The sequence below is a fragment of the Pleurodeles waltl genome, chromosome 3_1 (assembly GCF_031143425.1).
Source record: "Pleurodeles waltl isolate 20211129_DDA chromosome 3_1, aPleWal1.hap1.20221129, whole genome shotgun sequence".
NCBI lineage: Eukaryota > Metazoa > Chordata > Amphibia > Caudata > Salamandridae > Pleurodeles > Pleurodeles waltl.
This window is the reverse complement of record NC_090440.1, coordinates 869,331,426-869,475,604: the sequence shown is the minus strand read 5'-3', so window position 1 is coordinate 869,475,604 and position 144,179 is coordinate 869,331,426. Positions and strand designations below refer to the sequence as shown.

The 144,179-nt window shown below is 44.1% G+C and overlaps 1 protein-coding gene across 1 annotated transcript; it reads right to left on the bottom strand.

The window, feature by feature from the left end:
* Nucleotides 1–52,311: 52,311 nt before the first annotated feature.
* TFAP2E (transcription factor AP-2 epsilon) lies at nt 52,312–137,243 on the bottom strand. The gene is made up of 7 exons (XM_069223817.1): nt 136,587–137,243; nt 132,908–133,351; nt 127,136–127,190; nt 75,165–75,393; nt 74,382–74,500; nt 57,604–57,745; nt 52,312–54,613 (listed from the first exon to the last, which is right to left on the bottom strand). The coding sequence occupies exons 1-7, from the start codon at nt 136,611–136,613 to the stop codon at nt 54,331–54,333; spliced, it is 1,299 nt and encodes a 432-aa protein (XP_069079918.1). The 5' UTR covers nt 136,614–137,243; the 3' UTR covers nt 52,312–54,330.
* Between the last annotated feature and the right edge of the window lie 6,936 nt (nt 137,244–144,179).

Here is a 144,179-nt window from a genome sequence, read left to right as displayed (position 1 = left end):
TTTATGTGGTCAAAGGAGACCGAGGCACTCTGCTGGGGTGTCACACTGCGGAAGACCTGGAACTGGTATACTTTGCTCCACACACCGAATCTCTCCTCAGTGTGTTCCTGCAGCTATTCACAGGGCTAGGGAAGCTCAAAGGCAAGCGTGTTAAACTGCATGTCGACCCAGATGTGACACCAGTGGCACTGAGACACTGAAGAGTGCCCTTTCATCTCAGACCAGCAGTCGAGAGCGAACTACAGCTGTTGGAAGACCAAGGGGTAATCGAAAAGTTGACGGGCCTACCCCCTGGGTTTCACCGTTAGTGATTGCTCCCAAGTCCTAACAGCCAGGAGCCATTTGCCTCTGCGTAGACATGCGTCTACCTAATCGTGCCATCAAGAGAAAGCGTCACATAACACCCACGATGGATGACATTATTGCGGACTTGATTGGAGCTCAGTGGTTCTTGAAGCTAGACCTGAACTCCGGCTATCACTAGTTAGAACTAGACCCGGACAGTAGAAACATCACCACATTCTTGACCCACGTGGGGTTGAGACGATACAAGAGATTGACCTTTGGGGTGTCATCGGCTGCGGAAATGTTTCAGAACGCCATCAGGGAGACACTTTCTGGGTTGGCTGGGGTAATCAACTTGAGCGATGACATCCTGATCTTCTCCGAGACACATGAGGAACATCACCATCGTCTGAGAGCCACTCTGCAGAGACTCACCGATACAGGTCTCACCCTTCACAAGAGAAAATGTGCATTCTACCAAAGATCGGTTGATTTCTTTGGGTACATATTCTCCAGGGAAGGGCTCCAGGTAGACCCGCGGAAACCTGACGCCCTTCTCCAATCTCTGATCCTGAGGAATGCGATTGAAGTCAGGAGTTTCCTGGGGATGGGGATGTACTGTGGCCGGACCATACCCCAGCTGGCCACGATGGCGGAACCACTGCGGCAGCTCACAAAAGCAAGTCACAAGTGGGAATGGAGCCCTGACACCGACAAAGCGTTCCACGACGTGAAGAAGACTCTACTTGACAAAGTTACCATGGCCGATTTTTCATCCCAAAAAACGGACTGAGGGCATTGTCTGACGTGGAGACCCGGTACACCCAGGTAGAGAGGGAGGCACTGGTGATTCGGGGGGCGTGTAAGCACTTCCACTTGTACCTCTTTGGGCATGAGTTCCAAGTGATGACAAACCATAAGCCTTTGGTCTCATTGTTTGCGGGGACCATGCGTCTAGCTCCCCCATGGATTGAGCGTTGGACTGTTCTGCTCCAACCCTACCAGTTTACAGTCATCTACAGGCCAGGTGCGAACAACCCGGCAGACCACCTGTCCAGGCATCCCTCATTGGACACACTTGATGCTTCTCATGAGGGGGATGAAGAGAACACCGAGAACTTTGTGAGCATGATCATCCAGTCTGCCTGCCCTCTAGCTCTACCAGTTACGGACATCGCGGAGGCTGCGGAGGCGGACTCAATTCTTACCCGTGTCAGAAAAGCACTCAGCAGAAGACAATGGAAACATTTCCTTGGAGGGGTGAGAACATATGACCCCGAAGAAAGAGCCATCATGCAGAGGATGTGGAAGGTAAAGGATGAGTTGTCTGTGGGGTGTGATGGTCACGTCCTACAGGGGCAGAGGATAGTCCTGCGGCGCTGCCTCTGGAATCGAGTGGTAGAGCTCACCCACCAGGGTCACCAAGGAGCCGCCAAGACAAAAGCGAGGCTTAGAGCCAAGGTGTGGTTCCCTGGCATGGACACGAAGGTGGACTCCCTGGTCGGAAGCTGTCACTCATGCATTATTACCTCCATTGAACAGCTTGTGTGCCCAATAGTCACTGAACCTCCAAGTCAGAAGCCATGGTCCAAACTAAGCATGGACTTCGGAAGCATTCCTGATGGGTGGCTGACGGCAGTCATGATAGATTCATACACGAAGTTTCCAGTGGTGGAGGTGGTAGCCTCCACTTACTTTGAAAACGTGAGACCAGTGCTAGACAAAACTTTTGCAGTCTTCGGGCTCCTATATGAAATCCGAACAGACAATGGTCCACCCTTTCAGGGCCAAGACTTTAAAAACGATCTGGAAAGGTTTGCAATACGTCACCACAAGATCATGCCCTACTGGCCACAGGCTAATGCGGATGTGGAAAGATTTATGAGGACTCTAAACCGCGCCCTGTGGATTGGAGTAGAATGAAGCAAAGATTTAGAACATTCTTTGCACCAATTCCTGAGAGCCTACAGACAAACGCCCACAGTACCACTTGCTGTGCTCCGGCTGATTTGATGTTCAAGGTGGCCCGCGGGATTGCATCCTGGTTGACTTTCATTGGGAGTCTCCAGAGTTGAATGTGGAAGCCACCCAACAACACCGGATGCGGATAAATCAAAACGCGAATGAGAGCAGGAGAACATCTCCCTGCGACTTCCGTGTAGTTGTGAAAAGTCGACGCCCTGGAGGGAAGTTTCAGACACCGTTTGAGCCAGAAGTGTCGGAGGTAGTAAAGGTACATGGACCCATGGTTGACAGCCTGTCGAGAAGAGAGACAGGTTACGAGAAATGCTTCACACTACAAGCATGCTGGTAAGTCAAGGATGACTCAGGAGGAAGAAGAAGGTGGTGTTGTCGGGGAAAGTGGATATGGAGCGGAAGGAAGGATGAATACTCAAGAGGCTTTGCCACCGGCCGGGGCAGATCGCTCTGGCGAAGCTGAGGAGGAAGTGCAGGTCGGTCAGAGTAAGAGGTATCATCTTCGCCCCAGTCCTGCACTCAGCCAGAGTTTGAAAGACTTTGTTTGCTGAATACCCATTTAGGTCGAGAGAACTCTGAAGCCTAAGAGTGGGTGGGGACACCCTGACCTTGAGACCATGTTGGTGAGACAAACTATGTGTGACGCGGTTGCTTCAACGGAGGCACCTCTATTTGCACGTGCTCTACTGGTATATTTTCTGTTGCCTTTTGTTTTCTTGTTTCATTTATTTATTTCTGTTAGTTATTAAACCCTTCGAGGGATGTAGAGAACCACCCGGACTCTCCCATACTTTGTTGCCTTCTGAGGGCATGAGGGCGGGCGTCGGCCCTAGGTAATAAATAAACGTAGGGCTGCTGACCCCGGCAGTCCTGTGAGCAGCCAGCCAAGCATGCAGTGTATTTTATCAGCAGGGCAGGTGAGGGCCCTCACCACAGTGAGGACCTGATTTATACTTTTTGGGGCAAAACTGCACAAACATAGTTTTGCACCAAAAAGTTTAGCACCAGCTTGCACCATTTCTGTGCACCAGCCGAGCACCATATTTATGGAATGGTGTAAGCCGGTGAAAAGGGTAGGCTAGTGTTAAAAAAAAAAAAATGACGTTAGTTGGGTGGGGCTGACATTAGGCAGGTTAGAGTAAATAAAATAATGACTCTAACCTGCCTGGAGCCATTTTCTGATGCAAAACCATACATACCACATGACTCCTGTCTTAGAAAAGACAGGAGTCATGCCCACCACCCCAATGGCCAGCACAGGGTTCCAGGGTCCCCTGGGCATGGCCACTGCACCCTGTGCCATGTATGGGGGCCCATTTCAGGCCCCCCTATGGCACATTAAAAAATAAAATAAAATACCTGTTCTTACCTGGGATGGGGTCCCCCATCCTCCACTGTCCCTCTGGTGTGGGTGGTGGTGTCCCTGGGGCCTGGGGAGGGCACCTGTTGGCTTATTCCATGGTATTCCACCATGGAAATAGGCCCACAGGTCCCCTAACGCCTGCCCTGACCCAGGTGTTAAAAAATGGGGTAAAGCAAGCTTTGCACCATTTTTTGACCTCTCCTCCCTCCCGTGCACCATTTTTGCATGGAAGTATAAATATGGCGTTAAGACTGATAGCGCGTCCAGTCCTTATAAATTACTTATACTTGGACACGCCGGAGGTCGGTGAATCTTTTGACCGGGTTGAGCTCTCCTCATCTAAAGAATTGTCGGATCCTTCAAATCAATAATCAATAACCATTTATAATCAATGACCAATGCTCAATTAGTAATCAAACAATAAATTCATTAAACAGAAAATCAGTAATTAGACACACCATGACCTTTCAGTCATGAATAACCACACCTGTTTATTAAAGGTTAATGAGTTTATTTCCCTATATTAACAAAGCTAGCACAATATAAGTAAGTCTCAAAATCAAATGATATACGTATACGAACATTACTCGCTGTCCATAACGACGGAAGAAACGCAATCTACGCAAAATTTGGATTATAATGCACTCGGTTATAGCAATGCAAATCACTAATAAAAGTAACTGAATTTGACTAATTGCATACATTGATCAGCATAACAAGATTTCAATTCAACATGGTGCATCAAATGAATACCTCAACTAACCTCTGATTAGCATTGGCATGTAGGGCTTCATGCAAAAGAATGTAATCAACATAAATTTAGAAAACTTCTAGCTTAGGCTCTGTCAAAATAAGCAGTTGGTACCTAAGAAGGAAAATACAATGAATAATACACTTATCCTTTCATAATTACCAAATACAATCAGCATTCAAAGTAAGTCTTCGTCCTTCAGGTACCGGTTCGATCAGCATGGGGCGGATTTCAAAGAGGCAAAGTTTAAGTCAAGTTTTCCTTGCAGCAGCAAGGAAAATGGGGGCAAAAGTTATCGTATGGGCAAGACGGGGTAGAGTTAAAATTAAAGTCTCTAGGGTGAGAATTCTTTAAAGTCTCTCTCTCTCTCTTGGATAGAGAAAAAGCATCAAAGTGTCATTTAAAATGGCGTCTTGAATCTGGCTTCAAAATGGCATCAAAGAAAATGGCTGGCTTCTCTTTGTCCGGTGAGTTTAAGTAAGAAAACGTTCCAAATCCTTCAGGGTGGTTTCTCTTTGACCAATGAATAGTGTCTTTCTCTTAGTACTCATTTATGCATAAGGTGTCCTTGGAGTTTTGGAACACAAGTAGCAACAAAGTTTGCCAATTAATTCTGTATCAGTGTCTTTATTGTCTGCACCTGCAGAAACTGACCTTGCTTCAAAGGGGATGAAACTTGCCTAACACGAAACCTTGAGATAAGTGTATTAGTCATTCTACTGGAAAAATACAGCTTTTAAAATTTCAAACATATCTTTGTTATTACAAGTGAAAACTACGCAGTTAAAATTGAGACCAGGCAACTAGGCCAAAGCCTCTGCTAAATTTAAGCTAAGCATATAACAGGTTATAACGAGAAAATCATAAAATACATCTGCAATTTATGACGGATTACTACATTATCAATTCTTCATGATTAATCAAGCTTGTTTATACTAATGGCGAACTACTTTGTGGGCACATTTTCTACACACATTATTTTTCTTTACTAAAATCACATTGCCTTATACGATTTTGTTACATGATATATTAATGTTTGTTAGCCTTTCTTTTTCTGCTTCAGCAATCCCTCCACTGATGACTAATTATGTCATCAAATTAAATCTTCCATCACAAATTTTATTTCAATAAAATTCTGTTTTAGTAATTTGGCATTTCAGTCAATTCCCTTTTTCTTTTCACTCCCTTTGATTTTTCCCTGTAGATTTCTACCATTCTCTTTTGTTCTTTCTTTTCTATTCTTCTCTTGTTTCTTGATTTTAATATTTTAAAAGTTTTCCATATTCCCCAAATACCTATTTTGCAAATTAGTATTATTAATATTCCTTTTACTATTTTCAGTAATAGTCCGTTCCAAATGTTGCTGAGCCAATTTCCCACGGAAGCGAATCCTTTTCCAACCTTTTCCCATACTCCTGGTTCTTTCAATTCTTTCAAATCTGCACTATCGTTAGTTAAATTTGTAAGCATATTTCTAATTTGCCCACTGTTGTCTGGTATATATGAACAACAGTGACGTGCACTAAGCATTTTGAAAACGCCGCCATTCTTTGCTAAAAGAATGTCTAAAGCAAGCCGATTTTGAAGAGTCATAGCTCTTTCTGCAGCAAGTTCAGTATCCATCAGGATTATTGCTCCTGAGAATTTTGTCAGCATGTTATCCACAATAGTAGACAACTTTCGTATTTTGATTGAATTCAATATAACTCCTATTGAAGGAATCATTGCTCCAAATATATCTCCTACCACACCAGAAGCTGTCTCCCTTTTCTGAATACGATGTAATTCAGACAGCTTTGGAAAGTTCTTTAAGTCGTCTAGTTGATAAATCTTTGGAAAGACTATTCCCAAATAACATCTCCCATACCATCCTTTTGAAAAAACGATAATAGGCATTAAGTCCACAAATATAATATACTCCTGGAGTAGCTGGATCTAGGCCATTTAACATGAACGTCCATTTACTCTGGAATAAAAACACGTGTTTACATTCACTCGTTCCTACAAAGATTGTGTCATAGTATGATTTAGGTCTTTATATACAAAGTTTCCCTATGTGTATTGCATCTAAAGCTAGTTTCCCTTGTGTCTTTATTGCGGCAAAAGCATAGCTATCTACAGATGTCCTTTTGTGTAATTCTTTTTCTAATTTTTCTTTTACCATTTTCCTTCTATCTTCAGTGTGATCTAAAAAGCTTTTCTCTACGGGTGAAAGCAAGCATGTAAGGTTTTCCTTATGTGCGTGAACTGTGGAAAAAGGCGATAATGGTTCAAAGAAACCCCTAACTAATTTTATATAATAATCTCTTGCTACTTTACTCAAGTACTCATTTATGGGGACAAATGAAAATATGACATCATGATTGGAAGCGATAGAAGACATTAGACAAAAGTTCTTTCTTGTCGTGTAAATATTTTTCGTCTTGTTCGAGTTTCTTCAAAGGAGTTAATTTAGTAGTAGTTTTAAGAGTAGAAGCATTATTCGCGTCTCTTTCATTCCCTCCATGCATTCCAAGAATTATTGCCATAATTATTAGTACGCATGCAATTATTAGACCTGTACACACGTATTTACAGTATTTCATTTTATGTCCTTGTGTAGTGCTGCCTGGCATGATCTATATTGAATCAGAAAGCTGAAGACACGTTATCAAATCAAATTCGCAGGCATATATATATATATATATATATATATATAAAGATGAACGAGGTCAAAGTTCACACGGTTTTCTTTAGCAGCTTAGTCTCTTATCGGTTTAGCAGCTTTGTCTCAAAATCGGTTTCAAAAGTCAATCAGGTTATCAATGTCTTATTCGGTAATGTTCATGAAATTTCACTTTTCAGGTACCAAAGTGTCATTCTGCTTCTTCGTTTTCAAGACTAAGAGATAGAAATTCGTCTGACCAATCGTTAGTGGCTGTGTATGCCCATTCTGGACCAGAATATCTTCTGCTCGGTATTCTTTTCCTTTTCAATTTTGCATCTCCTTTCGATTCCTTTTCGCTTATGTCTTGTTCTTTGGCTGTGTCTTGTTCTTCATTCGATGTGGTTATGATAGACACTTCCTTTCTTTTCTCCTTTAATTTTGGCCATTTGTTTTCGTTCAGTGTTTCTTTAGTCTTTGATATACTTTGTCTCCGTTTCGCGTTGTTTTCACCTGATGGACCTGCAACCATTTCTGGAAGAATTGGAACAATTTCCCTTTGCTCTGTCTTGTCTCCTTCACCTAGGAGGTCAGTCAGGTATTCTCCTTCTTTTCCTGTATCGTCTGCTTCTGGGAAAGCCCTTCTTTTATTAGGCTCTCCTGCTTCTTCACCTGAGATAGGATCTTTATCACCTCCTGAGGCTTCTTCTCTGTTGTCCCCAAAAGGATCGACTTCGTCTTCCTCAGCGAATATTTCTTCCGTCTCAATTTCTTCTTGTTCGCTTTCAGGCTCTCTTTGTTCTGTCTCACTGTCTGGTACTTTCCTGTCAGCTGTTGGTAATTTCAGTGCTTCAATTTCCTCTTCTGTGGGACACGTCACCCTTTTCGTGTGACTGGCGTGAATCCAGTTGGGAACTCCCGCACACTTCACAGCGGTGGTAGTTGTCAGAATCACTTGAAAGGGTCCTTTCCAACGGGGTTCCAAGCACGACTTCCTCACGTGCTTCTTTATCACCACCCAGTCACCTGCTTTCAGGGCGTGTCCTGGACCTTGGATCGGTGGCAAGGTGGTTGCCTCCACTTGGTGAGAAAAAGAGCGGACCACATCAGCCAGGTAGTCCACTACCATATCATCTGTAATATTTACAAGAGCATTTGCAGGAACTGCTGGAAGTCTCATGGCTCTGCCCATGAGAATTTCATGCGGTGATAGTCCAGTTTTTCTATCAGTGTGTTTCTCATTGACATTAACACCAAGGGCAACGCGTCAGGCCATTTCAAATTTGTGGATGCGCATATTTTCGCCATTCTTGATTTCAGCGTGCCATTCATTTGCTCCACTAGTCCTGATGCTTCAGGGCGGTAGCTACAGTGCAATTTTTGCTCAATGTTCAATGCTGCACATAGTAATTTGATTACTTTGTTATTGAAGTGGCTTCCCCTATCTGATTCTAAAGAGATCGGGAATCCGAAACGTGGTATTAGTTCTCTCAAGAGTAGTTTTGCAACTGTGAGACTGTCATTTCTGCGTGTAGGGTATGCTTCAATCCAGTGACCAAAAATACACACAATTACCAACACATATTTCAAGCCTGCATGCATAGGCATCTCAATGAAATCCATTTGCATCCTGCTGAATGGCCCACCTGCTCTTCCAATGTGGCTCAAATTTACTACGGTTCCCTTCCCTGCGTTCATTTGTTGGCAAATGACGCAACAATGGCAAACTGCTTCAGCAACTTGGCGAAATTTGGGATTAAACCTATCAATTTTGAATAATCTAATCATGGCATCCCTTCCAAGGTGGGCATGTCCATGATATAACCTGGCTAATTGCGTCAAAAGACTGTCTGGCAAAACCAATCTTCCTTCACTTGAAACCCACAAATCGTCTGGTTTCTTTACGCATTGTAATTTACTCCATGAGAGTTTTTCATCCTTACTAACATTATTTTGTAGGAATTTCAATTCTTCTATTGTGTTTACAACTTCTACAGCAAAGGCTTCACTTGGTTCAAGTTCTGGTTCATTTATCAAATTCCATTCGTCTCTGAGCAATATACAGTTCAATGCGCAAAACCTTGCGACTTGATCCGCATATCCATTTCCCAAAGAAACAAAGTCTTGTGATTTTGAGTGTGCACTGCATTTTACCACTGCTACTTCTCCTGGTAACTGGATAGCATGTAACAATTCTCTTATTCTTTCACCATTTTTCACTGGTGATCCTGAAGAGGTCATGAAGCCTCTTTGTGACCACAATTGTCCGAAATCATGCACTATTCCAAATCCGTACTGACTGTCAGTGTATTTGGTGACTTTCATTAATGCGGAAAGTTGACAAGCTCTAGTAAGGGCTACTAGTTCCGCTACTTGTGCAGAGTAAACTCCCTGAAGCCAAGATGCTTCTAGAACACCAGTTATTGTGCATACAACATATCCTTCTTTCAATATTCCTAGTGCATCTCTTAAACATGAACCATCAACAAAAATAATTTGATCATTTTCTTCCAATCGAGTATCTTTGATATCAGGTCTTGGTTTAGTACAAAATTCAGTCACTTGAAGACAATCGTGTTCGATGTCTTCAGTGTTTTCAATTTCAACATTTTCACTGGGAAACAAAGTTGCTGGATTCAACGTAGTGCACCTTTTCAGCTGCACATTAGGTGATCACAAAATTATTGTCTCGTACCTTGTAAGCCTAGCACCAGTCATGTGCTGTGTTCGGGAACGTGTTAAAAGTATTTTGACTGAGTGAGGGACCATAACTGTTAAAGGATGTCCCATCACTATTCCTTCACTCTGATTCAGGCTTATACCAACTGCTGCTACAGCACGCAAGCATCCTGGTAAGGCTGCTGCGACTGGATCCAAAGTAGCTGAAAAATAAGCTACTGGTCTGTTTACGCCACCATGGGCTTGAGTCAAGACAGACAAGGAACATGCATCACGTTCATGACAAAACAATGTGAACGGCTTTGTGTAATCATGCATACCTAAAGCTGGAGCTCTGCACATGCATTCCTTTAATTCAACAAAGGCATTCATTTCATCTCTTTTCAACACTATTTCATCCTGTGCATCTTTCTGGGTCAGTTTCAGTAAAGGTTTGGCTAGAGTCGAGAAATTGGGAATCCATTGGCGACAGTAGTTCACCATTCCCAAAAACTTTCTCACCTCTTTTCTCGTTTTGGGTGGACTCATTTGAAGTACACTCGTTATTCTTTCTTTCATGATTCTTCTCGACCCTTTTTCTATTTGGTGTCCCAAATATTTTACTTTCTTCTGGCAGAATTGCAATTTTGAAGGAGACACTTTGGGGGTCATTCTGACCTCGGCGGTAAAAGTCGCTTACCGCCGGTCAGAAGGCCGCCACAATACCGCCGCGGCCGCGGTCAGCCGCCACGGACATTCTGACCCACAACTGCAAAACCTCCAAAAATCCGCCCTCCACTGCAGTCCGCCACATCAGCGGCCAGCGGTAAACTGGAGAAGACCAAACCTCCACCGCCACGCCAACAGAAATACGCCCATCCCATTATGACCCGCAAATCCACGCGGCGGTCATTCAACCGCGGTATTCCATTGGCGGTACACACCGCCGCGGTCAAAATACACACACCTTTACAAACCCCTACCACATTGGACAATTTGAAAGGCACACACCTGAAACACATACACACACCACTCCCACACATCCAATACCATATAAAACACACACCCACATCACCCACAAACCCCTACCAACAAAAACCAGAGACGAAGGAGAGAGAGACACATCAGAGAATAGATAGCCAGACACACAGAGGCACACCACAACATCACACACACCACATAGAAGCACAAAGCACCACACACCAACACACACATCATCACATACACCACCCCACACCTCATACACACCACCCCATGGCACCACAAAGGCACCCACGCTTTTCGGACCAAGAACTCCGGGTCATGGTGGAGGAAATCATAAGAGTGGAACCCCAGCTCTTCGGCTCACAGGTTCAGCACACCACCATAGCAAGGAAGGCGGAGCTCTGGCAGCGGATCGTGGACAGGGTCAACGCGGTGGGACAGCATCCCAGAAATAGGGACGACATCCGCAAACGATGGAACGACCTACGGGGGAAGGTGCGATCGATGGTCTCGCGACACAACATCGCAGTGCAGAAGACTGGCGGGGGACCCCCACCCACTCCACCCGAATTCACAGCATGGGAGCAAGAGGTACTCAACATCCTGCATCCTGATGGCCTCGCTGGAGTACACGGAGGAATGGACTCTGGTAAGTACAAGGCCAACCACTTCACCCCCCCCCCCAGCATGCTAACCCCCACCCTCACCCCCAACCCCCCAGCACACATCCTCCCTGAGAATGTCTCTCCAGCACAACCCACCCAACACCAACCCCTGCATGCCATCCCCAAACTATGGACACCCATCACCTAAGCATGACCACTGCACATACCCATCCCCCCCCCCACAAAACACCCTCACAACACCTCCCCCAAGGGAATGCCAGCACTGGGGGACAAGGGCATCCATAAAACGCAAGCTAATACACACACAGAAACAATAACCATACCCTCTTACTCCATGCAGGACCCGAACGACAACACACCGGTCAGGAGGGACCAGAAATGTCCATCCCACCCCCGGAACAGGCCCCTAGTGATGACAGCAGCTCTGTCGACCTGGACCCTGATGACCAGCCCGGACCATCGGGGACCTCTGGGCAGTCGGTTCCCCTCACCCAGACACAGGCCACTGCAGACCCAACCCCCTCTGGGAACAACAGCACAGCTCCCACCCAGCGGGCCCATGCCTCTGTCTCTAGGACAGGTCAAGCAGCGGTGTGTCTACCACTACAGGGCCCCCAGGGTAACCCACCAACCCAACAACAACAGGGACCTGGGGGCAGTGGGAGTGGGCACACCGTCCAGGGGACAGAGGCCCAGGGAAACAGGGCAACTCGGAGGGCTGCTGTGCGACAGGGGGGGGAGGAGAGGCCCAGGGAACCCACTCTCCAAGAGGCCCTCACCACCATCATGGCAGCCTACCACCACTCATAAGAGACGATGGCGACTGTACTGGCCAGGTTCCAGGAGATCCAGGCACAGCAGGAGCAACGCTACATGGGGTTCAGCGACCAACTCACCAACATCTCAACCGCTATGGGGAGCATAGTCCAGGCCCTGAACCGTATAGAGGACACGTTTCGGGACCATGTGGCATCACACAGGGCCCCTGTCACTAGCCAGGAACAGGAACAGCCTACCACCTCCGCCGGCGCTAGTGGACAGGAGGCCCCACCACAACGACAGCCCACCAGAACCCCACCTCCTGCTGAACAACAACCACCCCGCAAAAGGAGCCTGAGATAAAAAAAAACGACAGAGTAGGATGTCAAGACCCCCGCCAGCATCACATACCCCCTGAAGTCCTCCCACTGTTCAACATTGCCACCCTGTCAGACCTTGAACTGCCCCTGCTCCATCCTGCCACAGGCATATGGACAATGCACCTGTGAGACTGAGAACTGGACTCTGCCATGGACATTACTCCACCCCCACCCATCACTGTTTCACTATCATGTACCAATATCTATGCACTAATAATAAATCACACATTGCACTGAAATCAATCAGGACTCAGCCTGTCTTATTTACAAATGTATGACACATTACATATCAGTTACGTATTTTTAACATTGTGAATTACACATACCGAGGTAACTTAGCATTAGTCCATGGGCCAACCAAGCCGAGGTCACGCAGTGGCTCATACAGCACAGAAAAGGGAAGGGAAAATCAAACATCATGTTTATAGTTCTGGGGGGAAATCGACAAAGTTGAGATGCAGGAGGCTTTCAGGAAATGTAAAATGGCATGGGTGATTATTACCTGTGTGCTACTGGATATACTGTTCTATTACTCTGTCCCTGTTGTCTGTGTCGTCCTCTGAGTCTTCCTCCTCTTCACTCTCCGCAGGCTCCACAGCTGCTTCAACACCACCATCTGCACCATCCTCCTGCAGGAAAGGAACCTGACGTCGCAATGCCAGATTGTGAAGCATACAGCAGGCCACGATGATATGGCACACCTGCTTTGGTGAGTACATCAGGGATCCCCCTGTCATATGCAGGCACCTAAACCTGGCCTTCAGGAGGCCAAAGGTCCTTTTGATGATCCTCCTAGTTCGCCCATGGGCCTCATTGTACCGTTCCTCTGCCCTGGTCCGGGGATTCCCCACTGGGGTCAGTAGCCAAGGCAGGTTGGGGTAACCAGAGTCACCTATTAGCCACACACGTTGTCTCTGTAGCTGCTCCATCACATAGGGGATGCTGCTATTTCGCATAACATACGCGTCATGCACTGACCCTGGGAACTTGGCATTTACATGGGAGATGTACTGGTCAGCCAAACAGACCACCTGGACATTCATCGAATGATAACTTTTTCTGTTTCTGTACACCTGCTCATCGTCTTTTGGGGGTACCAAAGCCACATGGGTCCCATCAATGGCACCAATGATGTTGGGGATATGTCCAAGGGCATAGTAATCACCCTTCACTGTAGGCAAGTCACCCTCCTCTGGGAAAATGATGTAGCTCCGCATGAGTTTCATCAGGGCAGACAACACTCTGCTCAAAATCTTTGAAAACATAGGCTGAGACATTCCAGATGACATGGCCACTGTTGTCTGGAATGACCCACTTGCCAAAAAATGGAGGACTGACAAAACCTGCACCAGAGGGGGAATCCCTGTGGGTTGGCGGATGGGGGACATCAGGGCTGGCTCCAGCTGGGCACACAGTTCATGGATAGTGGCACTGTCAAGTCTGTATCGAAGTATTATATGGCGTTCTTCCATTGTCGACGGGTCCACCAGCGGTCGGTACACGCGAGGATTCGTCCTTCTCCTCGCAAGTCCCAGCGGACGGTGCCTAGGAAGGACAACATGGAGCACAGAGTCAGGCAAACCACAGGTACGTACAAACAGCTTGCACAGTTAAAGAATGGCAATGGGTTGAAAGGCGTGTATGTGTGGCAATGCAAGGCCTAGGCCTGTGTGTCGCAGTCAAAATTAAGCCATGTAGGCCCTTGAAATGGCGGCTGCCTGACCTGTGAAGTGGGACAATGGGATGTGAGGTCAATGCGCTGGCGGGGCACACCGTGGCGGTAGGCGGTCGAAGACCGCGGCGCAAAGCCGCATTGGTTAACATTGAACCCTATGGGTTTCAGGAGCCAATGACGATGTGCGCCGGCGGTCGCGGTACGCACCGCCGCGGGCGTGACCGCCATTTCCTAGCTGATTGATCACTCGAGACCTGATCATCCACAGGAGAGGACCTATACTGCAAGTGCTGCTGTGACCTCGGTCTGGAAGTGACAATGGCTGCTGCGACTGGGGAAAGGGCCCCTGCCTTCACGTCTGAAGAGTTGGAGAAGCTCGTGGATGGGGTCCTCCCCCAGTATGCGCTACTCTACGGTCCTCCAGACCAACAAGTGAGTACACCGGGTGCACATGGAATGGGCTATGCCTGTGTAGATTGGGGTGGATGTAAGTTGGTGGGGTGGGGGGCGAATGAGGAGTGCAACGCACGACAGATGAGAGCATGTGCCATATGGTAAAGTTGGTGGGGGGGGCCAATCACATCTAACATGCAGGTCATTGATGATTTCCTCCTTTCCACCCTGTACATGTCAAATAGGTCAGCGCCCATCAGAAGATCGAGATTTGGCGTGCCATCGCCAAGGAAGTCCGGAACTTGGGGGTCCACAACAGACGGGGCACCCACTGCCGCAAGAGGTGGGAGGACATCCGCCGCGGAACAAGGAAGACCGCAGAAACACTGCTGGGGATGGCCTCCCAACCTAGGAGGGGTGCCAGTCACACCATGACCCCCCTGATGTCCCGGATCCTGGCGGTGGCCTACCCTGAATTGGATGGGCGCTTTAAGACATCACAGCAGACACAAGGGGGTGAGTATCAGCACATTCTCCTATCTTTCTGCGCAGTGGAGGCGTCTGGGTGGGGGAGGAGGGCTGTGGTTGACATTAGGCCAGGGCGCTTTCTGTAGTGTAGTCCTCTCCCTTAGGCATGGCCCTGTGCCCCCGGACCCCACCTCTGTAGGGTGACAAGTACAGCCATTGATGGTCCAGCATCACCCATGTGCGCGTTTGACGTCTCTTGGCCTGTTGTCCTGGTCAGTAGTACTGAGTAGTGTACCCCGAATGCGCGGCTTAGTGCATGAGGCTCCTGTGTCTGTCCTCTCCGCCAACGGTGTTGACATTGCATGCACTCAACCTGGTCTTCTTTTTTCTCCCCCCACCCTTTCTCTTCATCTTCTTGTGCATGTGTGCATTAGCATCATCAGGCGGAGGAGATTTGGCATCGGAGCACGAGGGAGCTGCAGGACACAAGGCCCCCTTGGGCCCAGGAACAGACACCGAGGGCACCAGTGATCCGGAGGGCGAGGGGAGCACCACAACGGGGACCGGTGGTGACACCAGCGACTCAGACACGTCTTCGGATGGGAGCTCCCTAGCGGTGGCGGCAACATCCGGGCCCCCCGCCTCTACAGGTACAGCCGCCACCCAGCACACCAGCACCGCCCTCCCAGCAGCCCCTCAGCCTACGCTCCGTGCCCGCTCGCCCAGGAAGGCGCGCATCTCCTTCGCCCCAGGCACCTCAGCCCCTGACCCTGTTGCCCCTGCTGCCCTCAGTGCGGAGCTCATTGACCTGGTGAGGACGCTCATTGTTGGGCAGACGACCCTTTTGAATGCCATCCAGGGTGTGCAAAGGGAGGTGCAACAGAGCAATGCGTACCTGGAGGGCATTCATTCGGGTCAGGCTGCCCATCAACAAGCGTTCACTGCTCTGGCCTCAGCACTGACGGCAGCCATTGTCCCGGTTTCCAGTCTCCCTCTTCTTACTGCCTCCAGCCTGTCTCTGTCTCCTGTTCCTCAGCCTATCCCATCCACACCATCAGACCAGCCTGCACACACCTCAACACCCAAGAGCAGCTCATCCAGACACAAGCACCACAGATCCCACAAACACTCACCCAAGCAACACACAGATGCAGACATTCCAGCAGTCACAACCACCTCTGTGTCCCCCTCCTCGTCTCCCTCCTCCCTCCCTGTGACGTCTACACTCACACCTGCATGCACCCCAACATCAGCCAGTGCTTCCATCACCACCTCACCCTCCAGTACAGTCCACACTCGTGCAGTCACCACCCCCACTGCCATTTACACGTCCCCTGTGTCCTCTCCCACTGTGTCTGTCACCCCCTCTTCCAAGACACACAAACGCAGGCAGCCACCCACCCAACAGACATCCACCTCACGACAGCCTACAGCACCAGCACCTTCAACCAATGACAGCACACCTGACTCTCCTACAACCACATCCTCTTCCTCCACTCCCATCACCACTTCTCCTACCCTTTACCTTGGACCTAAAAAGCTTTTCCTGGCTAATCTTGACCTCTTTCCCTCCGATGAGCTCCCCCCTCCATCTGCAAAGAGTCCCAAGAGCACCGCAGCCACCACCAGCCCAGCTTCGAGTGTCACTGTTGTGCATGGGTTCTGGAGTCCACCCTTTGCCAGCAGTGACACATCGATCAGCAGCAAGGACACGTCCAGCCCCCCCCCCCCCCCCCGGCAAGAGGACCCGCAAAAACAAGGGCCGCCGTGCGAGGACTGACAGGGCTGCCCCCAAGGAGCAATGTGCGGCCACTTCACCAGCCACACCATCTAGGGGAGGCAAGGGCCCGAGAGCCCCATCAAAGGAGCGGAAGGGCAGCAGGAGCGCGGAGAAGGTGGACCTCACATGTCACATCCCAGCTGGAAAGGAGGACACTAAAGAGGCCAGGAGTCCGTCCCCGAAGGGTCCAGAAACGTCACAGTCTGAGGGCGACTGAGCAGGGAGTCCAGGCCAGGTCTGGCTCCCTTGACCTGCTGGATGAGCACCGCTGAACAGGGCCCGCGGTGCAGAAGAGCACCGCTGAACAGGGCCCGCGGTGCAGAAGAGCACCGCTGAACAGGGCCCGCGGTGCAGAAGAGCACCGCTGAACAGGGCCCCGCCGTGAAGATAAGCACCGCTGAAGAGGGCCCGCCATGCAGAAGAGCACCGCTGAAGAGGGCCCCGCCGTGAAGATAGGCACCGCTGAAGAGGGCCCGCCGTGCAGAAGAGCACCGCTGAAGAGGGCCCCGCCGTGAAGATAGGCACCGCTGAAGAGGGCCCGCCGTGCAGAAGAGCACCGCTGAAGAGGGCCCCGCCGTGAAGATAGGCACCGCTGAAGAGGGCCCGCCGTGCAGAAGAGCACCGCTGAAGAGGGCCCGCCGTGAAGATAGGCACCGCTGAAGAGGGCCCGCCGTGCAGAAGAGCACCGCTGAAGAGGGCCCCGCCGTGAAGATAGGCACCGCTGAAGAGGGCCCGCCGTGCAGAAGAGCACCGCTGAAGAGGGCCCGCCGTGAAGATAGGCACCGCTGAAGAGGGCCCGCCGTGCAGAAGAGCACCGCTGAAGAGGGCCCCGCCGTGAAGATAGGCACCGCTGAAGAGGGCCCGCCGTGCAGAAGAGCACCGCTGAAGAGGCCCCGCCGTGAAGATAGGCACCGCTGAAGAGGGCCCGCTGTGCAGAAGAGCACCGCTGAAGAGGGCCCCGCCGTGAAGATAGGCACCGCTGAAGAGGGCCCGCCGTGCAGAAGAGCACCGCTGAAGAGGGCCCGCCGTGCAGAAGAGCACCGCTGAAGAGGGCCCCGCCATCTCAAGCACCGCTCCGCTGGGCCCTTCATCTCAAGCACCGCTCCGCTGGGCCCTTCTTCTCAAGCACCGCTCCGCTGGGCCCTTCATCTCAAGCACCGCTCCGCTGGGCACCGCCGTCTCTGCACCGCTCCGCTGGGCCCTTCATCTCAAGCACCGCTCCGCTGGGCCCCGCCGTCTCTGCACCGCTCCGCTGGGCCCTTCCTGTCAAGCACCGCTCCGCTGGGCCCTTCCTGTCAAACACCGCTCCGCTGGGCACCGCCGTCTCTGCACCGCTCCGCTGGGCCCTTCATCTCAAGCACCGCTCCGCTGGGCCCTTCCTGTCAAGCACCGCTCCGCTGGGCCCTTCATCTCAAGCACCGCTCCGCTGGGCACCGCCGTCTCAAGCACCGCTCCGCTGGGCACCGCCGTCTCAAGCACCGCTCCGCTGGGCACCGCCGTCTCAAGCACCGCTCCGCTGGGCCCTTCATCTCAAGCACCGCTCCGCTGGGCACCGCCGTCTCAAGCACCGCTCCGCTGGGCCCTTCCTGTCAAGCACCGCTCCGCTGGGCCCTTCCTGTCAAGCACCGCTCCGCTGGGCCCTTCTTCTCAAGCACCGCTCCGCTGGGCACCGCCGTCTCAAGCACCGCTCCGCTGGGCACCGCCGTCTCAAGCACTGTTTATGGTTCACTGTGCCCACCATGCCTCCTCCTTGACCAGTGGAGACTGTCATCCACCTGATGGACTGTGGCTTTGCACTCCCCAGGATGGTACAGTGGGCAGCCCACCCACTGTAGAGACATTGAGAGACTGTGGCTTTGCACTCCCCAGGATGGTACAGTGGGCAGCCCACCCACTGTAGAGACATTGAGAGACTGTGGCTTTGCACTCCCCAGGATGGTACAGTGGGCATGGTGGCTCCTCGTGGATCTGGCATCGTGGACTCATGTGGCTGTGGTGCCCCCCCCTTCCATTCCCCCTGAGGTGCCTGTAGTTTTTACATCTGATGCCCCTGCAGTGTTCTCTCCAAAGGACTCAGGTCTCCTGTGTGGGCTTTGCCCTTGTTTCTCAAAACTTTGGCCCACGGACATGATGAATTCGTAGGATGTGCAGGACTTGTTACTTCAGTTATACACTGATGTGTATATCATTTGTTTTCTTGTAAATATCTTTCATGGTTGTACGATAATTTTCAGGAGCTTTTTGGTACATAAATATTTATTCCAAATTTGATTATGTCATAGCATTTTTCAGGGGTGTTTGGGTGGTGTCACTGTGACTTGTTGCTCTGCATTGGTGTGTACATAGTTGGGGGGGGGGTCGCATATGTGTGTGGCCGTAACCTTTCGTCCTCCCCCTCCCGTGTGTCGTAGGGGCAGTACTCACCGTTGTCGTCTGCGCCGGACTTCGTACTCGTGGTAGATGAGAAGGTAGACGAGAGCAGGTAGGATGTTTAATTCGGGTTCCGTGCTGTCCTCCTTCCTCGTGGAGTGCGTAGTGGTGTGCGTTTTCCCGTTCGTAGTCTGTTTCCGCCGTATTTTTATCGGCGGTGCTCCCGCCCCGGAAAAGGTGGCGGATTGGTGAGTTGTGATAGTGTGGGCGGTACATTGTCTGCCGCCTGGCTGTTGGCGGTGACCGCCGCGCTGTTTGTTTGTACCGCCGTGGCGGTCGGAGTGTTAAAGTGGCTGTCTGTGTTGGCGGTTCCCGCCAGGGTCAGAATTCCATTTTTTTGACCGCCAGCCTATTGGCGGGTTGGCCGCCGCTTTAACACCGACCGCCAGGGTTAGAATCACCCCCTTTGTGTCCATTCCTTCCCAAATGGTTCAGTAGGGCAATAGTGTCAACTGTACAGTCATTTTCTGTTTTGGATGCGATCAGTAAATCGTCAATATACTTTACTAAGGTTGATTCAAAAGGTAATTCCAATGATTCAAAAATTTTCTTTAGAATCTGATTGAAAATTGATGGTGACTCCGAAAACCCTTGAGGAATTCGACACCAACTGTAGACTCTGTCCAGGAATTTGAAGCAAAAGAGAAATTGGCTGTCCTCATGAAGAGGCACAGAAAAGAATGCTTGTGACAAATCAATGACTGAGAACCACTCTGCATCACAGGGAATTTGAAACATTATTACAGCTGGATTTGGTACTACGGGACAACATTTGACTATTATGTCATTTATTTTTCTCAAATCTTGAACAATTCGGACCTTTCCACTTGGTTTTATTATTCCCATAATTTGCGAATTACATGGACTACTTAGTACTTCTTTCAGTACTCCCTGCTTCACAAACTCGTCAATGAGCTGGGCGACTTTCATGAGAGTGTCTTGTGACCTATGGTATTGCGGAGTCTGAGGAAAATTTACATGAGGTTTTACAGTCATTTTCACTGGTTCTGCTCCTTTGACCAATCCTACTTCTTTCCCTGTCATATCCCACACTTCCTTTCCAACTGTTTCTTGTAAATCAGGTGGAATATCTGCTTCAGTGAGCATAGGATAAAGAGTAATCAGGGGATACTCTTCATCGACAAGTTTCCATTTTGTCTTCTAAACTGTCCTCTTCTTCTTCATCACTGTTTGTCTGAATTTTAATTCCATTATGTGAGCACATAATCGAGCATCCTAATTTGCATAATAAATCTCTCCCTAACAGTGATAACGGACTTGAGTCACACACCACAAATTTATGCAACCCTTGAAAGTTACCAATTTTGACTTGCACTGGATCTGTACTTGGGTTTGTCAGATACCTATTTACTATTCCTACTACTTGAACTGTTCTCCCTGAAAGTGGCAAATTTGGTACTTCGATGCTTCTAACTGTAGAGCGTGTAGCTCCTGTGTCAACCAAAAATGAAACACTGTGACCCATAACTCTTCCTTCCACATATGGTCCCTTTTGATCAACTTCCAAAGATGCTGCAAGCATACAATTTCCCTCCTCATCTGAACTTTCACTCTCCCATACATTGTTTATTCCATTCTCACTGTGTAACGGGAATTGGTGAACTGTGTCATTTTGATTCATTCCTTGACCCGTGACCTGTTGAGGAAGCATTACTTGTTGCTGATTCATTGGTGCTAAGGGTATTTGCATTTGCTGATTAGGTACCAAAGGAAACTGCTGTTGCATTGGCTGCAACTGTGCCATTTGTACACAGGGCATTTGCACTTGCTGTTGTTGTATAGGTTGTGGACCCTGCATCTGATTTACATTATTCTGGAAATTTGGGTTTGGACCTCTCAATTTTGGTCTTCTCATATTCTGAAATGTATTGACATCATTGTTTTGCTGACCTACACCTTCCTGCACCAAATTTGGCACTCCCGTTTCCAATGTCCGACAATTCCGCACGTGTGACATGGCATCACCTTCTTCATTGCCTGTATACCATTAGGAATCACGACATTATTTAAATCAGGACCATTATTCACAAAACCTCCTCGGCCTCTGCCTCTCATCTGTGGCTGAAACATAGCATTTCCCTGCTGTTGCTGCTGCGGCAACTATTGTTGGAAACCTTGCAAACCTGTCTGAGCTGCTCTAATCTGCATCACCATCACTTTCTCTTTCAACCTTTTCTGCTTTGTCTCAATCTCATCACTGCAGTATTTTGCATAGTTCAACACTTCATCGATCGATTTTGACTGCCAACAAATTAAATGCATTTTAATCATCTGGCTAATTTCGGGTATCAATCCTTCCACAAATCTGAATACAAAATGGAGCATGTCTTTTGCCTCAATCGTTTCCGTGCCACTGTAATTTTTAAATGCTTTCAACAATCTCTCATAGTATGCATGTATCGACTCCTTAACCTCCTGTGCTGTTCTGTCAATTTTCTGCCAATCTACATTTTTCGACGCAACCTTCGTTTTCAGATACTCTATCACTTTATGGTATATGCTCATTACCCTAGGCGATGGTGCACCTGTGTCCCTATCTCTTTCCGGTTCACTTGTCGGCCAATCTACAGCTCTTTTACAATCTTCCCACAAATTTGCCGGAACTACAATTTCGAATAAAGTATTCAGGTCTTCCCAAAGACATTTTGCGAGTTTCACGAATCTGTCTGTTTGTTGATACCATTCGATCGGTTTCTCTCTTAACTTAGGGTAATCATCCGTAAAGGATTGAATATCACACCTGTGCCATGGTACATGGACAAGTTTTTCTCCTGCTGTTTCTCTCATTGGTAACATGGTTATAAGATCATCATTCTGTTGTACTTTCTCATTCCGATCTGGGGTACTTTCTTTCTTCTTATCCTTTTTCTTAACCCACCTACTCTCCCACTTGTCTAAACATTTCCAAACCTGCGCGCTTTGCAATATTTCTTTAAGGTGTGTTTTCATTCCTGCAGACCTCATATGTTCAAAATCTTTTGTCTCAAAGTCTAACCTGTAACTTCTGCTCAAATGCTTGGTTTTATTTATGTCTATTTTGTGTCTGTCTGCAATTTCTTGTAACCTCCTATGTATGCTGCTTACTTCTCATGTAATTCTAGGGCAAATGTATCTCAGCTCTTCTGTGTATGATTCTAACCTGTTCAAACCCATCGTTCCATCTACAAGTTCACCTGCTTCCATGCCCAATCTTATTTGCTTCAAATATTATTTTCCTTTCCCCTTGGGTGTGTTCTGTGGGGAATTCAGACTGTTCAACCATTGTGTTAACTGTTGTGCGTTTAGTCCCATTAATGTGGCATCTACGTCTACTGCTACTGATGGTTTCTGTAATATTTCTGTTTTTGAAGTTAGTGGTACTATTAATGGTGGACTTGACCTTACCACAGTTGACGGAACACAAATTGGAATTGGACTAAATTCCAACAAAGACCCAGATCTGTTTGACAGTGTTCCTACGGGAGTCGTTTTTGAGTGTTTTCTATGTATCTCCTTCCTGTCTAATTTTGTGTCATTACCCCTTGATCGCATACACTCGGCTTTGCCTGTATATATAATGGTACTGGCGGGCCTGGAGTGATAGGCAAATATATTGCGTCCGGATTCTGTCTGTTCCCCAAATTCTGTGGCATGTTAATTCCCACATTATGGTTCATCATTGCTGGCATGTCTAACTGGTTTTCTGCTGTTTGAATGTACTTCGGCACTTCTTGCATCTGCTTTTGAGGCATCAAAATTTGTGTTGATTCGGTTTGAATCAATGTCGGTCTTTGGTAATTCTGTCACCATCCACCATTAAATTAGAAGTCATTTCCAAATCATGCTCATCATAGTAGCGTCTTTGAACCTGTGGCTGATAATCATTAACAGGTTTCAGTTTAGTCATGTCAGAATATATTCTCTGAACTTGTGGTATTTCTGGTGTAAAAGGCATATCGGGACTACTTTGCCACTGCGATATTCTCACATTCGGGGCTACAGTACCCTGTATTGGTTCTGGAGGGGCAGTACTAGTGCTTGGGCCGTTTTCGTTTTCCACATATGGTGGTGGACGGTCATTTAGCAATTGCAGAATGAACTCCTCATCGTCTGATTCGTCTGACCTTTTCGAGTTTCTCTTGTTTTCTCTATCTCTGGACTGACTCCTGTTTGTTTTATGGGTAGCTTTCCTTCCTTCCATCTCTGCTTCGTCAGTAATTGCTGGAAACAATTTAATTCCCTGCAATATGTCTGATCTCCAAACCTTTTGAGTACTATCCCATCTAGCATCCGCTAGTGTCTTTTCTACTTTTCTCACTCTTGTCTCAAATTTCTTTTGTAGTTGCCTTCTAGCCATTTGTTCCCAAATTGCTAATGCTTCAAACTGTGCTGGTCTTGGAGGTATTTTCATGTCGTATAGCGCAAATCTCAAATTCTCCAAAATTCTTAAATTAAACGTCCCATGAATAGGAAATGCTACACTTCCATGCTTTTCCGCTAATTTACACCATTGCTTTAACCAAAGACATGGTGCGACACCCTTTTCTTCAATTACGATGTAAGCTGGTGTACCCTCAGGCGGTGTTTCTTCTCCTACATTTGCTTTAATATATACATCTCCTCTCAAGGCATTCTTAAGTGCTTTGAAAAATTTCATCTTTCCGTCTTTTATTTTCTCAAAACGTAATCAATAAGTGACTTTAATTCCCGGAATACTCTTCGCTTGCCTTTCCCCACCAATTGCGCTTCACGGACTGCGTCCAATCCGTGCATGACCCTTCTCACCAACCAACCTATCCCAGCGTGGCTCCTAGTGACGTCACACCCACACACTGCGGCTGACAAAGTCTTGCGGCTTGTCCTCCTTCATTCAGCTTCACTCAAAACTAATTTCTGCAATATATCGCAAGCACTAACCAAAAAGAAGAAAACAAATCTGTCGGTTTACTACAGGAGAGGTAATACAATTGCTTCAGAAACCTTAGGGATTTTTCACTAGCCTCGGCAGTTATTCCATCTTTCTCGGTTTCCCACTTTCGCAAGCAAAATTTGACCTGTAAACTTTACTCTCAACTGATCAATGAACTATTCTAGTGCACCTTAGAATTCATCAAATCTCAAAGTCGAAAATGTTCTTTTATTCCTCAACAATTGTACCGACTTGTTGACCACGCCCGATCATCCTATTAAACTGAACAAATTACAACATCAATCAAGTGTCTCATACACTTTTCAACATACTGTGGAGTCTCTTGACCTCGCAGGGCCCGTCTCAACCTCAACAACCACGTGGGCAATTTTTCCTGCACAAAGCGCTACACACATATGAAGTTCGACGACTTCCCTACTCTCACACTTTGGAGTATCACTCCTCTAAAATTTTGATTGGAGTTCGTAACCCCCTAAAATCCTCACAAACTTCACAATTCATCTGCGGCATAAGCTATGCAAGCGCAAAACCCTAACTTCACTCATACTGTCACTAGAAACGCCGAAGACATTCTCACACTTCCATTTCCTCCATTTGCAAGCTCCGAGATTCCGGGAAAGTCATTGGGGATTTAGGGCATCATCATCTCTCCAACTTGTTTTATCAAAGAAAATTCTAACTTGAATCCGTCTATTGTTCGGATGGGGTCCCAAAGGGCCAAACCATCAAACTCTGCTACCATCTACTGATAGCGCGTCCAGTCCTTATAAATTACTTATACTTGGACACGCCGGAGGTCGGTGAATCTTTTGACCGGGTTGAGCTCTCCTCATCTAAAGAATTGTCGGATCCTTCAAATCAATAATCAATAACCATTTATAATCAATGACCAATGCTCAATTAGTAATCAAACAATAAATTAATTAAACAGAAAATCAGTAATTAGACACACCATGACCTTTCAGTCATGAATAACCACACCTGTTTATTAAAGGTTAATGAGTTTATTTCCCTATATTAACAAAGCTAGCACAACATAAGTAAGTCTCAAAATCAAATGATATACGTATACGAACATTACTAGCTGTCCATAACGACGGAAGAAACGCAATCTACGCAAAATTTGGATTATAATGCACTCAGTTAAAGCAATACAAATCACTAATAAAAGTAACTGAATTTGACTAATTGCATACATTGGTCAGCATAACAAGATTTCAATTCAACATGGTGCATCAAATGAATACCTCAACTAACCTCTGATTAGCATTGGCATGTGGGGCTTCATGCAAAAGAATTTAATCAACATAAATTTAGAAAACTTCTAGCTTAGGCTCTGTCAAAATAAGTAGTTGGTACCTAAGAAGGAAAATACAATGAATAATACATTTATCCTTTCATAATTACCAAATACAATCAGCATTCAAAGTAAGTCTTCGTCCTTCAGGTACCGGTTCGATCAGCATGGGGCGGATTTCAAAGGGGCAAAGTTTAAATCAAGTTTTCCTTGCAGCAGCAAGGAAAATGGGGGCAAAAGTTATCGTATGGGCAAGACGGGTAGAGTTAAAATTAAAGTCTCTAAGGTGAGAATTCTTTAAAGTCTCTTTCTCTCTCTGGGATAGAGAAAAAGCATCAAAGTGTCATTTAAAATGGTGTCTTGAATCTGGCTTCAAAATGGCATCAAAGAAAATGGCTGGCTTCTCTTTGTCCGGTGAGTTTAAGTAAGAAAACGTTCCAAATCCTTCAGGGTGGTTTCTCTTTGACCAATGAATAGTGTCTTTCTCTTAGTACTCATTTATGCATAAGGTGTCCTTGGTAGTTTTGGAACACAAGTAGCAACAAAGTTTGCCAATTAATTCTGTATCAGTGTCTTTATTGTCTGCACCTGCAGAAACTGACCTTGCTTCAAAGGGGATGAAACTTGTCTAACACGAAACCTTGAGATAAGTGTATTAGTCATTTTACTGGAAAAATACAGCTTTTAAAATTTTGAACATATCTTTGTTAATACAACTGAAAACTACGCTGTTAAAATTGAGACCAGGCAACTAGGCCAAAGCCTCTGCTAAATTTAAGCTAAGCATATAACAGGTTTAACGAGAAAATCATAAAATACATCTGCAATTTATGACGGATTACTACATTATCGATTCTTCATGATTAATCAAGCTCGTTTATACTAATGGTGAACTACTTCGTGGGCACATTTTCTACACACATTATTTTTCTTTACTAAAATCACATTGCCTTATACGATTTTGTTACATGATATATGAATGTTTGTTAGCCTTTCTTTTTCTGCTTCATCAAGACCATAGAGTCATTTTGTGCACGGGAACGCTTACCTTGCATCTGATTAAGGCAAGGTAGGTTTCCTCATCAAAAAATGACTTTAACTCCATAAATTTGGAGCTAGACGGGTCTAGCACCAAATTATAAATATGGAGTTAGTTTTGCACCGAATTAGAGTAAAACAAAATGATGCTCGTTCGGTGCAAACAGAGTATAAACATGCCCCTAAGTGTCCCTCCAGTCAGTGAGCGGGGAGAACACAGTAGAAGGTATTGCCCGGACGGAGTCCGGCAGGCTGGGCACCATGCCTACCAAGTGCTGTACCAGCAAGGGAGCTGTGTATCCCGATTGTTGGGGATTCCCCCTGCCCAACATCCAATTTCCAGAACTGCAGATGTGCTTGAGCGAGCCCTTGGAAATGCCAAAGTAGCACACAATTCCCCAGACAATGTTAAAGCGGCAGCCATCTTGAAAGATGTTACTAACATGAAGAAAGAGAGCATGTTAGACCTGTGAAACTGAAGTGGAGAGACCAAACCCTTAGGGCCGCAGAGTTGAATAAACTTTTCTCCACTGAACTGGCAGTGAATTGTTGTGATAAATGTTGTGAGAAATTAATTTTGTTTTTCAGCACTGCCCATGCCTGAAACTCATAGACAGCTCTAACATTGCTTGACTAATGCAAAGGGCCCCTTCTTGCACTGGTACAGAGGCCTCTGAGCATTGGTTTAATGCTGGTACACCTAGGTTATCATACATCTCTGGTTGACCTAAAAAGAACATTGCTTTCTTCCATCATAATCCAAATAGAAGGTGATTCTGAGCACATTTCATGCTTAGTGACATTGCTAGATGCCGGAGTTTTTGCATAGTGTCCCAGTAACATGCAGTGTGAGACAACTAAGTCTTTAACTATAGTACAGTGAAGGGGGATATATATTTGCTGCCATTCCATAGTGGTGCAAGCATCCCTGGGCAGTTTCAAGAGCGTTGGCACCATGTCCTAGTCACATATGCTGGATGCTGAAGTTCTTGGCGATGTAAGTTAGAGCATTTAGTGTGATAGAGTTTTAGTGAAAATGATGCATTGGAATAGCAGAAGCTGCTAAAATGGGAGAAACTGACATGCCAGCTCTGCAGACACCACATATAACGCACAACAGTTTTTTATAGATGGATACAAGCAGATCACTGAGAAAATGGGCTACCTGGCTATTTATGTACAACGTCTGAAGGAAGGCATGGACAAAGTTTGTAACTACAGAATGGAGGCTGAGAGAAAGAAATCAGGGTGCATATTCTCCAACATTTCACACAATGCAGCAAGGGAACTTGCTATGCTGCTTTGCGTGAAAGGGAAGGAGCAGAACTACACCATATTTACTATAGGCTTATAGTCTGCTGTAGCGGGCTATACCGGCCATTAAAGGCCCGCTCCAGCGTTAAAGGTTCGAGCCAAAGACGAGGGTCTCTAACAAGGGAGTGGGACTTTAATGCAAGGAAAGCCCAGGTATGAAGGCCTACAAGGCTATTAGAACATTCTGCCACTGCATTCTGCTTTAATAAATAAAACAAGGGCCTCATGGAGCCGGAGGTGATTGAACATTGGAATGTTGGCGCTCTGAGCTTCTACCAGCCATTAGAAGACCGGAGCAGTTAATTGTTTTCAATGGAGCTCCCAACAGTCTAATTTTCTAATAAGATACAGCACAGTTCTGTTCTCTCCCTGCGCTGGCACACTTGAGGCTGCCAAGCACCAATGCAGGCACCCCTGCCCCACGACACAAGGGTGCCTTCGTGGCTAGAATAGTTTTTGTGCAGGAAATGATACTTTCCTACTCAAAAACTATCCCTTGTGGCTATTTTCTCTTTTGCTGTGGCTGCAATACATGGGTGGATACATGGGAACGCCGATACTCCACCCATGTAACGTCTCCCAGATGCAAAGATGCCAGGTAACACGGTGCAGTGCTATGATGCATTACCTTTTTTTTTCTTTCTTTACAAAGCCAAACAAATCAGGCTTTGTGTGGATTTGTAAGTTTCAAAATAGATTTTGTGACAGGGCTGCGCGACAAAAGTGATGCAACCTTGATGCTTGACAGAGGAGACACAACAGCCCTCTTTCTCCTAGACCTCTCTGCAGCAGTTAATACGATCTCATACCCCATCCTTATCAGGCGCCTGCACAAGGGTAGCACCGAAGGACACATTCTGTGCTGGATTTGCTCCTTTTTAACGGATAGAAAACAAGCGGTCAGCCTTGCACCTTACTCCTTGGAAGCCTGCAAACTCATCTGTGGAGTGCCTCACGGTTCATCGCTCAGCCCTACCTGCTTCAACACATACATGATACCTATGACCTACATCTTTTGTGCAATTAACATCAATATCCTCTCCGATCCCAATGACATGCAATTTATACTCTCTTTCAGACGACCCTCAACACAAGAAACAAGTTCACTGCCTGCATGACCGAAGTCCCTAACTGTTTGACAGTCAACTGTCTCAAATTCAACACCAACAAGACAGAGGCAGTGATCTTTGGCAGGAACACCTCACCACTGGACTCCACTTGGTGGACGGCCAAACTGACTCGCACCTGTTAGCGCGCCTGGTCCTTAGTAAGTAAACTTACAAGGGGACGCGTATAGGTCGATGAACCTTTTGGATAGCATGGAGTATCCTAGCTATGCGGTAGACAACTGAACCATCAACAACACTAAAAATCTAAAATCAAACATTAATGAAAACCTATCTAATAAAAAATACCATCACTCTCAAGTGGGTTAATTGTTTATTCCCTATTGGTTACAATTGTAATCAGAAACCTTATTCGACTTTATCATTAATCAAGCCTTATTAATCATCACAGACATGTTATTCATCCAAGAATCACAAAATCAAAGCAACATTAAACTAATACTTTCTCAACGCATTATATAGTAATTCAGCAAAGCAATTTTCATCAGTCAATTGTCACCGTCAATGTCGCCCTTGTCAGCCTACCTAACCAAGATTAGCATCAGCATGTGGGACTTCATGCGAAAACAATTTTGAAAAAAAATTAATTTGTAAAAATCTATCTAAATGAGAAAATACTTTAAAACAGCGCAGTGGGTACCTCGAAGAAAAAGCACAAATTAATCAGTTGCATTATTATAGCTACCTATCCAAGATGGGTCAGCAACGAGTCAGTCTTCGTCTCCAGGTCATCTGTCATTAGCAAAGTATCAGGCTCACAGAGTGTAAGCCCAATTATCAGCACTTCGGACAGCGTCTCCTGACGTCATTAACTTTCTCCTCTCCGCTCTGATTTTTCTCCTCTTGTCATGACTTTTTATTGGGGTCTCTCAGTCCAGCCCACTAATTGCTAATTGGTCAACCTTATCAGAAGTTATGACTCTAACCTATAGTTTTTGTTTACCACATATACACGTCTACTTAGGATTCAAGTTCCATTAGTTTGATTGGTTCTTCTGTTGATGAGAACATCATCCGGCTCTTCAGGCAACTAAATTGTTGTACACAGTCTTTTAGTCAGAGCTTCCATTGTTCAAGTCCTGGGAGAGTGCATTTAGCCTACACTACACATAATTGTATCAAATTATCTTCATCATTTCCTCTCTGCTGGTACATTGCAGAATGTTCTAGCAGAGCCATCTGAACTCTGCACAGTTCAAGGTCCTTCTCTCCAGTTCCAGTACTCGCAAGCCTTGCTGTGTCTTCACGTTAGAGCAGGCAAGGCCCTTTACTGGGCCTTTAGTTTTGGCTAAGTTAAAGATGCGAATTAACACAAAATATAGGTTATACATCCAAGTATGACATATTAATACATTTTACATGAATATTTATCATTATTTAGCATCTTGTTAATACACATGGTGAACACTCCCCGTGGGCACATTTTGCTTGCACACGTTAATTTTAGGTATTAGTTTCTTTATCGAAATTTCTCATTAATAAACACACACAAATCATTAGAAATGTCTTATATTAGCATATCTGCTCCATCAGTCCCTCCTCTGATGACTAAATATGTCATCACACCTTTCCCTTGTCAACATTTCACAGATTTGTTTCAGCTACATTTTGATTTCTCCTCCTTGTATTCCCCCTATAAATTCTTCTCCTAGGTTGCTCTTCCCTCCTCTGATTATTTTTGCCTCTTTTTAGTTTTAGTTTTTGCCACAATTTACATGCACTCCATAATCCTAGTATGATAATCACAATTGGTATTCCTTGGACAATTCTCCATAGTATCCCACCCCAAATTTGACTAAACCAATTTCCCATAGCAACAAATCCATTTCCAACGTTTACCCAAACTCCTGGTTCTTTTAATTCTTTCAAATCCTTACTTGCATTAGTTAAATTAGTAAGTAAATCTTTTATCTCCTTATCATTTTCAGGTATATAGGTGCAGCAATGTCGAGCATTAATCATATTACAGACTCCACCGTCTTTCGTTAAAGTTATGTCTAAAGCATGCCTACTTTGAAGCGTCAAAGCTCTATCCGCAGCCAGTCCAGTATTTAACAGAAGTATAGCTCCTGTAAAGTTTGTCAGCATATTATCCACAATAGTAGACAATCTTCGTATCTTGTTTGCATTTAAAATAACTCCTACAGAAGGAATTATTGCCCCAAAAATATCCCCTACGATTGCAGAGGTTGCTTCTTTGTCGCATTTGGTGTAATTCAGTCACTTTCAGTATCTTCTTTAAGTCATCTATCTGATAGATTTTAGGGAAGACTATTCCCAAATAACATGTCCCATACCATCCTCTAGGAAGACGATAATAGGCATTAAGCCCACAAATATGATAGATTCCAGGAATCACGGGGTCTGCACCATTCAGCAAAAAAGTCCACTTACTCTGAAACAAAAATACATGCCTACATTCACTCGTTCCTACAATTAAAGTGTCAGTGCGTGATTTTGACCTATATATACAAAGCTTCCCTACATGCAATGCATCTAAAGCTAATCTCTCTTGTGTTTTAATAGCAGTGTATGCGTAATCATTTTCGTAAGTCCTTTTCTCTAACCCTTTTTCCAGTTTCTCTTTTAGTGCTTTTCTCCTTAAGTGCTTTTCTCCTAACGTCAGTATGCCCTATGAAGCTCTTCTCCATTGGGGTTAATAAGCAGGTTAAATTGTTACGATGCGCATAAGCCATGCCAAAAGTCAGAGTTGGCTCAAAGAATCCTCTAACTAATACTATATCATGATCCTTAGCTATCTTACTTAAATATCTAATAATCGGAACAAAGGAAAACACTAAATCATGATTCGAGTAAAAGTATTGTATATACTCTTGATTATAGAATCGGGTTAGTAGCAAACTACATGTTATGCCATAAGTCAAGGGCAAGCTATGATATGTAACCCCTTCTTCCACAGAGGAAGGGATTTGCGTGCACACAAGACAATTCTTACAACCGATAGAAAACGTTAGAAGACAGCTCTCCTCTTGCATTAGTATAATCATGCAAATATTGTTCATCTAGCCTAAGCCTCTCTAAAGCTGTTAGTGTGGTATGCTCAGGTACGGATGTAATATCAACTTCCTTCATCTCATGAATAGACGTTCCCACAATCATTATTATAAATAATATTCCACACACAATTGCCATTCCCACACTCAAATATCTACAACACCTAATGTTTTTAGTGCTATTATCTAATTTGCATTTATTTAAAATAACTCCTACAGATGGAATTACTGCCCCAAAAATATCCCCTAAGATTGCAGAGGTAAAGTATTAGAAAGTAGAGATAACCAATGTGTGTGTTTTTTTTAAATTTAGCATTTTAAAATTGTGCAAAAGTCATTTCTGAGTATTTTGATTGTTCTGGGGGTTTGGGGAAGAGGAGTTTAGTTAAAATAGCCTGTGGAGGGAGTGGAAATCGATTTTACTTGTATTAAACAGGAAGTGAGGGTCAGTAAGAGCCCTCCGTCCTGTTGGGACCGCAAGTTAGCGTTCTAGTGTTTGGGAGCCGATTCTGGGCTGGGCCTCATTCCTGCAGGCATAAATGTGCCAGAACGAGCGACCGCGTGCAGCGGACGCGCGCAGCGGGCGCGCCACTGGTGCGCCGAAGGCAAGCCCGTCTGCGCCCGTCCGCGCCCGACCGGGCCCCGGGGCCAGAAATGCTGCCCTTTTTCATAGCTGTGCAGTGTCTGGGGGAGAGGAAGATTACAGCAAACTATCGCCTAATCCCACTAATAATGTAGTATCTAAGCTTTTAAGGAAGGGTGGATCTATTTGGACCTGTGAAACCTGTAATCGGGCTATTCAAGTCCCTATCGAGGCAACAAAAGGTAAGAAACAAAGACATTAGGCCGGCATGGTTGGGAGAGAAAAAAATGAAACAGAAGGCATTTCATAATTACAGCTTTCAGTATGCCTTTAATAAATGCTATGTCCCTTCCCAAACATAAACAGGAAATCTGCGGAATGATTGATAATTGGCAGATTGATTGTCTATTTATTACTGAAACCTGGGGTAAAGTAGAATCGGACCCAGACTTTATTGTCGCCTCTCCACCAGGTTTTACCTTCCACAGACTTGATAGACCTCAGAACGGGGGGGGGGGGGGGTCTGGCCATTATCTATAGGTCTACGTTTGCATGCACATGCATTAGTTCTTCGACAGATTCATGTGAGGCAATGACATTTACAATTTCTCAAAACAGTGGGGTACTACTAGAGGGGCTGTTGATATATCGTCCACCGGGACCGACAAAATTTTTTTTACAGTCTTGGCCTAAGTTGATAGAACCTATGGTTCTGTCTGCAAAAGCTGTGATATTGGGCGATTTTAACATGCACTTTGATGAGACGTCAACTCCTAAGATCCGTGAATTCATTGAGTTTATGGAGGCCCTGGATTGGACCTCCAGAGTCTCGTCGGCCGCCCATATTGCAGGGCATATTCTGGATGGGGTGTTTGCACGAGCTACTCAACAGGTGGAGGTAACCATGATACAGTTGAGTTGGACGGATCATCATCTGCTGAAATTTAAACTCGCCTCAAAGAATGTTGGGGCTGCTAACGTGGAAACGAACAAGGTAGCCAGGTCATGGAAACAGGTTAAAGTAGAGGAATTAGGCCCAGCTTTAGAAGCTGGTTGGGATAAGGCTAAAGCTATGGCCTTGCCCCTGATTGACAGCTTTCTGAAAGGAGTGGAAATGACCATGGAAGAAATGGTACCCCCCGTAATTAGAAGGCCCAATAGTCGGAAGAAACCAGGTCACCCTTGGTTTACAAAAGACCTCAAACTCCTTCAAAGAAAGAAAGTATCGACAGCAGGAAAGACGGTGGAATCTTAATCCAGTACCTGAGGAAAGGGTGGCCCTTAAGTCCACTCTAAAGGCTTATAAAGCAGCACAATTTATGGCCAAATCTAAATTTTATACTACTAAAGTAAAGGAGGCTATTAATGCCCCCAGGGAACTTTTTAAGACTATTGAGGCCCTAACTGTGCCCATGAAGCCGGCTGGTCTAGAAAACTCTCAGGGTTTCTGTGAAAAAGTTGCTTTTCATTTTGAAAATAAGATATTGCAAATACATAGCAACTTTGATACCCAGATTATTCCCGAAGTATTACCCCCCATGATAACAGAGAGTGCTACAGCAGATGACCAGTCACTAATGTCATATTTCCAACCCCCTTCCATGGATACTATTAAAAAGAAGATTCTTGAAATTAAATCGTGCTCCCCTCTTGATCCGTGTCCTCCTTCCATTTTTCACTTGGTTCCGGATTTAATGGCACGGATGTTGGTCCCCATTTACCAAGAGGTAGCTATGTCTGGGGAGTACCCATCTATCTGGAAAGAAACGATAGTAGAACCCCTCAAGAAAAAAACAGAGGGGGATAATCAGGACATGAGTAATTTGCAGCCAATAGCACGTCTCCCGTTTTTGGCAAAGATTCTAGAAAAAAAATTGATCTCTGAATTGATCGAGTTTTTAACAAAAGCGGATGCTCTTGATATCTCCCAACACGGGTTCAGAAAAGGGCATAGTACTGAAACTGCCCTAATCTCATCCTCTGATACTATTCGAAGGATGGTTGATGAAGGCAAGGGGGCCGTTTTGGTTCTTTTAGATTTATCCGCTGCCTTCGACACTATCTCTCCCACACTATTAATGTCCCGTTTGCATCATGTGGGTTTGAGGGACAAGGCGCTTAAACTTTTGAAGTCTTTTCTTACAAATAGATGGACCACAGTTAGCTGTGGTGATTTAAAATCTAGACCTTATCTTCTGCCATGTGGGATTACGCAGGGATCTTCCCTCAGCCCCACATTGTTTAATGTGTATGTAGCGCCTTTGGCTAGTCGAATTCGTACTTTTGGTTTCATTCCATCTTCCTATGCTGATGACTCCCAGCTTATTATTCCTATTAATCAGCCATGGGAGGAGGTTGCAGATCGGTTTAGTAATTGTATGGTAGAAGTGAGTAAATGGATGAAGACCAATTGGCTAAAAATGAATGCCACCAAAACTGAAGTTTTATGTTTTGGACCTGGAAAGAATTTATAGAACTCACGGTGGTGGCCCTCTGAATGTGGTAACTGCCCTGTGCCCACTACTGTTACTAGAAACCTAGGCATCTTGTTCGACGAACATCTGTTTTTTAAAAAACAGATTAATCATGTGGTAAACATCAGTTTATGGTCAATTAAAATGCTCAGAAAAATCTTCCCCTATCTGTTACATGAATAGAGAGTATCTGCTATCCTGGCATTGGTAATGTCCAAGATAGACTACTGTAATGCACTGTTCCTTAATCTGGATAAGGGGCTGATAAAAAGACTCCAATTATTTCAGAATTCCGCTGTCAGAGCAGTTCTTAATCTCCCACGATGTATATCAGTTAGAGAGAGTCTTAGGAAATTACATTGGTTACCAGTGGCGCAGTGTATCCAGTTTAAGTCGCTCTGCCTTACTTTTAAGGCAGTTCGTGGAATAGGACCACGGTACCTGACTTCCAGACTCCTCCTGCATGTACCTAAAAGAAGCTTGAGGTCTTCCCAAGCTCACTTGATTCAGGTCCCTCGCACACATAAAGCCAAATGGGGAGACAAAGCTTTTACAGTAGCTGCAGCCAGAGGATGGAACTCTCTCCCACAGAATATAAGGCAAGAATCAGGTTATATGAAATTTAGGAAAATGGTGAAAACTTGGCTCTTTCCTCGTTAATTTTTTGGTACATCAAGATCAGGGTCTTTGATTTAGTTTGTTTCAGTTTCTTCTATTGGATGTTTTTCTATCTTCATTATTTCTGTTATTTTTCTTATCCTCTGTCTATTTTTTACTACGTGCTTTCTTCCCGGCGCTTCGATGCTCTCTGAGTAGGAACGCGCTTTATAAATCTCGAATTACATTACATTACATAACTCTTAAGTAAGGTGCAACAAGAAAAATCAAAACCAAAAATCTAAAATATGCTTCTTTTTCACAGTTCAGATTCATACGCAAGAACCCTTTTCTTCCTTGGTCAAATCGGTTAGCAGCTGGTCACATTCAGATTTTCAGATGCCATATCAGGTTATTAGTGTCTCTTCCAGTTAAATTCAACAGTTTTCTCAATTGCTCTTTTGATTAGCTCAACAACCCAGTCTATTACTTTCCTTCAGGTTGCATCAAAGTACTGATTCGGAACTTCTCTGTCAAAGCAAAAGTCTTCCACCACCTCTGGATCCACTTCAGGTTCAGCCTGCTCCGGCTGCGGTTCAGAAAGAACCACTTGCTTTGCTGCTGTTGGTGCTCTCAACAACACTTCTTCATGGTCCTGGGGACTCATCACTCTCTTGGTATGGCTCACGTGTATCCAGTTAGGCAAACCCGCACATTTCACAGCTGTTGTAGTTGTCAACACCACTTGGTATGGACCTTTCCAACGCAGCTCTAGGCAAGTCTTTCGCACATGCTTTTTGATCACGACCCAGTCTCCGTCTCTCTGGTTGTGACCTGGGTCATGGATGGGTGGCAGGGTAACAGCTTGTACCTGCTGAGAGAAAGATCGAACCACATCAGCCAGACCTTTGCAGTAGTCCAACACCATATCATCTGTAATATTGACAAGAGCATTCGCTGGTATTGCTGGCAACCTCATTGCTCTACCCATGAGAATCTCATGTGGAGACAGTCCTGTTTTTCTGTCAGGTATATTTCGCATTTACATAAACACCAAAGGCAATGCATCCGGCCATTTCAGATTTGTTGCAGCACACATTTTGGCAATTCTCAACTTCAAGGTACCATTCATTTGCTCTACAAGTCCTGATGCTTCTGGACGATAGCTGCAGTGAAGCTTCTGTTCAGTGCTGCACATAAGAGCTTGATCACTTCGTTATTGAAGTGCGTTCCCCTATCTGATTCAAAAGAGATCGGAAATCCGAACCATGGTATTAGCTCTCTAAGCAATAGCTCGGCAACTGTGAGACTATCATTTCTACGTGTGGGGTATGCTTCAATCCAATGACTAAACACACACACAATCACCAACACGTACTTCAGTCTACCACATGCAGGCATCTGAATGAAATCCAATTGCTTTCTGCTGAATGGTTCTCCTGCTCTTCCAATGTGGCTCAAATTCACCACTGTCCCTTTTACCACATTTAGTTGCTGACAAATCACACATCTGTGACATACTGCTTCTGCTGCTTGCCTGAATTTTGGATTAAACCAATCAACTTTGAACAGCCTAACCATGGCATCTCTTCCAATGTGTGCCTGACCATGGTAATATTGGGCCATCTGAGTCAATAGACTATTTGGCAACACCATCTGGCCCTCCTCAGATACCCAAGTTTCATCTGGTCTTTGTATACATTTTAATTTCGACCACAGCTTTTTCTCTTCCTTGTCTGCATTCTCTTGTAATGTTTTTAATTCTACTAAAGTGTCAATTATTTTCAAAGCAAAACTTGCACAATTTGTCTCTTCTGCTGGCATTAGTTCCCACTTATCCTTGAACAATATACAGTTCAATGCACAAAACCTTGCGACTTGATCTGCATATCCATTTCCCAGAGAAATGTAATCTTGTGTCTTTTGGCGTGTACTGCATTTTACTACAGCAATTTCTTCAGGTAACTGAATTGCGCACAATAACTCTTTTATCCGGTCGCCATTCCTTACTGGTGTTCCAGCCGAGGTCATAAAACCTTGCTGCCACCACAATTGACCAAAATCATGAACAATTCCAAATCCATATTGACTGTCAGTGTAGATTGTGACTCGTAACCTGGTAGAAACATAGCAAGCTCTAGTAAGAGCTACTAGTTCTGCCACTTGCGCAGAATATACTCCTGAAAGCCATGAAGCCTCCAAGGTTCCCATAATGGTGCATACAGCATATCCTGCTCTCAAGGTACCAGTCCCATCCCTGACACATGAACCATCGACAAAGACAATTTGATCATTTTCTTCTAACCGAGTGTCTCTAATGTTAGGCCTTGGTTTTGTGCACAATTCAGTCACCTCAAGACAATCATGCTCAATATCCTCCTCTTTCTCAATTTCAACAGTATCACTTGGAAGTAATGTTGCTGGATTCAACACTGTACATCTTTTCAATGTTACATTTGGAGCTCCCAAGTTGCTCGTCTCATAGGTTGTCAGCCTGGCCGCCGTCAAATGATGTGTTTTCGTCCTTGTCAGTAAATTCTCAACAGAATGTGGTACCATTACCGTCACAGGGTATCCCATGACTACCCCTTTACATTGGGAAAGACTCTGACCAACTGCGGCTGCTGCTCGCAGACAACCTGGTAAAGCTGCTGCAACCGGGTCCGAGGTAGCTGAAAAATAAGCTACTGGGCGATAAGCACCTCCATGGACCTGTGTCAAAACAGACAAAGAACAAGCATCACGTTCATGGCAGAACAATGTGAAAGGCTTTGTGTAATCAGGCATTCCCAACGCTGGAGCTCTGCACAAACTCTCTCTCAATTCAGTGAATGTCTTCACCTGGTCCTCATCTAAGATAATGAGATCTGTAACTCCTTTGTGGGTCAACTGCTGTAGGGGTTTGTCCATCTCAGCAAAATTCGGAATCCACTGTCTACAGTACCCCACCATTCCCAAAAACAGGCGTACATCCTTTTGGGAAGTCGGAGGACTTCTCTGCAAAATCATTGTTATCCTTTCTCTGGAGATTCTTCTCAACCCTTTCTCAATCTGATGTCCCAAATATTTAACTGATTTTTGACAATACTGCTACTTCACAGGTGAGACTATGGGCCCGATTACAACTGAGGCGGAGGGGGTTAATCTGTCCCAAATGTGACGGATATCCCACCCACGGTATTACGAGTTCCATAGGATATAATGGACTCGTAATACGGCGGGCGGGATATCCGTCACATTTGGGACAGATTAACCCCCTCTGCCAAAGTTGTAATCAGGCCCTATATGTCCAAACTCTCCCAAATGATTCAACAGGGCAATCGAGTCATGTTTACACTCGTCCTTTGTTTTGGATGCAATTAATAAATCATCAATGTACTGTACAAGAGTCGATTGGCAAGGTAATTCCAGTGACTACAGATTCATTTTCAAAATCAGGCAGCACTTAACCACCATGTCATTCACTTTTCGCAAATCTTGCACAACACGTACCTTTCCACATGGCTTTTTCAAACCCATTATCAGTGAATTACGTGGGCTACTCAACACTTCCTTCAGAACTCTTTGTTTTAAAAAGTCTCCAATTATCTGTACCACTTTCATCAACATCCTGCTCCATGTTATACTGAGGAAGCTTCGGAATTCAACATTTGGCTTCAAAGTAATTTTGATAGGTTCCACTCCTTTAATCAATTCCACTTCTTTTCCTGTCAAGTCCCAGACTTCCTCTTTCACAGTTCCCTGTAAATCTGCATGCAACTCTTTCATAGTGAACACTGGGAAAAATTCAATCAATGGGTATTCTTCATAAGCATCATTGAATACCATAGCTGACACCTGCTCCTCTTCATCATCACTATTTGTTTGGACTTCTATCCTTGCATCTGTACAATTTATAGAGCAGTTGGTCTTGCACAACAAATCTGTACCTAGTAAGGACACGGGTCTTGAATCAGACACCACAAATCTATGCAGTCCCAAATAATTTCCGATTTCAACTTGCACTGGTTCCGTGATGGGGTTTGTCAATTGTCTATTCTCCACTCCCACAACCTGAACTGTCCTGCCTGAAAGAGGCAAATTCTGTACTTCTATGCTCCGTACTGTAGAGAGCGTAGCTCCAGTATCAACTAAGAATGAGACCTTGTGACCCACCACCTTTCCCTTTACAAAAGGCTCTCTCTCATCTACTTCTAGGGAAGCAGCAAGAATACAGCCTCCCTCATCCGAACTGTCACTCATCCATTCTTTGTTTATTTCATCCTCACTGTGAAATGGGATCTGGTGTACTGTGTTATTACTATTGTCCTGTCTTTGACCTGTGACCTGTTGAGTAAGCATAACCTATTGCTGTTCCATCGGTGCTTGGGGTATTTGCATTTGCTGTCTAGGTACCATAGAAACCTGCTGCTGTACTGGTGATAATGGAGCAAATTGTGCACGAGGCACCTGTATTTGTTGTATGGGCAAGAAATTCTGTCCTCGATTCTGAGCATTTGGGACTACGCCCCTCATTTTCGGGATTTTCACAGTTTGAATTGTACTGACATCACCTTGCTGAACCACTCCACCCTGCACCATCAATGGGCACTCCCACTTGCAGTGTCCCACGTTTCCGCACAAATGACACAGTAACATCCTTTTCATACCCTGCGCATCATTCTGAACAACCACAGTTCCTAAATCTGGACCGCGCATCATATCCATTCCGCGTCCTCTACCCCTTCCTTGAGGTTGAAACATGACAGCTCTCTGTTGCGTTGGCTTCGGCAGCACTAAAGCTCCTTGCGCTCCTGTTTGGGCTGCCTTAATCTGCATCACCATTGCTTTTTCTTTCAATTTCTTTTGTTTCAATTCAATCTCATCACTACAGTACTTAGCATATTACAATACCTCATCAATCGGTTTTGCCTGCCAGCAAATCAAATGACTCTTAATCATCTGTCCTACTTCTGGTCTCAACCCTTCAACAAATCTGAACACAAAATGCAACATGTCTTTTGGCTCAATTGCTTCCTTACCACTGTACTCCTTGAAAGCTTTCAGCAAACTCTCATAGTAAGTATGTATTAACTCTTTAGACTCCTGGATTGTTCTATCAATCCGCTGCCAATCAATGTTTTTGGGAGAGATTCTAGTTTTTAAAAACTCAATCACCTTATAATAATTCTTCATTACCTCGGGTGATGGTGCACCTGTAGCCTTGTCTCTCTCTGGTTCACTCATTGGCCAGTCTACTGCCCTCTTACACTCAACCCATAGGTCAGCTGGAACAACTATCTCCAATAGTGTGTTCAAGTCTTCCCACAAACATTTAGAAAGTTTCACAAATCTCTTAGTCTGTTGATACCGTTCAACTGGTTGCTCCCTCAACTTGAGATAATCATTCGTAAAAGACAATATGTCACTCCTGTGCCATGGGACATGAACAAATTGACCCCCTGGGATTTCCCCCATCTGAAGCATTTTAACTGATTCCCCTTTGTCAACTCCTTCCGTCCCCCTTCTTGGGAATCTCGTTTTCGTTTCTCTTTTTTCTTCGTCCATCTGCCTTCCCACTTCTCTAATGCGCCCCAGATCTGTGTAGTCTGCAACAAATCTCTCAAGTGTGCTTTCATCCCAGCTGATCTCATGTGTTCAAAATCTTTTGCCTCAAAATCTAATCTGTAACTTTGTCTCAGATGTTTCGTCATTTTACGATCAATGTCATGTTTCTCTGCTAGTTCCACTAGCTTCTGATATATTTTCTTTGTAATCCTTGGACATAAATACCTCAGTTCTTCCTCTGTATAGGATTCTAACCGATTCCGCCCCATTGTTCCCTCAACTAACTTGTTTGCTTCTAGGTTTAATCCCCCTCGGTTTAACTGATCTTCACCTTTTGATACGTTCTGAGAAGTATTTAGACTATCCAGCCAATTATTCAACTGTTGAGCTGTTAACCCTTGCAATGAAATGTTATTTGCATTCGGGGCTGGTAACTGCTGTGCCACCGTGCCCGAAGCTTGCAGTGTCAGAAGTCTCAGACTCTGACTTGCGTTTGAGACATTTACCGCATCTGGTAACACTACAAGAGGACTAAAACCCATAGAAGGTCTAGGTTCATTGAAAGCCTGTCCTGCCGACGATGTCAACTGTGCAGAATCTCCCGCTCCCCTTCTCACAAGACTCTGTGACATGTCATTCTGCTCTCCTGTCTCTGTTTTCTTCTGTGCATATAAGGGTACCGCTGGACCAACAGTAATCGGTAGCGATATTGCATCCGGGGCTGTTCTACCACCCGCACCTTGTGTGAGTGGCACTTCCATTGCCTGATTCATAACTGGTGTGTAATCAGTTGGTGTTCCTGTCAGTGGTGTAAACTTTGACAAACCCTGCGCTTGGGCTGAGGGTAACAACATTGCTGTTGGGTCTGTCTGAATCAACATTGGCTTTGGAAGCACCTGCTCCCTCGGCACCATGATATTTGAAACTGTCTCAAGAACTGGTACATCTGGATAAATTCTCTGTACTGAAGGTGGATGTATCTGTGCCTGAGCTACAGTACTAGCTCCTGCAATAGGTGTACTCTGCACTACCCCTGGCAATTGTCCGCCTTCTGCCTGTCCAGCTCCCCCGGCTCCCTGGGATTTCACAGGAGTAGCTGGAGGGGCCGTAGCATTAGTACCCAGACCCCCTGCACAGGTTGTCAAAGGTGGAGGTCTGTCTCTTAACAACTGTGTAATGAGAGCCGAGTCATCATCATCTACATAGGACTTTTTCCTTTTCTTTTTTCCCCCACTCTCTTCTTCCTTAGAACTATCCCCTTTTTCTGACTCATCTACCTCTGTAATTGCTGGGAACATTTTAATCTCTTGCATTGTCGCCATACTCCATCTCTTTTGCTCCCAATCCCATCTAGCTTCCGCTAATGATTTTTCCACTTTCTTCACTCTTCTATTAAATTTCAATTCCTGCTGCTGTCTGGCCACTAACTCCCAGACTGCTAAAGCCTTGAATTGTGCTGGTCTCGGTAATGGCTTCATATCATACAGTGCTAATCGCAATTGATAAAAAATTCTCAAATTAAACGTTCCGTGTTCCGGAAACCCTAAAGTCCCTTGATCCTTTGTCAATTTACTCCATTGCTTTAACCAAAGACACAGTGCTACACCTCGCTCTGCCATCACAAAATAAGCTGGAAAATCCTCTGGGGGGTGTCAGCTCCCCCACTGATGCCTTAATGTAAGTATCGCCCCTCATTGCACTTTTAAATGCCTTGAAAAACTTCATTTTGCCTGTTTTTGTTTACGGTTGATTCAATAAATGAAATTACTTTTACTCCTGAGATTCCCTTCACCCGTTTACTCGACCAATTGCCTCTCATGGACGGCTGCCAATCCGGTTGTGGCTCTTCTTACCAACCAACCTATCCCAGCGCAGCACACTCTGACGTCACACTGACACACAGCGGCTGACAAAGTCTTGCGGCTTGTCCTCCTCAACTTCATTCACTCAACTAATGCTATTTTATTGTGAGCGCCTTCACCAACAATAACTAAAACAAACCTGCTGGTTTACTACAGGAAGGGACACAATCGCTTCAGGGACCTTACGGATTTTCACTAATGGCTCTTTTGGCTCTTCTAGCTATTCCTCTTTCTAAGTCCCCCACATTTGCTACCAAAATTCGACCCGCAAACTTTACTCTCAACCAACCAATGGGTCTGTCCTGGTACAAATAGGACTCGCCAAATCTCAGTCGGAACTTCTTTTACTCAGCTACCACACACACTAACTTGTTGACCACGCCCAATCAACCTATTAAACCAGACAGATTACAACATATAACCAAGTGTCTCCTACACTTGTCAATATACTCCGGAGTCTTAGACCACACAGGGTCCATACATTACCAACAACCACGTGGATAATGTTTTTGCATAAAGCGCCACACACATATGAAGTTCAATGACTTCCCTACTCTCACACTGTGGAGTACGCATACTCCTACTATCCTAAATCAAAGTACGCAGACTCCTTACTTTACCTCACTTGCGATCTGCTTAAGCCTTGTGCAAGCGCAACCTACCACTTTCATACTACTTCAAAATACGCTGTGAACATACCCAACCTTACTAACAAGATCCAGGATCTGGGAAAGTCATTTCTGGGCTTCAGGGAACATCATCCTTGCTACAATTGCCATTTCAGAAAAAACAAAATTCAAACCTCATAAAATACAAACAACTAAACCTAAGTCAAACTACGACCATAACCAATAGTCACCACATAATTAGTTCCCCAAGGAAACTAATCATCAAACTGCTACCAAAAACTGTTAGCCCGCCTGGTCCTTAGTAAGTAAGCTTACAAGGGGACGAGTATAGGTCGATGAACCCTTTGGATCGCATGGAGTACTCCAGCTATGCGGTAGACAACTGAATCTTATTCAACTTTACCATTAATCAAGCCTTCTTAATCATCACAGAAACTTTATTCATCCAAGAATCACAAAATCAAAGCAACATTAAACTAATACTTTTTAAACACATTATATAGTAATTCAGCAAAGCAATTTTCATCAGTCAATTGTCACCGTCAATATCGCCCTTGTCAGCCTACCTAACCAAGATTAGCATCAGCATGTAGGTCTTCATGCAAAAACAATTTGGAAAAAATACATTAATTTCAAAAAATCGATCTAAATGAGAAAATACTTTAAAACAGCGCAGTTGGTACCTAGAAGGAAAAGCACAAATTAATCAGTAGCATTATTATAGCTACCTATCCAAGATGGGTCAGCAACGAGTCAGTCTTCATCTCCAGGTCATCAGTCATCAGCAAAGTATCAGTCTCCCAGAGTGTGAGCCCAATTATCAGCACTTCGGACAGCGTCTCATGACGTCATCAACTTTCTCCTCTCCGCTCTGATTTTTCTCCTCTTGTCATGACTTTTTATTGGGGTCTCTCAGTCCATTCCACTAATTGCTAATTGGTCAATCTTATCAGAAGTTATGACTCAAACCTATAGTTTTTGTTTACCGCATTTACACGTCTACTTAGGATTCAGGTTCCATTAGTTTGATTGGTTCTTCTGTTGATGAGAACATCATCCGACTCTTCAGGTAACAAAATTGTTGCACACAGTCTTTTAGTCAGAGCTTCCTTTGTTCAAGTCCTGGGAAAGTGTGTTTAGCCTACAATGCACATAATTGTATCAAATTGTCTTCATCATCTCCTGTCTGCTGGTACGTTGCAGAATGTTCTAGCAGAGCCATCTGAACTCTGCACAGTTCAAGGTCCTTCTCTCCAGTTCCAGTCCTCGCAAGCCTTGTCGCATCTTCACATTAGAGCAGGCAAGGCCCAGTAAAACCAGGCCTTTAGTTTGGATAAGTTAAAGATGCGAATTAACACAAAATATAGGTTGTACATCCAAGTACGACATATTAATACATTTTACATGAATATTTCTCATTATTTAGCATCTTGTTAATACACATGGTGACCACTCCCCGTGGGCACATTTTGCTTACCCACGTTAATTTTAGGTATTAGTTTCTTTATCAAATTTTCTCATTAATAAACATCCGCAAATCATTAGAAATTTCTTATATTAGCATATCTGCTCCATCACACCCATGCCAGGAATGTCAGACTATTCATCAAGAGCAAACTGAAAATGACTGCACAAATCAATGCCGTCATTGTATTCTACTTCCACACCCTAAAGATGCTAAGAAAGATCTTCAGATGGCTCCCAAGCAACACTAGAAAAACGATTAACCAGCAAGTTGGACTATGGGAACACCCTGTATGCCGGGATCACCAAGCAACTCATAGAAGACAGCAAACCATCCAGACCTTGGCAGCAGACTTATCCTCATCCTTCCACACAGAATTCACATCACACCACACCTCAGGTGGTTTCACTGGCTCCTGATACACAAACTTGCTCATTTTAAACTCCTCACACAAACAAATCAAGACATTACACAACTTAGAGCCCACATTCCTAAACAGCCACATCTCCTTCCACAAACCACCCAGACACCTCTGCACACTCACACACATCCTATGCATACAAACAGAACCAGATCAGGAGCATGGTCATTCTCCTAATACGTAGAATAGCCACCCACTCCACATCAGAGTCTCCTCCTCTCTTCTTGAATTATGCAAGAGGCTGAATTGGCTTTTCAATTACCTGCCACAGGAAGAGCTAGACAACCACACCCACTCAGCACCAGAATACCCTTGCCGGTGATAGTGCGCCTTTTACAAATAAGACACCATAACATGTTACTAATGGTGTTATAGTATGTTAACATCATTTTGTTTTTAATTTGTTGGGAATAAGAGGAGAAATTACAACAGTAATCTCGTTATGGTCTAGGGTACTGGGGTTAATAGCCACACGGGTGGGAAGATTTAGGCCCATATTTATAATTTTTTAGCGCCGCATGTGCGTCATTTTTTTAAGCAAAAGCAGCGCAATCTTACAAAATACAATTGTATTTTGTAAGTGTGTGCCGATTTTGCGTCAAAAAACTACGCAAATGCGGCGCTAAAAAAGTATAAATATGGGCCTTAATGTTGAAGGTGTTTAGGTTAGGTGTGCAAATGAGTTTGTGATGGGAGACAACATCAACTATGTGTACAGACTGAAGGATAGTTTGTAATTGTAAATGGCATATTATGCGGAATTAGATTCCCTCATTCTTTAATGGAGCAACTGACGCCTAAAAAGATGGCTCTTCTAAAGACTTCACAGCGTCAGCATGGTAGAGTTTGGTGCATGTCCTCATGCTCACAGGCACAGAATTCTGGCGCAGTGCCTGGCTCGTCTCTGTAGGCCCTCTTCCTAGGAGGAAGCCTCTCAACTGAACCACCTCTACCAGAGATTTCTTTCTAGTTACGTCAGCGAGAAGATGCCTTGAAATTAGGTTTGAGCAGCCCAAGTTGTACATTCTTGACCCCCTTGTTTCCTGGGAGGCCGAAATTTCTGCTTTCTGACAGGAACTTCTGCTTTTACTATAATTATATTATTTTAGGATAAGCAAACCCTTTCACTTTTGTCCTTTGAACCAACAGTGTACTGTAGTGCCTGGAAAAATAATAGCCCTAACACCTGGTCAACTTAAAGCACTTGGCAGTTTCCCAGGGCTAATCCAGGTGTTAGGGCTATTATTTTTCCAGGCACTACAGTACACTTTTGGTTCAAAGGACAAAAGTGAAAGGGTTTGCTTATCCTAAAATAATCTAATTATTATAAATAAACAGGGTAATTTACATGTGGTTAGCCCTATTCAGATCCGTCTCATCAGATTTATCCCTTTGAGAAACCTGCAATTCTGGAATTAGTCTGTGGAAATTTTACTTTTAAATTTTAATTTTCTTAGAGATTAAAATGGTTACTTTGTTCAGCCAGCCAAGTCTAATGTATACTCGGCTGGAGGCAACGTATGCATATTAAATGCTTTGTCTGGGATCTTCTTGTCAGAATAGTTACACCCAGGAAACCACATCAAGGTGACAATTACCCAGTGTGCTATGGCTATTCCCACAGGGATCAGAGCAGACTTTTGGCCGCGACCCTGAAATTGAACAGCTCTAAAGAACCTGAAATTATGAAGATGAGTAATGTAGAAAGAAAAGTGTCCGTACATGATGTATACTACAAGTAGGTCTCTGGCTTTATAGCATTTATTTATCATATATTCGCATCTGTAGTCATTCACCTTTGTTTTTTTCTTCATCAGACCTGTATCAATCCACGCTTATTTTGCCAGCAGTGAAAAGATGAAGCTGCAATGCTTGTACTTAAGTATTTTAAGTAATACGTGCGCACTCGCGTGGATGCCTGCCTGGTGTGTGCACTGTAAGCATTGCTGTATATCAGTAGGAAAAAAGGCATTCTAAAACGATCACATATGCTGCACCTTGAGGAAATGGCATCCCTTGTTTGGCCTTTGTTGTTGCCAGTCTGTAGAGATATTAGCCTGGCAATCATCACTGATTGAATGCAAACTCATTCAAAAAATACCTGCTGCCAATATTTTTCATTTTCAAAATAAATACAGACAGAAAAAAACGTGTTTTGTCTGCATTTGTAAAAACCAGTAAAGAGCTCAACGGTGGGAGCATGACACGTACGTGAAGTGCTGGCCCACTATCAGCTCGCTCTTGCATCTCTGCCCCCTATGACATGCAGACCTTCCTAGTTGCTTTGCTAGCAGTGTCAATGCTTTTGTTTGCCCATCCTTTCTTTTAAATGTGTGGCAACTTTGAAATCCGGCTGGTGGGGACCTCCACCTGCTCTGATTCACCAGTGGCCTTGCCTTTGAGGTAGAGGAGAGGCGAGGGAGGGAAAGAGGCTGGTTGTTCAAGATAGCAGAGACACTTTGGATTTGAGGAGAAGCAGGCAGCCTAAAACCAAACGTCTAACGACATTTGTTTTGATGTCACTTTGTAATAAGAGCCAGAGGGTGCATTGCTAATTGTACCAATAAACCTGGGATTTAACTTATAAATGCTAGGCTGGGTCCACTAAACGCTGTAGCAGCCATGCATGAAAAGAGATTCCTTATTCCTTGTCTAGAAAGCAGGGGGGTATATTTGTCAGTTCACCAGTGTCCTCTCTGGCTCTTCCCACCCAGAACTGGGGTCTGTACAGTATCCTGCTTGCTGCCGGTGCCCTGCTTGACTCTGTTCGAATCCGGAGTGCCAAAAAGCAGGATGGCCCAGTTGCTGGGAGTCCCGGAAGAACAGAGAAAGCATAGATCTTCAGGGGGGTTGCATGTCAGAATATCAGGTATTGAAAAATAGTCTGACATAAATATTTTGCCCTAAATATCATTTCCAAAAATATTGTCCTTGAGTGAAGATTTTCTGTTATTAACTCAACGGGACAACAGTTTTGTAAACAGTATTTAGGATAGAATATTTATGTCATATAATACTCTTGCCATGATATTCTGGCACCATCCTCTACAGTGGAGACTCCTAAAAGCCGAGACCCTACCAACTCAAGCTCTGTGTATCACTGGGTACCGATAGGATGAGAAAAAGGTAGCACATTGACACCCCTTGTCTAGTGACATGCTATTCTTCTTCATAAGAAAGATCCCGCTTATGAAAGTGTTTTAATCCCTGAGGATACTTTGTTCACTGGAGTAAACTACCAAGTCCTATGCAACCACATGCACTCTGAATTCGGCTGCTACTGATCCAAATCCGTCTTAATATGACACATGATGGCAGCTGGACATTTTTATCACTTTGGAGACATTTCACACTTGTGTAATGCTTTTGCCATACATTTCCTTGTTAATTATCATTCCTTTTGACATCTGAAATAGATAAAGTTTGTTTCATCGACAATTACTTCAATTTCTTCAGAACCTTTTCAGGTACCTAGTCAGTAGTTTGCACCTTATATCATTTATTCTTTTCACAGTAGACCTTTCTTAGATCTGGCTTGATAGTGCAGCTGTATCTTTACCCATTGTTACAAATTTTATTAAAAATACACAGTGTGGGCTTTGGCTCCACCCAGCAAGTTTTCTTTTGTTTTTCTCTTACCTCCAGCTATTGGCTGTTTCATTTAGTTTTCTGTGTCCTTTGGAGTACTTGCATTGCACGGCATGAGGGTCTATTTTAATATTAAAACTACTCTGAGGCTCTCATTACGTGTCTGGCGGTCCTAGGACCGCCAGACTTGCAGTGGCGGTCAGACCGCCGCCAGTGCGGCAGTCCGGCCTCCAAATTATGACCGTGGCGAACGTGCCATGGTTGGACTGTCGGCACCACCATTTTTTCGCCGGCGGACAGCCTGGCGGTGCGGGCGGTCTTAATCTGCCAGGGCAGTGCGGACCTGGGGATTACAAGTTCCCTTTCTGCCAGCTTTTACATGGCAGTTGTACCGCTGTATACAAGCTGGCAAAGACATGGTGTCAGGGGCCCCATGGAAGCCCCTGCACTGCCCATGCACTTGGCATGAGCAGTACAGGGACCTGCATGGACAGCCCTGTCATGCTTCAAAGTGCAACGGATGCTATTGCACCCAACGCACCTCAACATTGCCGCCGGCTGTTACCAGCGGGAAAATCGTAATAGGGTCTGTGGGAGGGCTGCCACATAGGCGGTAACCCGACTGCGGGAGTTTGGCAGGCGGGCTTTTCCGCCCACCAGACTCATAGTCGGGGCCTGAATCATGAGTCATTAAATTCTTTATCTCATAGATACACTGCATACGGAAAGCAATTGTTGTTTTGCATTTTCATTGTAGGAGGCTTGTACAAGGACACCAAATGAAAGCCGGACCTATTGGCTTTTCCAAAGTTTTTTCCTTGACTCCTTGAACAGGCAGCACCTCCCTTTAAATAAGCCTAGAGCTCACTATACACCACCCAGACCTGGAGACAACAATATTTTAAGGATTCTGTAATTTGCCTGAGCAGTGGCTTCTTAACAAACTTGAGGATGGGAGATGATCTACTTCACATATAAAAGCATCTGGTCATTCTCGACTCTCAGGCTGCAAATAAGATTTCTGACAGTGCATTTTAAATGAAAAAAAATGAAGAAAACGTGTAGACTGATATGCTCAGTCAACGTTAATCTCTCATTTTATCTGGCTAAAAATGCTGTCAAGTAGACCGAGAGGTTCTTTGTAAACCAGGCTTGGTAAAGGTTATGAAGTGAGAATAAAAATCTCCAAAAGTAGGTTTTGATGAAACATAATTCACGGGGGAGAACTGTTTCAAAGTGTTTTAGTGAAAAACGTGTCCGCAAACCTTTTTTGCAAGAATTTTCATATGCAGCTGAGGTTTTGTGAAGTGTCCAAAACGTCAATACCTTTGTGAATTGTACTGTTTGTTAACGCCGCAGAACCTCATGAGCAAAATTTAAATTTCGCCCTCCTCTAACTCGAAACGGCTGTTGCACACTAATGTTTTATTCATAGTTTGCCCTACAAAGCGTATGCTGTTGCAGTTATGTGTTTTAGGTTTAAAAGGTTTGGTGTCACAGAGAGGGTGTTTGAAATAGCTCCACTGATATCTACTTAAAAATATTTGTCTCTAACTGTTTCAAAGCCTTTTTAATGCCTTTTATCAAATATGTTATAGGTTTTCCAAACCACATGGCAAAGGTGACTGGATGAATTTTTGCATTACTATATTTCCTCAAAAATACAGAGATGTGATGTTCTCCTCAAAGCAGCACAGACATGTATGAGTCAGGGAGAAAAGCAAAAGATTTGCCAACTTACAGAACCCTAATATGACTTGTTCTTGCACCCTTCTGCAGTGTCTCCTCTCTCCCCCCCCCCCCCAGTGCCAGTTCTGTGCTTTAGCACCTAATCTGTAAACCGCCCTCTCAAATGCCAGGGTTGTCGCACACCGAGACTGCTGTTTCTTGATTTTACCTCTTTCTTCACCCCACACTTTGTCTTATCTCACTTTTGCAGCTTCTTTTAACTCCGAGTTCTCGCTTTCTCATTCCGCTCTTCTCCTTCTTTCCCCTACATCTACCTTTCTCTCTCGTGTTCTGGGTCAAAACCCGAAGATGAGCAATAAATCCAGCTTCCTAAAAATAAGTGTTGCGGCCCATTACCTCCAACCACCGGCACAAACGAAGCACAGCTCTCTCCACTTCCCACTTAGCACCGAATATGTCATTTTTATCGAGAAGATCCACTACCATGGAACTGGTGATCCGCGATCTCAGTTGTAGCTTGGAACCCTTTAGGGCAGAGGAATATTTTGGAGTCATGAACTATGCTTTCATCCCGGTGACCAACTTCTATGCTACTGTGTTCACCTTCCACTCTTTCCTTCTCCACATCAGAGTGCGTTTATCCCGCCTCCAATGAGCAGATGTATAAAGTTTGCATCAGCAGCTCTAGAACACGGCACTGAAATGGCAGCTTAGCCTGAAGCTCTGAGCTAGCTACAGAAGCAGCGGCCATCTTGAAATGGCAACATTTTCGGTCATTTTCAACAGTCTAGGTCAGAGGTCTTCAAACTGGGGGGTGGGGCGCCAGACACTGGCAAAGAAAAGCATTATGCAGATAACATGCCTTTGTTTTCAGCAGAAGCTTGTGCATTTTTATTTTTAGTGTGCTTATTGCATTTTTAAAAAGGTAACAGTACTTAACTGCAATGTTTAAATAGGTTTAGACATATTTAAACATTGCGATTTTTATAAAACAATTGTGAAAAATTCTGAGGGGGGCCCAATCATTTTGTTTTTTCAATTGGGGGGGCACGGCATTAAAAAGTTTGGAGACCCCTGGTCTAGGTGGAAAGGGATTGGTGAGCCAGCTGTGTTTCACCCACAACAGCGGCTGCATATGGTGACTCTTCGGAGCCACCTATGTCAGTGAGGTCCTGAAGAAGAGACATTAAGACAGCCAAAGTAGGTAACTAATGGTGGGTGCTTACAGTGCAGATACGACCTGGAGAAAGTTGTGCGTTGGGGTGAAAAGTCACTGAGTTTCATTCCTCACCGTGCTGTGCAACCTCCCCACTCTTCAGCAAAAGTGCAGTTCTTTGTGTGGCCAAACCTGTGGTGTATAACCACATGCAATGTACAATGTAGGTCTGTGGAAACCTAAGCATAAAGAACACATGCAAGGGGGCGGGGTTGGTATGTGCAAGCATACAAAGGCTAGGAACATACAATTACAGTAAGCACTAATGTATGTCACAACACTAGAGCGTTTCAGTACATTATTGAAAACAAAGATCATGACCTTGCTGGAAATAACATCAAAAAAGGTGCATTTGAAATAAAAAGATGTTTATTAGGATGAGTTTGACACGTGTGGTGTTTGTACAACATTAGTGGGTTTAGCAAAAGGTGGTACCCAAAGCCTGTTCTTTGTCAATCCCATCCTTTTACAACGGGGCCTCTTGGGGAACCGCTCCCCATCCCCAATGGTGTAGTAGTTCGAAAAACATACATATTTCAAACAAAAAAATAATAATATTAATAAAGCCAACTTAATTCAATATAAATAACGTGCACTGAACATGAATAAAACGTTTGCAATTTAATTACACATAAATAAATATATACAAATTTTCAACAGTTTCCGTCTGGCTTGGTTCAAGTTCGATGTGCTTTTCGCAGCGCAATCTTTTTTCTCATAGTTTGACAGATCGAGGTGTCCAGGGACATGTTGTTTAAGCAAAGCACCTTTAAAGTCTTAAAAATAAAACAGTTTACCAAACCACCCTCCTTGCCATGTACCCTGACCTTGAACAAAGGGCAGAGAAAATGATGTTAAAAACTGAGTGACAATGACTTCCTTCTTGTGGGTTTTCACCTTATTTGAGCTAGGAGGAGAATTTGTTGAAAGTCTGCCAAGAAAATAAGACATATCTCTGGAGGTATTTGGAAAAAGAAGGGCGATTTTTTAATACACCCTTAACATGGAATTTATATCGCACACAGGTTGAAAAAATCTTAATATCGAGGGCCAGTAGGTACAGATGTCTCACAAGCATGGGCTTTGAAAAAAGATCAGATCACTTTTTCATTGCCCTTGTACTTTTGTACACTTGCCCAAAGCATTATTGCCCTCAAAATCTGTGTGTAAATATCATCTCTCTCCGCCCAGTTATGACTTATTATAAAGTATTTATATTTTTGATACCTGAGCCATTGTGGCATAGACCCACACTGCGTTGCAAAGCAGTGCACCCTGTAGCTTTCTATAATAATTTAGGGTACAGACATCGCGAATAACCATTCCATATGCCGACTTTGATTTCTCTGTATTTAAATTTCTTGTAAAATTTGAATACTTTGTATTTTTATTTGTCGAGCCATTTTTTGGCCCTGTTCAGTAGTTGGAAAAAAAAATTCCTTTGAGGCTCAGCAAGATGGAGTAAAGCACTATCCACGTTTGAAGCCATAAGACGCAAGAAAGGATATACCTGGAGGCCAAGTAGGGGCTGTATCTAAAGAGTGTGCATGGAACGACTTTGTCTGTCCTTTTTCACCAATCAGTGTTAACCCTTCATACTTCAGTTTTTAGTGATTATCAATGCAGGATGATCTTAATGTCACAGATTTTGGGAGTAAGCAAGGTCTGCTATTTTGCAGTTGCACGTTTGCGACAGGGCTCTGTATTCTAAATATTTTGGACAATGGAGGAATTTAAATTTATAACAAGAAAAAAGTACAAAATGGACTCCAATATTTAGGAAGTTAAACCTGGAGACATAAACTAGCAGTCCCTGGCAGCATCCAGGGGACGGCGGGTTGATTTCCTAGCTACTGTAACTCCCCTTCTAAGTGTGTACATATTGGCACTGCAAAAGATGTCTTTCTGCGAATAAGACGCTTCTCAAAACTGAATGTAACACCATTTTTAAAATAAGTGTTTGTGGGGCGGTGGTGGCGGTTAAATGTCCTGCACTTCATGTTTCTCTCCAGTGAGAAGGGTGCAGTGGGACTTCCACATTTATGTATTCCATGGCTAAACAGGTGAAGAAATTATTTGCAAGAGTCATTGTCCTCCAAAAGGTTGTATATACCCTAAATCTGTGACTTTTTGGGGGGGGAATGTGGTGCTTCAAAATCCTTTTCATCCACATTGTTTTGGTTTCAACCATGTGGTCCATGAAACTTGTACCGCTACGTTGAGAGCCTTCTGGGGTTAGTTTTAGTAGCGTCATCTTATGTCTGTTCCAGTCCTCGGCAGGCTTCAGGCCTCTCCTGCCAGGACAGTGATGGGGCTGCAGCTCTCCCTCGATCCCTGCAAAAGGGGTGTGTCTCTCATGTGCCCCTTCATTTCCGGTGTTTTACGTCTTTCTCTGAGGGCTTCGAGTCCCCGGCTGCATGGCCGTTGCCATTCATGAACATTTTGTCCAGCCCCTTAAGAGATTCCATCAAGTAGTTCTGAAAGGCGGTCAGGGCAGCGCACAGGGCTGGCCCCCCAAAGCCGTGTGTGATTAGGCTGAAGTGGGTCAAGCAACTCTGGACACCAGGTTCCAGGATGAGCGATGGTCGGCTGTTGCCCAGCGGAGAACGATCCTGGGCCAACAAGTCAGCGAACTCCTTCAGAATCTGCCTGAAAGTTAAAGAAAGGAAGAAGTGTTAAATTTAAACCTAGGTGTGAACCTGTTGTGTTAGTAAAGGAACTAATACATGTAGTAGGATAGGAATGTTCAATTGAATGGCAAAGCAACTTTCCAGGATTGCCAGAACGACATGAGTGTTCATACAGGGTGTTAAGGGGAAGGCACCTCGTTCGCGTGTGGAAGCGATACCCGTTGAGTAGAAAGCAAGAAGAAGTTGAGTGATGAGTACCAGTGTGTGGCGGATGTTCGTGATTAGATTCTAAGACAGGGAATCTATCGCTGACATATAGATTTTATGATGAGCGAGCTTTTTATGGGTCTGTTTTATCCTAAACAGGTCTGTGAGATTGCAATGATTGCTTCTCCGCTAACGTCCTAACACATCTACACTGAACACTTCACTACCCTTCACACTAGAAGTAGACCCCGGCAAAATTGTAACTATGCCGGAGTATGCAGAGTAATTTTGGTAATTCCATGTTACTCTTATGTTGAAATTACAAAAATTACTCAATTGCACCCACTTGCGTTACTAAGAGTAATTTGGGGCAAAAATCCTCCCACGGGAGCACAAGAACAACAAACATAGAGAGCATGAGTGGCTGCTGGCTACTGCTGTTCTCATTCTGTTGAATTTAGTGCAATTCTGTTGGAGCAAAGTGCATCCACAGGCCCATTTTAGATGTAAGGGTGCATTTTGTGCTCTAATAACAGCGCTAAATGCGGATTATATTTCTCATGTAATTACAATTACAGTAATTCTGCATAATTACTCTAAAGGAAATTTTGTGAGTCATGGACATTCCTAACTAGAAGTTATTGTCAGCTTGAGATGTGCAGTGAGCTGTCTCACATCACATGATACTGAAAATTCTTTACTTGGTGTACACCATCGAATGATAATGCTGGTAAAATCTGAAAAGGCCTTTTTATTCATATCAGTAAGAATAAAGTACCAATTATGAAGAAAAATGTATTTGCCATTGCATGGACTATTATGAAGAAATGTGAAAGAAAAACACTAGAATAAAGAAAACCTCCCTCAAAACCCCTCTTGCTGACCCGAACACTTATACCAATCCTAACCCAAACGTTTAGCTTAAACTCAGCCATAAACCTCATGCTAAATAGATACCGGTTTTAACCCAGCTCTAGCCCTGACCATAATCACAGCTCTTAGAAAACCCTGTAATCCTATTTACTACAACCCAATCCCAGTCCCTAATCCTAAAACCACACAGAGTCCTAAACCTAACCATAACCTGTAGCACAAAGCTAACTCTAATCCTAAAGTAGTTCAGCACAAACCAATCACCATGCCCTACTTTAACCCAAAATCTAACTGTAAACATAGCCAATCCTCAAACTAAGCCTTTCCTAAAACCTGCAATTTCCAAATCTGGCCCTACACTGTTGAAAAGATTAACAAGATGAAAAATGAACTAGACAAACACCCAGTGTTTAATGCATTTCATTTCTTCATGAGTACTCAAAATATAAATTCTTCATTTTCCTCCATATTACTTTCTTCCTAAGTAAGGCTCCCAGTTTTCTGTGTTTACTGTTTTTTACTGATAAATACAGAAAACACTATGATTCCTCTCTGCATTTATTTTTAACAGCAGAAAAATACTGAACATTGTGTTCCTTGTGAGTGACTGTCCAAGTTGTCCTTTGTGAATTCCAGGAAGGACAAAAGCTGAGCAGGTAGACAGCATGGGGAGTTAAAAAAACAGGTTATTTCCCTACATACAGGCAAATGTTAGCAATTGTAGCAGGATGCTGATATTTACCTGTGGATGTAGTGTTTTACTAAATTTGGCAGCTAAATTTGGTAAAACGAGACAGGCATCAAAGTATGATCGCATGTTTATCAGTTAAAGAATGGTGGAAATATACAATTTTACGATTCTATTTATTCCCAAAACACAAAATAAATATGAGTAAATATCAATAAGATGGCCAAAAAATAAATATGGATAAATATGGATGGAAATGTTAATAAAATAAATACCATAAAACAGGGAGCTTTATTCATAAGTATTTTCTTCATGTTGTATTTTTTTTTCTTCACACAGTGCCCTGTAGCTTGAGATGCAGAATTGGGTTTGTTAAAGCATACCGCCGTCCTGTGAACTGCTCACAATCTAACAGTGAAGCTGTGTTGTCTCGTATGTGAATGAACTAGATCATTTCTACACTCCTTGTACAAGGTCATTAAAATATTTCAGAGTGTACAGCATATTAACCTCCCTGCTGGTATTTCCTATAAGGGAGCCCACCATGGTATAACAGAGTGGACTTCTATCCCAAACAACCATTTGTAATTAGCCAATAGGTTTGGGTTTACTCTACTAATCCATGTAAAAACAGGCATGCACTCGTGTGCATTTGTGTATGCCTGTGTAAGTGTGCATAAAGAGCATGTTATCAGTGAGAAACCAACAGAGAGGCAAGGGGATGTAAAATAGACCATCATGGATTGTAAGGTATGCAGTTCAGTCTAGGCAGAAAAATACAGCCAATAGTGTTAGGGTGAAAGAGAAGTAGCATTCTGGGCTGGGCCAAGATGCGATTGACATAGTATCACGCCAATGACTGAAAGAGGCTGGTTAAAGAAAGCTAATGGTGGAAAAAAGGGACAATCCAAAACTCAATATTTATGCATTTGAAACAAAAGATCTGTTTAGACCTCTATGCTCTCAATCTCAGACCTAAAAATAGGTGTACAACAACTTATTTTTCAAAGGGGTTCAGACAGACCGGGCATAAGCAACAACTGGCTGGGTTTGAATGTGCGCATGCTGATGGGGGCACTCCAACATCCAGCCAACATGTTTGCATGTCGACTAGATGTCTGAGCCAAGGCCTTGTGGTTTAAGTAGATGGAGCCGTTAAGATGCTGGGCATGTTTCTGTTCGACATTAGTGAGTGTGTTTCTCATTACCCCATACATTGTAGTTTCCCCGCTAGCACTCACTTGGTGGCCAGAAGCATGTTTTTCCGACTGTGGAGCTCTGTGGGGTCAGAGTGTTGCCGGCACAGGTATTCCGCCGCAGCCTTTGCAGGAAACTCCGTCTCACACACATAACCAAAATCCCGGGCCAGGTGTACAGCTTCCCCTGAAAGAGCAAAGCAAACAAGCGCTGTCAACACTGCACCATCACCGCAGGAAATCCAGTGGTAGCCATTGTTCTGTCCCACGGTATTCAACAACAGGCGCCAAGCATGAACTCACGGTGCATCACACTTGGAAAACTTCTATGCACTCTTCCCCCTCTGAATCCCAAACCTAACAGGAAATTGTGTCCTCACCAAAGATGGCCATTCTGCCTTCAGTTCCACATATGAGTCAAATTAAGAAAAAATAAATAAAAACTCACGGATTAGAAAGGAGCAGTATGCTTATATTTATATCTTTGGGCGTTTTAGAGGAAAGGATAAATAAATAGATATATACACGGTTAGTAACAAGCGCTAGAATGTATATTATATTCTAATTTATATGGTAAGTTATATGATAAGTTATAGGTTATGTTGTGTAATATGTTATATTATATGTTACGTTATATGTTACATTATGTTGTTATGGTATATATATTAGAAGTTATGTTCATATGTTATATGTTATGTTATATGTTGTGCGTGAGATTACAGTGCGCTAATCACCCATGAGAGTATCCAAGGGCTCTGTAGCAGGTGTGTGAGGCCAGCCCTGACAGCTTACTTGAATCCAGGTCTTCAGCTTCTTGCAAATGTCAAGAATAGAGGAACAGACCCTCATGTATTTTTGGAGTTCGCTCCAGGCTTCAGGGGCCAGTTACAAGAAGGAGCAGATCTGGACACCTCCTTTGTGGAGTTGTTGGATTGGATGGGGTCCGAGACTGTGTCAAAGGCTGCTAATAGGTGTAGAGCAGGGGTCTTCAAACTATGGGAGGGCACGCTCTGGGGGGGCCTCAAGTGATCCTGGGGGGGGCGCCAAGCTCTGGCCAAAAGAAGCATTAAGCCATAACAGTGCTTTGTTTTAAGCAGAAATAAATTTATTGCATTTTTAAAAAGGTAACATAACTACAGTCTTTAATTAAGTCTAGAGATATTTAAACATTGCCAACTTAATAGAATAATTTGAAAAATTCTGAAAGGGGGCCTGATTATTGTTTTCCACTGGGGGGTGTCGCTGCATTAAAAAGTTTTAAAACCACTGGCGTAGAGGGATAAGGCCTGTCATTTCCCCTGTCAAGAATCATCCGATTGTCATCTGTTGCTGCTATAAGGGTGGCCTCCAAACTATGGTTAGGTGTGAATCCTGTATATGTGGTGTTGAGAAGCTGGTGTTTGGCAAGGTGGTCGGAAAGGCACTTGTTTATGGCTTTTTCTAGGACTTTGGCTAGTAGAGAAGGAGAGATATTGGCTGCTAATTTGCCTGTTTGGTCAAGTCAGCTGAGGTTTCTTTAGGAGTGCGTTGATGGCTGCATGTTTCCATGGTTCTGGGAAGGTGGCGGTCTTGATGGAGGTGTTGAGGATAGGAGTGAGGGTCTCACTATACAAATTGCTCCTTTGTGGAAGGCGTGGTGGGGGCAGTGGTCTGCCGGGGCCTCGGAATTAATGGTCTTGATCATTAATGGTGTCCCCTGTGGTGATTGTGTTGACTTCCTTCGTCACTGGGAGACTTCTGGAGAGGGTCAGTTGGCCCAGTTGTGGGGGGGGGGGGAGTTGCTGTATATGGTTGCGATTTTGCTGCAGAAGAAGTTCTAGGTCATTGTGCAGATCTTGTGATGGGTTGATGTTTACGGTGACCATGTTGTACTCAGGAGGAATTTATCTACAAGACAGCTAGTGTTGTCTAGATTAAATTACACCTGGGTGCAAGTTCTGTAACAGTACGAGTATTTGTAGAACACTTTTCCACCATTTGTAAATTCCTGAAGCTCTTTTGCAGCCATTTTGCTCTTTATTGTTCTGAGATTCTCAGTTACTGGAGCCAAGGTGGTCTCTGGGCTCTGTGTGTCTGTCGTAATGATTCATGTTTGATAATGGACATCTTTGGTGTTATTGACTGAGGTTTTGTTGAGTAATAATTTATGTTGAGTAATAGTAGACTAGCGTGGAACCGACCGTGGATTGAGCCCATCGTCTCCCTGCCACAGAGTATGCATTGTTGTTTCCTGATTGAGAGTTCCACCAGAAAGGCTTATGGAGTCTACCCTGTACTGAAAGGTGCCATCTTCTAGGATAAATGTGATCTAAAGGAGCACAGTTTATTGAATCAGCTCATTAAGTATGATACTCTATGACTCCATATTTACAGTTCAGAGAGCCACTTCCCACAGGGAACTAAAGTAAAGTGTCCAATCATTTCACAAAGATAGTCAAAAGATCACCAGAGTGTCTTCTGATGGCTACTGACATTTTACAATGGTTAACTTCTTAACAGTTATACCACAGCCCTGTTTGTTACAGTTCATCAGTCTAAAGCGTACCAACAAAATGGCAAGTACGGCAAATCTGTGCATGTCTTGGGAAAAGGATAGCCCTTGGCTGTTCCATTTTGTGACAGGCACTCCTTCAGCACGCGCTACTAACCCCGCACCCAATGCATACTTCATAGTGGTTTAACCTGTTTCTAAGTGCACCACAAGATGGGAGATGGGGGTGTGTGGTGATCTGGCCAAGATCAACCGATGTCATCTATTGGGAAAGCTGGGATTAGACCTCGGGTGTCCAGGGTGCGCAGACACAGCCCCTCACCTGGGAAGACGATGGCTTTGCCTCTACGTATCCTCTGGTCACAGCCAGGGGTGTTACCGTGCACACTGTACAAACCCTGCCCCATTCTCAGCTAACCGAAGGTTCCCTGAAGAATGAATCTCTACTCATTAACAGCAAGCACGAGACAGGCTGGAAACCGGTGAACGGCTGGTGCTGCGCGTGCACAGCGGACCAGGCAGTATTTACAGTGTACACACAGCGCAGACACAAAACATGCAGGGACGCCCTCTGCTGACTCACCGCGCCCAAAGAAGAGAAATATTTACTGGTGGGAAACTCCTGCGCATTTATTATTGTGTGTTGTTGTCCTGATGTGCGGCGCTGGTTCACGCAATTTGTCCCCCCAAAAGGAGTGAGTCCCCCCCCCCTGTTTTTTTTCAACCTTTTGACTTTTTTCAGGTGCTTGAAATGGAAAAATTGAGATATCAGAGTGCCTGCTTGTTTGTGAGAAGTGAGGGAACTCTTTAATGAAAAGTATTACGTTTTTCTTGAGAAGTACAGGTACTCTCCCTCTCAAAATTAAAAAGTGCCTGTACTCTGCACCGGCCCGTTTAAAGCACCGGCCTTTTCCCAAGTATTGATATCTCTCGAGATAACGATGAATCGTCAACACGAATTCTTTTTCATTTGTGCCGCTGAGAGGCCACAATTCGAATGGCAGTTAGTTATCAAATACTCACGGGGCAGAATGATGGGCGATAGGCCCCATTTACAAAGATACAAAATCTGGATTATTAAATTTTAATTCAAACCTATAGCCAAATTTAAATAGTAATTTTATGGTCCCATATGCGCACTTTTTGAAAATGTATTCAGTGTTGAGCCACATCGACTTTGACACCACAGGTTCACACTGATGCTTCCCAGTCACACCTTGATATCTTTCTGGGACGAGTTCACCTTTACACAGCAACTGTATGCAGTAATTAGAAATATATTATAATTGTATTTATATAGCGCTTACTACCACTGAGGAGGCGTCAAACAGCTTTTCAGCAAGTAGCACGCTACTCTGGAACCCAAAAAGGATTGGCGGTGGAAGGAAATATGAGTTTATTTGAGCGGGTCTGTTAATTGGATTGAATAGAATAATTGAGGTATAGAAGGGGGAAGAGTCTAGCAAGTGTTATTTGGGAAAGCATGGTCTGTCTCTCGGTTCTCTATATTCCCTCGTAAAACACATTCAAAGGTTTAGATTTGTGTGCAACCGTGTTAGCTAGAACTGATATCTTTCTCCTTGTTGAACCGAACAGTCCCTTGCCTGCTAGAACCAGCAGCTGCAATCCGGGGCTGGATAAAAGCGAACAGGCCGCAGCAGCTTTTGGGACAAGGCAAGATGGCGGGCCCTGAGGAAGGCCGCTGCCGGCCCTGGACAGGTTCGACTCGTAGTTCGAAGAGCCGGACGTCGACAGTACAAGTCCCAGTTACTGTTCTGCGACAGTACCTTTCTTGTGGGTGTTCGCTCGCGATCTGCGTTGCTATGTAATTATCCCCATCTCTCTTGTTACACGGAGTAAGAGGGAGTTTCCTGGTAATTGCTTGTAACTCGCAGATAGGTAATTGTAGAAGCAAGATTAGGACGGGTTAGTGACGGAGATTGGTGAACATAGGGGCCATGTAAATTGGCATTTGTGCCCTGCCTGCTTCGAGGCGCTCTACCCTTCCCGTCACCAAGTGCTGTGAGCACAGCCCAGAGATATACCAAGAACACAAGGGGCTCTCGGCCCCGCCCGACCCACCTGCATCCCTCACACAATATGGGTGTTTTCCAATTTAGGCTTTAATGATGTTCGTGCCTGGTTCCCTGGATCCAGGGAGAATGGGGGTTCGCCCTCTTATATGGAGGTATCCATCAACCCCTCCTAATTGTACTGGTCAGCCAGTCAGATTCTGTCACCTATCCTTAGTGACAGCAGACAGACAGACAGACGGTTTGCGAGCCGAACCAGGAGCTGTGCCTTACATCTTGGAAGAATCTAAAAGAACATGTACAGACCAGAACCCGTACTGTGCTGGTGGCTTCAGAGAACGTGTATGAGCAGAGACATACTCTAAACATTTCATTGCCAATTTTAATAAATATGATGAGGGACTCACCGATGCCATTCGATTTTTCTATTCGTTCCTAGATTTCCGTATTTCACTTGACCTTATTGCTTGAATAAACTTTAGTCTGCATAAGATGCAGTGATGGCTAAAATGAGTATCATGGACACTTGTTTATGACACGTTCCCGATAGACAATGTATGTGGCTGCGGAGGACCGAAATATGGGTCAGGGTCTAATAAATTATGCGGCAAAAAGAGCCAAATTGTGCGGTTTAAGGCGGCACATTTTGTGGCATTAATACTTCGTTTGTGTTATTTTTAAACGTGTTAACACTGTGTTGGTATTGGTTGCACCTCAGTAGTACTAGTTTAGCTCCCAAATTTAGAAATAAGCAACAGAAAGGTGATCTGTGAACCTTTTCAAAAGGCCTGGCACTGCACAGCAACACGTGTGGCTGTGTTTTTGAGTAACTGTTAAACCGTTTGAGCTGGAAACGTTTTTTGTTCAAATCTGCAGATTATGTTGTAGATGGATTATGACAAATGCGGCAAATCTATAATTATGTGAAAAATGTAGCGGTCGCACAATATCATGATTCCAGTGGCCCTGCCTATAGGTAGTCCAATGAGCTATTGTATGGCCGACCTTTTTAAAAATATTTTTATATCTCTACGGTGTATTTTTTTTTTTTTTTTGAGTGAACTACGCGTTTGCTCCCAGCCAAGTTGAATAAGTGGGCAGTGGCAAGAACCCTTAAAAGGTTTCGTCACCAGCGTGCATGGACCCAGTTCTGGGGTGAGTCGATCTACACTCTGCGGAGTCTCTCTGCATCCCTTGCTCCTTTGCCTCTGAGCTGAGACTAACAGCCACCCCGCCTGCTGAAAGCAGGTTCAATGGTGGTTTGTAGGTCTGGCTTGACAGCACAGCTCTGTTCATGGCCTACAGTTATTCATTCTTTATAATGGACCTGGGCCACGCCCAGAGGGGCATCTTTCGCTCACCTCAGGTTATTGGCTGTTTGGTGTGTCTTCCATTGCAAAGTGAATTAGACTATTGTACACCACACAGAGAATCTTCACAAATTGCATCCTATATCTCATAGATGCAATATATACACTAAGCAAGCACTTTTTAATTTTTTTTTTTTTTTACCGCAGCCAGCTTTTAAACAATAACCTGATGGCTTTGCCAGTGTTTGCTGATTAATCCACCCTATTGCACCTGGAGCACCAACGCCACGAAACGATCACGGCCTCCATTCATAACAAAAAATGTATTACAAATTCTGTATTTTGGTATCTTTCTTTGGTGGAGGTTTCTGGGTTTAAAATGATGTTGTGGGAAGGACATAAAAATGTCCCCGCGGTTATGGAGTACTAGACGGTCGGCCTGGGGCAGAGTCAGTGGAATGTCATGCTTCGGTGGAAGCGGGTATTGTGACATGTCATGATATCCTTCATAGGCCTGTCAGCTTCTGCCGAAAAGACTTATTGGTGGGCGGCCAAAGCTTTCACTGGTGGTCCATCGATCAACCGGTAGCCTCAGACAGCACTTGGGTGCCGCCCCCCCCAAAGCATGGGCTATCCATCTATGGAGCCCTGCTTTTCATTGACTGCGGACAAAGGCAATGGGTTCATGTAGAGACAGAAACAGCTGCTGGGGCCCTTTAGTCAAGAGCACAATGGGCCCAGCAATACAGGGGGTGAGGGGTCATAGCATCCCAAGGGAAACACTGCATTGTGAGGGCGACAGTCTAGGGGCCAACGGGTCCCTCCCAACATCCACATGCAGCCTGCAACTGCAAAGAATCGAATTCATGGCATATCCCACCATATCACCACTCACATCATTACACATATGTAGATACAACTACACTGCAGCCATATAATTATACGGCATCAAATGGTTAGTGCTACCTTACAAATATACCGTAAATGCTTGTCCAACCAACAGCACCATCATATGAATAAACTGGACTATGGTATGAAATAGACAGCATCACCTTATACATATACTGCAGCACAGCATCAAATTGACAGCATTACCGCATAAATATACTCGACCATAGCATTAAATCAACAACAAAACTGTATAGATATACTGCACCATAGTAAACAATTGAGAGTCACCTTATAAAATCTATACACTCGTGTCAAACCAAAAGCATTATCATGTAAATAAACTGAACCATGGTATGAAATATACACCATCACCGTATAAATATACTGCATGATAGTATCAAACCAACAACATTACTGCATAAATATACCTCACTACAGCATTAAATCAACAGTAGGACTGTCTAAATATACAGCACCATAGTATCCAATCAACAGCATCTTTGTGGTGCTGTACCACAGTGTACTGCTGCATCCACAGCACCACCAAAGAATTATACTGCACTATCAAGTGAAAAATCCACGGCTGCATCACTGTGTAAGTATAATACACTATGGCGTGCCAGATCAAGAGGAACAGTGTAACACTATGAAAACACACTGCACTGTGGACTTACAAACGAGCAGCAACTGTGCAACGCCATGTAAATATACTGCACTGTAGCATGTTAAATCACAACATCGTGTAAATATACTGCACTGTAGCATGTTAAATCACATCGTGTAAATATACTGCACTGTAGCATGTTAAATCACAACATCGTGTAAATATACTGCACTGTAGCATGTTAAATCACAACATCGTGTAAATATACTGTTCTGTAGCATGGTAAATCACATCGTGTAAATATACTGCACTGTAGCATGTTAAAAAACAACATTGTGTAAATATACTGCACTGAAGCATGTTAAATCACAACATCGTGTAAATATACTGCACTGTAGCATGTTAAATCACAACATCGTGTAAATATACTGCACTGGAGCATGATAAATCACATTGTGTACATATACTGCACTGGAGCATGATAAATCACATTGTGTAAATATACTGCACAGTAGCATGTTAAATCACATTGTGTAAATATACTGCACTGGAGCATGATAAATCACATTGTGTAAATATACTGCACTGTAGCATGTTAAATCACATTGTGTAAATATACTGCACTGGAGCATGATAAATCACATCGTGTAAATATACTGCACTGTATCTTCTCAATTCGACAGTATGATCACAACACTGTGAACACACTGCAATCCAAGGACATCTTCAGGATTTTGGGGGCCCCTGTTGGGAACAACTTTGAATTTATGAACCAACTTCAGCTTTTTCATTTCCTCTTGGGCCAGGCCACTGACAGTGCACAGGCACACCTGTCCACATTCTAAATGTGTTTACATCTAATATTCAGGGACAGTGGCCTGTTTTCAATATTGTAACACAGCAGCAGCTCACTAATATTACTGCAAATAATCTCTTTGACACTCTCTCATTTCTCACATGTGAGGCCCTGCTTTGATCTAAAACTAACCCTTTTTATGGATGTTCATGAAACATAAACAGATCATTTTCTGCAAAGGGTCCGTATTGAACTCTCACACATCACCCACATTAAAAATAATTGTCATGAAAACGGTATTTGTAACAACCTGTTTAGAAATCATTCGAGGTCATCTGGGCAAGACTGCAGAACAGAGCTGGCTGTATCAGGGCCCCCCTGCTGCACTCTGCAATGCTAAATAGCTAACAAGACCACAAAGTGTAAGTATGCTGGCCTGTAGCATGCCACATCGTCAACAATGCGACACCATGTAAATACACTGCACTGCAGCTAAACTGACAGCACCATGTACATTTTCTCAAGTGTTGCGTGCCAAGCAGACAGCAATATTACAGCGCCTTGCAGATATACTTCAGTGCAGCCTGCCGAATCAACAGCTACACCACAACACCATGGAAATAGCGCACGCTAGCACGACAAACCAACAGAAACATCATTAAAAGCCACTCAAATGAGCAGCATCGCCATGCGGAAGGTACTGCACTCTAGCGTGTCACCTTAATAGCAACACCAGGACAACATGTAAATATACTAGATCATGACATGAACATTCCCATGTAAATATACTGCTCGGCCCTGTGTCAGTTACACAGCATTATCTCGCATATGTAATCAAGCCTAGTGTGTCAGGTACTCAACTTTACAGTGTGAATGTACTGCACGAGAGAGTGAATCCACAGGGTTGCTGTACTGTACCAAGCCCACCAGATTATCAGAGGAAAGGTACACTGTACTGCCCTAATTTATAGGCAAGGACACGCCACGGGTGTGCCTTATTCCCAGAAATTGTACATACATAATAAGCAATAGTGTGCCAAAGTCACAGCATCTCTTCTCAGGAGCCCTGTGTGATAGTGCGCCTATTACTGGCATAGTTATCCGTGGGCTGGCAGGGGGAACACTGCTGTGTGTTAACTTGCATAGCGAAGTCAATACCATGCATTGTAGTGTGCCAAAACCACAGCACCGGGGCGGGAATCCTGTACCCGCTGTGCCACTGTCGTGCTGTTTATGAAAGAATGGGCAACTATATTGTGCCAGCCCCACAGTGCTGTTTTAAAGACCAAGTCTATTACATTGTGACACTTACACAACACCAGTTCAGAGCAACCACACCAGTGTGGCAAAGTCACAGGTATCTAGAACCCCACCTAGAAATGAGTAAGTACAAGAATATACTGGGACAAAGCAACAGAATCAGTACAGTGTCAGTACAGTGTCAGTAGTGTCCAGTTTCACAATATTTTTAACAGACAATGCATTATATTGTACCACTTTCACACAACTTGTTCAGGAAAACATAGCTAGAGTGTGCCAGATGCACAGAAATTGGCAGGAACATTGTACCACGGTGTGCCAAATTCATGTAATAAGGATAGGAAATGTTGCCTTTTATTTTGCCCCCCAGCACTGTTATGAAAGGAACACAATGCAGTCGAGGGACAAAAATATTAACTATCATACATATACTACAACACAGAGCACCATATTGTAACCTATTATCGTGTGCCAAATTCACAACAACCTGCACTGCTGTATAGCTTTGTCACTCACAGACACAACACACGAAAACGGCAATAGTGTGCAACATTCAGAAATGAAATACACAGTCACAGATCATTATACAGTGTTATCTTAAGTATTTTGGGGTGCCTAGGCAAGTCATAATTTGGGAGCCTGGTAGAGTAGATATTTTAATTTTTTTACCCATTTTCTGCCAATTCAAGCCCACATGATGCTCAACAATACTAAATGATGTATTAAACTTTAACAGGGTCACACAAAACAGCTAAAATATGTCTTGCACCTGACTCCAAAAATCGTTCTGATGACACTCAAAGAGGAAGAGAGGTTTGACTAAAGAAATAGAATAGATAGCATCACTGAAGAAGTGTTACCCGTTGGTGTTCCAAAATCACAATTTTCAGAGTGAATACTGCGGTTCCAGTGTGACAATTCTGCAACGTTAAAGCGTGCAGAGTTTACTGCGGCGTGCCACTGTCATAGTGTGCAGATACATAGATCTGTACGGGAAAGATTGCATTCACTCTTGATCGTCAGTATAAGAGTTCACTATAAAGCTCGGAGAATATGTAAGTGAGCACTGCACGGTGGTGTGCCCAAGGTAGAGCAAAGGAAGTAGCATCGATGTTCCAAAATCTCATCATCCGTGTAGAGATCATGGACTGCAGTTTGCAGCTTCCTTAGCGCCCTGGAAGCAATACTCGCTTATACTGTTGAAAAAGTCACAAACTCAGTATCCAAGTATTGCACTTCTCTGTCAGGCATACAAAAGTGACAAAAAACTGAACAATGTTCTCATAAATTCACACCAGCAGAATGAGAATACTGCATCACAGGGAACCACATCTGCAGCATCAATAAAGAAATGTGGCATCAGAGTGTGCCACCAAAATAGCACCAGTGCCCAAAAGATTTACTAAGGTTTGCGCCTAATGGTGCAAAGCTCTATGTTGGTTTACTCTCCATAATAAAAGCCTACAGGAGCAGAGCAAATGTACTCAGTGCTGTGCGAGTGCCCACACAACCCTTCAGTAAATCTAGGCCTTAGTCAGTGCTTAATTTGAGCCGGTGGTTTCCAGAAAGGTACACCGGGACTTATTTTTAAGGGCCGGCACTTATTTTTTGGCATCAGGCATATACTGCGAGCAAACGACACATAAGAGGAAGGACGAGAAAAACGAAAAAGTGTCACAAAAGGCGAAAGCAGAAAGCTGCAAGATTGAGCTGAATGGGTAGGGAGTGGCTGTCAATGGATTAAAGAGGCCAGAGATGGCTTTAGGATTACGCTGCCTCAGTATTACGTGCTCGCACATTTAATTGCAGCAGCCGTGTGTTTCAAAAGCGAGCTTTGGGCACCAGAACTTTTTTATTTACAAATTAAGCACTGGCCCTAGGACAGCAACATCACGGTATTTTTCCCAAAGCACAGAATCTGTAAATCAACAGGGCACTGTAATGTGACAGCTGAACAGCTTTAGGAAAGGAATGCTCGGTTGAATTGTAACATTGACAGAGAATTTCCACAGAATCCTGTAGTTACGTGTGCATCTGCTGTGCGTTGTCAAAGTAATACTGCACTACAGTGTGCTAGGAACTGAACTATATTCATGGCCACTGGAAAAGCACGACTGTGCAACAACAGCGTCTGTGCCTGAATATGGATTCATGACATACACCACACTACCCTGTTGTAGATTTCAATAGAAACAAGCATTTGTAATGCAGTAGGTCTTACATTTGCGAGAGTTTGAGCTATTAGTGTTGTAAATGCATAATTGGACTTTTCTTACCACATAAATTGGTCAACCCTGCCTAAAAAATTGGTCCTTTCCTACCATATAATTCTAGTGGCCCTGCATATAACTAGAGCACTTCTATTTACCTTATTCCTATATCTGCACAGTTTTCATTTGTGTTCAATATAAATTCTTAACAATTAGGAGGCAGAAATTAAACAAAAAATGCAAGGCAACTGGACTGTGTAATCCAGGGTGTGGAAGGAAGCAGCAATGCGGACCTGGCCTTATTATTATTATTTTTTTCAGCTCTGCTGTTTCCTCTGCAGAAAATGCTAGGGACCGATTCCACCTATTATGTCTGATCTGTGTTCCCAAACTGCTTATTATAATATAAGTTGTGCCCGCTCCCCGTATGCCAACTGACATCATAATACTATGCCTTGTTCTGTATTTCCATGGAAGGGCATATCAAGTATGAAGTATGTACAGATAAGAGCTAAAAATACCTGATTTAAGTGATTTGGCTTTTTTTTTTGCTCCGACCTGGACCCTGAAATACCATTGGTGCCGGTAGAAAACGGGCCAGGCGGGAACCTTATATGCAGCACAGGGCAGTGTGACCCAGATGTAAGATCGAGCATTTGGAAAAGGTGGAGCATGTAACTGCGCAACAGCACTACCAGTGGACACGGTATTGTACTGTAGAATTTTAACTTGAAGCAGTGAGCGGAATTTGATATTATGAACTGAAGATGCACACATCCAGGGCAAAAGGATGTGCCGCCTGTGAGGAATGATGCGTTCCTCCCCAGAAACCTGGCAAAATGAGGAAACATTAGTAATTTAGAATTTGATGTCCTGGAGCATTTGGCCATAAACATTGATCAAGAGCTGGTGTCAAACCTGGGCGGGTTGGGGGTGGTGAGGTTTGGTAGTCAGCAAATCTTCGACAGTTCTGAAATTTTATATAGGCCAATGGGAGGCCATCACAATGTAAAAGCGCTAGTCAGTAAAAGGAAACCCGGCCGGAACTGTAAACGGAATGCTCCATGGACACGGAAAACAATATCACATCACTCAGACCCTAGGTCAAGCAACAAATCTGCTTTCACAATAAGCCCCTTGGTTGGTTTCCCTTCAGTTTGTTGCACGTTGCCTTAATGCACTGATAAAATCAGTATTCCTGCCTACGGCGCAATGACCTATACTATAGTCATGTTTGTTACAGTCGGAAGCAGTGCACTACAAGATGAGCCGAGCACCAACTTATACTTATCACTGAACGCCTAAATATTTCTATACCCCATGAAAAGAGGGAATCAACTTCCCTCTACAACAGGCTTCATTGCCCATCACATCTCACCGGGTCCAAGCCTCTACGGCTTTTCTGTTGTTTTTCGATTCTCAATGTTGTTGCAGTACCGCTCTTGAGAACCATCTGTGAGCGTTGATCGATTTTCTCCTAACAGATGTGTCAAAAAACTTCAAAACGCCATGGCCGCCATGGAGCATGAAGGGGAGAGACAAAAGGAAAAAAATAGTAGTTTGCCCACACTAAAGTATACGGCTGCTTGTGCAATAATTCATGTAACTGGGTCAGTCTGCAAGGTGGTAACAAAATAGCCTCAAGGCGGGACACATGTAAAGCATTTACCAACGAAATTAAGGGATTACTGAAAGGCAGGCCAAGGAACGAATGAAAGTGATGGGCCTGATATGGGTGTGGTTAAAGCCCACAGAAATGATTATAACATGTCGAAAAGCAGCCTTGTGCACTGCTATGCTCGACCTAAAAATGTATCAAACTTGAAAGGATGAAAAGCTACTTAGAAAAAATGCACCACACTGTGCAGCGGCAGACACTGCAAATGTTAACTGATCCCCTTGTGGTTTTTGATTTATGTACTCTGGTATTTTACTGTTACTTGTGAGAAGAAGCTTTTCCCCAGGATCCACTAATGTTCCCATCTGAATGAGAGGGGAGGGCTTCTGCACTAAAAATAATCCGGACGTATTTAAATGTAATTTAAAGAGAATGAAAATAATTATTCCTTCTTTCTCATGAAAATGTCTTGGATCTTTATTCATGCAAATTCATTTTTACCCCACAAGCATTATTCTCAAAACAACAGGTAGTATGAGGGTACTTAGAGAATAGAAACATCTCAACATTTACTTCTCTTTTTAGGGTCGAAAGCAAAGCGTTCTGTCCCTGGTGTAATCTCTCTGTGGGCTTTTAACCACGCCCATCACTCTGGTTGGTTTGTGGGCTTGCATTTTACAATTCACTTCATTTCATTAGTGAAAGGCATGCATATGTCATGTCTTTTCCGGTGTTTAGCCCGCCTTGAGCGCACCGGTCGACTACTGAAAACATACAAGGCTTTGTGTTTTCGGTATGGTTTCTGGACTACTTTTTCTCTTCATTTCGCAGGCAGCACAATCTCGCTGGGCAGTAGTTGTGCGTTTTGCTTGACATTGATCCTGTTACATGGCTAATTGCAATTTTGCCGGTTACATGGATAATTGCACTTTTGCCGATACGTTTCACTGCGAGCGAACGTGTGTCTCCATCACGCTTCATGGTGGCCGTGGGCTCGCTTATGTAAAACTGTTTTACTTTTCAGTTTATGTGGCAAGAAAAGTCCGGTTAGGAGTTTAAAACCCGAATAGCTCTACCTCGAGCAAACGCAAGACCTGCTGCATTGCAAATGTTTGTTAAGGTTTGACGTCTCAAACTTTACTGTGCCTCCTATCAAGACACTTACTTTAACCAAATTTAAAGTAAAATATTGTTATGCAAGGTTGCTTCTTAATGACAATAGTAGTTTATAGAAGTACATGGTGTGAAAGCAGAGTAAAACCAACTCTGAAGAGCTCTTCTAAAACATAACTGGGATGGGCAGATGAAAAGAGGCACACATTCTATGGCAGCACGAGGAGGGCACATATTGGCTTGTTTTCTGCTGAGTGCAAGGTACACTGTATGTTTTGTCACAAACTAGTTAACTCGGGCAGTCAGAAGGGTGTTTCCGTGCTTTCATGCAAGACCAAATCCTCATTCGTTAGTGAATACCATTTTAATATGATCTGCGGGGGTGCATACTTTTATTTCTTAAGAAACCTCTATATTTTGCATAGTGTTAGGATCTCTCTAGCATACAGGTGCATTAAAATAACTGGCGAGACAATACTGCCACAGAACGTGCCACATACATTGACACTTCTTGCCACTTAATTTACCTAAAGATGCTGCATGATCTGGCTCCCCCTTATGTGTTATTCCAGTCGCCCGGACTGCAGTGGTAAACTAACAGAATCATGTATGCTGCGGTAGAGTCATTCTGTGCAGCACATGCATTCATCACACTCTAGTACGGTTTCTTCTGGAAACCCATCTAGGCTAGTACTGCACAGTAGTGTGACAAATGCAAGGGTTCATCAAAGAACGCTGCAATACAGGAAAATCAATGAAAAAGCAAAGCCAGAGTCCCTTGCAAAGCAGTGTTGAATTCGTCTACGATTTTGAGTAATGTGAACGGCCGAATGTGCATAAAATTGCACTATTTACCACTAGTTTGCTGATAGATTCTTGGGATGAGAATCCCTACATCTCCATCAGTATAGGTATCCAAATATACTATAGGGCCTTGACAAATGTTACTACCCCATTATGCTTATAAGTGCAACACTTTCTAGTATAATTCTTGAAGGCAGACCACAAACACCACTGAATGGTTTGATTGCACAGTATACAGTATTCATTTGCTCCATACTGCCTAACACTGCAGTGTGGGAAGTTCGAAGTCCTGTCACTAGCAGGCGTTACTTAAAATGATCACTTTCCCCACTGGTGACCATTGCAGGGTGAAAGGCTGAGCTAGACATGCCCGTTTTCTAGCTCCTCACCCGCTGGCTACACACGGATGTCAGCAGCACCTGCTTAACTTAGTGGGCCATCTAGATGGCTTAAACAGCGTCCGTTCATTTATGCATTCATTCGGATTGTTGCAGCTAGCCTGATGTATGTGCCGTCACAATAATATAGTGATGAGCAGTACACCAATGAGCCGGACCTGGTGGACATTTAATGAAGCCACAAGTGTCAAGAAGCCTAACTGCTTGGTGGTCTAACTAGAGTCCAAGTGGAGCAAATGACCAGAAGACACACAGTGGTTTCTCGTGGAAGCGTGCCTGCTGTAAGCGCTATGCCTGACTTTGTAAAGCACTCTGCCTAACTTTGAGAAAGATCGAAGCCTAAAGCTTCCTACTGTGTTTACGGATTTCCTCAAAACAGTGTTTATAGAAACCAGTGACAAAATGTTACTCTCTGAAGCCTTTAAACATATCCTGTAAACTACTGCAAGATAGGGACCCCTGTCTGGGAAAGAAGCAACCTCCACTATTTACGCCAGCACTTAATCTTGCTCTCAACATTTACTATAGATACAAAGCTACTCATTCAAAGTCCTTATCTGATTTCATGGAGCACTACTTCCACAGACCACAGCCCCTGGCCACTCACCAGAGATAAAATGAGGCAGCTCTGCAACAGCACTCAGGTCAGCTAAGATGTCCTAGTGTCCAGGGGCCTTGTGTCGAGCAACAGCCAACGAACGGAGCTTCCCACCAGCATCTTGTAGTTATTCTTCATACTACATTATAGTAGCCACACAACAAAACGTCTGACCTCATCTAGCCATTGCTGTATTAAGGCTCAAGACCCCTCTCCAACGGTGAATTTTGAGCAGGAAAAGTTGGCTACCATGGTCGAAGGACAGCTTTTGAGAACTAGGCCTATTTCTATGGTTGGGTGGGGCGAAGAATGACGAAAAACCCTCAGCGACCATGAGTGAGGTTTTCGGGTTAGGTTGGCATCCTGCATTACGGATTCACCCACTGGTTTCTAGTTTTTTTTTCTGGATTATGCTCAGGGTTGGTGCGGGAGAAGACTCTTCCTACTGCTAATGAGGCCAAAGAGTCATGTGGGCAGCCTCACCTTTTGACTTCCCCATTTATGCACCTGTTCCTGCTGCTTTTTGGTGTTCATTGTAGGGCTAGCAGTGGGAGAGTGGGAAGGAAAAGCCTTACCTACTACCCGTGTGGTCAGTAGTGCCACGCTGGCACTCCTGGCTCATCGTTTACCCACTGACACTGCCATTCCAATTACTTTTGGGATTATGTTCGAAACTGACACACGGGAAGAGCCTTACCTTCAACCAGTGAGGTCAGCAGCGTCACATTGGCGGCTTTGCGTCGTCCTGCTGGTAGATTTAGCCCTATTTTTTCTAACCGCTCTCTTAAACACCTGCCACCATTTTTTGATTTCGCCCTGAGCAAGAAAAAGGAAGAGAGTAAATAAAGAGTGAAAGTTAGCATGTTATTACATTAAGCAATGGATAGATGTCAACGTTCTCAGCTGTCTTATGACTGAGTAAGAGTTGGCGCTCCAGCAATATGCCGTCTCCTAGCTAACAGTACACCCTAGTATCGCTACAGTGAGACCTCTTCCACACACAACTGTGCTGTCCTCGCATCAAGTAACATATCCTGCTTTTTCTCTTCTGAAACCTCCATCCAGGTCCTCCAAAGGCCTCTCGCCTGTGATACTCCTTGATATTGAAAATGTACTCTCTGGCATACCACTGTCAATGTATCTCCTAACCCTAGACATGTCCTGCTCACCCAAAACTGGTACCTCCAAGCAACTCTCCCCATTACTGCCACTTACCCATAATGCCCCCTGCTCTTGCAGGACGAGAACACCCACCCACCTCTCACACATTTGAGTTAACAGCACTGGCAGAAGAATATATATATATGTAGCTAATTATTTTGTTATTACAAATAGCTTTGTGTGTTAACAGCCCTTAGTATCAGGAAGCTGTGCATTATGCACTGCCTTCTATCATGGAAGGGGGAAGGGTTTGATGCATATCACCAAGCTCTACCTTTGTTCACTGATCTTTAGGTATATTTATGAAAATGACTCTCACCGTCGAAGCACTCCTCCGAGCAAGGATGCGTTGAGGCACTCGGGTGGGGACAGGCGCCTCTGGACCTCCCCTACGGTCACCTTGTACTTGGAGGTGGAGCTGAGCAGTGAGAGGCGTCCGGGCACGGAGCAGAAGACCTCGTTGGGATTGGTCACTCCTCCGATCAGACTGTCCTTGCTAAGGTGCATGGCTGAGATGGAGCTGCTGTTGTGCTTCGAGGGGATGGGCACTAGTTGAGAAACAGAGAGGAGGATAAGCGAGAGATGAGCGTAGCCCTGTGAAATGATCACTGTCAACAATTGCAAGGTCCTAGGCAGAGCCTTAGCCCACATTGGATTCTTCTTGTCATCAAATATAAAGCTACCAGGGGCTTGCTACATGGTTCCTACCAATGCTTTAGTAACCTCAATAAAGCAGTATTCTTCATGGGACGAAATAAATTAGGTAAGAAGGCTTCAAATATACTCACATTCAACAATTGGCATGTCTTAGTAGGAGCTTTGTATCACAAGGTCCACATGATCACACCTGGCGTGGAACAGCACACACCAAAAACACCAATGAACTAGCAGTCTCCCTGACATGATAACGGTTGGATAACCAGATCTCAAACGCACACAGCAACCTCGACAGGAGTCTATCATAGTAGGACTCTCTGCTACCATGGACTTGCTAAATGAGCACAAATGAGGCGTTTATGTTATAATAACCACAAAACATGTGTCTTTATAATGCTACGACGGCGATCCAGTGGCCATCCCTTAACAGTACTTCGGGTCAGGTGGGGAGGCCCAAGCCCTCAGGGACCAATCCCATGATTACAACAGGGTTACCATGTTCCAATTATCTCACAAAACACTCTTTTTTAATCCCTGGGTGTTTTAATGACATCCCGGATATATTCAACTAGTGCCAGTTACTGGAAGGAGCCTGACAGCACATAGACTCATCATGTGGTCACAGTAGAGCTGCCATGTCAAATTACCTCAGTGAACTCAAGCTGTTCATGGTACAATGGAGTTGTTGTAATCTGATTTCAACCATATACAGAACATACAAGACCCTTCAAGTCACAGAAAGGTCATTCATGGCAGCCCAGGATGTTGCATCCAGACCTCGATTTTCAATCAACGTCGGTATATTGTTGGCGGAGCCTTAGCCCAGGAACTTTTCACATTATCACAATCCAGAACTACACAGGCCAGTGTCGCAACACACCAACGTTCTTCAAGACAAGAAAGAGATTTGATAACCTGACATCTAAAATGCTCTGAAATAGTAGTCTGTCGATCATAGTAGAACATCAAACCCATAAGCCCCGTCACATGATCACAACCACAATTGACCATGCTTAGTCATGCCTTTAAACTCACAACTTGGCAGACATGTTAATTAACACACTAGCATTCCAATCATGCTCTACCTATACTTGGGAAGAGTTTTGGCCCCTGAATTCCCCAACGGCTGGATGCATTGTAATTCCGTAACCTTAATGACCCATTGTTAGTCAGGGGAAAAACTGAGGTGAAATTCTCAAACATTCTCAATCTCAGTGGCATTTCTAACAATAGGAGTGTTCAACCTTGGTTTATGATAACTGGATGAATGTCAGCTTTCCAGGGACCACTGACTACGTAAATGATGCCCATTTAGGGTCTTAGTTTGGAAACGTATCCTTTGCAAATTTCCTGTATACTAGCATTAGACAGCACTTTCCCGGAAGAAGCCTCAACGCTCATAAATTCATGCCAGGATCAGATGATCAGAAATGGGGGCCTTCAACCTCCTATTACTGAACAAAGCAGAATTCCTTATGGTCAGGTTTGCCTCCAATCATTCAGTCAGAAAGGCAAATATTCTACTTTTGAGAAGTTGCATAACCAAATAGTCTGCTTAAGCTTTTATTCTTGGACAAAACAACTTATGCAGTTGGGTATATAGTGGTGTGTGGTCACTTTTACTATAACTTACAGTATATATGTCCTCTCCCTTTTTTGGTCTGGCTCGACAGCAGATGTCTACAAGACATAGTGTTATTAATGTTCACAAATATTCATACAGGGAGTGCAGAATTATTAGGCAAGTTGTATTTTTGAGGATTAATTTTATTATTGAACAACAACCATGTTCTCAATGACCCCAAAAAACTCATTAATATCAAAGCTGAATATTTTTGGAAGTAGTTTTTAGTGTGTTTTTAGTTTTAGCTATGTTAGGGGGATATCTGTGTGTGCAGGTGACTATTACTGTGCATAATTATTAGGCTACTTAACAAAAAAAAATATATACCCATTTCAAATATTTATTATTACCAGTGAAACCAATATAACATCTCAACATTCACAAATATACATTTCTGACATTCAAAAACAAAACAAAAACAAATCAGTGACCAATATAGCCACCTTTCTTTGCAAGGACACTCAAAAGCCTGCCATCCATGGATTCTGTCAGTGTTTTGATCTGTTCACCATCAACATTGCGTGCAGCAGCAACCACAGCCTCCCAGACACTGTTCAGAGAGGTGTACTGTTTTCCCTCCTTGTAAATCTCACATTTGATGATGGACCACAGGTTCTCAATGGGGTTCAGATCAGGTGAACAAGGAGGCCATGTCATTAGATTTCCTTCTTTTATACCCTTTCTTGCCAGCCACGCTGTGGAGTACTTGGACGCGTGTGATGGAGCATTGTCCTGCATGAAAATCATGTTTTTCTTGAAGGATGCAGACTTCTTCCTGTACCACTGCTTGAAGAAGGTGTCTTCCAGGAACTGGCAGTAGGACTGGGAGTTGAGCTTGACTCCATCCTCAACCCGAAAAGGCCCCACAAGCTCATCTTTGATGATACCAGCCCAAACCAGTACTCCACCTCCACCTTGCTGGCGTCTGAGTCAGACTGGAGCTCTCTGCCCTTTACCAATCCAGCCACGGGCCCATCCATCTGGCCCATCAAGACTCACTCTCATTTCATCAGTCCATAAAACCTTAGAAAAATCAGTCTTGAGATATTTCTTGGCCCAGTCTTGATGTTTCAGCTTGTGTGTCTTGTTCAGTGGTGGTCGTCTTTCAGCCTTTCTTACCTTGGCCATGTCTCTGAGTATTGCACACCTTGTGCTTTTGGGCACTCCAGTGATGTTGCAGCTCTGAAATATGGCCAAACTGGTGGCAAGTGGCATCGTGGCAGCTGCACGCTTGACTTTTCTCAGTTCATGGGCAGTTAATTTGCGCCTTGGTTTTTCCACACGCTTCTTGCGACCCTGTTGACTATTTTGAATGAAACGCTTGATTGTTCGATGATCACGCTTCAGAAGCTTTGCAATTTTAAGAGTGCTGCATCCCTCTGCAAGATATCTCACTATTTTTGACTTTTCTGAGCCTGACAAGTCCTTCTTTTGACCCATTTTGCCAAAGGAAAGGAAGTTGCCTAATAATTATGCACACCTGATATAGGGTGTTGATGTCATTAGACCACACCCCTTCTCATTACAGAGATGCACATCACCTAATATGCTTAATTGGTAGTAGGCTTTCGAGCCTATACAGCTTGGAGTAAGACAACATGCATAAAGAGGATGATGTGGTCAAAATACTCATTTGCCTAATAATTCTGCACTCCCTGTAGAGGGGCCTTTGGTCCACCCAGAGGAGTATTACTTTCCCACCTCATGCTACTGGGTGTTTTATGCACTTCCAATAAGGGCTTCCATTGCAATTAATGAGGAACTATTTAATACCTGAAAGCTACTCAGGCATCACACTATCTTCTATATCCATGCTATACAGAAAGCAAATCTTTTTTGTTACTTTTCCCAAACAGTACAAAGGAATCGGGGCAGACTTTAATGTGATGAAGAGCATTTGTGCATGCAGCAAACGGAAACAACGTTTTTGCATGCAGCACACGGAAACAGCATTTGTGCACGCAGCACATGGAAACAGCATTTGTGCACGCAGCACATGGAAACAGCATCTGTGCGTGCAGCACACGGAAACAGCATTTGTGCACGCAGCACACGGAAACAGCATCTGTGCGTGCAGCACACGGAAACAGCATCTGTGCGTGCAGCACACGGAAACAGCATCTGTGCGTGCAGCACACGGAAACAGCATTTTGAATGCCTGTGTTTACATTTGTTGGTACAACAAAGCCAGGCCCACTGGCATTGTCAATATCTATTTTTCATTCTTCATAAAATGACAAGTGAATGGTTCCAGTATACAAGAAAAGGATGGTTATCCCGGCACCAGGGCAGCTTTTTTGACCAGGTCCATTTTAAAAACTCTTTTGCATTCAGTCTCTTTCCTCCACGGCCATGTTTTACTCCACGCGAGCTGCATTGTGGCTGCGCACATATTTTTCCTGTTTAGTAACAGACCGAAGAGCGATGACACGCCCCAAGGGAAAGCGCCAACTAAAAACGCTACACCTGCCCCCGGCCAAGACTGAATGACAAACAGCCTTTGTGAATTAATACCATTTCAAGCAAAAGCCAAACAAAAAAGTGGAGACCTGCCAAGATTTTAGATAACCCGCCTCCCCCTTTCCGTCTTCACTGTCTTTTACTCACCTTTAAAGGGCAAACCTGCAATTTGCAAATTAATTATGCAACTTAGTGGAATCTCATTTTGCTGCGGGTAACAGCTTTCTTCCCGCTGCAGCAAAACAAGTTCTCTTTCAGGAGAGAGCTGGAAAGCTCCGGGCCCTTGAGGGAATGTGTGGACTGGGCCGATGTTTCTGGCTTTCTAGAAATGCCCGGATCCCGTGTTTTAAATATTGTTTACAAGGCAGTGTGATGGCTCAGAGGACACAGCTGTGGGAATCTGCGAGTAACCTACAGGTACAAGTCTAGGCTGAGTCGACTCAGCCTTTTGTCTCCGAACTGAGAGAAAATGAGTACTGTTGAGTTGGGGAATAGTAATACTGATTCAAGCGCCAAACGAACGTTCCGTTTGTAGTGTGCGCTGTATACATTACTATATTTACTGCTAGGAACGTTTTGGAAGTATTTATTGCCTGCACCATTTTGTTAATATGTAATCTAGTGCATGAAGCCTTGTGGATGAGGCAGTCTCTAACATTCAAGTCCCGACTCCCAGGGGTCACGACCCTTGGGCCCTCATTACGAGTGGCCTGGCTGGGAAGGCAATTATTATTGCAGCTTTTTTCGAATTTAAAACGTGTTATAATTATCGCTTATTATAAGTAGTGCCCTTTAAAATGGGGCAAAACATGCAGAGTTTGGTGCTTAGTGCACCAAAAAATCACATGTACCGATATTTGACGGGCATTTTCCCCCAGTAAAATGTGCAGGCGAAACCTGCCAAAATTTACCTGAGGGAAAATGTGAGCGTGTGGTAACTACCACTAAACTTGTTATTCTGATTCCTGTGCAAACAGTAGTTTGCGCAGGGATTGGAAAGAACGGGCCTCATAATGAGGGCCTAAGGTGGCTATTTGCCAGGCTTGTGGGCAGGTGCTTGCAAGGCACAAAGAGTTGCAAAGCATTGCGTCGATTTCCTATCGAAAAGTCTGCACACGACTGCCTGCACAGCCCTTAGTAAGTAGACATACAGGCGTTATGTTGTACTAGCATCTACCCCCTGCCAGGCCCTTCTTACCGCCTGTGAGTTCCAAAGTGCTTCCTCGGGGACTGGGTAAGTGCCCAGCCTAATACATAACTTTAGATGTAGTCAGTGACTGCTGTAGGGCAATAGTCTGCAACTTGCCTGGCCACTCTAATGCTCGGCTGATTGCTTGAATTATGAACCCTTATTGTCGGTGTATTGGTGGTCAGATGTTATGTTGACTGTTTAAATGGCATGACAGTAACATAAAAACGTATTTATCGAAAAAAATAAAGAAAACTATGTCAAATTCACTCTGAACCTGCAAACCCAATTGGTCCTGGCGTTTCTACCTTCAGTAGACGCCTAAAGGGGCTACATCTGCATCCTGCAATTTCAGACAACTCCTGACACCAGGTAATTTAAGTGTTTGACCAGTTTCAAGCTTGTCGCTCCAAATTGGCCTATCCTGGACTTTTCCTGAAGGTCTTACTACTCTTGTCTTCCCCACGTCCGGGTCCCCTTCCTTCCCACCCACAGTCACACTGAAGAATTGATGTTCTTGCCATATTCATAGTCTTCTCCTGATGACCACCATTGAACGAATTCGGGTTGAAATGCCATTGAAATTTACAGCAAAAGACCCATCTGTTCTAAGTGTGGGGTTTGCATTTTTCCTCATGTGTAATTCTGTATGCGCCTGCAAAACCTTTCAATTGTCTCTAGTCGCGCGTATGTCTCGTACACGTTTTTCAGGTCGCCTCTAATTTAAATACAGTGTGTTCACTTTGTTGGCAATAAGCACTTTATCCTTCATAACTATGAATTTTATATGAAGATATTCTTTTGATCTACATGTCTTATGTGACTCTTTGGTACCTACAGCGCGTCCTATCATCATATATCATATTGATTTTGCCCCAAAAAATTAATCTAATTTCGAATTCATACCGCAATCAGAACGTTGTTGTTCTTAACCAATCAAAGGCACCACATTAATCACTCAATGGAGTTAATTTAATCGACTTCTGAATGATGAATGACTGAGTCGGCCCTCTTAGGATTTGAAATTGTGACCTGTGACAGAACATTATGGGGTATATTTACTAAAGTCTTGTGCAGACGTGTGATGCAAACTGTAGCTTCTGTCTACTATATAGCTTAAAACCTCCACAAGTGCAGCATAAAATTGCACTGCACCTCACGAGCGACAGTGCAAATGTTAGTAAACATACACCGTTTTAAAGATTTTTTTAACATTGCAAAACATCGTTTGTGCACTACTGCTTGCTTAATAAGGGAAGAGCAATTAGGGTTTAATGAAATCTAAAATGTGGGATACGAATTGCACAAAATTAGTTTTTAGTATTATAAGAAATGGAGTATAAACCATTTCCCCACCTTTCAAATGAAAAAGAGAGAACTAAGATTGATGTAAATGAGCCTGTTCAATTTCTTATTGCAAACAGGAAATCAAGTGCAATCTCATTTTTAAAGATTTGTATCCATGTATTAATGTAGCAGTGTTTTTTTTAATGATAGGCAAAAACTATCTGAACATAGTCGAGTTAAGTGAATTTTGAAGTGATGCAAGTTTTTCGACCTCAAACTTTATGGTGCTTCCAGTTTATGGTTGCTGGACCCCTTACAACCCAATTCCCAAGTTTACAACTAATTCAGTGACATTTTTTTATTACACACACTGTCTGTAGTCAATCTATGTTGAATTTAATTGGCTCTGAGTTCAACCTCTCCGGAGCTTGGTTCTCAGGTCCCAGTGAACCTCTTGAAACCCTCCTAGAGATTCCAAAAATACACAAGTAAAATAAGCAATACACCTGTTATGTATATTGCAATGTTTTCACCTTGTTTTTTAGTCCTTTAGATCTTAATGTAACTTTTGTGGTATTCCATTTAGCGCAACCACCACAAATGATGCAAAATGGGCTTGCTCTGCTTTTTACACCATATTAGAGTTAATATAATAAGGAGCTCAGCTCAGGCTTGAGAAAAGAGACAACATTCACCTCCACGCTGCATTCAGACTCCATCTTGGTGCTTGAGGGGGAGCCTAGGGCTGGTGCTACCTTAAGGCCACTGCAGACAGCTGCCTAACAACAACACCACTTATAGCCACAAGAGGGGGCTAAACACATGACGTTAAAAAGGCCTTGTTGGTAAGGAAAACCGAATGCCCAAAAATAGAAAATATCCTTTGCTTCTGAAATACATGCTTCTGACCTGGTTGAGAAAGAAAGGTTTACGTTTTGATGAATATGTGCCCATTCTGATGTTTGAGGGTTTGTCTGGTCAGAAAGCATTGTATAAACAGTGCCAGTGGAATTAAGCAATTCGAATTCTGCAGATGTGGCAGTTTCTACATAGTTATGGATTTTCCCATTTGCCTTATAATTCATCACCTGATGCATAATCTGTAGATTTTAACAGAAAAAAATGTTTGTAGCTCAAGTGGACCAAAAAGTTATTAAAACGGGAGCGACCAGTGCTGTCGCGCAGTAGAAGGCCCTATAGAGGGTGCCTGGTCATCTTTCAGTTGCTTATTATTGTATATGGATGTTAAACTGGTAACCATAGATGAAACTTTTAACCAGACAGTTTTAATATGTGCAAAATGAGACAAAATTAAGAAGCAATACTATCACAAAATGCGCCCATTAGGTCTCTTAATTGGTATTTTACTTGCACATAACTTAGTCAACACTGCCGCATAATTTAGCCCTCTCCGGCCGCATAATTCCTGTAGCCCTGGGGATAATGTCTGACTGAATGTACTCTGAGTGCTGTCGCAGCAGAGGCAAACGACGCTATGGAAAAAGCTGGACTTTTACATTCCTTTAGTGATCGGAAAGGCCGGTGGGGCTGGGATAGAGCCCATCTCACGTCAGGGCAGAAGAAATAAACTAAAGGGTAGCAGAACACAGAAGAAACCTGGCTGTACGTTTCCCTTGCATCTCACGTCCTCTCACTGACACGTGCCGTGCAAGGGATCCGTTCTCACTCGGGTGAGAGCCAGGCCAAGAAGAAAGAGAGAAACAATGTTGAAAAAATATATCGAAAAAGGAGGCTAATCCGTTCCCTCTCCCGTCCCGATTCCGACGTTCAGATACTAATCTCCTGGGGGCTCTGAGCAGCCCGTACACGTTCAGCGCTTGCATTTTCGAGAAGAGACATTGACCCGCTCTGGGGCCGGCTGGAACTCTCCTGCCAGGGCCCTGGTCGGGCTAGGGTTCACTGCCCTGACTGCCCGGTGCGGGGCCACCCGGCTCTGCGGCCCCGGACACTCGTGGCACGTTTTCCCATAGAGATGGAGGGACCGATAGCGGGCGGCTGGGCACAGGCGCACCAAAACAGGTTTTACCCGAAGCGCTGGGGCGCGTTCTTTCAGTCTCTTGAAAAAGTTAGAAAGGAGTTTTGCGACAGTTTGGAAAATCTTTCCATAACGTTTCTGGGGCTCCTACGGAACGGACATCAACGGTGAATAAGAAATAGAAAGTAAAAACAAGCCACACCTCCGCCTTCAGAAACTGATGGGCCATCGAGCTCTAACTTCCGGATACTCGCAAGTGACTGATCCTGCCCCGCCCCTGCAGACCTCTCCTAGGTACTGGCACATTTGTGAATGCTGCCGATTTACCCAGAACGTAGTCTGCCACAGACGTGTTAACAACATCTTGGGCTGCGTAGAAGCAAGCAGGCGAGGGGGCAGATACCAACAAGACGTAGTTGGTAAGCCCGACAGAACCAGTAGCTTTAGAGTTAATTGCCCAACGGCTGTTTTCTTTTCTTTCTTTTTTAAAGCGGATTGGAAGAAATAACTTGGAAGGCGGTTTCCCCTGGGCACTCCCTTCTTAAATGAAATTAGGAGTGCTGCCACGGCAAAGAGTTTTCCTCCTTGTTAGTGACGTGAATATGGAGACACTAGCGTAAAAAAGAATGCCGATCTGAGGCCCTGTAGGCTATGCCAATAAAAATAGCCATAAGCTATGGAAAGATTCGCCCATCGCCACCCCCTCTTCTCCAGACCCCATTCCACCCTTTCCTTTCACCTTCTGTTTCCTCTCCCCAGCTTTTCCCTGCTGCCCTTTGACCCCATCATTATCCATCAAACCTCTTCCCTGCTGTCTACAGCTCACCTCATCTGCACCCAGCAGCACCCCTCAGAGAAGTCTAGAGCTATCAGCCACATATATATTAAAATTAAAATTGCACCATGCAATTACCCCACCCTACTGGGCCCTGGAGGACACCTTGTGAACCTTGCCTGGTCAGTCTACAGAAAATATATTTCCACACCCCAAGCCTCACCTCTCCTCTCATGAAAAATAGTGATTACCTGCTGGGGCTTTCAGAATGCTTTAAACCCCCACTAATTGTAGTCTTACAGGAGTAGCCCACTGAGTGGGGGTCCCTTGTGTTGTACATCATAAAGGATTAAAGGTTGTGAATGGGTCAATTTAAGGAAAACACACAGTGAAGTGTAATTCAAGGGAGGTGAATGGTGTTCAGGCCTTCATTGTTCCAACGCAGACCCCCCTAGAATCTGACTTAAAATACTGGAGTTTGTGAAGTTTTTATTATGTGAAAAAACTCTTGCAGAGAATAGAGTACAATTCTTATCACAGAACTGCACAGTGCGTGGAGTATCCTGCTTTTGCATCGTGTAGGCCCTGATGAGTTTTTACCCACAAACTTCCAATATATCTTCACAAGTGCTAGCTGGTGCTGAAAATGGTTGTGCTGTTTTCATGTGAGTACACTGTAAAAATAATTTACACTAACCACTGAGTGGATGTTTGCAAAGTTTTTTTCATGCAACAACTTAGAAGGGGCTCGAAAGTCCCAAAGTTCATGTCAAAATCCACATGACGGAGAACTTTAAAGGTTACATGTTAAAATTGTAGTATTCGTGAGATTGACGCAAAAAAAGACACACTTTGAAGATTTTCACACCTCAAAACATAAAGGTGCATACCTTTATTGGTAGTAATGACACATGATTCTTGTCTATTTAGGGTCTGGTTTAAAAATGAATTTGTAAATCTTAAAGATTTAAAATTAGTACAATTCTGCTATAAAAGTAAAATATTCTTAGAAGTCATGAACAAATTCCCCAAGGCATAATATTCTCAAAATGAATGCCAGGCCTAGATTTCAAGGAGTACTCCTGGAATCCCTGATCTTAACCCTAAGCTAGGTGTGATTTTTACCATGTAAAAATCTTTTGAACAATAGGCAAAACAGGAAATCTGCACTGTATATTTTGTGTTTTGTTTTCCACAGGTAAACTCATGTTATCAGCAAAGAAACCATAAAATGTGAGACAGATTACTTCCTTGTTCCCACCTCCGAATCACGCTCTAACATTTTGGGGCTCTATATTTGCTATTGTGTATATGGTGGGGGAGTACCTGCAGCGTGTTGTGCTAATCACACAGAGTTCTGAATTTGTGGGAGATTCCAAGACTTTTGCATACCTCCTGACCCCACATCACACACCCATGTCTTAACCCACATCTACATTTTTCTTACCCCTGCTTTAAATGTCCTTAAGCACTAAAGATCTTTCCAGTAAAATAAATTGACCACTACAACATCCTGATCATGTGAATTAGAATGTCCTATTTAGCAGAGGAAACTGGTCTACTCTCAAGCATAAAGTATATCCCGTTTGGACCATTGGTCTCCAACTCTGACTTTCAGGCAAGCTTGTTTGTACTGATTTTGCTTTCACTGCTCTTGCCGTTCCACTGTTTTTATGTATTAAAGTAGGGTACACTAAAGGGAGGAAAACCTTGTGCCTCTCTAGAGACCCAGACCCCAGTGAGTCTTATCTCATGATCCTTTATTCTAGGCCTCAACATATTAATATCCTCTGGTACTATTATGCACCTGGTTTTATAATGTGTTTGTCAGATTGCTTCTCTGCTCTGGTACTCCAAACTAAAGATTTCTTCAGGACAGTCTGTAATCTACCTTTATTCCCCTGCAGAATTTAATTGAATGTTGTGCTTTCTTTGCTCTTAAAACATTAACATGTGTCTCAAATAACCTCAGAAATTCACTGAACAAACATAGCTAATGTGATGCTATGGTTATGAAACAAAACCTAAAAACGAAAACGCTGAAATTAGCCAATTGTGGTTATCTAGCCAAACTATAACTTACTCAGTGCACTGCTGATGATCTGACACAAGATGTCGGAGACAAAATCACATTTGACAACACTGATGACATCACCAGTTACATCACCTATCTTTTAAATTCTTGATGACATCACTAAGGACATCCTGCTGGACTACAGGGGAAAGAGTCCATTTTGTGAAGTGGGAATGTGTAATTTATACCCAGATTCGATCAGAACCTTTTAATAAGGGGGTGAAAAGTTCAGAACCTGAGCAAGAGATGGTCGAGAGTCCGTTGAGTGCTGGAAGGTGAAATGGGAAACTAAACAATCATTTGCAATGCAATAGGTCTCTCATTTGCGAGAGTTAGAGATATTATTGCCTTTGTAAGTGCCTAATTGGAATTTTCTTGCCACATAAATTGGTCAACCCTACCTCATAATTTGGTATTTTCCTGCTGTATAACTCAGACAGAGCAGGCCCTGGTTGAAGGTGCATAACATATTCTCACAAAATAATAATTCCTGCCCTGGCTTCTCCCAAAAAACTGGCCTATGCTATGCGCAAATGACCAGGGTGACAAAAGAACAGTTACCAGTGCTATGTTTTTAGTTCACAGTCACAGAAAACAGTCCCAACACCAGTAGAAGGGACCAGTGGAGTTGCAGCAAGCCAGCTTCATGATACAATATATTTTTTTTTGCTTTTATACACACTTCTTACAATTTAAAATCATTATTTGGGCTCACTGCCCTGATGAGCCCCAACAGTACTAGCACGGACACTGGCCAAACAGCAATAATGAAATACCACAGCACATAAAATATATCCGTAACATCCGCAAAGTACTGGGCACAAGAAAATCTGCACTGGCCTGTGATGCCTCTACCCTGGGTTACACAGAGCAAGGGGCCGTAGGAGTTAACAATAACAACGGGCCAGTGAAATACTTTTATAATAAACTGTAGGCTATGGGGTTGTGGTTCTACAGTGAGTGTCCGATCTGCCTCCTGCACAAGATTCCATGCAGCAGCGCACTCCTGCCAGCTTCATCTCAGACCCTCTGGGTCTGGACCAGAGTGAAATCTGATCAGAAAGTGGCTACAGAAAGGTGAGCCTCGTGGACGCGAGCAGCACCGCAGCAATCGTTAACTCTGTCATAGGAGCGTGCACGCTATGTGCCTTGTCTCTGTGCACCAGGGTATATCTGAACCCAAGATGACAAGGAAAGTGTGCAACGGGGAGCACATTACGGCACAAGGAAAATGGAGTCAAGCGGGGTGGTGGAGGTCAGGGGGTGATGGGGAGTCAAAACTCTGGGTGTGCATTAAAGGGGCCCACAAAATTGAAATGACTCTGAGTTGGTAACAGTGTGAACAATGTGACATAACTAGTAGTCATGCAAAGTGCTGCAATGCTTCAGATCGAGTTTGAGCTGTATGAAATATGAAAGCGCCACAGCCGCCATGGAGCGTGAAGGGTAGAGAAAAAATAAAAAAGGAGTGCGCCCACACTAAACTATATGGCCGATGGTGCAATAATCCATGTAACAGGGTCAGTCTGCAAGGTGTAACAAAACAGCCTCAAGGCACGACAAGGGTAAAGCATTTACCAACAACATCAAGGGATTTTTGAAAGGCAACCCCAGGAAAAAAATTAAAGTGATGGATGTGAGATGGGAGTGGATAAACCCACAGAATAGATTACAACATGACAAAAAGCAGCGCTTGTGCGCTGCTCTGCTCAACCTAAAAACTATACCCTTATCTATGGTACAGATAGAGGGAAAACAGAAGAGGAATGGTTGCAAAGCAAACCTAAATCTAGAGACCATCTCCCTTTTTTCTGAAGAAAGAACTGGTAAGGATTTGGCTAAAGGTCGTTAACTGCAATGGGATTATGTTTCTAGTGCAAGCCAAGAGACTGGTTCGGCTACCATATCCAGAGCCTAGCTTGTAAACCTGGGCGCACACAAAGGGAGAGGTGATGAAGATGATGGTGGGAGGGGTGTATTTCTTGGACTCCTAGGCCTCAGAATACAGCTTCCTAAGCACAAGCTGTTGTCTCCATCAGATAGGCGGCCTGTGCTGTATTTCAGAGCCTGTAATTAATTATACAGCACAACACTGGAGCACAAAAAAACATTTGCATTCCCCATAAAACGAGGCCCCCAGGGAAGAGGAAGAGGAAAAGTAAACCAGGTTTTCTTCCCTCACCCTAAGAACAGATGTTACATTTACAAAAAAAATCTTTTTTTATTTAATGATTCTAGACCATTTCTTAGCAACTGGGGGAGAAAAATAATTCCTCATAGAGCAGTGTCCGTAAGGCATGAACATTAAATATGGATACCCAACCACTGGCTGATTCTGCCCCAGCTCTGCGGGTGGTTCAGAGCACAGCCTGTCAAGAAACCTAAAAAATATACATGATTTTCTTAGTGTGCTGGGAATTAGCCAAAAGGGCCAACGTTAGAGGTATCGATGTGAACCTTAGATTTAGGCCCTCCCATATTACTTCAGCCGGCGGATGTTATTTTGTTGCTTCCCTAGCACATATAAAGTAATGTATTCCTCTAGAAGACACTCCCACCCCCCCACCCCCCAAACACGCACTCTCACGAACTAGTGCACAATCAGTTTGCTAACACTCTCTGGTGCATAACCAGGGGTATGAAGAGCATTTAAATGCATCTAAAATACATTACAAACTAAAACGTTTGTTGACCATTCAAAATATCCTGAAATGTATGTAGCCCACGATGATTTCTGTTACCAATTTTCATAAAGGTCGTAAAGATACAGAACATTTGTATGAAGTCCCAAAACATTGCTTCCCATTAAACATTCAAGGCTGAGAGGCAATGGTTCAAGTGAGTTGTGTTGAACTTTTCTATGGGCAGACAGGTGGTGATGGCATTCTTCTTTACTACCAGGAAATTGTCAGCAGGGTGCCAAAACATACAAAAACAGTGTTTAATAATGAAAGAAATAAAAACATGAAACAGAAGGCACACCTAGCACATTTTTAAAGTCGGCGTGCCCAATATGTTGCCTTTTTTTAAATGCAGGCTTTTTTTGGGATAAATAATTTTATTGATTTGTAGTTGTCTACAGTATACTAAGATGATAACAAAGAAACAGAAAATTGCACCTTCACAACCCCGCTCCCCGTTATCCCAGTGTGGCTCGCTTCTACATGGCACAACATTTAGATGCCAGGCCTTTGAAATGTGGGATCTTCTTAGGTTTGGCCTGTAAACTGCTTTAGTTGACTTGCTAATCTCAAGTTTTCCTACAATTTCATATTAAAATATCTTCATACATATATAAAGAGACTGTGGTCATCCCTCTTTATCCACTTGCCACTTCAAGTGTCATTGACATTTTATTTCCACCCACCACATCCTACAACAAGGGGCAGCAATCGTTCAGCCCACTTCGGCGATTGGCTCTCTTCACTGGGATGGCGTTTATGCTTCCACACATGTGCACATTCATCTAAGAAAAAGTAGCCCACTTAAGTGTCACAGCTGGTAGACCCCAATTCTGCTTTCATTTAATTTTTAAACTTATTTTTGTGATGGATAATTTTTTTGTAAAATATGTATGCCACCTTTATTCAGCTGCATTTAAATTTTTTGTTACTTTTACAATTTGAATCTTTATTGCACATATTTACAACAAAAAAAAAACATAATAAAACATTACAGGCTTGCTAAGGCCAGGTGGTAGGACCTTAGACTTCGAGGGAGGTTTCCCTGTTCCTTGTGAAAACGCACTGTAATAATGTATTTTCCAAAAACCAAGACTTCAAAATATAGGCTGCCAAAATCTGATTAATATTTCCCTACAGAAATGAACAAGTGTAACTAATTCCTAAATCCACCTGAACATACCTCCCATATATTTTACGACTGGGATAATTTACTATTCCAACTTCAGTCCACACATGCTTGTCAGCAAGTAAGCCATAGTCGCGTGCAAGTCGAAACTTCTGTATGGAGGTAGTTAGGTACTGTCGAGACTTTTGCAGATGTTATTGTACTTTTCGCTTTCACATGATATCTTTTTTCCTTTATTTGTCCGGGTGAAATTCATCACGTTACATCAATGACAGAAGATTGTTTTTTCCGCACAGTTCCTAATGCTGCGGTTGAGAAATAAACCCTTTGACAATAGATGTTGCTTCAGCTGGATCCCTAGTTGGAAGGCCCTGTGTTTATATATGTCAGAGTTATAATAACACAACGATTAGGGAGGCTGAGCTTTGAGGCCTTATCTGCATCTGAGGCTTTCATATCTGATACAAGCAAAAGTGAGACTTGACACTGCAAAATGCATTAGACCACTTGTAGCTCAAACTCTTACATTACAATACCGGAGACATCGCGGCTAGCGCTGCACAGCTAATAAGACCTTCAACGCAGAGCACATTTTCCCATATCCTACTGGGATCAAAAACCTCCTTATTAGGACTGAAGCTCTCTTCCAGCACAGCTCCAAGACGGCTGGATCAATGTCAAATTTTCAAGATATACACGGAAAATACAAACAGGGTAATTTATATTCACTAAAGGGAAGAGTATTTTATGTGGATGTCCTGGAAACCTGGCATGGATTCAGCCCATCTGGAAATACATTGGATGCCCCAGTTGTAGACTTCCACATCTTAAATGGTAGTCCGACTCGTTGAGTTCTTGAAGCAGTGACTCGCTACATGGCATTCGATGTTACCTTCCATCAAGTCAAATTCATTCTGCAAATTTTCAAGCACCAAATTTACGATTCACACAAAATAAGACAACAGCATCTTCTCTCACAGATAAGATCCTTAAAAAATATATTTATCAATAGACTTTGGAGTAGCATGGTCACAATCCACCCCTAGGGAGAATTTCAGGACTTACTCATACAAGAGGTTTTTATTGCAGGATCCCACTTTCTGCTTGACACCACAGGAAAGTATGGTGTGAGACTCAGTACTGACTAATTTTATTTCATTACATCTGGAAACGTGGGTCTGCGGATTGTCATATAAGAAAGCAAGGAAAGGGTAGGAATTCAAACGGACGAGGTTAGGGGAGTGTTGAGGGATCAAAATGTAGCTTGCTTGAATGGGCAGATATATGGGAGGCATAAGCAGCAGATGAGGGAACATGCACCCTCATGAAGTGATAAAGAAAAAGAAAAAGTAGTTCCTTACATGTGAGCAGTGCCAGGATACAAGTCATCCAATCAAAATGAGGGTAAAGAGGATGTGCTGCAGGGGAGGGACAAACAGAAGCAGGGCAGTGACAAACATAAGATGGACTAGGAAAGCCACTGAGTAACAAGCAAGCAAATAAGACTGACAACGAAGACTATCAACAATAAGAAATGGGTTGGACAAAGCCCACTTTAAAGTTTTTGGTATAGTTCACAGTAAGCTTTCACCTATCACAAAGCTTCAAGCTGTCTGGTAGGCGACACCTAATTAGTCCCAGAGGAAGGTTGGAAAACCTCCTCTTCCAGCCTCAAAAAGAAAACAACTCTAATGGGGCTGTTTGTTTTTGCTGTTCATTGAATATTTTATGGAGTATGTCCTTTGGGTAAATACCTGGGAGAGGGTCTGGGCCTTGTGTTGTAATGGTTCCTTATATTGTACCCTACACTGCCCAAAGGCTGCCTCAAAATGTTGGCAGCATGAAGTGCTGGACCTGCGGGGCATGGGTATAAGGAATGAACAAGAAAACTTGCGGATTAGGTGACCTCCAACAAAACACTTGTGTCTCACTGGATGGAGCAGCGGTTCATGGTGGGCATCTTGTGGGGAACGAGAATGAAGGAAAGACAAGGAGGGAGCCAGTGAAGGGAGTAGGAAACAGGGAAGCTAAGAGGACGTGGAGATCAAAAGAGGGAGCAGGAGAGGGAAGGATGTTGAAATCAGAAAGGTCCTCGGAGCCCAAGAGATATACTATGTCAAGCCAGAGGGCACGTTTGTGAGGCACAATGTTGGCCACCTCCCCATAGTGTTTGCAGTCAATACCTCAATAATGCCTCTAACTAATAAATGTACTTTTGGAGCCGCAGCTGAAATAGGCTTTTTGAGTCGGTGAGACCTTGGGACTACTATCTACAATCTCCATCATTTGACATAAAAAAGACAACTTTACTTCTGGCAGGTGCCATATTGAGAGGTGGATGGGGCTGAGGCAACATCAGCCGCAAGTGGAATGCAGTGTCTACAATCAGTGCATTCTGGGAATTAATCTTTATTTGCTTTTGTTGAACCAACACACCCGCCTACAATGCTATGGAACAAAAAAGTCCAGGACTGGAATCATGGTTTGCAGAACGCATGGAGTGAGGTTGCACCCCGTCCCTATGTCCAGTGTCTGGGGACAGTTGTCCACAAAGAAACAGACCACTGGTCGTTTACAGAAAGCCAACCAATATGATGCATTGGTTACTCTAAAAGTGCTAAGAGCAAAGCCAAACGTAGACCTGTGCACACTTGAGGGAGGATGGGGCTTGTTCACACTCCTAGAAAAGATATGAGGCTGAAACATTAAGCAGACAAGTGGTGCTAGATCTGAGATCACAGTCTGAGACTGAAGAAAATGAACTTCAAGCGGCGCTTCTCAGAACATATGCTGTAAACAGCAGGCAGTGCTTTGGATGGGTAACGCGCCAGCTAGAGGTAGACCAATTAACGTATTCAAAAAAAGGTTAGAAGTTAGATAAATAGGAATATTGGAGGAGCGAGGCAATGCTTATCTGCTTATTTGTAATATACATTCATGAGTTAAATGTGTGATGGAGAATTACTGCTGCAAGGCAGTGCTTCATTCTATTCTGGTTAATATCCAGTGACTATACGGCATTTTTTTTAACTCTCCCCTTCAAAAAACTTTAGACAGTCCCCTGGTCATTACTAGTCTCTCTAAAACAGATTTAACCTGAATCACTCGGTCGGTCAAATCGGAAAGCTGGGATTAGAACCTAGGTCCTGTGCTTCTGTGCCGCCAGATCCTAATCACTAGACCATATTTTCTGTGTCGAGTTATAACATATCCACCGTCTCATCCCTTCCCGCCCACTCTTGCCCGGGGGCTTTCTTTGCACAGGGTGAATTAATTTAGTTCCGAGATGGCATAATATGAATCTTTCTGAAATGTTCAAGGTATGATACGTTTTATCACGCATGTTAAATCCTGGGAAAACCGGTTTCCCCTAATCTTCACGAGTTTGGCTCACTGGTGAAGAGTTCTCGTGCCTGTATCTTCGCCGTGAGCTGGGTCTGCCACGGGCAGAGTGTCTAGGATGCCTCCGCACCTTGTTGGGTCTTGTCGAGGGCTCTTGTTGGACCTACACCGCGCCATCTTGGAACAATTTGTGTCACTCAGCGTTAGTATCAATTTGTGCAATGAGAATATTGGTCGAGCGCCAAGCAGATCTACAGCAACAGGTCTGTGGGGGCAGGTATCCTCCCGGGACCGCAAGGGCGACAGACCAATCAGACAAAACTACTGTTTCGGCGACGTAACCCTGTGCTGTTACTGTCCAATCCACCGTTTTGCCAGCTTTAGCACCCCGTTCGACAAATTTTCACTGAATAGAACGAACTCACAAAGTGTTTTTTTGTGTGTAAAGACTAGCGCAATGTTTCCCTCGTGAGGTGATATTTTGCAAATCGGAAGTCGGTAGTTTTGTGAATTTAGAGCACTCACATGTTGTAGCTTATTCTATTGGTGAAAAACTTCTCACGCAAACTAAAGTTAGCGATACAATTTCCTGCAAAAAAAGGAAAATAGCAAGGATTATTGCTCACAAAAGACAATGAAATGCTTTGAAGAAAAAAATAGCAAAAAATTGCAACTTTTAAAAAACTGTTTAAAAGGCATGTTGGGAGGTATTAAAGACAGAATATAAAAAGTTTTGTAAGAGTTTGAATATGTATTAAATTTTCGGGAATACAAAAAAATGCAACTGTTCTCATTTTGAGAGCGTTTAATTCCTTAAGTTTCTTGATTTTGGAGGCAGCAAAGTGTTTTCATTTTAGTCCCCTCGCAAGTGTGCATGTTTTGCATGTGAAAAATCATATTTTTTTTTTAGTTTATTGCGTGACATTGACTTTTGCAAAAAAATATTTGGTTTGTAAGCATTGTCTGAATGTGAAGTTCGAGGCCTTCATGGAGAACATTTTATGTCCCTCTTCCTTCCAAAGGGAAAATATTTTTTGTAGACTTATTGCCTTATTTAGTGTTTGGGAACAGTGTACACCACCACGAACGTAGTGCTGTACCTTGTCTGCCAAACAGTTGGTTAGCGCGCTCTATTTAGAGTTGGACAAACCATCATGTTTCCAGCAGCGTGTCCTCTGCTGCCTCGGACGACCCCAAGGGAATGCCAGGGTGTCATGAAGATCACAACAAAAAAACTTCTGCTTGGAGAGTTTGTTTTTGAAAAACAAAAAAAACTTTGCTGAACAGCTACATGAAACACAACCGATGCTTAGCAAAGCTATAGCGCTGGAGAGGAGGCACTGACTATCGCTCCTCTGATCGTCTCTATTAGGCACTCAGAGATCTCTAAATATGGTTGGCGTTCATCTGGCAGAGCTTCCACTACCCTGGAAGGATGATGGGTGCCCCATCAAACCTTAAATAACACCCTTACTTATGTATGATTTTGTTACATCAGGGTAACAGCCATAATGCTAACAATTATGACACTTTAATTTATGCAGCCACAAACAGAATTGTCTCTTGGGGCTTCTGGAATAGGAATGAATATCTGACTCAGGACCACTGATTTTATAAATTTCAAAAGGACAAAAGGTTGAAGTGGCCCTGGTGTTAAACCAGTGACACACGTGTTATGGAAATGTTTATGCTGTGCTTACTCAACCCACTGAGCTACTCTTTGTGCCTATATGCTAGCTGAAAGTTTCCAATGCAGAAACAAAAAAGCCATTAAAAAAAAAAGTGTGTGTCTAAAAAAAAAGGAAATTTCTTTGGAAAGCAGCAGCAGTCCAAAATTTAGCATATTTCCTTGTGGGAGCACTAGATTCTATTAGTTTAACTAAGTAAGCAGTATCATGTGGCTATTGCACAATGTTTTAATTACGTATTCATTTTTGTTATGGCATTATTTTATGAACCTGTATTTTGAAGAGTTGAGGCCTTAATGTCTGTGAATGCTGAATGCAAGAGGCAGAACACCATGGCAGTGTGACCATTTTGCAATGTCTGCCACCGTTTCTTCACGTGTCCCTGCTCCTCACACGGTGCAGGTTTGAATCTCGGCGTCAGCTTTGGGTCAGCTCCCTGTGATTCTGGGCAAATCATGTAATCTCCCAGCGCCTGCAATTCAGCGCCTTGAGACGCTTACGGGTGATTTTCTGCGCTTTACTAATCCTGGATTTATTTGTTTAGATACTCAGTCTTTCACTGTATCCCAAGCTCTCTCACTGTCAGTCCATATTGGTCATGCTCGCCATACTATTTGTCCACGCACTCCACAGTCTTCACATTCTATCTCATTGGTCCAAAGTTCTCAAAGTATCTACGCAGGTGCCCCAAACACATACGTATTGAGCCCCAAAACCTCCCCACTGGCTGTCTATGCGCTCTAAGCCCCTCATATTGTCTTTCCTTGTGCTTATGGCACACTTTGCCCATATACCCTCGTTCCACACAATGTCTGCACTCTAGACTCCTCACACTGTCCATGTACCCCAAGCTTATCCATTCTCTCACTGTCCCAAGCTATTGACTATGTCTGCCCATGTATTCCAAGCTCCTAAAAGTGTCTGGCTGTGTGCCCAAGCTGTTGGCAGTGCCTGCCTCTTAGCCCCAAGTTATCCACACTCTTTGCCTGTGTGGCCTAGCTGCTATGTGCAGGGCCTCTGGATTGTGCTGCATTTGCATATAGTCTATCAATTGCTGCATAATCAGCAGATTTTAACAAAACAATGATTCTTGATCAAATGATTCAAAAGTTACTAAAAACGCAGCAACACAGAGGAAGGCCATTTGCAAAGTTTAGCTGATCACCTTTCTGTAGCTTATTGTTGTATTTGGCTGCTAAACTGGTAATAGGTGTAACCAATGCCCAGTCAGTGTTAACAAGTGTGAAAATAACAATACAATTAAGCAATACTATCACAAAATGTGCTGTGTTGTGCCACATAATTTGCCTTTTCTTGCTGCATAATTTACTAAACTCTGCGCATAATTTGACCATCCCATGCCACATAATTCCAGTATATGTGCCACATAATTCCAGTATATGTGTCACAAGCTCCTCATGGTGTCTGTGTACCCCAGATGTATCACTAGAAGCTCACTCTTTGAGTAGTCCAGGCTCATCACAGTATCTGTCTTCAAACCTCCTTGCACTATGTATACTACACAGACCTCACACTCATCACATTCCCTATGTGCCACACTCTTCTCACATTGTCTGCCTATATGCCCAATGGTCGATTACACTTTGTGTCTTTGTGTCTAAAGTTCCTCACACTTTGGCCCATGTTTATACTTTTTTAGAGTCGCATTTGCATAATTTTTTGACGCAAAAGCGGCACAAACTTGCAAAATACAATTGTATTTTGTAAGTTTGCGCTGTTTTTGCGTAAGTTTGCGCCGTTTTTGCGTCAAAAAGCGTCGCTAAAAAAGTATGCATATGGGCCTTTGTGTTTACATAGCGCCACGTGGCACACTAGTCTGCTTCACAAAGCTGATAACTCAGAAGTATGCAGTGTCACTCTGGATTGTGGCAAAAGTGCACTTTAGAGACCTCAAGGGAGGCCCCAGGGGTATGCAGCCAGAACAAGAAACACGTTTATCCTGGTTACCTTTATCACTACAGACGGAGCGATATATCTTGGTGGTGATGAAACTGGTTTTCGGCCTGTGCGTCTCTACGTGTGCTGCCAGCAGGCATCCATGTTGACGTCGCTGCACGCACGGCGGTAAAAGACTGATGCAACGGCGAGCACTGGATGAACAGGACGCAGGTTAATTACCCCAGGCCCAGCGCGCCAATTAGGGGCCCCCAGGGGCCGTTATTGACTCACATCTTCTGGCTGTTGGTAGAGCTGCGACAACAGGCTGCAAAACAAGGCCGTGTCAGCACTTGTTGCGAATGAAAGGTCGATTTGTTATTTAATTCACAAAGCGGTGTCAAAGATTTATTGGTCGACGGGAAGACCTGGACATATGCGTCACGGCTGTGGCAGCGCATGTGCAGGATGTGGTGTGTGCCGCCGGCCCTGCGCCACTGAATGTAAGTGAGGCCTTAAACAGAAGTGAATGTAGCGTTACAGGCACCTATCAAGGTTATATTGCCGGGCAGTTTAGGAGTACGATGAAGGTTAATATTCGCTGCAGACATTTGAAGTGGCATGAACATCCCAGGTTCAAACCTCGGCAAGAGATAGTCATCATTTCTAATGGACAGATCGGTAAACTAGGTGCAGTTAAAGTGAGTGACAGAAATATGCCAGTGCTGAGAAGCACGATATTACAAGCTGTAATCAATATTAAGAACACCTTATGGAAGACCATAATTAAGGCGCATGGCAACAAATGAATACTGTTTTTTTTGTGCACGATTGAAGCTGCAGATTCTGAAGTGTTCATCAAATGCTTCTTCAGCATTCCTATGAGTTTAGGCCAGGGGTTTGGGAAGTCGGGCCACAGCTCAGAAACCAACCCTTAAGGAAATTGAAATTTTCTGGAGTGAATGGACGCTGTGCTCAACTATCTAAAATATGTTCTTCCACATGTGGCCCAGTATGAACATTCTAATTTCAGAAAGTGGTTGCTGCAGCTCTGCACCCCTCACAACTTCTATATTTTATTGGAAATTACCTAGTGCTCCTGCATACAGTACAGAGGTGACGGACACTAAAAAACCTGGAAAGTCCTGGAAAGAGCCTGGTGAGAAAAAATATTTTACTGAAGATACAATTAAATATAAGGAGGCTGCTAAGAGTTGTGAGCCAAAACGTAGGTGGCTGCGCTCTGAATGCTATTCTACTCGCTTGCTGGCAATATTATGCCAGTGGAAATGTTTAAAATTCTTCATGAGGTATCTAAGCAGCCAAGCTCTTGCACCAAGGATTTGCCATCATCTGAACTTTGTGAGTCACTGGCCAAGTATTTCATTAGAAATTCTAGGGTATTTGCCAATTTCTCCTTCCTTCATTTGTGGAACCACCCCCCTTTTAATGTTTAACCTTCAATGAATTGATTCAAATTTTTGGAAGATCTCATGTACGAATCCTGATTCAGGTTCTAAAGCAATAAGCTCAGTTAAGTCCAGCTCCCCAGGCAATCCTTGCCCAACACTCATATTTCAACTGGTGACACTTATGATTAGTTCGGTGGTATGTCAATTGGTGTGCGCAGCTCTTCAGTCTGTCCAATGCCTACTGATTGGAAAAAGGCTAGTGTTGTCTCTTTAATAAGAAAAGCCCACTAGAGTCTACAGTTTTAAGTAACTATCACCCTGTTGCCATTTTGTGCAAAAACTACGAAGAGAATCATAACTATCCAGCAATATGACAATATAGCTTCTAATTCTGTTTAAGAACCGACTCAGACTGGTTTGACGTCGCTGCAGGGTGGTCGCTCCTTTCCATACCTGACAACATGGAATGAGCTTCTGTTTTCGCTTTGATCTGAGTTCCATCAATTTAGATTTAGGGGACAGCTAAAAAAATTATGCTCCTTTGCATTAACAGTTATTTATCATGTTCAGGACAGCTGGATGATTTACCTTTCTATTCAGCATCACTGCACCCGGGGGGTAACTGGGCTCACTATAAAACCAAGCAGTATATAAATACATTGGAATCGAGTTAAAGCTTGAAGACATCTTGGCATTTTACATATTTAATTTTGAAATTACCAAAGATGAACACACTGGAACACACATTTAAGATTTTTTACATTATTTTTAGGTAGTGTGTTTTAGTCATATATTTGTATATTCATATATATTATACACATTAATTTGCTGACAAAACATATACTAACAGACCTCATAGTTAGATTTAAAATCTTCTGAGGTAAGGCCAGTTCTGTCACCACCTCTTCTAATAACAACTTCCAAATGCAGGTTTACTTGCCTTACATTTTGACCGTGAGATTGTTGTGCTGAGGTGGTGACCATGAGACATAAGTTTTGTCAATGAACTTGTGGAATTTGGAATAGTACACTCACACAGGCCCAAAGCAATGCTGTAAGTGACAGGTTGTTCCTCTATATTATGGTAACCTAGGAAACTTTGATTTCAAGGTACAAACTTTTTATGATTTAGGACTTTCTTTGCAGCCATTTGAACCTGAAGGAAGCCCATTTTGTGACAAATGTGGCACTTTATGGCATTTCTGGTATTTTTCAGCCGCCTGTGATGAGCCCTGATCTTTACTGTGGTGGTTATCAGGAAGGTTTGTTGTAGGACGATTGAAGCCAGAATATTGAAGGGTCACAATATCGTTGCCAGAATATAGAGGGACAAAATATTGAAAGGTAGGTTTGTATAGATTTTCTATACTTAGCTCCACCTATACATTGCTTGATGATGTGTAGCTCCATGGAACATAGATGTGGAGTTAAGAATAGCAAATCCATACCTCCCTCTGTGCACTTACCTCTTCGATATTTTGCCCCTCGATATTCTGGTCATGATATTGTGACCCGCTGATATTTTGGGTTCAATATTCCCTACCACAATCTAGCAGGCATACACTCACATAGATCAGTTTTACGCATCATGTAGTTCAAGCATGTTATGAAAAGTCATTCAACCTTGCACACAGCTGACTAAGAAAGTCTTCTGTTTCTGCTTCATAATTAAACCCTGGAGGGCACATTCTTCGTGAATGTTTATCCAGCGAAACACCCAGAACCTCAAACATGGGACACATTATTGCCCTTCGCCAAGGACATAAAAAGAATGTGCTCAACCACATTTTAGAGCCCTCAACAGACACTACTGGGTTATGCAGGTGCCCAGCCACTGGCCGGCCTGTCCCTTTGGATGCAGAGTATAGTGATGGGACTAGTAGGTCCGAATCTAAGTGACTCGAGTCATGATTTTTATGCTTCCCTTTGAAATTAGGGAGGCCTCATAACTTCTTTCATCAGCAACTGTCCCTCCTGAACCCAAGGGCTTGGGAACCTTGATTTTATCACCTACCACTACCAAATAGGAGCCTTTGAGGGAAGGGGGGGCACACCTTCTAGGTCAACTTTTCAGGTTTGATCAGCATTTCCAAAGCGATGCTGATACACAAAGTTTGAATTACCCGAAATCTAGTTAAATGATAACCTATGCCACCAGCATCTGGGGGGCATTGAAATTGTACGTGCATGACCAGTGGATCATGAAATATTGATCCTGGTCAGGAAAAGTGGGCGCCGACTGTAACCATAAGGTCTTGAGTGACTCTGGTACCCCATTAGACCAAATTTTATTTAGTTTGAAAAAAAAATGGGACTATGATTTACTTTGCATAACTTCAAAAAGAAGCACAAAGAAAGCTGGACTGACCTCCTGCACAGATTTGAACCTCGCAACCTGTAAGATGATAAAACATTCAGCACCAAGGACGCTCTGCAGATTGCCTTGGTGTTCTTCTCTGATGGGACAGCACCATCCCATTTTAGTCTGGAAGGACCACTTAACCAATTTATACCACAGACCACCGTGCAAAACAGATGGTTTACCCTTAAAGGATTGTCCATGACTATCTCTGGATCAGTGAGGACTAGAGGCTTCAATCTGCCATTAATCCTTATGAATCTTACTGCACTTTTATTCTAGAGTTAAGCCTGTTTGTAGTATTAAACCTGTTTGTTCACTGAAATGGATTTCATGTGTGATAATGAACTGGTTATACTATCTTTGGTCCATCTCAGACACCAAAATGGCGACACACGAAGCAAAGCAAAGTAAACAACAGTGTGGATCATATTTTCCATGTAAAACGATTTTGTTTCTTAGCAGGTTAGTGAGTGAGGCGATGAAACAGCACTGAATTGCACAATACGAAATCTCTCATGGTCTATGCAAAATGGGAGGAACTAAGTTGAAACAGCAAAAAAACACTCAGGCCCGTATTTATACTTTTTTAGCGCCGCATTTGCGCTGCTTTTTGGCGCAAAAACGGCGCAAACATACAAAATACAATTGTATTTTGTACTTTTGTGCCGATTGTGCGTCAAAAAGCGACGCAAACGCGGCGCTAAAAAAGTATAAATATGGGCCTGAGATTCCATGCAAAGCTAGATCAGTCTAAATAACGTGAGCTGGCTTTGCCTACAATCTAAGCATCAAGTAAAACCAGATGCAAACAATGGGCAAGCTGAATATTGAGTGATATTTCTATGCGTAATGTGTTACTTTAGCAAAAATACACGTTATCGCTTTCCCTTGGTGGGTTGTTTGTGTGTAGAAATTTGTACTGGAGAGTGTACTTCTAAAATAAATTACCTGCAAGATATATGTATGCAATATATATGTAATTGCCTCTACACCATGGGTACTCACAAACATTTTCCCAGGGGCCAAAACGTTTGGTCTGTAACGTTCCTGGGGGCCGCATTGATGCCAGGGCGGTGGCGGTCAGGTGGGGTGACTAGGGGGATTGGTGGCAAGGTAGGTGTAACGGAAGCAAGGGATATACATCTAGTGGCTGAAATAAACAGTTGGAAACCAGAAAACCTGAAATTAATCCTGGCTTACCCGCTTTTCCAAATTGTGTGATCCTAGGCAATTGTTTAGTGTCACTTTCCCTCCTTTTTCTGCATTATCACATTTGAGATTACCTCAAAATACATGATTCATGGTGTGCGCTGCACAAAACCTGCTTCTATGTTTGATTTAATAAACTATAATGTTGTTTATGTATGATAGGAACCCAGGCCACCCATAAAGTGCACATACCAAGTGACTTACCCCTTTAATTTACTATTGGTGGGGTTCTCAGGGTAAGGGAAATAATTAATGTTTCCAAATTTATGTTTGAAAACTATCACTTTAAAAGGAATACATCTTGATGCACTGATAAAATAAATTGTACTAAGGCGAAAAGGTTCTGCATGTTAACTAAATACACTTAATTAATTTTGAAGAGATTGTCTTAGTTTTACACATGCTGCAAGATGTCTTTAAAAATGAAAGCGTTTTTAAAGTTAAGTGCAGAAGTCCCCAGTTACTTCCTTTCTTTAGCACTAATTAAGTTTGAAATAAATGATTGTGTGTGCATTTAATATTTTTGTTAGTGCGGAGTCGAGCAAACAGCTGCCCAGTGCTCCTGTTGCCAAAGGGGCCGCATGTAAAGGTGAGAGGGGCCGCATGAGGCCCGCGGGCCGTACTTTGAGTATCCCTGCTCTACACCATGGTGTAGCTGTTTAGCAAAGCTTTTTTGGCACGAGTCCGGCCCACGACATCAAAGACACAGGCTTTCCATAAATAGAGTGCTGCACAATTTTCTCCCAGTAGCACAACGCAACCCTGTGTGTTTTCACACAGTGCTGCGCAGCTCAGGTTTTAGCCCCACTTTGCTTAAGCCAGGCTCAATTGCCCCAGTAAGCTCCCTGGGAGAGTCATGAGCTGTTTCCTCAGATCCAGAATCCCGGCCATGAGGAAACAGCTCACTGGCCCTTCTCGATCAGTTTGTTGACCACCTACAACTTCAGCATCTGGGAAAAAGCCTGAGGTTTCAACCGATAATTCACAGAAATGACGCTGTTCTTAATGTAACTCACGCATGTGTCCTCCAGGTACAATTTATTAAAATTAATTGGTAAACAAACACCAGCAGGACTCAAATTTCCATGCCAGGACGCCAAAGAGTGTTTTCCATTAAAGGAGTATTTTTCCTTTCAAGGAGAACATTAATGGGAACAGAGGGTGTCAGACAGGGAAACAGCTCTACAGCTTTGGCTCCACACAAAACAATACTTAATGCTTAACAGTAGTACATTAACATAATGGTTGAAGCACTATAATGTGGCTGTACCACCTAAAGCACGTCACAAAGTGCAATGGCTCTGCTAAAAAATCTTTCATTTGTAAAAAAACAGAAAAATAAATGCAGGGGCCCAAAGTTTTTCGTAGGAGCCCATCACTGCCGCTGCCTGGTGAAGGCTGGGAATTTCGATGGAACATAATATCGTTACAAAAATATCAAAAAGTACGTTTCTCTGCATTTTCTATACCTAATTCCACATATATGCACCTTTGTGCTATATATAGATCTTCAAATTGATAGATGTGAAGTTAAAAATAGTAAATCTTTACCTCCTTCTGTTCACTTACCTTTTGCTATTTTGTCCCTCAATATGTTTATAATTATATTCTCTCTAATCGATATTCAGGATTCAGTATTCTCAGCCACAATCAGGTTTGGATTGGGATCAAAACTAGGTCAAAGCACCGCCAATAAATGGCCCCTATTCAAGATTACGCTTTTTTGCAAAATACTACTTCAGTATTTTGAAGGGGCTTCAGCCTGAACTCCCAGGTTCTCCCTGGACTGGAAACAAGCATTCTGGGACCAGTTCTGGGGTATCACCCTTCATCAGCCAGGCTTTTGAATCCAGTGGCACAGTGAGCACCGGACCCATGTCTGGACATACTCTTCCCACTTAGGGTGACAAAGCAAAAAGAACAGATGATGAAAGGAATGCTGAACAAATCAAACATTAACCCCCAGTCACAGATCTGGATTTAATCCATTGTTTTATATACTCACCATGCCACCCCAATTTGGACTCTACCATATGCAAATCAGTCTTTACCCTGCTCCCCATGGGAACAGGCCAGGTCCTCCCTGGACTGGAAACTAGCAAACTGGGACGAGGGATGAAACCTCGAAACTAGTCCCAGAATACTTGTTAAATGTTTGACATTGTTCACCATTCCGTTCATCATATTTTTGTGTTGCTATAGTTGCCCTAAGTGGGAAGGGTACACCCAGACGTGGGTCCCGTGCTCACTGTGCCATTGGAATCAAGCAAACCGGGCTGATGAGGGGTGATACCCTGAAACTGGTCCCGGGATGCTTGGGGAAGTTCCAGGGAAGACCTGGTCTGGCAGTTCGGGCTGAACTGTTCCCATGGGAAGCAGGGTCAAGAATGAATTGCATATGACTGTGACCAAACTGGTGTGGCATGATGAACAAACAAATGATGGATTTAACCTAGATCTGTGACTGGGGTTAATTTGTCCATCATCTTTTTGTGTTGCTGTAAAAATCTCTCACGCATTAACGTTTGTGTTCTTAACTTCACTGAGCTAAAAAATGCAAACTTTACCAGCACAAATCCTAGTGCACAGATTAGTTCACACTGGCGACCACACAGGAATGTCAGTGAGGAGTTACTGCAGCACCAGATGCTTATAGTTATTTAGACTATTGGTGATAGCATCCTACTTCTGGATGCCACTTCCAGAGTTCTCCAGTTCCCCTGATCATTACATGAAAAGCTCATACAGTTCAGGTTTATTCTTTACATTCTGAGAATTGTAGTCCTGATTGTAAATATGATCAGCAGGGCCACAAATCCCTAAATACAGGGATAAAACTTGGAGTAGATATCCATCTCATGCATAGAAAGGGAGAAATTGCTGCTTGGGCCATCTCCCCCTGCTCACCGCTCCCATCAGGGAGACGGGGGCAGTGAAAGTCCACTGCTGGCTCCCAGCTGGAGCGATAATGGCCTTTCTTATCTGGACTCCAGTGAGCCCACTTCTGTTCAGGCCCCCTTCCCTTTCTCAAGCTGCATACATGAATGTGCCCGTATCCAACGTACATCAGCTTCTTATACCATTGGGTTGGACTAGCAAGGCACTAGGAATGACACTGCTGGTCCCCCTTAGGGAAAGGGTTGTAATGGAGGCCCATCTACCACACAGCCACAGGCCTTCAGAAAGGCCGCTTAGGCCCCACTAGGCTGCTGGGGGTAGCCGAACAACACAGGCAGATCTCAAATTAGCCAACACACCGTCCAAAAAAGCAGTCCACAACTGCAACTCAAGGACCACCTCATCACCCATTGCCTGACTGCCCGCCTTACCAATCAGAACCTGGCCACCATCAGGCTGCCTAGTCTTGATTCGACTTGTTGCCTCTTTCTTCCACCACTTCATGTTTCATTCTAGTGGGTTCTTTTTCACCATCTTTCTCACTTTTAAAACTGTTTCCCTATCTTTCTTCTCCTTCTTTCTATTCTTTCTGGCATTTCTGTCTGTTGCTCTGGGTCTGTTAATGAAAAATACGTCCAAAAAGTGAGTCCCGGTGCACACCGCTACTGGCACAAATAAAGCAAAGGCACTAACTTGTTTTTCCTGACTCTCTTTCGAGTTCTTCGCCCCGTTCTGCATAGTGTTAGAAAAAGTAGCAAATAAAAGGTGCGCATTTTTAATCCTGGGCCCTAGCACTGTGTTTGTAGATTCCAGGAGAAAGATGTATGGGAACATTTTACACTTTATAATGGTTTTGCAGACCAGTATGTTGGTAGGAATGCTCCTTTCCAATGCTATAAATGTAGGCCAGCTGTAAGAAGGGTCTAAATTTTCCACAAAACAATAACCTTGAAGGAAAAAAAAGAAGAAAACTCAGCCATTAGCGGCCCAGTTTCCCCCACTTTGAAGAGAGCATGTGCGCAGGAGGGCGGCTGCAGTTACACTCATAAATAGTTGTCCCATTTACTTGCAAAATTACTTGAAATCATAGGAAGGAGCAAATTTGCCGTGTAATGGGACGACGGACGGGATTTTTACAGGCATGTCCAACTTTGTGGCCTTCCAGAAATGCCTGCTGTCTGCTAATTAAAGCAGCAAAAATAATTGTGGTCAGGCCTGGTCCTGTGATTAATTTTTATTCTAAAAAAAGTTTTTTCCGCAGAGACAGTGTGGCATGCCCGGTTCTTTTTCGTGAAATGACTACTGTTGTGTAGAGCATGAAAAGTGTCTGAAAGCTTCATTATGCCACCCCCCAAAAAAATTCCCTCCCACTTTACCCTTTCCTTGCCACCGACAATAAAGAATTTATGGGGTACTGAACATTTCTCCGCCTTGATCAAAAGGAAACACTTCCCATTCCCTTAGTACTTTGGAGGGGGTCCTGGTGAAGGCCCCAGACTTGTGTTGCTTAAACCTGCAGATACGTTAATGTTCTGCTGCCTTTTGGCTGGGTTGGGCTGAAGAAATACCATGTAACTACTTGCATTCATTACTAAGTCTGAGATTCAAGACAGGCGTTGGGAAGGCTCAGTGTTAAGGCCTTCTGGGGCCCCTGCAACAACTTTGAATCTATGGTACCCATTTTTTCTGCTATTTGAAGCACCATAATACGATATAATATTGAATTATATGTTAAAGTTTGAGGCGTAGAAATAAACTGAAGAGAGAAAAAGCAAACTTTCTCCCGGGGCCCTTTGGAAGGTGGGGGTCTGGTCAATTGCCCACTTTGCCTTTGCCTTAAAACGTCATTTGCTCAGCCCCCAAGCCTTGTCAAATGACGTCACTGATAAGCATACAATAGGCCTGTGGAGACACGCCAAATTGTTCTTACTTACTGAGGTAATTATTAAATAACCCTTGTGCGATTTTTGTGGTGTGCAACCGCAGTACTTGACACAAACGGAAGCCATGTTCTGTTGGGTGTGAACTGGCTGGAGCACCAAACACGATCATTGTACTCCTAGGCTACATTGAAATGGAATAATATAATGTTTACATATGTTATTGAATATATTTTCAAGATCGATCGTTATACATCATTTGAGTCAAACAAATTACTGTCTCCAAATACTTAATGTCTGACGCAGCAGTGAGTGCTCAGAAGAACCTGGTCATCTGTTTCCAGATGTATCGGAAAAGCATCCTGGATGATCCATGCAGAGTTGTGCCAAACTTTCTTTTTCAGTATAATACATGTTTGAAAGTTTACAGAAACAAATAAAAACCATGTATGATGACATAACAAAAATATAAAGAACTTCATATGGTGAATACATTGGATTATGTGACGTCTAAGAATAAATAAAAAGCACAACAGCAGAAATGGACTTCCAGATCTGTCCGGTTTATCCCTTCCGGGCTTGGGCTTGACATACAGCCGTATAGCAGGAGTATCAGTGTAAGTCCAGGAGGACGAGCCCATGCTACATTGTTAGGATACCAATGACTTTGTAAATCAGTTCTGCTTGGCTTGATTCGATGTAAATGTGTTTTATGTGAATATCCTTAAAATCTGGCATCGACCTGACCCACCCATTCTGATTTATGGTGGAGAATCTTTCACTTGTGTTATTCTGTAGGATACATTTACAGCTAATACCAGGGCTACGCATTGCCATTGACACATTTTTTACATTGCCCCCGCAATAGAAAACACGTTTGCTCTACAGGAAACAGCCATGACGTAAAACACCCAGGTCATGACTATTGCCACTTTGCCATGGTATGTGTACCACCACTGTTGTGCCAGAAGTTGCATTGCCCCAATATTTAGAGCACCACTGTCGTGCCAATAAAACATTATCCCTGGATTTAAAGTATCAATGCGCAGCAAGTATTCACAATGCCATGGTTTGTACATTACTGGCAAACACCCCCAACTGTTTTTCGATCCTGTTGTACCCTGATTCTTACCTAGGTCATGTCTGAATCCACGCACTGTGTTTGTTTCCACGCTTTAGCGTTCTGGTCTGGTCATTCATGCACTTTCTGTTGAATGTTTTCTAACAAGACCTGCGCCTACAGCCACTAAGTCATACATCACAACTTCTGTGTTCCAGGTACTCTCTGGCTAGAATGCTGCCTCGTGAACCGGGTGACTATGCATTTAAATGTCTCCCTCACACTCTCTCTCCTTTCTTCCATCTTAGATTATGGCATCACTGCTGCCCATCTTCTACTTCTTCCTCTCCAAAAGCAGGACACAACAGTCCAGATGTATCTCCAAGAACTGGACAGATCATTCCAGTGGAGCGCTCCAGATGTGGAGGCCTGCTCAGGTCCATGAGGCGAGGATCTGGGAGGTCAGACTACTTTACCTAACAGCAGGGCTTAATCCTCGCTCGATGTCCACTCTGCCTTTCACCTGTACGAAATGAGCACCAGTTTCATTGGGTTATAATGACTATGCCTAACTAAAGCGCTAGAACCCAATACCAGCCAATGAGGCACTATACAAATTAATAGCAAAAAAAAAACAACACAATAACAAACTTGGCCAAAAATGTACAGGCGTGCTTCTGACAATAGACTACAGCACTCCATGTGCAGTCGTAGACTTGAGTTAATTGTGTGATAAACTATTTATCATCTACAGTAAATAGATGGTAAGCTCTTTACTACAGTACAAGGGTCACCATAAGTAGTACTCCACATGTATCTCGAGGACACAATATTTCGTCTAACCCCTCACAGTAGTAGCACACATTCCCTTTTTCTCTGGCTTACCCCCGCGGATGTCCACGTGAGCAGCACTTGCCAAAGTGCACTGTGTGTACACGACTGAAGATGTGTGTGTGTCTGAGATCTGTGCCGACAAACCTCAGTATTCGGACGTGATTACTGAATGTAACCTGCACTTTAACGCTGAATTGAATATTCCTTTCATTTTAGTTCTAACTATAGCGGAACTGTAGTTCTGTAATGGAATTTGCTTGCTTATGTTTAAGGACAACACAATTACTGGTAGAAAGTGCCTAGACGAGATGTGCTACGACATTGGAAGGGAAGAACTACTGATTTAGTGAAACCTAATTTTACAGGAACAACATTTTATTAATGTATGTTGAACTTCGCAAGAATGAGGGTCCCAAGATCAACGCTCAATCGGTGTTACACAGACTCCTATCTGAGAAGATAAGCATTCTCGTTCACCTCACTGTCCTCACTACTTGCAGTCACCATAACTACTGTACTCACTCGTCAGTGACTGAACAATATTACGGTCACTCTTTATGGTGAACGTAGCATTGCGATACTCACTCACTGCAGTCAATAGCACATGTTCGTTTCTGCAGCTGCAGGGATGGCTATAGCAAGGACTTTGTGAGAAAGTGCCGGGCGAAGCTCCATGCTGGCCACGCGCCTGGGCAAAACAGAATCACAGAATCATTCTCCATGACTGAGTTTAGGTCCAGATGACACTTCAGATTCCTTCTGCACCACAGAAGGGATGCTGCAAGTCTTGTAGCGGGGATGTTATTCCACATTCCGAGCACATACTTCGAGAAGGCTCGTGTCATGTCTGAGTGCTTGTTCAGCGTGGGTGAGATCCAGACCTGGAAGCACAGAACCTGGGGGCTAAAATGCAGAGTGCGAAGGTTTGTAGGTGAAGAGCGACTGTTGGTGGCACCAATTGATCCTGTTTCCTCAGAATCATGTTGCTCATAGTAATCTGCTGGACTCTTCCCAATAAAGTTGTTGTCTATCCACATTGTACTGTCTTTTCGATACCACACCGTGTTTCTTGGTTTTCTCTTCTATAGATTTCTTGTTTTCAAACCTCGTTCTATAGTGACTCCTTGCATTGCGTTGGCCTCGTGAGATTGTGATTTGTTACATCAGGTAGGCTGTGCGCTGTTTCTTACTGACTTGTTGCCAGTGCTTAATTTTAAAATAAAAACGTGCCGGTGCCCATAGCTGTCTTTTGAAACACATGGCTGCTGCATTTAAATGTGCAAACCATCTAGTTTTTTTTAAATCTATTTCCAGACAGTCCTTGCCTTTTCAGCTCATTCTTGCAGCTTTCTGCTTTCTCCCTTTGTGCAGCAGCAGCCGCTGCAAATTTCAGAGGGTGAGGTGAGGGAGGACAGGCAAAACATTTTAAGAAAAAAAAACACTTACCTCCGCTGCCCGTCTCCTGCCACCATCTTCTGCCGCCTCGCTGCTCTTGTGGTGTTCCAGCATTCACTGCGGGGACACCAGCACAGGCTCCCCAGCAATCCTGGTGCTGCTTACATGCTAGCATGTAAGCAGCACCAGGATTGGTCTGAGTGACTGCCATTCAGACACAAGCATGGGGTCTGTGCTGTTTCTCCAGCCCGACTGTATACAGCCGAGTTGGAGAAACCTAAGTACGCATGTGTGTTTGCCCGGCCGGCCAAACTTACATGCACACTTAGTGCACTCCCCCCTCCTCCCCCTTCCCACCTCCTTGTGGCCCAGCCCAGCCTGCCCCACCCTGCACCTGCTGGCTGAGCCAGCAAATGAAAAATGATGATAAAAAATAGCATGCTATCATTTTATTTTTCATCTGCTGGCTCAGCCACTGCAGAGGAGCCACCCCTGCCTTTGTGACGCTTTTTCATTTTTCTCTTCCTTCACCTTTACCATATCTGTCTTTTGCTCACAGTAAATGTTTGATGAAGAAAACTAAGTGCCAGCCCCCAAAAACAAGTGCTGGTGCCCTGCACCAGAAACCACAGGCTCAAATTAAGCACTGCTTGTTGCACATGATGCAGTAGGTCTTGAAGTTGATTCAGGTCTGAGTATTACGTTGTATACTGGGGGATAACAAGATGTGTCTAATGATTTTTGGGGCCATGGTAGAATCAGCGGACTCGCTGAGTAGGATATTGACAGAGGCCATGTAGGAGACAGCTAAGGCTTGCCCTGTGGATCTGAAATCTTCATCGATGATTCAGCGTTTAGGTCCATAGGGGGAAAAATAGTTGGTACAATACTATTTGGTTTTTCTTGGTTATGGGAGTCCTGAAGGTAAGGTCACTGTTGAAGAAACACATCGAAGATTCAAAATCCATGTTGTGTGGTGAAGCTGTTCCTTCATTAGGCCTTGATTATGGCCATAGACAATGAGAAGGAATTCTGTTTTGGTTGGGTTCAGAATGTGGTATTCTCTTGACTTTGGGATGATTTGGAGGGAGTTTTGGAGTCTGTGGGTGCCACTGGTAGTTGAGATGTTCCGGTAGAGGTTGATGTCACTGGTACATTGGTGCCTCTGGATGCTTTGGTTTGAGAGGAGGATTCCAAAGGGCTGCATGAATCTGGAGGGAATCATGTCGACCAGTGATCGCGTTTTTAGGAGTAAAGCTATGGTGTATGTAAAACCAATGCAGTCTGCTAGGATGTTTAGAGTAATAGTCAACAGTGTTGGATGCTGTGGAGAAATCAAGCAGGACAAGGACCAATGCTGCAATAACAAGTAGGGCATCATCCGCTGTTGCTTTTTTACTGTTTGTGTGCTTCAGCGGCACCTGAATGTAAGCCAGGTCGGTTGCAGCAGATGATTGACATTGCAGGAAACCTGCAGGTGGATGGTGACTGCTTCACCCACGTCAAGGGATCACAATGTTACTCTCACTCTTTCCACAGAATATAACGTGATACACTCAGTCATTTTAGTGAATACAATAATATTTTGATAATTGACTGTTATCATTATTAAAATGATTTACTCACTGTTTGAAGTAAATAAGTTATACTCACTGCAGTGCATGGCAGGGGAATGGCTGCAGGGCCTGGCCGCAGCCAATTTCTCCACATGCAGCCAACTCCATGCTGTGCACCGCCTTTGGCCGTGCTTGGCAGGGGTTTCCTGTGTGAATGGGTTGATTTTTAGGTCAAGCGCACAAGCGCTTTGACCTGTTGTAATTATTGTGGGCTTTTAACCAAGCCCACCGCACACCTATCAGTTTCACTTGTTTGTGGGCTTGCCTTTCAAAAATCCTTCGTTATCATTGGGAAATGCTTTATGTTTGCCCCTCCTTGGGGTGGTTTTGTTACCGCCTTGCAGACTGCCCCTGTTACATAGATAATTGCACGATTGCCGATACATTTGACTGCGAGCAAACTTATTTTTTTTGTCTCTCCTTTGTGCTCATGGAGGCCATGGCACTTTGAATTGGCTCGCTTATGTCAACTGTTGTACTTTTCATTTTCAATTTATGTGGCAAGAAAAGTCCAGTTAGGAGTTTACAATGCTAATAGCTCTAACTCAAGCACATGCAAGACCCATTGCATTGCAAATGCTTGTTTCTTTTAAGTCTGCTTTGGATCCATTGCAGATTTACCCTGGAGGTTATGCTGAACCCCATGGTGGATCCACAGATCTGCGCTTTGGCTGTAAAAAATAATTGGGCAATTTTTTTCCCTTGACCCCTCCATGTGACCTGTGGGGGTTGGATACCTGTATCCTGACCCCTTATGTGTTTTCCCCTTTTTTTCCTTCCTCAGCCCAAGTGAGAAAGAAAATGGTGGCCGCAACTTTCCAGACAGGTTGTGGCCAGCCAATCAGAGCTTTGCTTTTCCCCTGAATCCGCGGATCCACCTTAAGGATCTGTGGCCCTAGATATATAAAGTTCTTTTTCCTCTAATAAAATTCTGAAACTACTGAATGGATTTACACCAAATTACAAAAAGCACGCTTTCTGGACCAAGATATAGCTTTCTGCCAAATTTGGTGTAATTCTGTCCAGCGGTTCGGGCTCTAGTTGTGTCTAAAATCCCTATGGGTGAATTGCTTGGGGAAACACATTTTGGAACCCCCCTTTTTCTCGGCCCCCGATTGACGGATTACCCTGAAACTTTCCAGGCAGCAGCTGAAGTGAGCTGAACTCTACTTTTGAAAATTTCAGCAAGATTTGTAAGTGGCGCCAAAGTTATTGGCAAAACAAAAAACAGTTAATCTATAGGAATTAGGCCTAAACTATAACTATCTACTGGCTCCCTACCGCCAGTAGGTAATGCACCTGACCCATTAAAAATCACCAGTGCCTTAAAGTAAGAATGAGATAGGCATGGAAGGTGGGTCTGCCACCGAATGTCAAACCTGTTGACAGCCTGCTTAATTTTGTACCATATTTTGAACAGTAGCATCCACCCCAACAATTCTACACCAGAAGTACGGACTCTAGGCCTGTAAGATCCGACTCTGGAAATGGTCCATCAAAGTTACACAAAGCAGAAGACAGACGGTCTCATGCCTCGTCATTGGCCCCAGGCAGACTAAGGACATCACATTCATCATGCTGGCACTCTAGCCCATCCTAGACAGTCTATATAACATAATATCATAATGTTTTCATGTGACATATTTCCAATTGCTCTTTGGTGGTTTTTGCAGTTTTTAAGGCTGGTGATGGGTTGAACCACAATGGAGGGTTCTTGTACGGGGACTGAGACTCATGACCCTTACTATCAACCTGTCTCTGAGTTTGTACCCCAAGTATAGCTATGTTATCTGATTCTGGGTCTTTTAGTCTAGTGGGCATTTCTTGCTGCTTTTATTTGAGGCTTTCGTGGTGGTGTTTTCTCGTTCCTTCTTCCCCGACTGCTGACTTGCAGTTGTACCTAATCTTCATGGAAGCCTCTTTAGGGGAACTGATTTTGTGACTTACCTCCATGCAATGACTAAGGGGAAATGCATGTTCTGCCACTGTCTTTGTAATTGGGCTGTGGTTTGCTGTTCAGCGGTGTTACTTTTTCGATGGGGTCTGACTAATTTTACATGATGTTGAAGGTCTTGTGGCACAGTCTGTTCTCATGACCTGGTACCCACACATATGGACAGATATATTATGTCATACAGTCTTTGGTACAGCACAGGGTACCCTCTGGCCACACCACGTTGTCAGATCGTCCGATGCTCCAATTGTGCTGTATTACTGTAAATGTGAGACACATGATTGGCCCTCTGCATCTGTGTCCTGCTGTCAGCCTGCTCCCTGTCCCAGCACTGTGTGTGTTCACAGTAAGGTGCACAGGCAGGGTGGAAGGGCAGCTCGACCTTTCCTGCTCCCAGTCCCTAATCAATAAATTTATCTGCAGAGCCAGGAGTTGGGGCGATAACCACAAGGTGGTCGAGTTAGGGGACCACTGGTAACAAACCCCTCTCATTTCTCTGCTTGATCAGACTTGTGAGAGAACAGGGACGTCGGAGTTTGAGGGGACACCCTTTAGATGGTTTTAAGGGAATTGCTCCTGCACTCTATGAACCCAGAAGCTCATTGCCTAGGCTACTAGTGGCTCGTGTGACCCTGTGCTGACAGTCCTCTAGAACCATCCTAGGCTCCTAGTTGTGTAAACCCAATCTTAGGGTGCCAATGTGACTTCTTCAGTCGTGTTCCTGTTGTCTAGGTCCTACAAGGATTGGGGACAGATTAAAAGCATGACAGGGCCATATTAGAGGATGACGGGCACAGAACCTTGCCGTTTCACTCTAGGATTTCTGGAAGAGCAGAAGCCGGTAGCTGCAAGCTGACAATTTCATGGACTGATACCATTACCACTAGGCATCACTTCAAAGGAATGATGGCCACCAGATCTCAATCAACACTGCGCCGGGAGTACCAGGCCTACCCCAAAACCATTACTTGTACTCAGTTGTTCCCGAAGTATGCACTATATAACTGGATCTCTGTCCAACTAGCCTGGTACCACCTTGAACTATAATCCCTTCTGCAGTAAGATAAAAACAAACCTTTGTCAACAATATATACTGTCCGACCCCCATTACTGCACTTGTGATGACATTTCGAAATCAAGGGAGTGCTCATGTACAGGTTTCCACAAAGTTCGTTAGCTCACTTGTGTCCTTACAGATGAGAGCCAACATTGTCCAAAGGAGTCTTTCAAAAAGTAGGACTGTGGCCCAAACTGCGTTGCTGCCTCTTCTGTACAAGACAACAGCAACCATCTACGTGTTTCAGCCCAACCAGTAACATGTAGTTTGAGTCTCCAGGCGTAGATCCTTCCCTTACTGTGTCAGGACATACCCACTCCACTTAGAAAGAAGCAAAACACACAGAATGAAATGTACACATATGCAACAGTATACTGCTGCATACAAGAAAACCCAAAGAACCGGCTTGCAGAAAATGCCACCCGAAGTGCTGCAATAAATATGGATATAAAGGCTAAAAGCACAACTGAAATTATAGAAACACCTCATGTCATTAGCTAGTAATATAGCTCAGCGAGTTGAGTGCACACGTGAGCGATCTGTGAGTAACCTAAGGGGCAAAGGATCACATCCTAGCAGGGCCAACACAGCCCATTCTTCCAAGGTTGATCAGATGAGTACCACTGAGTTAGGGCCATCATGACCTCCCTGGCATTCAACTGCGAAGAGACTAATCCGTGTTCATCAATCCGTGTTCATCAGGCTCGTGTGGTACTGACTGGATGAGGTGAAAGCAGATGTTTCCCTGCTCGAGACAAGCCAATTGTCCTTATTTACATTTGAAAATAGGTCCAGTTGCATACATGTGTGAAACACACATGCCTGGGTCTCGGTGGTTTGCCACATAATCTCTTACAAACAAATGTATTCAAAAATATGGGCTCGCTTCTGTTGTAGTAAACACTGAAGAGCTGAGGGCAAGATTTAAATATTTATGGAAGTTCTCCAGCAGCCGAATAAATCTGCCTAGTTACAAATGATGCAATAATGTCGCTATGAACGGTTTATTGGGATTTGACATCCTTGAGCTGTGCTAAGGATGGGGCTCGGGCATACGGTTTGTTACAGGCATGGAACAAATGAGAACATTATGAGATGTCTCCAAAGAAATTGTTTCCACTTTGTTAAAGTCGATATTTATGGGTCAAACGTCTTTTAGTGTCGCTGTTAGAGATGAGCAAACGAGTTTCACAGTTAAAAAAAGAGATTATAGGCCGGAAAATGAGATGCATATTCAAGGGCATCAAACAGCTTGAAGAGAGGAGGGGAAGAGTTTTGTTTGCCTGCTTGCTGCTCGGTGCTCGCCCTTAATTCTGCCTTCTTCTTACTTAGAAGGCTGCTGCTCTCAGCCAAGACCAAAGAAAGAAAATGAAGGTTGAAGGAAATGCAAAGGAATACACACCATTCCAGGCAGTTCTTTGTACAGTAGCCTTAAAGGAGGGATGTTATGTGATGTGTTGTGCTGCACTGCGTTGCGTTATGTTCCCCTAAGTATGTTGCGTTAAGCTACATAACTAGTAAAGCGCACTGTCGCCGGCGATGCTATCCTGGCGTGGAGCAGGTGTGTGTCTACCCTTGACTAGGGCAGGGTAGTTAGTTTATTAGCCAGGTCTTCAGCTTCTTGCAAATTCAAGAAGAGAGGAGGCGGCTCTGGTGTGAACTAAGAGGTCCTTCCACCTTTAGGACAACTCCCGCCCCGAAGATCTAGTTCTGGTTGATACGAGGGCGTGGTGGATAGAAAGGGGGAGAGACAGACATGGGGAGATAAATGGAAACAGGCACAGAAAGGAAGCCAGATAACATGACGAGAGGCAGAGAAAGAAGAGAGAGGTAGAGACAGAGTGGGAGAAAGTAAAGAGGCAGACTGATTGTGATAGAGTGAGAAAGGCAGCAAGAGACAGAGAGGAATACAAAGATAGGAAACTCTGGGCAGGAGCATTCACACCCCCTGGGCACAAGAATTAGAACATCATGTGACCAACTGATATTGCCTCCTTTCCTCATAACTTCGCCTGTTTGCCCTACTGGTCAAATGATAATTAAATACTGTTGCCTGCGATTGCGACAGTAACAGATATTAATTTTCCCATCTACTCATTATATGTCAAATCCAAATGGCATGGCCCATTCCAGTATGTAGGGCGTTAACAGCGATTATTGACGTGCTATAACGAGCTCAAAGTTTATTACTGTGCACCCTAACCCAAGGAGTGACTGCCACCCCACTCAAAAAAAGCAAATCTCACACAGCAACAAAGTTCTTCAAGCCTGCAGCTTCTATGCACCAGATCTACTCTTCAAGCAGCAACAGTGATGCTGACAGAGGAGAAACCTTAATGCCAGGCAAAGAAATGAGAGAAAATGGGAAAATGCAATACTTAGGGCCACTCACTAGTACAGGGTCAGGAAGAAAGTCCATTTGAAACTGCTGCTGCGAAAGGGAACTAGCAGCCAGAGTCACTACTGATGAGGCTCTGACAATAGTCATTGCCCGTATAGAAAGCATACTGCTTGGCCGATCAGATTGCAGCACCCCATCCAAGATGACAATATCAGGGATTGGCTTCTTTTCGTCAGGCCACTGACTGACACCACCTCTCTTCCCCTGGGTGCTGACGGCTGACCATGCTTTGAGTTCAATCACTTAAGCGAAGGGGGGCTTAATCGTGCTGGTAGCCGACGTTTGAAGGTGTTTCTTCCCAGGGATCAGTGATCGCTCTCCCTGCCTTGCTACATCTGAACTAGGCCCGCCTTCTTTCTTTGGGCATTACCCTGCTGCCCAGATTTTACTTGATGCTGGCCGAACCATCTGTATTGTGGTTACATATGTTTGCAGTGTAGGCCTTCTCTGCAGAATGGGGTGGTGGAAGTCATGGAGAGTGGGGGAGGTTTTCAGATGCACCCTTACTGTGCAAAGAGTGTTGTACAATCCGCAACATTCCATTGGTCCTGTTAGTTTCTCGCTAAATGTTATATACGTAACACTGAAGGAAATATCCACTTTTTATCCGGTTTAGTGGTTAATATAGAGTTCTGATAAATGGCAGCAAAAAACAAAGGAAATAAAAAAAATAACCATGAAGAGTTATTTTCCTTTCAAGGAGGGTATTTTCCTGTATATTGCCCTAAAGGAAGGACTGTAGCCTAAAGAGCGTGGGCCTGGTTTATGAAGGATTGTTCCTGGCTTAAGAAATGTTTACGATCGTACGCAGCCACAAAAGATGCTTCTGATTTACAATGGGTTCCCCTGTCCCAAGACAGTTTTAGGAATAGCTTAAGCCTGGGACAACTTTTAATCATATCACTCAGAATGCTTGCCATCAAAAATTCAATTTCAAATCCTCAAAGGCTTGGAAATGCACTCTTTCACCAAATTCTAAGATGGTCATTTATTGAAGGCTTTCAGACACTTGTGGGGGGGGGGGGGGGGGGGGGGGATCTGTGTTAATAGGTTTTACAACAAAATTATTTTGTTAAGAGAGATACAGGTATGCTTTATGCTATTATGTTGAAGTGGTCTTACGAGGTGTATTTGTTTTTTTATTATTTACTGTTAAATGAAGAAAAACAGCTCATGTCACGACTTTAATCGCTTGCATTACAAGCGAGTAAAAGCATTTTCTAGTGATTTTGTTTGAGCATTTCAATTTTGAGTTGGCACTGTAGAAAGAGCTTTAAGGAGAGATTTGAGTTTCTATTTATGGACTTAAACCAGTCTGATGCAGCAGAGTTTTCTGAAATATGTCTTGCTGGTGGTGCAGTTCTCTTGGGGAATTATTTCTCCTAGGCACAGGCGCTTAAACTATATATATATTCACGTGTTCTAGTAGTCTGTAATAAAGCAAATGTCACGGATTCATGTTTTAAAAACGCAAAAGCCTGCCCACCTTATTACAGCCCTAATGGACCTAGCAGAAGTTCTTCTGGTGGGAGATTCACAACTACAAAGAACACTTCTGGCTCCCTCGTACTGGTACATTTAAGATACCTGAAAGTGCACTTGCTTATGGTTCTTAAAAGCAAGCTGAATACCCAAAATATTTCAAAACATTCTAGTAAATTGTTAAACCTTTCACAATACAAAGACTTACATTTTTTCACAATTTCTGTGCTCGCCCTGTTGAAATATGGGCATTTTGCATAGTAAAACCCTTTTACTCTTTGCTTTGACTCTATTGTAATCTCCCCTAAAGATGCAGAACTTGAACAAAAGTGAAGCGCCAACAACAAGAATGGAATAGCTCACCACACACTCTGCCTTCATCAGTCACCGACTGGCACCCTCCCACACCATGCTCTACCTCCAAAAATGCATTAACCTCCACAAACTACCACACCCCCGTTTCCTGTTCAGTCTTCAACACTGCATTTTTCCATGATGTGTTACATATATGCGAGCATTGTCAGTGCCAGGGGGCTATTTACAACGATAGCTAACACTTTATAAGAAGCAGCTATATATACCATAAGACATTCTTCAGTCATGCCAAGATGGGGCATGAGGTAAGCGTTCACCAATGATACCTGGGCAAAGTGACAACAGCCTTTAATCCTTTCAAGGTTGACAAATTGAATACAGCGATTAGTAGAAACTCCTCCTATTAAGTGTTTAGAAATGTCAAAAATTGTATTAACAGCTAAATAAAAAAAGAATTCTTATTTTATTATACTCTTTTCCGAATGCTACTTTTGTCAGTTACCCCTTAAACACATCAACCTTACTCTCCCTATCATCAAAATATTCATCTTGTTGTTTCTAATGTGTAAACTAACATTAGACCCCCCCTTCTGGCATGGAAAGCAATATCATTTTATATTCATTATAGGAGGTTTAACCCTGCAGGGTTCCCGCCTGCATAGAACAGAGCATGTGTGCTGCCTCTGATAAGTAACTGCTTTGCCTAGATGTTACATTTAATTCTAAGTTCAAAAAAACTTTGGAAGTACACTTTTAATTCCACCTGCCTGTCTATCATTTAGTGGACTCCCTCTCTTCATTAAGTATTTCCACTTTCAAGCACCAATAGAAGTACAAGGAGGCTTTAAATGAAGGTTCAAGCTTGTGCAGAACTTCCAAAGGGCCCAACCACTTCTAGGCACTCTCGTCACAGTAAATCCATCTCTGCACTATGAGGTTAAGAGCTAATTTTGAGACCCCTGAGCTGATAAAGGGTTTTATGTAAATCAAATACGTCTGTAGGTTTATGAGATAGTTTTTTGGGGACAGAATAGCTTTAGTGTGTCATACAGAAGTTTTACTCAATTTACAACGCACTTTAGTAGCACACAACTAAACAACTGCAACAAAGAGGACTTAAACGAGAAGGTATGATTGTGATAAATTGATGTTTGTTACTTCACAACCTTTTAGTAGAAAAGGAGAGAGGACCTATTTTTGTTTTGCGGATATTAATTACGTCTGTTTATAAAACCTTTTTTTTAAAGAGTAGGTATGGACCTGCAACTGCTGAATGTAAAAACTTGTATTCTCCTAGCTACAGATTTTATGCCTGAGAAAGTAATGACTTTAATGTGAAAAAAGAGAAAACACTAATAAAGGATTTTGCTGTTCAGTTCATACTCCGGCAGATACATTCAGAGATGTATTTGCATAAATACTTCATGTGTTTTAAAGCTGTACATAAATCAATACAATTGCCCCCTCCGGCTTCCCAACAGGGCCTGGTGAACAAATGCATGGATTATATTAGGCGTTAGGTCAACATTGAAAAAGAAAAGCAACAGCTGAAGTATGGCATCCATTGTTTACAATGCATCATGCATAACTTAAATGGCAAAACGTCAGCTCCCTCCTGAAATATTTAATGCCCAAGACTCCCTAAAATATGGTTCCCACATACAGGATGTCCCCAGGCCTGATGCAGGCACGTCACTGGCGCAAGATGATTGGGAGGGCCTCTTTCAAAGGCTTACGGGGAAAGGAACCTTCACTGGGTTCAGAAAACCAGTGTTTGAGAAATGTGTGCAATGTGCTGTTGTGGAAAGTTATAAGCGTGCATAGATAGGTTTATATCCTACTGGTGGTTAGCCCACTGGCTACATGTGGCGTAAAGCAAAGTGGGATGCACAAAACACATTGAAATTTATTTAGATGTATGAAATAAAGTTCTGTTGTTATAAAGCACACAATAATGCTTATAAACTTCTGGAAAGTGTTAAAGTGACCAATTGGCATGTTAAAAATTAAGTGAAAGAAAAATCGTCCATCCTGTTCGTTATTTTTTTTTCATGAAACAGAGCAGTGGTTTTGAAGGAAAAGCAACAAAACATTTCTGTAATATCAACGTCAAAAAGGGAATCTTTTGGAAAAATCTCCACAAAACACCTGATTTTGAAAAACGAAATTAAAAAAAAAATTCTCTATAAACTAGGAAGTAAAGTAACAAAATATTTAAAATAATGACATAAATAAATTAATAGAGATTACTGTTTAATGAGTCTACATTTTCTGGCCTGACTGAGAGCATGGTTATTTTATTTAGCTTAAGATATGACAGTAATGATAAGAATAAGAAATAAAATAACAATAATAATAGCAATAATACGGATTAGGCAACCTGAACTTATCAATTTTACTCAAAATAGTATCACCCATCTAAAAGTTTTTCACTTTAACTCTCCGTCACATCTGTTGGAGGATGATAGTCTTTCAAAATGTTTTGTGTATTTCTTAACGCAAAGAAAGTTAAACATATGCAGGCGTGTGTTGCACAGTTGTTAATAGTCACATACATAAGACTGTCTTTCTAGGTACATCTTGGATTCGTTTTCGAAGCCCCATATAAAAAATATCCCTAGAGTCCTCTATAATTTCTGGCTCACTACGGGGTGGCATGAATTTTCCTGAGTTTAAAAAAATAAAAATAAAATAACACATATTTCTCCCAGTGAGAACAGTGTAAATTTGGAGAAAACCTAGACTGCCCACATTTTGACTTTGTTTCAGGACTGACTACTTTTCCAAGGGCGTGCATTTTGGTGAAATATTTTTGCATAATCTGAATGTAAAAAATGTAATTAATGATAGCCGTGTGACTATCCAGTGGGCTAGAGAACAAATAAACAGAACGTTTCAGAACATGTGGGTAGAAAAAAGTCTCGAGTACAGGGAAAACAAAATTGAATAAACAAGAACTGAAGAGAAACATATTACACAAGTACTGCAACTTATGATATATAATCAATATTATTATTCCATAAGTAATAACAATAAGCAACAGACTACTACATTTTAAATTCAAAACCTTATTAACAATACGATTAGCGCTGTTATTATTACATCTCTCGATAATGTCTTGATTACCAGTATAATTGTTAATCAATATATAATTGAAAATCATTCAATTAATCTATGTTAAATTTTCCAGGAACAAACGTTGTGTGGGGTTGGTACCTCAAATGTCCTATTCAGTTTTTCTTAGATAAATCACGAATATGACTTGATTGCTTATTCATAAATCAAAAACATCTCAACCGAATTTAGCCAGATTCTGAAAGCAGAAAGAATAAGTTCCTGTATATGACCATTAAAGGATGAAATTGCATCCTTCTCTGCAGTAAGGTTGCAAATTGTCAAAAGTCTTAAAATTCACCTGTTACGTTAACGAAGTAACTTTTTCTTATCAGCAGTTCATCGTACTTTGTCACCAAAACCTGCCACGCCCTATGCACAGGCATGCCACTGTGTATAGGGATATGGGTGCCAAATTAATGTTGCCTAGGTCCCTTATATGGTTAATTTAAATACTTCTGAAGTGTTGAAACGTTATTGTTCCTCTAGGTACGATTTTCAGTATATATATATATATATATATATATATATATATATATATATATATAAAATCAGGGCCACAATATTTGCTACACCATATTTTTCTCCATGTAAATTATGAGGTTGTAGATTTAAAAGTGGAAATATGATCTTCTTGTACTCATTAGTGATATACACCCTATTAGGAATTGGTGGGGAATAACATGTGGCTCTTTCAGCATTAGTATTCGGGGAAATAATCATTCAAAAAACATAGTGATAATGACGGAATCAGACCAAAACTGTAGCCACTATCAGACTGCAATTAAAGATTAAATTAACAGACGCCACTCAACTTGTGTGCTCATCCTTTGTTCATGTGGGCTAGACTACTAGTTTCACCTCTTCCCAGGCAGAAATATCTTCCACAAACCTCTGCCCAATGCCTTATCTCACCACCATGCCCTTGCATTGAAACTTTCGTAAAGATGTACACTTAAAAACATTTTATCATTTTGTCCACAAATGTACACCATCCAGAAAGTCCACACTACACACCGCTGTACATAATAACGGCTTTCATATAAAGGTGAGGGGACCTTGGCCAATGTTAAGGACACTATATATGTATGTTGTCTTATATCAATCACACAAGCAGGGGTGCCCCTTAAATTGATTTAGGGTCTAAATATGAACCTACTACAGGCTGCACATGTCACTGCCCATGCAAAGTATACTGGTAATGGGTACATAAAAAACATACTTCGACCTTCAAAAATACAATCTTGTGTTTTACATGGAAAAACAATGTGGTGTGGCAGATACTGTGGCCCTGATTAAAAGATAATGTGTTTTTATCACACCTAATAATGATACCACAGGGTATGGTATTTATCGGGTACGATAAATAACACCTGTTATGAGTTGGTGGAGAATTACATGCAGAATGTTGTGCTGAATGCACCAAAATGCACATGATAGAGTAACTATATGCTTTTCCCCAGTTAAATTTCGTCTGGTTTGACCTGCAGAAATTTAACATAGGTTGAGGTATTTAACACATCTGATAATTATCAGATGCATTAAATACCTACCAAGTGGTAATACTGACTCGTGCGTAAACAGTGGTGTACACATAGGTCAGAATATACTGAACAATTCGTAATCAGGGCCTCTATGTTTGTATTTCTCTCTCTATACAGCAAACACCCCAAAGCTGCTGTTCTTTCCTTGGAATGCAGTTGTACTGTCTATAAGACATCATTCCCCTTCCTTCACCTACACTTATTCAGACAGGCCAGAAGCGGTGCTGAGCGCTGATGTTACGCTGTTTCTATGTCTCAATCACTTATTACGCATTCGTCTCTCCTTCCTTACCCCATTGTTTCTGCCACTATGTTTATACAGTTGTTAAAGTGATGCAACTCTCAGGACACTTACTTATGAAAAAGCCCTTTTTATGTTGGTGTATTCAACATGCACCATTGTTTCCTCTCTCTTGTCTCTGCGGCTGAAATCGAAGTGAATGAACCTTACCAGGGGCCTGTAAAGTCATTAATTTGTTGTCCTGAAAACTTATTGAAGACTACAAATACTAGCCATAGTCAGTGGTTGAAGTGCAAAAAAGTATGATAACTGTGATCCTCAGTGCAATGAGGGCAGAGTCAGAAAGTGTGGAGAAGGGCCAGATACATGGCTAAAAATAATAAAGTGTTCTGCAACTATTTTGTTGGCCTTTCACCTTCAGGTAAATATGTGCAAAATATAATCTAAATACCTTAAATTAAAAATAAACACATGTTAAAGTAATGGGTGGGAATCCACTCTTTTACATTATAAAAGTTAAATTGGTTAACATGATCATTGCAGATGTCTGGTGTGTAACCAGAAGGTCAAAGAACTGAATCCTTCTTAACGTAGTGGGGGAATAGTGACATATGCATTTTTAGTGATAAGAGGTTCCAGCCTGCAACTGAAAGCACTGTCAATAGGTAAGTCATTATTTTGAAATGGCATCGCACATGATATAAGATAGGTTGCAATATGTGCAAAGAAATTTACTGTTTAAGATAAAACAAGTCCTTTCAAAATATATACTTTGAGTAAAACACACCAAAATGCATCTAGTGCAAATGTTTTTATACGTTTTTGTTAGAAAAACACACTCCAGGACACGGCTGGTAGCACCCATGCATTACATCTAAAAAAAAACTCTTTGTCATCATGAAGCCTGGAATTACTCCATTAAGGCTATATACTAGTTTTATTTACGCAATCTTTAGATTTCCTGATTAGCCAATTGCATATGTGTAGGTTTATTTCATATAGCAGGTACACTAGTTACTTCTTTCTTTGTCTGCCTCTCCCTTGTCTTCCCAGTACAAGAGAACCCCTCCCTTCCAATCGGAGGTACCTCATGGTCGGTATTAATTGAACCCTTGCTTATTTTAACACAAAGTATTGGAAACGTTTTTGTAAAATGAAAAAAGATTAGAAACATTGTTCCTCAATGAATCCCAACCCAAACACACACACACAAGCACACACACTTCAAGCACTGCCTATAGTTCTACAAAACTTTCTGTATGTGGCTTTTTACACTAAAATCATAACTCATGCCCCATTTTAGAGAGAAAAAAGGCCACAAACATTCAAACAGTTTTTTAAAGTCACGAAGAAAACTGTTTGAAAGTAAACAGAGGAGACAAAATAGCCCAACCGTTTTGAAGCTAAATTCACACTCACAGGGAAATATTAGCATTTGCAAGAAAATATTGGCACTTGTAAGGAAAATACTGGCATTTGCAAGGAAATATTTGCACTTGTAGGGAAGATGTTGGCATTTGAGAGGAAATATTGTCATTTGCGAAGAACTACTGGCATGAGAGTCCCTTACAGAGCATCGGTTGCAACATTAATTATAGTAGGAAATACTGGCATTTACAAAGCAATATCGGCCCTTGTGATTAAATATTAGCACTCGTGAAGAAATACTGCCAATTTGAGAGAGCAATTATGCAAGTGCATGGATTTAAGAAGAAGAATTCCTCTTACTGCCAAAATTTAAAAAATCTGGACCAAGGTCTGCTTGAGATACAAAAACGTGGAGACCTGTACACATGGTGATTAGACTCCCAGCCTGAAGAGTGCTTTGTTTTTTCCCACCTAAATGTGTGCTATCGAAGTCCCTCAGACTTACAGACATTATCTAGCGACCTCCGCACTCGTGCATTTATGCAGATACATCACAAGTGCGTGTAGGTTTTGTGTGCGCTATACACATATACAGATATATAAGCTGCGTTCAGAGAAGCCAGTTAGGCCCTGACATTGTATCTCAAGCACAGATAGAAACATTGCTCTCCTCACAATGGTGAAATGCTCGTGCCTAGAGTCCATACTGGCCACTTCAAAGGGGCATTCGGTTTCCTAGGTGCAGATAAGGGGCTTTGTGTCCTAGGGGTCGCGCCCATAATCTCTAGTCCAAGAGGTGACCTATGCTAAACGAGGTGAGAGACTGGCGGCGGTGGTGGAGTGTATGTGTCAGCACTGGTCAGTTCAAGTAAAGGACAACACTGCTCTCCTGAGGTCATATATAGCACAGAACCAGCGAGGTCACATATACCAAAAACAACATAGTATTGGCGAGAGACATACAGAGAATGTTAATTCCTGGGGTTACGTATAAGCACAGCAATGGGGATCACAGACACGAAGTGACAGTTTTGTTCGGGTCACACGGCACGTCAATGTTTTGGGGGTCACATATAGCGCAGCAGTGAAAAGTCACATGTACCACAGCACTAATAGGGTCGATGACAATGCAGCATTGACACAGTAGCATACGTAACAGCGCCGGGGGCGTCACGAGCAGCACGCCACTGACGGGGTGGCGTACAGCGGGGTCAGATACAGCACAAGCCTGGCGGGGTCACACGCACAGCGCCAGCGGGGAGGTAGACACGTAGCACAGCGGGGTCACGCGCGGCACGGCGGGGTCACGCACAGAACATAGGGGTCACGTACAGCACTGCACGCCCTTACCTTTCTTGATGACAGACTGATCCAGAAGGCTCATCCCCGAGCTGTCCTCCACCACCTGCAGGGGCAGCAGGGAGAAAGGAGCTTTAGAACAGGGCGTGGGGAGCAAACAGGATGGGGGCTGCGGCGAGTACACACAACCAGAAGCACACTAACAGGCACCGAAAAACACACACTTTCAGTCACAGTCATACATCGCGCAGGTGCATAAACATAGGCGTCTATACAAAAGAAACTTAAAATGATACAAACATGCAGAAAAGTAAAATACAAAAAGTTACTGCGCACGCAGAGGCACGGCCACAGAAAACAGGTCACACACGATAAGGTTGAGAGGCACTAAATGTACAGGGAGTGCAGAATTATTAGGCAAGTTGTATTTTTGAGGATTAATTTTATTATTGAACAACAACCATGTTCTCAATGAACCCAAAAAACTCATTAATATCAAAGCTGAATATTTTTGGAAGTAGTTTTTAGTTTGTTTTTAGTTTTAGCTATGTTAGGGGGATATCTGTGTGTGCAGGTGACTATTACTGTGCATAATTATTAGGCAACTTAACAAAAAAAAATATATACCCATTTCAATTATTTATTATTACCAGTGAAACCAATATAACATCTCAACATTCACAAATATACATTTCTGACATTCAAAAACAAAACAAAAACAAATCAGTGACCAATATAGCCAACTTTCTTTGCAAGGACACTCAAAAGCCTGCCATCCATGGATTCTGTCAGTGTTTTGATCTGTTCACCATCAACATTGCGTGCAGCAGCAACCACAGCCTCCCAGACACTGTTCAGAGAGGTGTACTGTTTTCCCTCCTTGTAAATCTCACATTTGATGATGGACCACAGGTTCTCAATGGGGTTCAGATCAGGTGAACAAGGAGGCCATGTCATTAGATTTCCTTCTTTTATACCCTTTCTTGCCAGCCACGCTGTGGAGTACTTGGACGCGTGTGATGGAGCATTGTCCTGCATGAAAATCATGTTTTTCTTGAAGGATGCAGACTTCTTCCTGTACCACTGCTTGAAGAAGGTGTCTTCCAGGAACTGGCAGTAGGACTGGGAGTTGAGCTTGACTCCATCCTCAACCCGAAAAGGCCCCACAAGCTCATCTTTGATGATACCAGCCCAAACCAGTACTCCACCTCCACCTTGCTGGCGTCTGAGTCGGACTGGAGCTCTCTGCCCTTTACCAATCCAGCCACGGGCCCATCCATCTGGCCCATCAAGACTCACTCTCATTTCATCAGTCCATAAAACCTTAGAAAAATCAGTCTTGAGATATTTCTTGGCCCAGTCTTGACGTTTCAGCTTGTGTGTCTTGTTCAGTGGTGGTCGTCTTTCAGCCTTTCTTACCTTGGCCATGTCTCTGAGTATTGCACACCTTGTGCTTTTGGGCACTCCAGTGATGTTGCAGCTCTGAAATATGGCCAAACTGGTGGCAAGTGGCATCGTGGCAGCTGCACGCTTGACTTTTCTCAGTTCATGGGCCGTTATTTTGCGCCTTGGTTTTTCCACACGCTTCTTGCGACCCTGTTGACTATTTTGAATGAAACGCTTGATTGTTCGATGATCACGCTTCAGAAGCTTTGCAATTTTAAGAGTGCTGCATCCCTCTGCAAGATATCTCACTATTTTTGACTTTTCTGAGCCTGTCAAGTCCTTCTTTTGACCCATTTTGCCAAAGGAAAGGAAGTTGCCTAATAATTATGCACACCTGATATAGGGTGTTGATGTCATTAGACCACACCCCTTCTCATTACAGAGATGCACATCACCTAATATGCTTAATTGGTAGTAGGCTTTCGAGCCTATACAGCTTGGAGTAAGACAACATGCATAAAGAGGATGATGTGGTCAAAATACTCATTTGCCTAATAATTCTGCACTCCCTGTATATTTTGCTCGGCCTCTAGATCCTCTGTGTGACTCCTCTGGAGGAGGTCTAGTGCCGCTTGTTCTAGTTGTCAGAGGAGCTATGTTTATAAAAGCCCTGCATCCTGGCTCTAATTCCTCTAATTCAAAATGCGTTGCTCTCGAGGTCTAGGCGCCCTGATCTTATTTTATTATTGGTTCTATGTGCCATGTGTGCTCTGACTGTAAGGCGCCCTGATCTTGCGCTATTATTGGCTCTAGTTTTCCTGTTTGCTGTGGTTCTGTGTGCCCTGATCCATGGATGTAGATCAGATTCTCTTCAAGCCGTGTTTCTAGGTACTCTGAGTCTGTGCTGGCTCTGCTGCTCAAGACCCAGGTGGCTTGCTTTATTTAGTTATTTCGTCATTTATTTAGTTATATCATTTACAGAGCACACTGCCATCAAACTGGTATCCTGGTGCTATATGATTACCGGAGAAGACCGAATAATACGACTAGAAAGGTGCAATAAGTACTATCCGAGTCTTCAGTTTATTTAGGAAAGGGCCACGATTTTAAGGCCTTTCTGAACTACAATAGGTTTGATGTGTCCTTTTCCTAAGTCGTGTCTAGACACTCCTCCTCTGCACTGTGGTATAGTTCTAGCTGTCTTTTTAAGCGTTCTGATCTGTGTGGTCTGCACTCTGCAGTTTGGCACAAGTGCTCAGCCCTGCCTCTGTTTCTCCTCAGGGTGCTCTGAGTCAAGACGCTATGTTCTGGATTCACCGGCTACAACTACCCTCCCACTCCAGGTTCTCTGATTATAGTGCCCGATATGCTCTGGTTTTAGCTGTTGTGCCACTGCTCTGTTGTCAGGACTGTAGTTGCTGTGCTTCTGTATATATATATATATATATATATATATGTGTGTGTTTGTGTGCTGGTGGAGAGTTTGCGTGGCGTAGTAATGTGTGGAATGTATGTCTGGTGATTTGTGTGGCGCACTACTGTGCGGTAATTCGTTGAGTGTTTGTGTGGTGCCCCTTTGGGTGCAGTGTTTGTGTGGTGATTCGTGGAGTGTTTTGTGGCGTACTAATGTGTGGAACACCTGTGTGGTGATTTGTGGAGTGTTTGAGTAATGTGGTAATACGTGCAGTTTGTCTGTGAAGCGGTAATTTGCTGGGTGGCCGTGCAGGGAGCGTCCCGTAGCCCTGTTTGTGAGGTAACATTTGTGTTTGGTAGGTAGCAGTATGCGGATTTTTTGTCTGTTAGCTTTTTGTACCTGGTAGCTGTTTAACAACCGCGTTGGAGCGAGCTGCGGAGATACGCATGGAGCTCGTGAGTTGTGTTACAAACTAGCGTGACAGATGTGTGTGTGTGGGGGGGGTGGGGTAGGGAAACAGGCCCACTGCCCCTACAGCCATGGCAAAGACGAGAACGTCCACCCCACCTCCCCCTAGGGCGGTGACATGGTTCCAAACACACCTCAGACGACAATAGAAAACTTAAGCCCATAAAGCACAAACAAATGAAGCAGACAACGCACTCCAATAGAACCACACATCTAGGAAATACCGAGAACAAATCCATTCGAATCGCACATACGAGAATACGGACACAGCATGCACATCGCGCAGGCATACGCTTAAACACGCACACATGCAAAGAAACGTATACACAAACACACAGCCACCCACAAAACCTTTATACAGCACGCACACACTAAAGCTAGAGAAATGTTTAGAGCACACATTTGTACTAGTTCTTGCGTGCAAGCGTACACACATTCTAGCATTCAGAAACGCGCACAAACACGCCAAGAAGAACATTTATTCAGAAAATATTGTTCGTGTATCTGTTGCTACGATTTACATTTTACAACGAAAAAAAAAGAAGTAGTACAAAAATTAACAGTAAGAGATATTCACAAATTCTGCCCGGAACCCACAATTTGAATTACGGACAATCTCCACAACGGGGAATAAAATGGAAAGTCATATTTACAGAGGCTACGTGTTTGGGGAACAATATTATTATTGCTACCGTGTGCATCTGCGGCAATATTCTCCTAATAAAATATGTCTGAAATAAAAAGGGCATTTCCTAAGACCCTGCAGCGCGTTCCCTCGCCTCTTCTGTAAAATAACGAAGTCACTACTGGACGTGTAGGTCTGGAAAAGACGTGACGTAAAATCGGTTTTATGGGGAATATTCCTTCTTTGGAGCTGCCCAGTCCTGCTTCAATGGTTATTTTAGTTAAAGTATTTTAATTATATTCCGGTGTGCATTGATTGTGAAATAATCAAAATAATAAAATGTAAATATTAGACTATTATTCAAGCGGCAACGAAACCAACTTCGTACAAAAATATCAAATGAGTGTGATTATATGCATCTGACATGAACTGCACGTTTATATCGTAGTCGCACAATGTTTTTTTTCGGAATTGTAATTGCAGCTAATGATGGCGCGTTTCATTTAATTTAATTAAAGCACGCCAACGTTGTTGAACAATCGGTAATTAGTTTGGGTCTTCCAGTTTATTTTAAAAATGTCAATCGCTTCCATTTCTCGGACGTTTGTTTCCTTTTGAGTTTATGTTTCATTTTCTAAGGGCCAGTATGAATAAGACCCCCGTGCAAAAAAATGTAAATAATTGTACTAAAACATAATGACAAGCACGCACAGGCTCTTAAACCTATAGATAAAGTGAAAGTGTTTTTTTCTTAATAAAAGGCTTTAAGCAAGCATATTCCGGCGAAGATTAAGGAGATTAAAAAAATATGTTAAACATACATAAATCATCACTTGTCTTTCAGATCTAAACACAAAAAATGAACATTTTTTAAAAAATATTTAGAAATTCAATTTGCCGCTGGATGCTTCGTCCTACACAAATGTAAGACCACTGCCAAAGAGAACATTTAATATTTGAATTCTATTTAGAAAGAAAACGCACATTTGTTGCAGGTAAAAGTTAAGAGCACAACGAGGTATTGTTATCGTTTTGATTTGTGGTCCGGCCCTAAGGGCCAGTTTATCACGATAGCTCGCAGGATTACGTGTAATTATGGTCGCGACAAGTGCGACGGTCGCTCCGCCTTGGCTGTGTTTTACCAACATGTGGGCTATCAGGATTAAATGCCAGTAGCGACCGGGCTGGGCCTGGGCTTGTTATCACATATTGATATCACCTCAGCGTGCAATTTATGATTTGTTCCTATTTATTAAGGCGATTAACTGTTATTGTCGCGTTAAACATCCTGTTGAAGGGTTACTATTGCGGGGGAGCATATTAAAGTATATTGTTTCACATTGCAACGCGCTATAGTGCATAAGATTCATATGATATGGCTTTTGATGCGCTTGTTCTAGGAGGAAATATTAATACATTTTTGCTTCTCGGGACCGCGTGCTTTCACCGGGTTTAGGCTGTGTGAGCTCAGGCTGCAAAACATTGTATACGTACCACAACTAGGGTGGGTGAAAGGGGCAGGTTAATTGCCTCCACTTCTGGAATGGGAGGTCAGTCTGAGGAAGCCGAGGGTGAATAATTCAATCCGCCCGGCAGTCAGATTCCTGGCTCTTTGCGGACTTGTGTGATCTTCGCAAGTGCTATCTTGTCTGTACAAATGCAGAGCCCGGGAGCGCTTAGGGGTACCCTAGATTCGTGTATTGTGGCATCTTCCGCTATGTGGCTGCGAGCTCCTGGAGTCTCAGCTCAAAGGCACGTGGGAGGGACGCGCAGTGTAATCTTAAATAGAGGTTACTTCAAGCACTGGTAGCGCACAGAAGAGCCTGGTAGCGCTAGGCACAGGCCGGCTCCGTGAGAACAAGGTAACTGAGGTTCAGCGCGTTCTGTGCTGCTGTAGCGCCTAGGCGAGGCTCGCAGCGCCAAGACTCACCTGGATGTCCTCGATGCTGTGGTGGCCCAGGCCGTGCAGACTCAGGTGGCCGTCCGTCAGCCCGTGGCCCCCGTCCCCCAGGCCGTGCAGCAGGCGGGGCACGCCCCCGTAGTCCCGGCGGGGGTCGAGGCCCAGGGCGCGGTGGGTCTGGGAGAGCAGGACCCCCTCCTCCTGGCGGGCGCGCTGGGAGTGCCAGGCCTGCTGCTGCTGGTGCAGGGGCCCCAGGCCCGAGTAGGGGTCTCCGAGGTGGGGGTAGCCGGACTCCTGGCTCTGGGAGTAGGACAGGGAGGGCTGCGGGTAGGGGGGCGGGAAGTAGGGCGGCTGGAAGTCCGAAGCCGGGGTGTGGCAGAGTGGGGGCGCCGACGAGTATCCCGCCTGGTTCAGGGAGGACAGCTGGGACAGGCGACTCCCGGAGGAAGAGCTGTTCAGTCCATCAGAGCGGTCCTGGAGGGGGGAGAGGACAGTCAGAGGCAGGTAACACTCCCCAGAGCCCCATGACACGAAGACAGGTACAGATCACTGGCAATCACTCGCATCTGGGGCTGATCGATAAGCTAATGTAAGTACACATCAATAATCTTTAATATCAGGGGCCTATCGATTAACCAATGCACCGTCAATTACTCGTATCAGGGGCTGATCGATTACCCAATGCACGTACAGCTCACCAACATTCACTCGCATCAGAGGCTGATCGATTACCCAATGCATGTACAGCTCACCAACAATCACTCGCATCAGGGACATAATTCAGCGCCTCGAAACCCTGACGGGTACATAGCGCGCTTTATAAATACCATGATTGATTGATTGATTGATCGTTTACCAAAAATTACTTGTGCCAGGGGCTAATCGATAAAGTAAGGACACATCAATATTCAGTAATATCAGGGGCCTATCAATTAACCAATGCACATACAGCTCAAGTAAGGGCATGCCTAACAAAGTTAATCAACCTTGCAGAACAACCGTATAAGGCAGCTGCACTTTCAATGGGAGGAACGCATTTTAAAACTGCATATCCCCGCGTGCTGGCAGATACTTAAAATGTACCAGACAAAAGTTTGTTTAGTCACAGGACTAAAAACACTTTAGATATTTCAAGTACTTTTATTTTTTGTATTGAGTCTTTCGGTTTTAAAATGTGACTTTGTTTTATCATATCATGTAAGGCTTTACATAACTATATCATAATTAATACATTCAGTCATTCATAGCAGGGGCCTATCAATTGACCAACGCAGGTATAGGTCACCGACAGTCACTGGTGCCAGGGGCTGATCGATAAACTAGCGTAGGTGGGGATCATCAGTAATCACTCATATCAGGGGCCTTTCGATTAACCAATGTAGATACAGATCACCGACAATCGGTGATTGGGGGAGGGGTGGTGTTCGATAAAATAAGGTAGGTACACACTAATAATCACTCGCATGAGATGCTCATCAATAAACTACTCCTGACAGGCCATAATACCATATATAAAGTGTCAGGTCATCAATACTCAATCGTAAAGGGGGTTGATCAATAAACTAGGAGATGTAAAGACCACCAATAATCCCTAGACAGTCGTAGATCATCGGTATTTGTTTAATTCTCCCGTGTACACACGGGGTATCAGCAATACATTCAGAAAATATAGGTGATCTATAACAACCCAGAGCCGCAAAGATAATCAATAACGACACTTATTCCTGTCCTTAAGGGTCTCAGACATTGTCACGCTACTGTGATTGTACATGGGTGTCACACGATCTGCAGCATTCAAAGTAATTGTGCCATAAACGCGACCCTAACTTTTCCAAAATACAAACACTCTCTGTTGTGTATGCGGGCGAGTGACTACTCCGCGCCTCGAGGGCATACATCCAGCCAGATCAATGCGCTATGCGCGCCTATAAATTAACAATAATCAAAACATCCTCCATACACGCCGTGTGTCGTGTGGATGATTTGCGTGTGTTTGTGAACTGTATGTGTTGTGTGATGTTTGTGTTGTATGTGTTGTTTGTGTGATGTGCATGTGCGTGACATGTATACTTGCGTGATGTGTATCTGTGCGTGTGTTTGGTTTGTGTGTAGCGCGTGAAATCTTGTATTCCCCGCGCGCGCACACTCTGGGTCCTCACTGGTTATCACATCATCCACAGAGGCACCTATAGACCGTCGGTATCTCCGTTACAGGGTCCATACTTATCTGCTACCCATCCACAAACAGCCACCGCTATTCTACACACAAGTACCGATCCGTGTCTGTACTGGAATATGCCGCCAGTGTGCTTCACATGGCCCGCAAACACACGGAGAGACAATGGCAGCCTTAATACATAAACACACATGCACAGCACAATAGCGCGGCCAAAGCGCCTGTTAACGCGCGCATGGCGCTGCTCTGTCATGGTAATGACACCGTGTGCAGGTTGTGTGTCACGCGCCAGCAATAATCACTGCTAGCGTGACAAGCACGCGTGTCCTCTACATCGCAAGCAGTCTGCAGACGCACCCCGGACCACCAATCCACAGCGTTGTCGCCTGTAAACACCCACCCGGGGCACGCGCCTGCACACCTCATCCACGAGCGTCTTTCACTTCAGCGCAGGAGCTACAGAAATACCCACCCATGGGATCTCTGGAAGCGTCCACGGGAATACCGGATCCAGAATACCAGCGGTAAACTAACAGATAAGTAATCCGTGTAAACACCTTTCTCTTGCAGGCAGAAACAGCTGATTTGAAGCCGTGCATGCGGAGTACTCCGAGCCAAAAGAGCCACATTGTGCGCAGGCACTAGTGGAAGTGCATGCCTTGCGCCAGCCCCAGCGCCTGCACACTCGCGCGTGTATAGCGCTGAGCTCACTGCCCCCTGCACCTGTGTAAGAAGTGTTGAGCAGGCATATGCATGACACGGTGACCCCCCCACGCGCCCCGGTAACCACCAGTCACCGGCATGTAGCAGTGAAAGGTCACCATCTGTGCACCTTAAAGCCCCGGCAAGTCGTGCCTGCCCCCCCAGGGCGCAGAGAGGGCACCGGGGGCACGGGCAGCTCAGGGCACACGCAGAGTGCACGCGGGGCACCACAAGGACAGAGCAGGCACGGGGCACATGCTAGAGCTGGGGGAAAGTAACGAGCGGGGCACACGGAGCAGTGCACATAGCGGATTGAGGCGGAGTGTTACCTGAAGAGGCACTTATGGGGAGAGAGGAAAGACGCCCAGAGCGATAGGAAGGTAAGGAGATCGCTGCATGGATCTCTGGAGACTGGCAGGCAGGTACCCCAGCAGGTCAGTCATTTGTATGTGCAGGAGGACAGTCATTTGCATGTGTGTGGTGGTGGTTGGGGGGGGGGCGGCGGCGGACTGCTGTGACCTCCAGGCAGTGCTGTGGTATTGGGGGGTCTCTCCCTGCACCCCTCCCTTGGGCTATGGTGCACAGGGGCATCGCCTGACACCCCACATCAAGGGCACGCGCCCCTGCACTACCCAAGAACAGGAATAGGCGTCCCATCCCCGCACAACCTGAGATGAGGTGCAGCCCAGCACCACTCCGCGCTGGGCCACTCCCGGCCAACCATCAGTCCCAAAAAGTACTTTCACACATTATAAGAGAGCGAAGGGCCCCGCCACCAGCACCACAGACGCGCGCACTGCCGAGCCGTCGCCACAACCTACCCCTACTCACCATGGCGGAGTACGTGTGAACCAGCATCTGTGCGGAGGACGGGTCCGGCAGGAGAAGCAAAAAAACAAAAATACACCAAACCAGCGAAAAATCTCAGTGCTGACCCCCAAAGCCCCGGTCCGTGCAGTGTCGAAAGCCAGATCCGTGGGTGCTCAGTGCCGGGGCGGTTCCAGGGCAGAGGCTGAGTGCTAGGCCAGGGTCACTGGAGGGGGCGGTCAGTGCTAGTACTGAGGGTATTCAGTGCCAGGGACAGGAGTGCTGACGCGGGGGCTCAGTGCCCCAGGGTACTCTGTGGGGGACGGGGGGCAGGAGCTCAAGACTACAGAAGAATCTGCTCCAGTGCCGGGGGTGGGGGAAGGGGGGACAGGGGCTCCTGGGGGTCTGTCGGTGCCCGGGGGTCTTCACTCCTGCACATCAATGCCAGGGGGTCGCTGGGGAGGTGAATTTAAAGCCCAGGGATTTCTGTTCCAATTGATTTCTGTGCCACGGGTCAGTGCCGGGGGCAGGGGGTTTCCTGGGCTCTCGGTGCCAGGGCTCTCAGTGCCAGAGGGCAGTGCCTGAGGGTCGTCGCTCCAGGGCTCACGGTGTCAGCCTCGCAGACCTTGCCTGTGCTCCGAGGGCTACCGACGATGCCTGTGCCACAGCCCGCCTGCCTCTGAGGACACTCCACCTCCATGCACTCCACTTATAGCGCCGGGCACGCGCAGGAGGCGCCGGTAGCGCGCCTTAAAGAGACAGCGCACGCCTGGCTGCCTTCCAGCCCTTTGTGAACTAGAGTTAGTGGGGTTGTTGGGGGTGGCTACAGCAGCGGGAGGGGGTAGTATGGAGGGGTTGGGGCACAAGGGAAGGTTTTATTTATTGGCACTTGGCACCTCTTTAAGTCCACAATGAAGAGAAGAACCCTTTAAACATTTACACATATGCAAAACCATGCATGTATAAACACACGAAGATATTCAGTTCTGGTATGTATGTTTACACGTGCATGTTGGTTTTCATACATACCCACATTCAAATATGGAAATATGTATCTGCACACAGACATGCGTGTTTAGACACAGTACACTTACACGTGTCTATATAGTCACATACATCTACATACAGAATACTTACGGCACACAAACTTACATATACGTGTACCTATACACATTTGTTGATTTTTTTTTTTATAAAGCACTACGTAGCGTTTTTCGGTTACTCCAAAGCGCTTGTCAGATTGATGAAAGAAGCCGAGGGTGGAGTCGAACGGATCGGGGTGAGTCAGCTGTGCGTCCCTCTTTCATAGAATGCAACCCCTGTCCCACGGTGAGGTAAGTGGTATGCTAATCACACATATGCACACCTTTATAGACACGCATATAGCAATTGTGTGCCAGACCACATGCCTGTAAATGCACATGTGCGTATATATGCACACGCATACCTATCTGTATGTATACATACACATACATACATCTACATAAACCCACTTTTATACAAATGCGCGTGTAAGCTCGCATAAGCCAGCCATGTTCGACTATCTATGTAACTGAAGGAAACATGGTTTCCTTCTAGACGCGCGTTGTCAGGCTGCGCGTTTCCCCTTAGTGTTTGAGCCAGGTGATATTTTTGGGAGGAATTTCACTTAATTCGCGTCTTTGCGCGTTTAGGGAGGCGGGAGAGGACGGCCCCTGCATCCGACGCTCTGTCGCTTTGTGTCGGGGAACCCCCGGGCCTCAGACCCGCAGCAGCCCCGCTACTGAAGCCGCGACGGCGCTCAAGAGTTGGGGTGACACAAAACGAAGGCAAAGTCTGTCTAGTGGCATCCTTTCTGGGGATCTGGGAAGCTCCCCAGCACCCCACTCCTCCAGAAAAAAACAACAACAAAACCTCAGATCGGTCAAGAGAGGTCAGACTCCACCCAGCACCCCCAGTCCACAGCACACTTTGTCAAACCGCACCCACGAGATTCGCTTTTCGTTTTACACTTACAACCCTTTTCACTTCACAGCCTCACAGGCACCAACTTTCTCAAACAATTCTGTTTTTAAATGTTTGTCGAGACACACTTTTTAAACGCGTCTTTAAATCAAAAGAGTAATTGCGTTCACACACAGTTCGCATGTCTGCCGGTTACGAAAAAATGGAATTTCGCCTCCAGCGCACCAGATCGTAAATTCACTCAGAAGCTTTCTGTGAAGCCGACGGGGAAAGGCTTAAAATAAGAAAGGCAACGTTTAAAAAATAACAGACGAGTGGGAAAGGCGCAATAAAAGAGACACGCGCTCATACGCTGCTTAGTGCGGGACACTTGGAAGCGCAGCCCAGAGTCGGGCGATATATTCCTGTACTGGGCACAGGACGGAAACGGCTGTTCGAAAGTCCCTTACCCCCAGAAAAAACATGGTAACATTATAATATGTGTATCACCGATCCAGACTCTAAACTACAAAAATAAAATACCTCAAAATAATGTAAAAACACTGACATCACTGACGGTTTTTTAATTTAAAAAAAACAAACATTTTGTTTCAAAATATAAAGCGTCCAGTGTGTGTTTTCAAATGAAAAATGTGCTGCTTTGAAGGGAAAATGCGCATTTTCACAGGCGTGAATTGTATTTTGAATCGATGGATTCGCATTCCCCAACGGAAAACGCGCAATTTCAAGAGAAATTGGCATTTTTACAGTAGAAAGGTGTATTTTCGGGCGATGCTTGAAGTGCCAGGATGAAAGGTGCGTTTTCACAGGCGGAACTTGTAATTTCAAAGCAGAAGTGCATCCTTTGTAAGGAGTGCGTGCCCCATCCGCACAATAAAATCAGGAAAGGGTGGAAATACGGCTTTAATTTACACTTCCCGGGCGTGTCCCCTTTAGAGACGCACAAAGGCAGGGTGGGTTCCGTGGATCTGGTCTCGTGGCCCTCCTGCCACAGAGATCCTCCAGGAAGGGATGAGCCCGCCAGGGAGCGCGTAGAAGCTCCTTCTGTGGGTCAGGGAGGCTAGGAAAGGAAGGGGACTGCCTCAGCTGGTCGCCCCTCCCTATCACCCCCTCACATCCATTTACCTCTCAGAGTACACCCACCCACCGGGCACCCTTAGGATTACACACAATGTGCGGGCCCTACTGCTGCTGGGAACGGGGGACAGTGGGCCTGGGCTGAGAGGAAAGGGGCAGCGTGTACCCCGCTGCCAGCGCGAGCGCCCCGGACTCAGCACTGCCCGCTCCTCCGAAAGGAGGGGGCCTACGGGTAGAGTTGTGGGGACCCCCATTTCCTCACCTGATACGGCGTCTATTGAGATCCCCAATGTCCAGACACTTAGACAGACAGACGGACAGAGAGACAGATGGGATACACAGGGAGAAACAGACAGGTGATAGATAGATAGATAGATAGATAGATAGATAGATAGATAGATAGATAGATAGATAGATAGATAGATAGATAGATAGACAGACAGACAGAAAGACATTCATTCAGGAACGAACTTACCAGAATCAAACCCGAATTATTGCATTATCAGCAGCCAGATCTAAAATATGCAAAGAGATGTTAACACTGAATACATAAAAACACACATTAAGAAAATAACAACGTTCCATTTCTACTCACTCAATGCCGTGATGTAACCCGGTCGTCTCGGAAAGTGTCGCTGAACGATGACGGTAAATCACAGCCCCGTGTCCCGGGGAGGGAGGGAACCACCGAGGTGTGTGCGTGGTGCAGAGCCCTGTGGGTGAGTCACTGAAGAGCGCCTCGAGTGCTGCGCCCAGCTCTTCGATGCCAGTCCCGCCCTGCCAGGGGCTCCCTACACTTTATCCGGGGCTAATCTCAGCATTTCCATAAGGCACCCCGCGAGCCGCAGGGCAGGTCCGGGGGCTCCTGACAGGCACACAAAACACACACAACACTGACGCTGTTTAACCACCCTTTGCCCTCTCACGTCAGTAATCTCATGGACAGAGCACACCATCATATTATGCACACGTGTGCATACCCGGGGCTCTACCAGGGGTGGATGGTCGCAGCCAGGGTCGTCCCTCCATGAAAGGAGGGGTGGGGGGAGACCCCCTCCCGCCTGGGCTGGTGCCTCAGACATGTGTACACACCCGGGGTTCTCCGTGTGCCCGGGGTGACAGGCCGCGGCCATGAGGTGCCTCTTCCTGAAAGAGAAAGTCATGCAGTGACCTCCCCCACCCCGAAAACTCTGCGAACTGGGAGTACGACAGGCCGCGTTCAGCTGCAGGCACTGACAGGTGGGAACAGGAAAACCAGCACGGAGCTCGCCTGCTCCAAAGGCTGAACAACTTGTGATGGAAGAGGCCTTGTCCGCGCTGCGGCAGCAGGAAGGGCCCCTGCGCCTCTTTCAGAGTCTTGTTGAACGCAAACATTCATTCGAAGTATCTCCCAGTTGATGCATGTTTTGCTGACAGCAGAGCGCTAAACACAGGACAGTAATTGCCTCTTTGTGTTTCCAGGCACTGTTGTTAGAAAACAAGACATCCGCTCAACCCTTGTGACACACTGGTTCGTACCTTTCGATTACGTTGGGCTGCTCTGTCCCCGATAAGTTTCTGTATTTTCCCGGTTTCATGCAAAATATTCTCTTTACAAAAATGTCGGCTTTTCTTGAACTGAGTACATCATCCGGACGCAGCAAGCCAGAATCAAACTCGCACCTTCACGTCGTGTGCTCCTGACCGTGGCAGCAGGGGAGGCTGCATACTACACTTTTCATTGGGGCTCTGTACAAGTTGCTAGTTAAAAGACATTTGCATAGCGCTGCATCGTTAGGCCTCGCTGCGCTGTCAGGTTCTACCTTGGCGCCCTGGTCTCGAGGATTCTGTCTTAGACTGCAGTCGTTTTTCTCTTCAGTTGGATCATCAGTGGTGTGGTTTCCAAGGTGCATATTTATATTTTTTGTTACAAAACTGCACTAATGCAGTTTTGCACCAAAAAGTTCAGCACCGGCTTGCGCCATTCCTGAGCACCAGCTGGGCCCATATTTAAGGAATGGCGCAAGCCGGTGCAAAGAGTGGGTTACCGTAAAAAACAAATGTCGTCAGCCAGGTAGGGCTGGCGGTACGGGAGAAAGGAATTTTGCACCAAATGAAAATGTTAGGCTGGTTAGAGTAAAAAAAGATGAGTCTAACCAGCCTAGCGTCATTTTTTGGTGCAAAACAATCCATATCACATGACTTTTGTCTTAGAAAAGGCAGGTGTCATGCCCACCACCCCAATGGCCAGCACAGGGGACTAGTGTCTCCTGGGCATGGCCACTGCACTCTGTGCTATGCAGGGGGCCCCAATTTGGGCACCCCCGATGGCACTTCAATTAATAAAAAAAAATCACTTACCTATTCTTACTCTACTTACCTGGGATGGGGTCCCACATCGTCCGGTGTCACTCTGGTGTGGGTGGGGGTGTTTCCGGGGCTTGAGGAGGGCACCTGTGGACCCATTCCTGGAGTTTAACCATGGAAATGGTTCCACAGGTCCTGTAACGCCTGGTCTGACCCAGGCATTAACTATTGGTACAAAGCAACCTTTGCACCATTATTTGACCCCCTTCTTCCCCTATGTGTGATTTTAGCAGGGGGGATATATATGGCGCTAAGGCCATAGAGTCATTTTTGCACGGGAACGCCTGGCTTGCATCTCATTGATGCAGGGTAGATTTCCACATCCAAAACATGACTTTAATTCCATAACTTTGGCGCTAGACAGGTCTAGTGCCAAAGTTAAATATGGAGTTAGTTTTGCACTAAATTTGGTTAAAAAAATGACGCAAATTCAGCACAAAACAAGTATAAATATGCCCCCAAGTGCCTTCCCGCTCCTTCTTCAATGTTTGGACAGATCTTGACAAAAAATTGTTAGGGATTCAGTCACCAGCAACAACCTTGAAAAAATACACACACCCCACCCCCCTCCTCGCGCAGCCAGAGTAAGGCGAGTACTAATCTCTGGGCTAAAACCTCAGTCCCTGAAAGCGCGTGCATGCAGACAGTCCCACCAGCCGCCCTGTTTGTTTGTTTTTCGTGAAGTGCCGTGCCTTGCCTTATAATCCATTTTTAATGACAAATACCTGTTTGAGCTGCTCACGAGTAGCGCTGCGAGCGGGGAAGAGGAGTGTTTGTGTCTCGTCCCATGGTTGCACCACACGGACTCCTTCCTCTAAACCTGCGGTGCCGTTTGAAACTGAAACTGAAAAAAGTGACATGTGATGTCCCCGGGCTGAGGTGTGCTCTGGCACCTACCGTGAGCCGACGCACTCGGCGCTGTACAACGCGTCGTCTTTTAACAATATAGTAAGTACTTCTAAAACAATCCGATGTTCCTACAAACGGAATAATAATGTGAAAGGGATGTTTAAATCACAGAAATGGGTGCCGAGGGACACCACCAGGCATCTTATCGTCTAAAATAAATAACGATAATGGCGGGGCGAAGCTTCAGGGGAGTGTTTGGGGTGTTACACCCCCTAATCCGCAGTCCCAACAACCATTTCCACTGCCTCCTAGCACCCTCTCGTGAATCCCTTCTGTTTTATAATGTAGTTTAATATTATATGCCAGCGTGAATGTTGTAAAATCCAAATCAACCCCCCCCACCCCCCCTTGGAAAATCTGAAGCCCCCCCCCCCAAATCTTACTGACTAAGCTACGTCACTTAATCATGAAACTACTTGGAGCCACGCGACCCCTACCTCCCTCCGCCCCCCCCCCCCCCCCCCCCCCAACACCCCGCCCAGTAGACGCAGTTGGTCAGTGATGGAGTGATACCCTTTGCGAGTTTCTGCATCTGGCGTCTCCTGTGACAGGGGTTAACCGAGAGTCGCACCTTAGAGGAGCCACGCCTCACGTGGTCTGTACCTCTGAGGGCATGGGCACTTCTGATAGTCTAAATCTTAAGTAGTGGTTTGCACCTTTGAATCTGCACGTGAAACTTTGCCACTCGAGGTTATGCACATTTGTGAGTTAGTACCTTTGAGGGTATGTGCATCTCTGAAGCTCTGGTCTGCACCTCTCATGTACACTTGAGGGGCCTTCGATTTCTGAGGCTGTGACGCATGTGTTCCTCTGAGGGTCTGCGCTCTTCAGAGTCCGTATCGATAAGTGTCTTTGCACTTCTCAGGTCCTGCCCATGTGCACCTCTGAGGGTCGCCGCCTGTGAGGGCCTGTGCATCTCTGAGGCTCCACATACGCACACCTGAAATATCTCCATCTGTAACGATGAATGTACCTTTGGGATATATTTACTTTAGAGGCTTTGACTCACCTGTACCTCTGAGGGTCTGCACCCTTGAGGGTCATAGTACCTCTCAGACCCGCCCAACGTGCACCCTTGAAGGTCAGAATCTCTGAGAGTTAGTGTACTTTTAAGGGCCCATTTACTTCCGAGACTCCCTGGTATGTGCACCTCCGAGTGTCTACACATTTGGGGGCCTGCTCACCTTTCCTGCCCCTCCCCACTAAGATCTCTGCAAGTCTGCACCTTTGAGGATACAGGTGTATCTCAGAGTATGCTTACATCCGGTGTACTGTTCCATGGGGACAAGGCACATCCGGTTCTTTGTCCCCATGTATACCCCTGAAGGTCTTGACGTCTGA

Excerpts from the sequence above, each read along its gene's own strand:
- TFAP2E (XM_069223817.1), bottom strand. The coding sequence starts at position 136,613 with ATGCTGGTTCACACGTACTCCGCCATG. Across the intron at positions 74,501-75,164 it reads CTCGGAGGAGTGCTTCGACG|GGCGAAATCAAAAAATGGTG; the intron begins GTGAGAGTCATT and ends TTTCTTGCTCAG. Across the intron at positions 57,746-74,381 it reads GCTGACCTCACTGGTTGAAG|GGGAAGCTGTACACCTGGCC; the intron begins GTAAGGCTCTTC and ends TTGCTCTTTCAG.